The 142689-nt window shown below is 38.9% G+C and overlaps 9 protein-coding genes, 1 long non-coding RNA gene and 1 pseudogene across 18 annotated transcripts in view; 9 read left to right on the top strand and 2 right to left on the bottom strand.

Moving 5' to 3' along the window:
• The window catches only part of LOC122873508 (RNA exonuclease 5-like), a 9165-nt gene extending 3792 nt beyond the window's left edge, over nucleotides 1-5373 (bottom strand). For 2 of the 3 annotated variants that reach the window (XR_006377465.1, XM_044190284.1), the window contains exons 1-11: nucleotides 5237-5373; nucleotides 3811-4083; nucleotides 3499-3625; nucleotides 3280-3400; nucleotides 2786-2893; nucleotides 2407-2495; nucleotides 1680-1795; nucleotides 1416-1554; nucleotides 464-558; nucleotides 262-364; nucleotides 78-166 (exon numbers count right to left, since the gene is read on the bottom strand). Coding sequence is in view for 2 of the 3 variants with exons in the window: in XM_044190284.1 (XP_044046219.1) it covers nucleotides 78-166; nucleotides 262-364; nucleotides 464-558; nucleotides 1416-1554; nucleotides 1680-1795; nucleotides 2407-2495; nucleotides 2786-2893; nucleotides 3280-3400; nucleotides 3499-3625; nucleotides 3811-4064 (1241 nt within the window). In the remaining variant the exon portion in view is untranslated. The remainder of the gene's footprint in view (nucleotides 1-77; nucleotides 167-261; nucleotides 365-463; nucleotides 559-1415; nucleotides 1555-1679; nucleotides 1796-2406; nucleotides 2496-2785; nucleotides 2894-3279; nucleotides 3401-3498; nucleotides 3626-3810; nucleotides 4084-5236) is intronic. The other variant, XM_044190285.1, reaches the window with a different exon arrangement.
• Nucleotides 5374-5683: 310 nt separating this feature from the next.
• Nucleotides 5684-10432, top strand: eri2 (ERI1 exoribonuclease family member 2). The gene is made up of 9 exons (XM_044190904.1): nucleotides 5684-5878; nucleotides 6213-6277; nucleotides 6415-6495; nucleotides 6586-6713; nucleotides 6829-6991; nucleotides 7316-7416; nucleotides 7846-7927; nucleotides 8030-8118; nucleotides 8646-10432. The coding sequence occupies exons 1-9, from the start codon at nucleotides 5856-5858 to the stop codon at nucleotides 10158-10160; spliced, it is 2247 nt and encodes a 748-aa protein (XP_044046839.1). The 5' UTR covers nucleotides 5684-5855; the 3' UTR covers nucleotides 10161-10432.
• A 706-nt stretch (nucleotides 10433-11138) lies between these two features.
• On the top strand, nucleotides 11139-14126 carry thumpd1 (THUMP domain containing 1). Its single transcript, XM_044190697.1, has 6 exons — nucleotides 11139-11291; nucleotides 11564-11783; nucleotides 12373-12550; nucleotides 12650-12735; nucleotides 12981-13143; nucleotides 13289-14126. Exons 1-6 carry the CDS (start codon nucleotides 11218-11220, stop codon nucleotides 13618-13620), a joined length of 1053 nt encoding a protein of 350 aa, XP_044046632.1. The 5' UTR covers nucleotides 11139-11217; the 3' UTR covers nucleotides 13621-14126.
• A 17438-nt stretch (nucleotides 14127-31564) lies between these two features.
• On the top strand, nucleotides 31565-44425 carry LOC122873422 (axin-1-like). Of its 2 annotated transcripts, none has more exons than XM_044190107.1 (13): nucleotides 31565-31762; nucleotides 32707-33397; nucleotides 35196-35389; nucleotides 35580-35729; nucleotides 36284-36418; nucleotides 36585-36681; nucleotides 36829-36966; nucleotides 38044-38434; nucleotides 39478-39655; nucleotides 39778-39951; nucleotides 40375-40674; nucleotides 40801-40950; nucleotides 41080-44425. In XM_044190107.1, exons 2-13 carry the CDS (start codon nucleotides 32777-32779, stop codon nucleotides 41204-41206), a joined length of 2655 nt encoding a protein of 884 aa, XP_044046042.1. In that variant the 5' UTR covers nucleotides 31565-31762; nucleotides 32707-32776; the 3' UTR covers nucleotides 41207-44425. The 2 variants fall into 2 exon arrangements, with proteins under 2 accessions (XP_044046042.1, XP_044046041.1); XM_044190106.1 differs by having other exon boundaries at nucleotides 31567-31762; nucleotides 39775-39951.
• A 1014-nt stretch (nucleotides 44426-45439) lies between these two features.
• Nucleotides 45440-81098, top strand: LOC122872193 (general transcription factor 3C polypeptide 1). Its single transcript, XM_044188089.1, has 40 exons — nucleotides 45440-45910; nucleotides 47886-48095; nucleotides 48404-48580; nucleotides 48698-48841; nucleotides 49984-50080; nucleotides 50163-50286; nucleotides 50875-51054; nucleotides 52165-52280; nucleotides 53140-53192; nucleotides 53297-53682; nucleotides 55111-55179; nucleotides 57404-57516; nucleotides 57618-57739; nucleotides 57834-57987; nucleotides 59208-59311; nucleotides 59610-59746; nucleotides 60017-60406; nucleotides 60694-60839; nucleotides 62003-62100; nucleotides 62184-62280; nucleotides 63210-63393; nucleotides 63517-63613; nucleotides 64558-64690; nucleotides 64821-64908; nucleotides 65986-66047; nucleotides 66723-66831; nucleotides 66946-67088; nucleotides 70579-70721; nucleotides 70798-70882; nucleotides 71008-71120; nucleotides 71227-71286; nucleotides 71384-71477; nucleotides 71734-71906; nucleotides 73350-73991; nucleotides 77219-77361; nucleotides 78133-78237; nucleotides 78326-78615; nucleotides 79384-79937; nucleotides 80062-80248; nucleotides 80584-81098. Exons 1-40 carry the CDS (start codon nucleotides 45690-45692, stop codon nucleotides 80794-80796), a joined length of 6756 nt encoding a protein of 2251 aa, XP_044044024.1. The 5' UTR covers nucleotides 45440-45689; the 3' UTR covers nucleotides 80797-81098.
• Nucleotides 81099-83804: 2706 nt separating this feature from the next.
• On the top strand, nucleotides 83805-92843 carry LOC122872196 (vascular cell adhesion protein 1-like). Of its 2 annotated transcripts, none has more exons than XM_044188104.1 (9): nucleotides 83805-84114; nucleotides 84934-85203; nucleotides 86383-86712; nucleotides 87108-87365; nucleotides 89409-89444; nucleotides 89954-90223; nucleotides 90374-90703; nucleotides 91091-91348; nucleotides 91621-92843. In XM_044188104.1, exons 1-9 carry the CDS (start codon nucleotides 84042-84044, stop codon nucleotides 91716-91718), a joined length of 1923 nt encoding a protein of 640 aa, XP_044044039.1. In that variant the 5' UTR covers nucleotides 83805-84041; the 3' UTR covers nucleotides 91719-92843. The 2 variants fall into 2 exon arrangements, with proteins under 2 accessions (XP_044044039.1, XP_044044047.1); XM_044188112.1 differs by having other exon boundaries at nucleotides 83983-84114; nucleotides 84974-85203.
• A 142-nt stretch (nucleotides 92844-92985) lies between these two features.
• LOC122872217 lies at nucleotides 92986-100279 on the bottom strand. Its single transcript, XR_006377053.1, has 3 exons — nucleotides 100173-100279; nucleotides 99576-99689; nucleotides 92986-93116 (listed from the first exon to the last, which is right to left on the bottom strand). It is a non-coding gene; the product is annotated as an uncharacterized LOC122872217 (long non-coding RNA).
• LOC122872210 lies at nucleotides 95589-101454 on the top strand (annotated as a pseudogene).
• Nucleotides 101455-108508: 7054 nt separating this feature from the next.
• Nucleotides 108509-112946, top strand: LOC122872203 (vascular cell adhesion protein 1-like). The gene is made up of 5 exons (XM_044188124.1): nucleotides 108509-108958; nucleotides 110041-110308; nucleotides 110553-110882; nucleotides 111530-111787; nucleotides 112023-112946. The coding sequence occupies exons 2-5, from the start codon at nucleotides 110095-110097 to the stop codon at nucleotides 112190-112192; spliced, it is 972 nt and encodes a 323-aa protein (XP_044044059.1). The 5' UTR covers nucleotides 108509-108958; nucleotides 110041-110094; the 3' UTR covers nucleotides 112193-112946.
• Nucleotides 112947-114529: 1583 nt separating this feature from the next.
• Nucleotides 114530-126017, top strand: cdc37 (cell division cycle 37 homolog (S. cerevisiae)). 5 transcript variants are annotated; one of them, XR_006377046.1, is made up of 10 exons: nucleotides 114530-114876; nucleotides 116690-116986; nucleotides 117067-117172; nucleotides 118817-118932; nucleotides 119037-119159; nucleotides 119284-119466; nucleotides 120607-120732; nucleotides 121142-121188; nucleotides 121494-121565; nucleotides 121729-121751. XR_006377046.1 is itself a non-coding variant. In XM_044188058.1 (9 exons), exons 1-9 carry the CDS (start codon nucleotides 114760-114762, stop codon nucleotides 121745-121747), a joined length of 1080 nt encoding a protein of 359 aa, XP_044043993.1. In that variant the 5' UTR covers nucleotides 114530-114759; the 3' UTR covers nucleotides 121748-123354. The 5 variants fall into 5 exon arrangements, 3 of the variants coding, with proteins under 3 accessions (XP_044043993.1, XP_044044001.1, XP_044043986.1); XR_006377044.1 differs by lacking the exon at nucleotides 121142-121188 and having other exon boundaries at nucleotides 121729-121793; XM_044188058.1 differs by lacking the exon at nucleotides 120607-120732 and having other exon boundaries at nucleotides 121729-123354.
• Nucleotides 126018-126576: 559 nt separating this feature from the next.
• LOC122872164 (cAMP-specific 3',5'-cyclic phosphodiesterase 4C-like) lies at nucleotides 126577-142258 on the top strand. The gene is made up of 16 exons (XM_044188025.1): nucleotides 126577-126708; nucleotides 127688-127822; nucleotides 129069-129196; nucleotides 129318-129500; nucleotides 129613-129652; nucleotides 129936-130006; nucleotides 130618-130780; nucleotides 131209-131302; nucleotides 131427-131584; nucleotides 133636-133734; nucleotides 133857-134021; nucleotides 135419-135518; nucleotides 135604-135758; nucleotides 136278-136400; nucleotides 136519-136701; nucleotides 139917-142258. The coding sequence occupies exons 1-16, from the start codon at nucleotides 126667-126669 to the stop codon at nucleotides 141096-141098; spliced, it is 3021 nt and encodes a 1006-aa protein (XP_044043960.1). The 5' UTR covers nucleotides 126577-126666; the 3' UTR covers nucleotides 141099-142258.
• Nucleotides 142259-142689: the final 431 nt, after the last annotated feature.

The raw sequence follows: 142689 nt of genomic DNA, 5'->3' as shown, positions 1-142689 counted from the left end.
GTGTGGACATGGTCTGAGTAACTGTAGTGAGATGTAAAGAATATAAAGAGGTACACAGATTGTATAATGTATTGCACCTGTGACTTGGTGTGGGTGCAGGTGCACAGTCAGTGGACTCCTCCACTACTGTATATCCCCACAGCTCCTCCAGTAGAAGTTCTACAACCTGACAGTGAGCATACACAGAAAATGTTATATCAACTGTGTGTGTGTGTGTGTGTGTGTGTGTGTGTGTGTGTGTGTTAGAAAGTGATGTGTTACCTGAAGAGGTCCTGTTTTAATAAAGTACTGAGCCAGCTCCAGGGCTGCCACAGCATCCTCAGTGGAATTATGACCCTTCTTCTCTTCGGTTTGTATTTGCCTCCTGGGACACAAGTGGAAAATTAAATGATTAGCCGTGGTGGGAGAGAGAGAGAGAGAGAGAGAGAGAGAGAGAGAGAGAGAGAGAGAGAGAGCAACTTACTTCAGCACTGTCTCCGCCAGCACCTTAAGTTTAAACCTCTGTCCAAACTCTCTCCTGTACAGCAACGAGGTGTCGATTACATGCTGGTGGATCAGCTGCAGGGAGGACACAAATACAACACAGGCCACAACTTTAGCTTTTTATAGAAAAAATGTATGTGTTTGAAGAGAGCCTCCCCAAAATGAAATATCTATCCATAATATATCTGAAAAATGTGACTACTTCTTGTCTGCCATTTTTGAAATAATATCCAGCTGACATGTTACTAATATCTTGTTGCTGACGTCTGCTCTCAACTGTCTATTTATTAATTTTTTTGTGAGTGGTGAAAGCAAAAACAACTTTCATGTCCACATTATGGAAAATAAAGTTCCCAACTTATTGTGCAAAGCTTTTTTTAAGTTGATACATCAGAGATTTTCAATGAAACCTGCAAAAATTGTGAAGGCAATATTCTGATAACTATGAAATAAACATGTTTATGTTTCATATTGTACCAGACTTGATCAGTTGAAGCCACAGAATTATGTTTTTGTACATTTATTACTATTATACAGTGTTTATGGTTTCTGAATATAAAAACCCTATTATTTACTAGATTACTTTGGATACTTGAGAAGTACATTACTAAGGTTCCGTTGAGTACAGTGCAGTATTTGAGAAAAGCTACGCCTCCAGAAAATTAAAAACTCTACGCGCAGAGTTTGAATATTTCTGACTTCGGTACTCCCAGTGGTATTATCAAAAAATATACTGTGACAGACAGCAATGCAGGCCGTTGTAGACATAATGGCTTTAAAGACTATAGTTGCTGTAGTCACAACACGCACTTCTATCTACAAACATATACAATGCTTCATCTGCCCTCAGGTTCATGATACATTCAAACAACAAAAAATAAAAACAACTTAGATCTCAACCATGTCCTGATAATTATACTGTAGTAACTCACTTTCAGAGCTATGAGGTCGTTGTTAAGTGAATGGCCCACCAGAACTGCGTCACTCGGCAACAACGCCCTGAGCTTCACTTGAACGTCCCGCAAGGTGGTTGTGATTGGTCGCAACATCGCTGCAGTAATACCAGAGAACCTATCAGAAGGCATAGAGCAACGTGGGCAACAAAAATGTGTTTTAACATTTTAACACAGTGATTGATGTTGGATATCAAAAATACACCAGTATGTGTCTGTGTCTATGTGTGCGTATGTGTGTACCTGGTGAGGTAGTTGAGGATTCGGTTCTGAGGTTTCACCAAATCGTCCAGCACACAGTTCCCGTCACTATCCACCAAAGAAACACGAGCCAACTCATTTCCCTTTTCTGTTAGACACTGAAGCACAACATGAACACACTGATTAACAGTTGGAACAGGGATAGAAACCTTGGAATAACTTAGGACACAAAATTCTTGCCCACAAAAGCAATCATATCACCATTACAAGATGCTAGGAAATGCTGAGTAAATGGAGACGGCACTAGAGAGGAAGGACCAAATGAAATATTAAATATAAAAAACAGGGTGTTTGATCCACAGTTTAGACATGTTTTAGTTTTAAAAAGTTGGAGGTCACGCAGAATAAAGTTATTTACAGGCTGAAGGATGAGGTGGTCTGACAATTTGAGCTGCTCTTTGTAGTCTTTATAGTTACATTATATAACTTTATGAAACCTCAAAATAGCCAATTAAAATATCATATCTATAATAATTCTAATTCTGCCAGTGTATTCATAACATATCGCCGAAGACGGTACTTTAACATTGGTGTATCAAGAATACATCGCAAGAGAAAATATCACAAATACATTAATGCATCATACATTATTGATAGATAGACGCATGGATTTGTCACAATATATACTGCAGTATTGATTGTTTGAAAATGCATAACTGGATTCTATAATGGAAAGTGGGAATTAGGTATATAACTGAGAGCATCTCACCATCTCACAGTCAAGTCCATACAGAGGGCTGTTGTCAGTCACAGAGTCAACACTGTCTGTGCACACAAATCCCTCAAAGCCTGGCATTCCTGTGTCAAAAGGAACAAAAAAATAAGTTTTTCATCTACACTAAGCCACTGTTTTTCACACCCAGAAACTGAACTTTTAAGAAAAGGTCTCCATAGTAGATAAAACTACAAACACTGACTTCACTTTTTAGTGGGGATGGAGAAAACAGAGCTTTTGGAAAACAATAACATACAGTATGCCTGCCGAGATACAGTCGAGAGCAGGGTGGCAGTAAAAAGCCCCGAAAGTGCTGGCAAGGAAGAACTTAATTTAGCCGGCTTATTGTGGATGTCATCAGAGAGAGACTCACCTTTGACAGGGTAGTGTCTCTTGATCATCTCTTCCTGGGTGAGAAGGTACGCTGTCAGTCCTCTCCTCTGTGTCCCAAACTTAGTGATTACTGGGTGACTCCTCAGTGCTGCAGCAGTGCACAATAACACACACACACACAATTAAGAACAAGAGCAAAAACACTGAGAGAAAACACAAAACTACAACTGAGAGATAGAATATTTTTTACTAAATGCCACAATATAATAATATGATTATTTTGGCTAACAATCAAATGAACTGTGGATATGAGGCATTCATTGTTAATTTCATCACCCACAACAATTTAATAAGTTCCAAAAAATTTTAAACATTTAACTCTATAGCAGCCTTTAAAAATGAGGAAGGGGCCAAGTCATGTGGGCTACATCATAATTTTTTGAGACAATCCCTAGTCTCATATTATGCTGATAATGTATTCATACATTGCCCGGGTCTACACACACTCACAACATATCCACACAAGATTCTCACCTTTGTGCAATTCACTGCTTTCAGTGTGTCTTTGGGAAATGGACGGACCATCCGATTCAGGGATATCACTACTGAAGATTCCTGATGCCAGATCGGTAGATGATGGAGTAAAGGTGACCCTCTAATCCAGCCAGATAAAAAACAAGGACCAGTATTAACCCTCAACACGGACACTGTGAATATAATGTTTCCCATTTCCCATCATCTCTGGTTACTTACAGTGGTGTAGCTGGTCCTGAGGTGTCGCAGGGTGAGGTAGTGTTTGTAAAAGTGACTCTGGGTCAGGCCCTCCACGATCACCACATTCACGGCTTTAATCCTCTTCTGATGGAGGAGACGACACCAACTACAAGAGACACAGGGGAAGACAGAAACAGAAAATTGAGACTTAAAGTCTGAGTGGTGTAGTCTGCAGCACAAGACTTAAAATAGATAATTTAGATTATTGTTAGAGCACAGGGACCCAGTATAAGTACGCTACAGAGAGTTATTTGATGAGAGCTGATAACATCTTACTACAAAAGTCATTACCTGGGCTGTTTAATGCCACCTGTTTTCCCCAGAGCAGCATAATGCAGCAGCTCCATCAGCTCATTCAATGTAATTGGTTGTTGAAGGCGGTCGAGCAGCACAGAGATCCTCGGTGAGCAGGAGGAACGTACACACTCCGGCGTCTCCTCACCTTCCTGCACAGTTTTTAATCTCTTGGCCTTCTCATGTGATGTGAGGGAAATGTTTTTTCTTTTCGTTCTGTTGCATGTTGCTGCTGCTGATGAAGGCTCCATGTTAAAGCTGATGTTTCTACTGGGAGATAAAAAAGATATTTGAAATGACCTTGTTTCCTGGCTGTCAAATGTTAAACTTTATCATTTGAGCAGACGTGTATGTACGTCTAAGATTTATACATGTTCCTCTTTAAATTTGTATTGTTTTATTTATGAAGGTAGAACAGCGGAGCCCTGTATTTAACCAACTAGTGCTGAGTATCGAACCACAATACTTTTTGAGTTCTGACCAAAATGTGTCAGAAACTCTTAATATCAAAAACTGTCAATTATCGAAAGTTAGCATTGAATGCTTCAAGTGTTGTGTACTCATTCTTTGATCAGATATTTCCTCATTTAAATAATCATTTCTGACTGTATTTAAGACTGCGGTTGCTTTGTGCTGAGACAAAATAAACAGAGAAAAAGATAAAGAAAAGGCGTTTTGTAGGCGGGGGTTTTCATGCTTTCATCATTAATGATCAAATATACATCCCCCTAGCCCTATCGCATTGCTATTTCAGGAAATAACTAAACTATTATAGTTTTAATATAGTTTAAATAATTCTGCAGGTAGTATACTACATCATAGACATTTGAGGTCAAAAACAGAGAAAGGGTTTGTAGAATGTGAACATGTTTACAGTACAATCCCCAGTGTGAGGCACCAAAACAAGTAATGTTTTAGTACAGGTATCATACTGGCATGAGTACAGAACACTTTCTAATGACACCCAGTCCAAATGGCAACTATTTAGCTGAATGATATTCTGTAACAACTTCACCCTTCACCGGGTGGGATTGTACAAGTAACACTGAAGAGGAGGAAATATCAGGTGACTGTTCAACATGTTATAGTATATACGTCTTTTTAAAATAACATGCTGGGGATTTGGGTTAATTGTAATTACTTTAGCTATAAAGCAAGCAACACAGTGATTATTGGGATAAGTAGATTGACTTAAATTACATGGTGTTGTCTTTTGGGTACTTTATCCCATTATGAACTGTCAGGTAAGTAAGAAGTTTTATATGTAGGTGCAGGTGAATTGATGATTAGAATAACAGACACAGGAAACACTTTACACATAGCTAGCTAACACTAAAAGACTTTACACTTTATAATTTAGGAGTGTGTTTATAAATTCGGTATACGCGTCAGAATAGTAACGAGAATACAAATGTGTAAATACCAGATGTTACTGGTCCTGGGGGGGGTCCAAATTCATGTTTTTCCACCACTGATAAATGCTAAAAGCACATGGTTAAAGCACAGGCACTGCTGCACGTTACAATATGTGATGTAAAGTTTGAAAAAAATACTTGCTACCACTTCCGGTTTGTAACTTTAAAAATAAACTCTTGTTTTGGCGGTTGTAATGTCTGCCAGTCGGTGCATGTAGCTAAAATTGCGTAGATTTGACCGTATTTATTCCGACCAAACTACACATTACGGATCGGGGTGACACTATGTGGGCATTTAAATGTTATTCATTCGTTGTGTCTTATATGGGCTGTTTGTCAAGTCCAGTATTTCATGCTTTTGTTTTGAAGACAAATGGTAAAGCCGGAAGTGCAGTTCCTTCAGTTTCGATAAACTTCGCCGTTTTTCTGTGATCGACTATTTGTTTCTGCAGTTGATTTCACTGACTTGCAGCCCCGGTTAATCAAGCTCAGACTGATGGATGAACATTTAAAAAAACAGCGCGATCTTTGCTGCGTTTTAACCTAACGTTAGCTAGTGGCAAGACCCTTTTATAGTTTTATATTTTTTGTAAACTTAGTTGCCGAATTCAAGTCATAGCTAACGTTATGTCTACAAAGAAACTGGCCAAGTAAGTATGAGCCTTCAGTGTTTAGCGTTAACGTTAGCTAAACAGCATGAACCCAAATGACAAACTGGGAAGACAAAGAAACATGAAGTATTGTAGTAGCCTTGAATGTTCTAGCTACTTTAGTCATTTGTGTTTCGTTGAGCGGTCGAATATTGTTTTAAAATTAAAGTTTAAAATGGTCAGCTGTACTTGCCCCTTAGCCCCAGTTTGTGCATCTAATTTATGTAATGTTAACGTTACTATCGCTAAGATTTGGCAAAAACATGTCGGGGCTAAGGTTAATATTAGGATTAACGTTTATAACAGGATCTTCAATCCCTTCCTGCCTCCACAGAGAACTGGGATTACTGAGGCAGCGGAGTCAGTCCTCTAATGGGTTAAAGAAATCATTGGTATCAAGTAAGTATGAAAGTATTTGAATTGATAATGTGTAAGCAGAGAGTTCATGGTTAGACTTGATCCCCTTGTCAGTACATTTTAACACTGGATTACACTGTTGCACTTGCGATTGTATAATACTATCTGTTTTCTTTCAGATCAAATATTTTCATACCTGATTGTGATTGATTTTGAGTCCACTTGCTGGAGAGAGAAAAACAACTACAGCCAGGAAATTAGTAAGTAGCCCTGTATATGTTGCGGGTTGATCGATTTTACCCTTATTACTGATAACACCTGTCCCTCTTTCATGTCTTCCTTCTATACAGTTGAGTTTCCTGCTGTTCTGCTGAACACGTCCACAGGGGAGGTCGAGTCAGAGTTTCACACTTATGTTCAACCCCAAGAGCACCCCATTCTGTCTGAGTTCTGCACTGAGCTGACCGGGATTACACAGGTGTCTGTGTATAGGCATAAATACACTGTTACAAACATACCAATGCACTTTTTGGTACTGTGCACTGTATATAGTTTTACATTACATCTGACAGCTTCATTTCTTTGTCTCACAGATGCAAGTTGAGGCAGGGATCCCCCTTCAGATCTGTCTTTCTCGGTTCAGCCGCTGGCTGAAAAACCTGCAGCTCGATATGGGGGTGGTTTTTCCCAACAGACAACAGATATCTTCTGCATCTTCACCTTCTCAAAAACTGTGTACCTTCCTCACATGGTCAGGTAGTGTCAATTACATTGGTCTATAACTATAAGCTATAACTGTAAGCCCCTTACAATCGGTCTCTGCCTCAGTTAGTGATGATCTTTCCTGCATGGCAGACAAGAGCACAGTAAACATCAACTAGAATGCCATTTTTATCTTCAAACATTAATTGAATTATCTGGCTCTGTAGCTCCACTGCATTATATGCAATGAAAAGACTGTCTTAACCACATTAAGTATGGTTTATTTTTACCTTGTTGGAATTTTGAAATATTAAGTGGAGAAATTTAGCTAAAACACATTATTAATTTTAATGTGCCTCCATCTTCATTGCGTATCAGACTGGGATCTTGGAGTTTGTTTGCAGTATGAGTGTAAACGCAAGCAGCTCTATAAACCTGACGTGCTCAACAGCTGGATAGACCTGAGAAGCACCTACAGGGTAAGTGAAAGCTCACTCATTTTCACTTCTGTTCTCTTTCATGCTTTGTCACTCATGCTTATGGCTGTTCCTAACAATTATTTTTGCAGTTGTTTAGTTATTTTGTTGATTGTTTTGTCTATAAAATTAATTACATTTTATAATTATGGCAAATTACCAGAGCTCAAAGTAAAGTATTAAATTAGCTTATTTTGTCTGACCAACAGTCCAAAAACCCAAAAGTATTCCATTTTTAATGACATGAAACCAGGAAAAGCAGCAAGTCTTCACATATAAGAAGCTGTAACAAGGGAAAAAATTTACTTAATTAATGATTATTTGATTAACCAAATATTCACTGATAAACCTTTCTGTCAATTAACTAATCACTTGGACTAATCATTTCAGCACTACTCATGTTGTGAATAACCCCTTTTTTGTATTTGTCAGCTGTTTTACGACAGGAAACCCAAAGGCCTGAACGGGGCACTACAAGACCTAGGAATACAGTTTTCAGGGAGAGAACATTCTGGTATAACAACAAACATACAAACAAAAGTTTTCGTCAAAATAAATGTACATAGAAAATAGACTTAATCTAATTCTGTGTGTCTTGTTTTTCCTCTTTCCTCAGGCTTGGATGACGCCCGAAATACAGCTCAGTTGGCAGCAAGGATGATGAGGGATGGGTGTGTGATGAAGATCACTAGGAGCCTGGTGAGGGTGAGTGGCCATCGTCCAACGATGCATCCCAACTCCTAAATCCCCGCCCCCGTCTGTCTCCCTGTCCTAATGGAGCCTCTCAGCCAAAGTATTTCACACAATTGTACTTGTATAACCGGAGTGACAATAAACATGTTGAATCTTGAGGCAAAACTTGTTACAGATGATGACCATATGGAAGTCTTCATGGATGAAGCTTGTTTGGTTCAGAAATATCCTGATGTAGAATTTTTAAGTTTGTTGTGAAGCTGTCTTATGTAAATAAACAAATATATAACTGGACTGTTGCAAATCATATACACTGATATTCATACGCTTTGCTTGGTCCAGTTTTTACAATTTTGTGCTTGATGCCGTGTAAAATATGAAATAAATCTTTCTGGACACTGAAGAGAGAAAGTAAACATGCCGGGACTATACAGCATAGCACCAATAACCTCAACTGACAATACAGTTTCAAGAAAAATCAGGAATGGGTTATATGTTATGAGTTACTGATTATCTCTATTATCTTTTCTTCCTTTTAGACGCCATTAATGGTCAAGCCCATGTTTGGAAACACAACTGCAGACAACAAGAAAGTAAAATCCAACTCTGATAAAGAGGAAACCGCACTTGCCATAAACAAACCCTCATCATCCAAGATTCATCCCAAATCATGTCAGATACGATCGTGTTCAGAGAACATTACAAGGGATTTAGACACAAAGGAGAACTCAAGTTCAGTTCAGAAATCTGTTCAAATCTGTCAGAGCCTGATCTCACCAAAGACACTGCTGAATGGTACAACTACGCCACTATGTGGACGTAGGATGTCAGTTACAGCAGAGGCTGTCACTAATATTTCCTCCTCAGTTATGATAAATTGTCTTTCACCTCACCACAACAACAACAACAACAACAACAACCTTGTTCTGTGTTCTACTACTGTGAGCTGCCTTTCAAATCTGCCTCGGCCAAACCAGCCCTCAACAACAGGAGCAACAGTAGGACTTGTGGAAGAAGAGGAAGGTGCAGAACTTTTAGTGGAGACAGAGGATCGGTGTGGTTCGTATGATGATGTGGTGTTGGAGGGTGATGATGACATCATCAGTGGAACTGAGAGAGGATTTTATGTTGATCATGTATCAGATTTTGACAGCGGATGTTATGTGTGGGAAGAGTCTGATAATACATATTCACCAGGTGGTCAGGTCACATTAGGGGACGATATAAGAGAAACTGCGAGCATTGAAAACAACTTTAAATCTCAAAAGATGACCAGTGAGTCATCGACAACGTCTCTATCTGCAAAGAAGATGAGATCCCACGTTAATGAAATCAGGCAGCATTCAATGATCTCAGAGCAAAATACTTATTTTACTGTTCCTAAAACTGTTACTCAGGACTCCAAATCAAATCAGCACAAAACTGGACTTAAAACCTCTCTACAAGTACAAGAAAAGTTTGATGGGCCCCATAAAAACTCTAAAACAAACACACCTTTTCCATCCAGACACAAACCCTTCATCCCAGAAAATACCTCCACCCCTTATACCTCATCTGCCAGGCCCAAAGCGGTCATCACACAACACACAAAGCACAAAGAGACTCCAAAATCTTCTTTTACCATCTTCACTGACCCAGCAAAACTCTGCCGTCCCTCCTCATGTGGCTCTGTTTGCACTTCCAAGAATGTCCTCTCCTCTTTGTCAACCAACACGCTCTCCTCACGGGCCAATTGTTTCTCAGTTTCTGTGGCGATGAAAGGAGGACAGAAGATCACATCCCCACTATGTGCGTGTGGGCGTCGTGCAAAGCGTCAGGTTGTGTCCAACGGTGGTCCGAACCATGGGCGAGGGTTTTATTGCTGTCCGGTCCGCCGGTCAGGCAGTGGAGGCAAGATACAGAAGGGATGCGAGTTCTTTAAGTGGGAGTCAGCTCTGATGAAGAGTAGTTCAGTGGCCTCTCCTGCTGTCAGGTCCTCTGTCTCACTCTGTCAGATCAACTCGACTGTGAGCTGTCGTCCACCCCAGAGGTCAACAATAAGAAAGAGCTATTAACTTGTTGGGGAAAAAGCTGAGGGGGTGTTCTACCTCTGTCACATAGACTTTGTGATGTAATTAATGCACTGTTTAACCAATTGCCACAAAGACGGTTCTTATTTATTGTATTTTGTTTGTTAACTTGTGTCTCCTCTTTACATTTTGTAAAGAAGTAAAAACTGAATAGATGTGCTTGAAGACAAGCACAGACATGTTTTTCTGTTGCTGTCATACCCACAACCACCAGGGAGATCTCCTGTTACGAACTACATACAGCATTACAAATCAAAGCCGTTGTTTTATTGACTCCATGAATTCTCAGTTTAATTTATTGATTCCAGTTTGGACAATTAAGTGCCCCAAAAATCTACTTTAATGCTTTTCTGTATTTCACAGCATTATGAAGTGATGTATGAAGTAATGAGCATTAATGAATAACAATTAACTAATGAAATTTGTTAATAAGATGTTAGTGATATGGATGTTATTGAATAATTAATAAATCAACCAATAATGAACACTATAATAAACTTAATTTTCTATGTGTTGTATAGTAAATATACTATTTTTGAAATGTGCTAAAGTAAGTAAAAGTAAGTAAAGTAGCAATACTACAGTGTTAAACTACTCTATTCCAGTAAAAGCCCTGCATTCAAAATCCTAAGTAAAAGTAGCATCAAAATATACTTAAATTACCAAAAGTAAAGGTACTCGTGCAGTGGAACATTTCAGAATCATTTATATTACTGGATTATAATTAGTGATTCATTAATGTGTAAGCATCACTTTAATGTTACAGCTGGTAAAGGAGGGGGGTATTTTAATTACTTAACCTATAATAATATCATTTATTAGTTGATATTTATTATATATTTTGTATTAATAACCTAAATCTGCAAAGTAACTAAAGCTATCAAATAAATGTAGTGTTTTCCCCTCTGAAATGTAGTGGAGTTGAAGTATTAAGTACCATAAAATGGAAATACCCAAGTAAAATACAAGTACCGCAAAACTGTAGTTAAGTACAGCACTTAGTTACTTAGTATAGTCATTGCCGATAATCCAAAGGTGCACAATGTTTCGCGAGAACGTCTTAGACTTTTGTCCCTCCTCACACGCCGTACAGGACAACCGAAAACGTGCTATGTTGTGAGTGAATGAGACGTCGTACCTTTACTTGAAGCAGCTACAGTTTCGACTTGAACACATGTTTAGATGGGCAGGCTGTGTCGTTTTGTAAACTTAACATGGTTTGTACATTGTAGTCGCTGCGGCTTTAAAGCTTTTAAGCGTGTGTTAGCCTCAGCGGTTAAGCTAACGGCTAATAAAGCCGAGGGGGAGTAACCAAAACAAGAAGGTAACGTTAGCCCGCTGTTATTGTACACGGTTTTGTTTTGTTTGTTTTTTTATCTGTACGAAAGCATATCTGCTAACATGTCAGCCGTGTCAAACGACCCGAGGAAACGGAGCAAGAAGAGGTATGCGGCCGGCCACCACAACAAGCGGTGGAAAGGCTCCCGGGAGCTGGAAGTGGGCATGCAGGGGATTCTCATCACATGCAACATGAACGAGAGGAAGTGCACCGCGGAGGCCTTCAATCTGCTCAATGAATACGCCGACCAGCTCTATGGGCCCGAGAAGGTGAGTCCGGAAGCACTTTAATAGTCAGATCCCTTTCTCTTGCCCAGTTATAGACGAGGCCTTTTTCTCGTTTGCCCTGTTCCTAAGTTACTGTGCAAGTTGAGCAAGTGAACTGCACCCTGTTACAGTAATGGGAAAGTGAAAACTAAAGTGCATATTTTACTATATTTAGTTTTGTTTCTAATTGCACATTGGTTTTGCGTATTGTATGGAGGCAACCAGAGCAAAAGCTTTGCATTGTGCACATGCCTATGACAACAGACTTCAATTAAACCTCAAGCTGGTCTCTTGTTCAATACCCACTACTTGTCTCTTAGGCGTTTAGCCAGGAATTGCGAATGAACTGAAATGTGACCATCTGGTAGGTATAGTGCTGAAACAATTAACCAGTCGGTTGACAGAAAATTAATGGACAACTGTTTGGATAATCGATTAATTGTTTAAGTAATCTTTAAACCACAAGTGTTCAAAATTTTGCTGGTTCCATCATAACAAATTTGAGGAATTGCTTGTTTTATATCATTGTAAGTTTGGACTATTTATGGACTGATAGTGTGGTATTAATAAAGTGGCACTCTCATGATCACAGTTGCAAGATAATAATGGGAGTAGCAGTGAAGAAGAGGAGGCTGAGGAAGAAGATGTTGATGTAGCTCTGAAGAAGGAAGTGGCACAGATGCAATCATCTGGAGCTAAACAGGAGAGGCGCTTCCAGGCTTTGGACAGTGGAGCAAACAATGTCATCTTCATCAAAACTCTAAATCTGGGTAAGTCCTTTTAATGGAACGAATCATTGATGTGATTTGTTTTTGGCTTTCAGTATTATTGTGGCCACGATTTGGATTTTGTTTCTTTTCCTCTCCTAGAATCTGACAAGCTGGTTCATCACATCCTGTCTGATCTCCACACCACCAAGAAGAAAAAGTCACGCGTGATACTTCGGATGCTACCAGTGAGAAGCTAAAATCACAACAGTCAACCTAACTGTGTTTAGTATGATACATGTGATTTAACAGTTGCAATATAGAAAGATGTCTTGAGTTTTCAAATGACTAAAGTTTTATAAACTCGTGTGCTTATTACAAATGAGAGTGGTTTTGAAAAGGATACATTATTTGACATTTGCAGTCAACACTTCTAATGGTGTATGTATCCAAATCATGTGGATGTCTTATCCTTGTTTTTTGTCTCATCCAGGTAACTGGAACATGCAAGGCCTTCCAGGATGACATGGTGAAGTACCTGACCACTTACCTGGAGCCTTGGTTCAAAACCCCAAACTGTGCTACCTACCAGATCGCCTTCAAGGCCCGCAACAGCAGCCACAACAAGAGAGACGAAATCATCAAATCAGTTGCAGGTAGTGTTGGACTCAGACTGGATTTGTTGAATCCGGTTCATCTGATCATTTTGTCAGATGAAAAAAGTAAATGAAAAATTAATTTCACCTTTTCGATCATCGGGGAACAAAACTGACTCGTCCTTTCGGTTTTTGACCATTGCAGGTCTAGTGGGAAAGCTGAACCCTAAGAACAAGGTTGACTTGACCAACCCGGAACTGACAATCATTGTGGAGGTCATCAAGGCTGTGTGTTGCATCAGTGTGGTAAAAGACTATACACTGTACAGAAAGTACAATGTTCAGGAAGTAGTAAAAGAGGACACACCAAAGCCTGATGTGACCACAGCAAAAATGGATACGAATACAGCTGAGGAGAAGGAGAAACACGATGCAGAGGAGACAAACAAAGAAGAGAAGAAAGGCGAAGAAGACAATGACAAAAATGTGCCACAGGACAACAAAGAGGTTTATAAGGGTGAAGGTGACGGAGAGTAAGAGCTCACATTTAGAGAAACAGTTGTTGAGTTAGATTAAAAAGTTATTTTTAAAAACATCCATCTTAAGTTGCTTTATATGGTAGTGCTTTTGTTTTAAATGGAAGGTTCAAAGCAAAGATAATTAGATTTTTTTTTTTTTTCACAACTGATAACATGACTCTAAGAAATAATGAGGTTGGCAAGAGTCAAACAGAATCCAAATATAATTTAATGTCTTTTTATATTCATAAAGATATCTGATACATTTGTATGAACTTCATTGAGATGTCCATTTTAAATAGCAGTGATTTTGAATTAACTGGACATGTCACCATCCTGCAGCATAACTTTACCTTCAGGTGACAGTTTTTTAATGCTGAATTTGATTTTTAATTTCAATGTCGTTTTATTTTTGACATTTTTACTCAAAGAAAAACGTTTTGTTCAGGTTAACTGGTTTCTCACATTTTTTGTAACTGTTATTTCCTAAAGCAGTCGCTGAATTAAAGCTACCTGTGTGTTTGACTGTTTTTGCCACATATCCTTTACTCATTTTATGGTACATAATGCTTCAGTGATTGACACAACAGGGAGGAACGTAGAACAGAAGAAAGAAGGGTCAAAGCTACATAAACATAATATAAGTACAGCATTTGCTACTTCACATCTGCAGGGTGTCAGTGGTCCTTCATTTCACATCATGTTGTGCCTACCACTACCATCACTGAGCTGGCAGCTCTTCTCTGGAGCACAAGATGGAGCTAATTCCTCATTTTGTAGAGACGTAGACATCTGTGTGACAGGTGTACTATGGTTGTTGCTTATGGATGAACTGATCAAAATATTTGATCAAATCTACAGATTTTCCTTGCTACATCACCTGGTATGAACAGCTTCTGGTGTATCAGACTGATATAATGTCTCATGACAGATGTAGTGAATTTACATGTATTTGACAGCAGAAAAGTGATTAACTGGAACAGTAACCACTACAGCCTGTGATGTCAAATGGTCTTGGGTGAGTGGGTGAAGTTTTTTTGAGTGTTAATATGCCTCAATAAAATGTGTCATGTTTTATTGTTAATCAGATTCTTGTGAACATGAGAAACTTCCAGGACAGTCTCTCAGAAAGAAATCCAAAAACTCATCAATCAATAAAGTAACAAGATTACACAGCTGTGCTTTGACCTAATGCTAACTGCATGCTAACATGCTGATGTTTACAAGTTTAATGTTTACCAGGTTCGCTATTTTAATTTAGCCTGTTAGCATGCTAAGATTTACTAATTAGCACTAAACACAAGAACAGTTGAGGCGGATGGGAATGCCATTAGTTTTGCAGCTATTTGGTCATAGACTGTATTAATGAAATTAACATTTTGGCCCTTTTGTGGCGCTAGATGAAAAGTCAGTGGGTCAGTTTGTTAACCTCATGGTGGTGTTACAGGAAAAATAAAGGGATCACAAAAGTCAGTAGGATTTATCCTCTGGGAACCTTGAATATTTGTACAACATTTCATGGCAATCCATCAAATAGTTGTTGAGATATTTCCGTTTGGATCACACTGGTGGACCAACCAACTGATATTGCTATCCCTCGGGCAAAATGACCAAATAATTCTGGGGGTGTTTTGTGTTTGTTTTCTGTGTTTGCACATGTGCATGAGTTTTAATATCTATTCACTTTACAGGTTCAAGCCAGAATATGTGCTCATATTCCTGTAGAATTATCCTGGGTCTCTCATCAGCGTCCACCGAGTCTTTCTGCAAAGGTCATGAACCGTTTTATGGTGGGTCTTTTGAAGATATTACCAGGAGAACTAGGCTTTGTTTATAGATTTTTTTGGGTACGCACATCAGAACTGAATATTGAAATTGAAGAGAAACTTTAAAATGTTCTCTAAAGCAAAAATGGTGCAGTATAACCACAGTGCTGGCATTCAGTGAAGGCATTAATCACAATAAGGACTTCCACAGTTCTCTATCTCTGTCACATACACATAACACACACATACATTAACAGAATTGTGAATTTCTCTCCGCTCATTACACTTGGGCTGAACTGTTGCTGTAACCCACCAGTCGTTAACTCCACTATAGTCAGCTAAAACTCACAAATTGCATCGCCACCAGCTCTAAGGTGCCCATCAGTGTGACCTGCTGACAAGCTTATAGCTACAACACAAGGGGAAAGGACTGGATGTTTTCAGCCCACCAGTGTGTTATTAGTACAATACCAATTAGACTATGTGACTAGCCTACATAATGGCTAACATACAGTGATGCCTCATAATGATATCACAGTGGCAGCATCTTAATGATGTCTCTGCTGTCAGGTGAAATCCTTATGTCTTAATAGGGAACATAATAAAAACATAATTTCCTAAATATGCAAAGGCAATTTTTATGATTGCTGAATGTTTTTTGAAAAATGTATAACAAATGAGGGTTATTGAAACATTTTATTCAATCCATAAAAAGCGTTCTGTAGAAGCTGCCATTTTTAAATGTTTAACCAGGAAAAGCATAATCAAAAACAAGAGAATATTTACAGTACTAACCACTTGGTGTTGTCTACATGAGAAAATAACCTTTGATGTTTTAATTGCCCCCAAGGCCATGTCTAATTAAACCTCAGTGGGAACTAAAGTCCACTGCTTTCCAGCCAAATAGGCACGTACACACTGTTCTGCCACCCAGGATTGTACACTCATTCAGGTTTAAATGTCACAGGCCTGTGAAACAATTGCATCCACAAGCGCATGTGCACACAGTCCCCGGGGTCAGGATTAGCATCCATTGGTGTGGCTCCATATCTGACCTTTATGAGTGGCTAAGTAGTGCTCTCCAGGGTCTCATTTGTCTCACTTTACCCGAACAATGGCCTCAACCCCCTCACAACTGTAGCCTTCTCTCTCACAGTGCAGAATGAACATGTCGAGGCTCAAACTGTTGAGCTGTAGAGCTTTTTTTAAGGACTCCAGGTTTACGTGCACTTATTTATATGTTGTTAAAATAATCATTAAAACCTCTGAAAATTTAAGCATTGCCTTATAGCCTTCCATATTTATCACTAAAGAAGCAACAATCAAAGTTAAAGTTTGAAAAAAAACATCCTTAGTCCTTAGAGTTTATCACTCAAAGACTTAGCTAATCTGCTTCATTAGAACTGTGTTGGTGTGGTTTCATTAAATGTGATTAAGGGTGGCCTGATAACATGAGCAAACAACCCCGCAACTGTCATCACATTTTGATTAATATGTTGTTAAAATGTGATTGGTGCATGGAGGTACGTGACATCTCCTTCTAACAGAACCCCACCCACTGCAAACAAGTGAGAAGAGCACACACAAAAACACAAATACATAAATTTGCAATGTGAAATAACCAAAACTGGTCCAACTTTGGCCGAAAATAGTAAGTTTATGAAGAACATTGTAAGAAGCTGATTGAGAAGATGTGTTTTTCGTTTATTTGCCTATTGATTAGGCAGCTTGTCTCTTTGCACACAATTATGTTGTCTTTAAATCCTATTGATAAAAATGGTGATTTTTGTTTACTGTCTGAAGAAATTTCAAATAGTAACAATAATGGCACACATTGTTTTGAAGGATGGCATTAAAGCAAGACTAACTTTTGAAAAAAGTAACCCATTCTTCCTCTTACAAAGTTGAATTCATAAACAATAAACACACCCTTGCTCAATTCAATGCACTCATGGGTTTTGCTACTACAGCCTTGGTCGGTCTGGTCTGACCAGTAGCTCGCGGTGGCTAATGTAACACTATGTTTTAGCCTTTAACCATTATCCTGTAATGGTCCTTTGTGGCCACAGTTGCCAGAGTTCAGCATAAGTTACATAGGCTCACTTTAAGAGAACAAAAGGAAGCATATCGAACTAAAGTAGAAAAGTTGCATAAAGTGATACAACAAATACTAAATCAACAAACGCTAAACTATATCAAAACAAGACACGATACTGAGGGAAAAGGTAAGTTAGTACTTGTATAATTACATACAAGTGTGGGAGTGAGAGGGATATACAGTAATTAAATATGAAAATAGACATGTGAGCAGATACAAGAACATGAGGGTGCTCTATCCATAATCCTACATTACAACTACATTTACGTCCTTCCAGTGTCTGCTTGCTCACGACAGGTTGAATATGTCTATGGTCTTTGAGCAGTTCAAGCAAATAGTCATTTTCTCAGATGGTTTAATTTCAGTAACTGTTAGAGGCCCAAAGAGGTAAAAACTTTCCAGTGTTTCACAAGAAATAAACAAAGATCTAAGTAGTAGCAGAACTACGTTTTTCGTCTTTCCTGTCCCATTAATCATTTTGCAGATTTATGTTGGGACACCTTGGTGGGGTCCCAACCTTTAGGTTGGAAATAACTGTTCAAGAGCAATAAGATTATTGTACATATTTGTACAAGCATAAAATGAATTTTGGTGTATTAATATTTCCACTTTTAGTTTGTAGTTGCAACTGCATATTACCTTACAAACACATTTCCTTACCTTACAAGAATCACTTCAACATTAGCCCAAGGTTTTTGTCAAGGAAGGAAGGACATTTTGACATTTCAAAGTGGGAAAAGCACAGGTGTAAAGAATAAAAATAATAATGGCTGAATTCAGTTTAGCTGCTTTTGTTTCAGAGTTTTGGTATTGTGCATGATTACAGTCACACTGTCATGTCTTACTGGGACATCTGAATAGAACAGAGCCATTGTTAATGTTATTAGTAACACCTGTGCTTTTTCTATGACAAGTCATGATGTCGGCTGTAAAAAACACCTCAGATAATGAATTACCATTTTGTTTCATGTTATATAGTTCGACAAAGTGATACTGATGCTTTCCAAAAATCATAAAGACGTACACCAAACACATGCTGCATTTGCTTGTGGCAACTCGCAAAGTTGTCACAAGTATAGACCAACATGACTGATGGACACTGAATGTGGTATTTGTTTGATAACAAATTGTGGCCTTAAAAATGACCAGTTGAACCCAAACGTCTGACAGCTGCAACAAAAAGCAATTATGGGCTTTGTCAAACTGGTATTTACTGCAGAGCCATTGTGTAGTGAGGCTTTTCTGTTATTTTGTCCATCCCAAGGTGTCAGTTTGTAGCTTTCCAGATGCTTTCTCTTTTGTCACACACACATGCATACTCAATAGATGCTCACACCAATGATTTATTTATTTATTTATATCTATTGTTACAGTGATGGGAATATGGTTTGGAGGACATCTATCTGTGTGTGTTTGTGTGTGTGTGTGTGTGTGTGTGTGTGTGTCGTATGTGTGTGGCAACCAGCTATGTGAATGGGGTTCAGTAATGAGAAATGCTTATCAACCCTCTACAGCCTGTCAGCTCGGTGCTATTAGCTGTTACCCCAACAATCCTACAGGTAGGCCAAGAGTGCTCGTATTGATTCCAAACATTCCTATTTGTCCCAGCAGAAAGGGAGCAATCAGCAGACGGGTTTAGTTGATTAGGATTATGGGAAGTAATTTGTGGAGGAAATAAGTGGGCATTTTTAAGGGGTCTATTAATGTTGTGAAATTAGTTTTCTTAATACCTGGGATGAAGTTGCTGTTTGAATGTAAATCGCTGTTTATGTGATTGGAACGTGGACGAGAGAAAGAAGGCTTGGTTTTAGGAAAGCTGAGAGACATTTTGTCGAGTTGAGAAGGAAGGAATCACAAGATGGAGAGAGGAGAACGCACGAGTGAACAACAAATTCAGGAGCAGTTATTCCCTTCCACACACACTCACATTTACTCACTCATTCTCAGGAGTGGTATAATCCTTGCTGAGGGTGCTTTCTATATCACTGGGTGGCTTTTGCTGCAGAGAGACGCATTTTAGCGTAATGCTTGACAATTAGGTAGACAGGAGAGGGGACGTGGGGGCAGAGAGGCAGCAGGGCAGCGTGCAGAGTAAAGATGTGAATTTAAAATCTGGGGAAAATAGTTGAACAGAAGACAATTCAATTCAAATGGCTTTATTGGCATACAATACAACGTTGTCAAAGCATATTAACATAAACTATACAATCATAATAAACTTAAATAAACAACATAAACAATAACAATACAAAAGGGCATGGAGAACAAGAGGGGCTATGGAAGGTGGGTAAGAGTAATATAAGATGTAAACATACAACAGATGAATTATTAATTAATAAACATTAATTATTAGCCATATGTGGGACAGGGTGCTCACAGAGCTGTGGTGCTCATGGCAGGCAGCTACAGCAGTCCTCCCTCTCTCCCAGTAGGACCGGAAGTCTCTGAGTCACTTAGATAGAGGACCTCTGGGAATATTTGTATTATTTCTGCTAAATATTGGTCTCTAAGACTTTAATAGTGGTTGCAGTGAGTTAGGAAGTGCAGCTCAACTGTTCCCTGGTCACAGTAAGAACACAACCTCTCTATGGAGAGGAGATGGAACTGGGACATAAGCTGCGCTACTCTAAAAAGCTTTAATTACTTTAATTTCTTTTTAATGATCTGTGCTAAGAGGAACCAGATCAAAGCTCTATTTCACTAATGAGACTTGAATTTGCCCTTAGTCTACCATGCACAGATGTATGAATACACAGAAAGAACTCAGCATATAACTGAATGGTACCAAGTTTTAAGATGTAATTGGAGACAATATAGCTGTTTAGAAAGTTCTACAGGCAACAAACACTCAGTGGCCACTTTATTAGGTACACCTGGACAATATAATGCAGTCCAATACAAAAGACCTGCCATAAATTCTACCTTTACAAAGTTTATAATGTTCCATTTTTGTTGACATTGTCGGAAGTGTGTAAATTCATTTATATGTTTATTATTAAAGGTGTGTTGTACTGGACTGCATTATATTGAAGGATGTTTCTAATTTTTTGTCCTTTCCATTCACATACATGAGGAGGACAAAAAATTAGAAACATCCTTCAATATAATGGAGTAGCACAACAGCACCACTAACTATGACCTCAATGCTAAAACATATAATTGAATTGCCACATTTCCGACAATATCACCAAAAACTGATCATAAACATCTTAGAGGTAGAATTTACGGCAGGGCTGTTGTATTGGACCACATTAGATTGTGCAGGTGTGCTTAATAAAGTGGCCACTAAGTGTAATCTTACCCTATTCTCAGGTAAACAGTTTAGGCTACTTTGCTAGTACATCTTCAATAACATCAGCTTTTCATAAATCCTGCATCAGAAACTGGAATGTGAAATTCTGTTTTCAAAACCTCTCAAGCTCTTGCAGGAAATGTTTGAGCTTAATTACACAGTATAACACTGCATTAATTTAGAGGCAGTATTATTGGTTTGGGTTGGTTTTAACTAGTTTGCTCGCTTATGTTACAGTTTTTCTCCATTGGTTTGGCTCATTTCTTGAAACAGAAATTACATTCTCAAAACTACATGGACAAACCTCTAAACCACTTGGCAATTGTTCACAACAGAATTGAATTTCTCTTTCATTTTGCAAATTGCAAATGTCTAAGTACATGTCTCAATGTCTCAGTACATCTTTGCGAATGATTAAGTACAGGTAGCCTACATTTAGCACAATTTCCAAGTGAATAGATCTTGTTGATCTAAACTGATTGTTGATTCTCAGTCTAATGATTGTTTGCTCCAAAACGTGTCAGCGTCATTTCATTGTATAAGTCATCACATGCACAATAGTTTGTTCAATTGTCAAAATTACTCAAGAACATAATACCATGAATACCATATATGAATCCTTGGAACATTTGATAAATTATTACAGCAATTGACAGTCAGGTGAAACTAGAACTTGACTAATGAAGGAGGAGTTTCACACATCTCAGATGACCAATCAAACAGTATGTTTAGTTACCTGACAGGTGCTGGCCAAACATCTTTGTAAAGAGCTTGACCATGCAGGACCAGTACAGTTTTTGAACATGGAGGCACCTGGCCAAGTAAGTGAACAAGGGCAGCTACCTGCTCGAGGAAGAGGAAGAGGAAGAGGAAGAGGAAGAGGAAGAGGAAGAGGAAGAGGAAGGAGAAGAGGAGGAGGAGTAAGGGTGCGTGGTGGTGGAATAGGGGGAAGAGGCAGAGGAGGACGAAGACACCATGCTGTCCTGGATGAAATTCGGGCCACAATTATAGACCATGTCATCAACCATGGCCTCACAATGGTGGAGGCAGGTCGTCGAGTGCAGCCTAATGTGCCTCGCTCTACAGTCTCCTCCATCATCCAAACCTTTCGCAGGGAAAACAGGTATGTTGTCAGTCAATGATGGAATTATATGTTGTATAGGACAGGACACTGTGCATAGACCAAGAAATATATTTATTTACACATTTACCTATTCCTATTATGATACTAAAAATGACTAGAAAAACATTGGAGAAAATAAACTATGGAGTAGTTTATTATTATGCTGTGTACATTTTCTTTTTACTTTTTTCTTTTTTCTTGTGTGAATAAAAATGGTTACAATTTCCTTGGCAGTATGGGTGCAATGTGTGATGTCAAACCTTGGAGGCTACTCTTACCCTAAAATCATATTTCTTTTTTTCAGTTTTATTTACACCATTGTATTCTGTTAGCTAGACAAAAAAAAACAGTACAGTAACCATTGTGCCATAGTGACAAAACATCTAAACATTTTGACTTGCAGTGCTTACACAATGCCAAAGGGACGAAGCCTTTTGGGGGCACTGTTTAAATGAGAAGGAAATTTAGTTTTGACACATGAGTAAAATGTTTTAGGAGAGGGATGAGCTTTTGCAGGTAAACCATGGTGTTGTGCCGAACCATCCACATTATTTTGACAAAAGCACCAAGACTGTTGAGAATGTCCGGTCTGTTTTGAGAAATGAGCCAAAGCAATTGAGAAGGATCTTTGCCATTTCTGTGGCACTGACTCTTTATATGGAAAAGGAATTTAGTTTTGAACCATGAGTGAACAGTTTTGGTAGAGATATGAGCTTTTCCAAGTGAGCTATAGTGTTGTGCTGAACTGTAAGACTGTTTTGCCAAATTATCTTAGAGTTTTGAGAATGTAATTTCTGTTTCAAAAAATGAGCCAAACCAATGGAGAAAAACTGTAACTTACTAGCTATTAGCAAAAGACAGTACGATGTGATATTGAATTCCAGAATCAACTTTATATAGTCTGTAAAAACATGTGCAACAACAATGCAGTTAGAGAGAAAGTGTTAATAAAATGGTAGAGAAATGACATGCATTTGACTACACACAGATATTTGACTAGACTAAGTGTTGAGTTTGAACTATGCTGCACCACCAAGCCAAAACACAGTACTACATATTTGGTCAAAATTGAGTTACCACCAGACTTTTTGTCATCGGTTTTAACATATAAAAAATGATTATGCTCTAGAAATGTCAAGTTTCTTTGAATTTAAAATTAACAATAACTATAAAATAAAGCAAAAAAACCAAGCCACAGAGGGAGTGAGCTAACTAAACAGCTAAACTAAGATAGCTAAAACAAGTGAAAGCTAGCTTGGGACATAGTCACCACTAGCCTTAGCTGAATATAATTTAACTTTTTTCCAAAGCTCTCTTTGTTATTGAAAAATATAAAATTTGATGAACTGACATCTTGATAATTCTGTTTTTTATTCCACATAACTAAATGTAGCTAATGTAGCAGTAGCTAAATCAAGTCATGATGAAGAAAAAAAACAGCTAAACTAATTTGACTAAAAAGAAAACTAGCCTAGTTTAGCAGAGTACCAGTAATTGTCATCTTAACTTTTGACTCTCATTCACGTGATGTGGTTTGGTTGAGTCAAAATATTCAGCCTTAAAATGTATTATGTACAAAATAAGGCATTACAACCTTTCCATCTGTGTTTCAGCCAGCACGAAAACTTTAAACCCTTTTTTTCTCAACTTCACTGTTTTTGTAGTTACTGCGCTCTGCCTTTGTAGGTCAGATTCAGACATACTGTTTGTTAACTGTTATTTAAATGAAATGCATTTCAAAGATATGCTGATAGTGGTAGAGGGTTGACTGGCTTTATACTGTTTGCTGGTACATGAATGTTGGTCAAATGCTGCTCATTCTGTTGTTAATTATGTGTGTTTTGGGGGGTAAGATCTCACTGGATTGGATAACAGCTGCCGCAGAGGATTGAGAGAGTGACAGTGAAACATGTATATGTGATTTTCAGGCAGATGACAGACAGACAGAAGGGCTCCTCAAGAGGACATACAGCTTTAACAGGATTGGAAATGGTACCCACCAGCTGTAAGAGGTAAGAGAGAAAGAGCAGGGGATGAGAGTCAAAGTGGGAGGAAGGAGGGGCGGCGACGCAAGGTTCTGTTACTAGATCAGTTTGAGATCATTTAGCTACAAAGTTAACTAAAGGACACATTTGTGTTTGCTGCAACAACTTGGAGAGATGGATAAGGAGGATGGAAAAAATTATGGCGAAAAAGAAGCTTTAGGATGAATGAAGCCGTTAAACACATCATCAAACGCTGCAGGCACAGCAGGGGGCCTTGGGATACACCCGTCTGAGAGTTGGGTGGTGTGGGTGTGTGCATGTGTGTGTATAGTTTTGTATTGGCCTAATAAACCATCCATCTGCAGGGAGAGGAGAACAGTGGATGCGGGGAGAGGGGGGGTTATAGCACTCTTTATGCTCCATATTTACACCCCTTTCAAATGCACAGACCGACAGATACCCAGTCCTGGCCAGAGGTTCTTTGATGCTTGTCGATACTGCTGCGTGATGATGTCATACAGCAGAGAGCAAGGGAGGGAGGCATGATCAAAGGAGAGAGGGAGGGATGAAGACGCAGGAGAGGATATCCAAGACAACAACGGGACAAAGATGGCGACTGCTTCTGCTATGGGACGTCCACTGGCGTCCAGACCTCCGAATCACCAGGAGGAACCCTGGACGTGCAGCAAGTGTATTCACTTCCCTTATTCTAACAGGATGACCACCAGCATGACATACTGGATCCACCAAGCCAACCTCAGCCACCACTACCGCCGGGCTAGCACGGTAAGCTCTCCGTCTACCTTAGCCTTTCCTCCGCTGCCGTTAAACCATCAAACCCTCAACGCCCCGATGTCTGGTTACCATCACGCCATCCCAAGTATTTATCATGAGTTGCCGTTCTTTCTAATAACACATTTTCTAGCCATTTTCTTTCTTTTTCTCAGCCCTTTCATCATGGTCTTTTGGCTGTTAATATAGGCCTCTCTTTGCCATCAAAGGCAGCACATCAATTGCCTTGACTCCCAAGTGTATGTGTGAGGGTGAAAGAGAGAAAGGGAGAGAGGAGAAAAAAGAAGAACACCATGTATCAAAGATCAAGGCACGCTTTCATGCCTGATTTTGGCCCTGGTTGGGTTTTGCTTTCCATCATCTTTCCATCCTCCTTTTTCTCCCTGTTCTAGGGCTGCAGACGCTCGCCAAACCCATCGACGTTTTCTCCCAACCCTCAGTGGTCAGAGAAATGAAATCAGGCGTTTTGTGGGGAAATGGAAGCAAAGACATTTTTTTTCTGTTTTTCTTTGAGAATATTCTGTAGCTTGCAGGCTACTAGGCCAGAGCTCTGCCCCAATGATGACAATACGTGAAACAATATTTGAATAAGCAGCAGGAGGGCAGCCAGCTAATCCACTGTGGCTAATCCAGTATTGGTGCAGGCCATATTGGTAGCTGGAGTATTCAACCCCATCACAATACACATCAGCAGGACGCCATGGCAGATATACTGACACTCTTAATACAGGCATGGCTGGGAAAGGCCAGCAGATGGATGGAAAGGTAGATGGACGGATGGATGATATAGAGATACATGAATGGACAATTGCATGGATGGATGGAAACCCTTGATATCGATACTGTGGTTTCTTTATTTCACATATTATCTAGTCCTCTCGTGTAACTTAATTGGAGCAGAAAAAGAATTTGAATTGAAGGATTAAGACAAAAAACAATGATGGACGTAAGCTACAAATGTTCTTCACAGCTTTGTGACAGTGTCTAAATTTAAACTAAAGAGGAACACAAACGGACCTGAAATACCGATATCTCCCAACTCACTCTATGTCAAGCATAATAAAAGGGTTCACTGTACAAGATTCTCCTTATCCTTTGTTTTGGAGCTTTCATCGCAGCCAAACAAAATACTCATCTCCAATTAATTTTCTTAAAGAGCAGAGTTCTGTTTCTCTTTCAAGAGGTATATAATGAAGATTTCACTCTCTATGAGCATCTAAATGGGTCTTTGTGCTGGGAGGCCCCCAAGAGATAAGCCTGTTTCTGACAGGCCTCCGTACAGACGCCCAAATCTGCTGTGGCAGCTGGAACAAAGGGACCCCTGAGCTGGACCAGCACTCTGACAAAAAGCCCCATCTCAGTAGTCTAAGGGGGCTGCCTCAATTTAAGAATTAATAAACCACTTTTATCTTCACTGAAAATGGTTGTTTTCATCACATACCCGACAATGCTTAGAGAGTAATTCATAGGGCTCTTTGTCTTTTTATTGAGACTGTGCAAACTAGCTAGAAAGGGTAATCAGTTGATGGATATAGATCGTTCATATATCATGACATTGTAATTAATCAGTACCACTTGCACTGTACACATACTTATTAGCGTGTCACAAGGAAGAAAGTGAAAAGAAATACTAAGAATGGGTGATATGGACAAATTCTTCAAACACAGTATATGTAATTTTATACGGCGATATCAATATATTTGTTGTGATATTATACTTTCTCTGGAAATTCAGTTGAGAAACTGTTTATAAATAAAATGAAAAGCCATCGTTAATGTTATTTATAAGACCTGTGCTTTTTCCTACAATGACGAGTCAAAATGTCTGCTGTGAGAAAGGCCCATGGCCAATACAAGCAGAGATATTAAAAGGGTTGACTCCCCTGGTATAAATGTTGTGGCACAATCTCTAAATACACATAATATTACAAGCCTTTAAATGGTCAGTTATGCTGCATACAGGAAATATGTATATCAGAATTAATTTTAATCCAACGGAACACATACTGTGAACAGTGAACACAGACTGATGTTCATTCAAGTTTTTAAAATTCAGCTTTAACTCAAAAAGAAGGTCATACTTTGAGCATTTAATCATTAAAATAAAACTAAGAATCCAAACTTACTCTTACATGATGTTACGATGTCACGTGACTATTCTGGAGTCTTGTTGTCACTTTAAGGTTGCCAGGCAACCACTGGACGTCGCTGCACCCGACCAAGAAATAGTCCGGCACACAACTTCCCGTAAACTCACAGCGTGTTGTTTTTACACTTCAGTTTTTGTACGGATTAAGTCAGATATAACATTTTAATTAGTGAGCTTTAGAGGTGCTGGTAGGTGGATTTTGTTACTTTTGTTTGGACAGAGCCAGGCTCGCTGGTTCCCCATTTCCAGTCTTTATGCTAAGCTAAGCTAATAAAATAAGATAAGATAGAACTTTATTTATCCAGAGGATAAATTTTGCACAGAAGTTGCGGTACAAAGTAGAAAAGAGTGCAAATATGTAGAGTACAAGTAGTATGATAATGGTGGTATGACAATATCGACTTTCTCTTTTAACTCTTGGCAAGAAAGCAAATCAACATGTCGTCCAGCTCTAATAGATAGATAGATAGATAGATAGATAGATAGATAGATAGATAGATAGATAGATAGATAGATAGATAGATAGATAGATAGATAGATAGATAGATAGATAGATAGATAGATAGATAGATAGATAGATAGATAGATAGAGAAAGAGGGAGAGGGAGAGGGAGCATGCGGCCAGGTGTATCAGTGCCCCCCTGTGTGATGACCTTTCTTCAGCTAAGAGCACAGACCTCTACAACACACACACACACACACACACAGGTTCCTGCTGCAACAGGCTGGTGTTGTTGTGGTTGCTGCAGTGCCCCCAGAGACAATGAGGAGAGAGGGAAGGGAGACAAAGAGAGAATACTGAGGAAGATGAACTTGACCTTTATGATGTCTTGGTGAGGAGGGGTTGGGGGCATGTTGGTACTTATGAATCTATAATGAATCTCGACTGTGTACGTGTGTGTGTGTGTGTGTGTGTGTGTGTGTGTGTGTGTTGACTGATATAAGCCAAAGTGATACATTTCCATAATGATGCGTGTTTAGCTTTGCTATAAGGTCTGCCAATCAAACACACAGGGAAAACATATCATCAACATTTTCTCAAGCCACCACTGCAAACAACCCTGCCTGTCTTCATTACAGCCCGAAAGGCTTCTCTAGATCTCTTACTGAACAATGTCACACTGGTTGTCTACTCAAAGACATTTAAATTATTTTAGAGATCTAGGCTATAAATGGGGCTGAATAAAGTTTTGAAAAAAATCTAATATTTCTAACTGAAATCCTCAATATCTCTATCAATATGTGGCAATATTTTGGGATGACCACTGATGCATTCAGAAGATATTTACATAAAATAAAATTCTGATACAGAAAATAATTTATAACGTGGATATGACCAAACAAATAGAGGCGTTAGTTGTTCTTTTCGGTCAAGTTTAACAGTCAAATGAATCCAGAAATATGCATGCTTGAGCCTAAATTAGCCTTTAAGGCCTTACATTTGAAGCTGTATCATGTTATTAAAAAGACCAAAATCTCAGATAATATCTATTCTTATTTCACATTATCAATATCAGATTTATATTGTTCTTCTCTAATTGTACATATGGACTTCTCTGAGGCGTATTTCTGGTGTTACAGAAATGTTGCAAAAATCGGATATTCGTGAGAGCTACAGCACGGACGTGAAAAGATGTCTAGTTGCTCTGTTTGATTTCTTAGTGCTGGTTTTTCTATTTCCCAGGTTCAGATAATAATGGAAGAACTGTCCATCCAGGAGTGGACAGACATGAGGACAGGGGTCTGGACCTCACCTGAGCCCCCTGACCCTGCCTTCTCCACATGGGACAGCTAGCCTGAACGGGAGGCATGGTAAACTACTTTGTTAACCACTGCACATCATGGTTCGATTTAGAGGTGTTCTTAATTCACATTTAAAAGAGAAAATGAACTCTTAAAATCATATTCTTTTTGTTTTTTCTGTACTATTGTAGAGCTCAGTTTGAATTTGTGAAACTGATGAAGCGTCTTATTAAAATGAACAGCAGAGAGACTGCCTCGAAGACACCTCCTCAGACACTCATGGTGGTTTTATTGTGATATTTTCGCATTTTCTGATTTACATTCAAATCAAAACCATTTGGATGTCAACAGGTCAAGTCAATAATTAACTGCAGTGCACAAACGTTCTTGAAAATGTTGTCTGCATTTGTATATTGGTTTAATGATCCAAAGCCATTGGAATGCAATGTACTGGTTAGATTTTACATTTAACTTGTACTGCTATTATTGATTTTTGTTACAGAAATCAGTGTTTTATTAGTTTATTATTAGAGACAAAGAGCCATATTAATTCCTTTAAGCATTGTTATTAGCTGAGGTTCAAAGTTCATTCTTGACCTTGGAAACAGCAAATCTCACCACAAGGGGAGACTGTCAAAAGCCATAACAACTGGACAAACTCCATCTGCTGATGAAGGTGATATGATCAGAGCAGCTACTCAATGGACCTTTTAGTGAGATTGTTTTCTCATATTATTAGTAGTATTTTTTTCTACACCTTCTATAGGCCTGCTTTTATTATAAGGATTTTACCAAAAAAAAGCGATGGGAATTTATCGCATGTTAACCACATTTTACATGTGGAAGAGACCATTTCACACGACGAAATCACATATGGACATGTGATTTTCAGATAGTTCTCATGCAAAATGTAAAGCATTACACGTGAAAACATTAGCTTCACAGTTAATACGCATGTGGAATGGCATGTGATGAGTTCTCATTTAAGCACATGGTTTTCTGACACTTGTGAAAATATGAATTTGTGTTTTTTGGTAAGGGATGTTTAATCTATTGAGACGAAATGAATGACTGTAGTCTAATATCTCTCTCCCTCTCTTTCTCCCTCTCTCTCTTTTCACCTCTCTCTCTCTCTCTCTCTCTCTCTCTCTCTCTCTCTCTCTCTCTCTCTCACACACACACAGACGTGGCAGCTCGGTGCTCCTGACTGACAGCCCGACGGAGGCGAGTGACAAGCAGGATGCTCAGGTGGCGGCGGCGGCGTGCTCTCTCTGTCCTGTCAGTCACTCTGCCACTGGAGGTGGGCTCCGTTAACTGAACACCTGTTCAGAGGTAAGAAAACCTTTCCAGTGTTTTGTCAGTGTTTCTCACTGACCTGTGGGCTGCCTGAGATTTGCCTCGCATTCAGACCGGCTGACTGCCTGACGCAAAGTAAGCTGTACCTGCTCATGTTGTCTGTGGTGCAGTTCCTGTGTCTGGCTCTTTTTTTCCAGTTTCAATGCATACTGCCTTTTTTATTCATTTTTACAGCAATGTGTTGTACAAACAGATTATTATCAATCATGTAATAGCTACTAATTAGAGTCTGTTCAAAGGCTCGCGTTTGTATTGCAATTCATTTCATTTTGTTAAATTGTGTAGTGACCGGTTGATGTCGGCAGGGGCGCTGTTGGACGTAATTTCGCTACCCTGACATAGAACTGAGCCAGGTAGAACCGTTCTGACCTCTAAACTCTGATAGCAACTTATTTAATGCAATGCCAGTGGTGGAAAGTAACTAAGCGCATTTACTCAACTACTGTACTTAAGTGCAATTCTGAGGTACTTGTACTTTACTTGAATATTTAATTGTATGCTATGTTATATTTCTACTCTACTACATTTCAGAGGCAAATTGTACCTTTTTTACTTACATTTATTTGACAGCTTTAGATACTAGATACTTTGCAGATTAATATTTTACATGCAAAAGTTATGATCAGTTTTTAAAATATGGTACATTGTTTTCATAGATTGATTCACTGATTTAAATACACAAAATTATACTGTAGCACATAGTTAAAATTAACTCCAGGAAAATAGTGCTGCTTATATGTTAATGCATCTGTAATAATCATTATATATAATTTATATTTATAATTAAACACTGAAAGGGGCCATTCTGCCTAATGGGTACTTTAACGTTTGATATAGGCTCTGATTATAGCCTACTTCTGTACTAAAGTAAAATTTTAAATGCAGGGCTTTTACTTGTAATAGAATATTTTTACATTGTGATATTGCTACTTTTACTTAAGTAAATTATCTAAATACTTCTTCCACCACTGTTCACTGCGTAGCTATGGTTACTCGAAGAACTTAAATCTATACCAGTGGAATTAAGCGCTTGTTTTAGGAATTGGTATCACAGTATTGATAAATGTTTTTAGATATAACCGGTACCAGTACTGTATTTTTAATTACACTGCCAGTATAATGTTACTCAAGATCAGGATGCTGCAGTGGTGAAAAGTAGTTGAGTAAAGTACATTTACAGTTACAGTTACAAGTTACTTTGCAGGTTAAGATTTTAAAAACACCTAAAGTACAACGCTTTGTTATACAGTAAATTAAATCACCCAACAGTAAATAAAATAGGTACAAGTAGCCCCACTGCAACTAGCTACAACATTAAAATGCTACTTACATATTAATGCATCAATAATAATAATCCAATAATATAATATAGAATAATGTAACACTGACAAACAAATTTTTTCCTGCATAGTGAGTAGCCTACTTTTACTTACATACTTTGAGTACATTTTGTTGATAATACTTCTGTACTGTACTAATTTGAATACAGGATTTTTACACGTAATGGTCTATAGTCTTTGTACATTGTGGTATTGCTAATTTAACTTTAAAAATCTAAATACTTCTTTCACCACTGGTAAACTAGGAGCCTGACGATGCGCTACGTTTGTCGCTTCTATGCGTTGTAGTTCTATAAACGTGCTACACGCCGCACGGCTTCGGCGTGATCGCACGTATTCTCTCGCTCTGTATTATTGCTCAGAAACCAGCCACCATGGGGAGTTAAGGGGATAGTCGACGGGTTATTTTCGTTAATATTTAATATCAGAAAGCTATCCATATGCTGCGTTTTGGAGTACACAGTTCGCGCCAGTATCCCCAATGCAGCGGATTACGGGGATCGGGCTTTCAGAGACGGTAGGACAGACACTTTTGTGGAAAACACGGGACGTTAACGTACCTAGCTAAGCTAGCCAGCTAACAAGCTAACCAAAACTAGCTAACACACCAAGCTAGCTGGCGCTGCAGCCAGCAGAGTGGAAAACGTGCCCTCGCTTTCTTGTTTTGTTTGATCTTAGATCGGATCATTTGTTGGCGTTTAGCAGTAGGAAAGTTGGCGTTGCTTCTGTACGAGTTTGCTTGGCACGAATAAATGTTCAAAGTACGCTTGCGTTGAAGTGTTTTTGCATGCAGGCCCGTCTTGTGTGGTTGTAGAGTTTGTTTCTGTACCCATCCCCCACCGTCTTTGCAGGCCAAGATGAATGAGATTCTCACTTCAAAGCACTGGCATTGGTGGTGGCATTGCTGTGAGGCTAGCTAGCTGTCTTAGCTTGTTAACATTAGTTGGTTATTTAGGATATGATGTCTAGCTACACGAAGTGTGAGCTTTGCTTTGTCAGCCCTAGTTTTTAAGCTAGCTGTTAAAATGACGACAAAAACTTAATGGTGAACTTCAGCTTGGAAATGTACTCACAGGGCATTACATTGTTTTTATTCAGACTTGAGTCTGACTGTATTAATAACACATAATCCTAAAATGTATTTGTAAGCAAGCTTACATTCCAAGTTAGCATTCTAGCAATATTTCAGTTTTTGTGATAATATTGTCATTCTCAACCACACTTGTCTATATCCTGCTCTATTCTGTTTTATATATCCGTTATGCTCATCATCTCATGTGGTTGCTTCTTAATACTGCTATATATATGTGTTTGTGTGTGTGTGTGTGTGTATGAATACATAAAGGTGTAAAGGGGGTTGAGAGATGAGTCAGTCATCTTTATCATCTTAGTAATAATGTTTATTTCCTTTGTGTCAACTCCCACTGCTACAGCTAACCAATTCTATTGTTTCCTTTATAGGGTGAATTGTTTGCCAGCAAAATCATTGCTAGAGGGGAAGATCTGACCTCTGCCTTGTGCAATCAAAGACATGAGTGTTGTCAGAGAATTACATGGGATTGGGTACAGGGGCGGTGGTGGGGTTGTGGCCTCTCTGAGCGGCCCTACCCACTTTACCGAGGATGCTCCGCGACCCCCAGTTCCTGGTGAGGAGGGATCTGATGTGGACCCCCCAGTCCAGTCAGCCAACACCCGTCCGATCACCCTTTCCCAAACCTTTGGCTATCTCCCGTCATCCTCATCATCTAAAATGGGGGATCCATCAAGTTACACACCCTCCTCATCGTCTGCGACTCCGCGTCGCCCTGATCTGGACTTGGGGTATGAACCGGAGGGCTCAGCTTCACCAACTCCACCGTACCTGAAGTGGGCAGAGTCACTTCACTCTCTCCTAGATGACCAGGAAGGCATCCAGCTGTTCCGAAACTTCCTGTGCCAGGAAGGGTGTGCAGACCTTCTCGACTTCTGGTTTGCTTGCTCGGGGTTCAGGAAGACCAGCCAGGAGAAGAAGGCAAAGCTGGCCAAGGCCATCTACAGGAAGTACATTGTAGACGGAAGTGGGATTGTCTCAAGGCAGATCAAAGCAGCCACCAAGAGCTTCATCAGAGACTGTGTGGGAAGGCCGCATCCAGACCCTGCCATGTTTGAACAGGTAATTAAAACACTAATTTATTGTTCGTAGCGCTTCCTAATAAGAGCAATGCATGTTGGATTACACAGGCCATTGAAAGATCTCACAGGCTGTATTTTGTCCATCTCAGTTCTTTGAAATGGTCAGGTTCAGCCAGGCTAAGGGATTGGAATTTTAGGTAAGGTACTTAGGTTTAAGTATCAGCTAATGCAAAACAGCATTGCTGTGATTACTGGCAGGATACAGCAACTGAAACTGAATTGTGCCTGTTGAGAAAATAATATGTGACACCCAAAAAGTATCACAATTGGCTTTGATGGAAGCGCTGTCTGCAGACTGGTGCTGAGAATTTTAGTATTTTTTTCTCATACAACTTTAATAACTTCTCCCCAGTACACAGTTGGGGGCCAAGTGTTTTTGGCCTACGCCTTTTGAAGCTATCGTAGTTCATTTGTACGTCAATGTTTACTTCTGTATTTGAGTAACTTGACAGCCACGTCTGCTTCCACCAAGACTGGTGTAGCAGGTCTAGAAGTTGTAGAGTATATTTATGCCAAACATGCCAAATTGAATTTCATTTGTAGCATAGAGTATGTTTGTGTATGTATTGATTTACTATGGAAGATTAATCACATTGATTGGAAGGTTAGTCATATTTGCAGAATAGATGCTGCACAACACTTGTAGCAGGCTTAAGGCTTGTGATGGACCTGTCAGCAACATTCAGTACTGCTCCACTGAAGAGACTTTTTAGGGGGCAGGAACTATGGCCCAGGAACTAAAACTGGACCTGGGTTTCTGCAGTCAAAATTGAGTTATAGTACCTGAGTACCTCAAAAGGTTCCTGGGTTCCTGAACATGCTCCTGTGGCCGTAAAGGACTGTTACAGCCTTGTAGTAAAATTTTAAATAGTATTTCAAAATATGTGACAAAGAAAGGATGCGACTGTAGTTCCACACACGTCACTGCCACAATTATATGTTTTCTTGTGTTTTTCTGCTCTAGTAAGTAAACCACAACAAAGGACCAAATCAAGTTAAGTTTAGGTTTCAGGTTTTCCGCCCACCTGTGCCCTCTTTCGCCCCTGATCTTTTTCATCCTTTCTATCTTCATTGCTCTTTTTTTGATACGATGTGGGTCTCCTGAATGTGTGTTCAGACGACGTACATATGAGACTGCTATCACAAGTCTTGTTAACAGAGACTTGAGTCTCCGACTGTAGTTCTTTACACATCACCGCCAAACAACAATTTTATCAGACTGACATTACATAATTACCATAATTCATTGTTAGTTTTCTCTGCAGCCAACCTCTTCCTGCACTTTTTCTTGCTTTCTATTCTCTTGCTGTTGTTTAGAAGATTCTGGGAGTCGGTTAAATGTATGTATGTATATGAATTTCCTTCTCTAGTTAAAACACCAAAGCACAGTACTGTCCGACTTGGATTCAAACCTGGTTATGAGAACCACATCGAGTGATTGACATTGACCGATTGACATTGACCTTTGTGTGGGCATAACACACCTCTCTGTGTCAGTCTGGATTGAGTATTAGACTAGCTAGGTGGTTTACATAAATGTGGGTTTTACCCTGTGTCGTGTGTTGGTCTGGGGTGGGTATTAGTTTGCTATATCATAGTTACCTGTGTTCACATTTATTTCAGACGAGAAGCAGTGTTGGAATTGTGTTTAGCTTAAGTCAAGAGAAAAGTTGCGAGCCAAGAGCAAGGTCAAAACCTTTCAGACCATTAGTCTTTGCTTCAGTCATTTGTACCAACTCTGAGTCCAGATATGTGACCACTGTGTTTATTTGTTCCAGGCCCAGACAGAGATCCAGGCGATGATGGAAGAAAACACCTACCCTTTGTTTCTTAAGTCAGATCTGTACCTGGAGTACACACGGACAGGAGGAGAGAGCCCCAAGCCTAACCCCAGTGATCAGAGCCCTTCATCGGGTCCAGCCAAGCCTGTACCTGGGTACTTACCCACACTTGCTGAGGATGAGGAGTGGAGGTGAGATGATGCACAACTAATGTCATATATTGCACAGGATCCATGCCTGTCATCTGGAATAATTCAACAATAAATTCCACTGACTTTTCTGAGCGCAACACTAACAAAACTTGAAAACATTCTCATAGCTTGCGAAATAATTTAATGTTTCTGATGTTTGACTAACAGATCTAATTTAATCTGATCTTAGGTGTGGAGGAGTGAGGGAGGTGGAGGAAGAGAAAGATGAGGAGGAGTGTGGAGACACACCAGCTGGTAGACTGACTCATAGCCTGCTGATGCAGACAGCACCGCAGAGAGCCTCAACCAACAGGAGGAGGCCGGACAGCAGGGAGTACAGGTGTGTGTGTGTGTGTGTGTGTCTGTCTGTCTGTCTCAAGGTTCTTGGATTGACTGTGATGTTTTAGAGTTTATATTATTTCCCATCATGATGGGTGTGACATTGAAATATTTTTTATATCATAATCAGATTTCCACGGTCATTAAACCAACATTGGTAATGATACCAATAATTGCCCTTTCATTTTTAATACCACCATATGTACACCAGTGGAGGTTACCCATTTTACCCATGCAACTCACAAATCTGCTAATTTCCATTGCTTTTTAATATATTTGGCTTTTTCCTATACATACTATGTCAAATAGAACAAAAATATACAAGTACATTTCATCATAGGCCTTTTTTATCTGCTTGAACAATGGTTGACTTGTTAAACCTATTTTAAAGCTAAGCATGCATTGTTTTCTGGTCATAGACGTTGTATTTAATGTAATGGAAAATGCATGGATTACTTCTAGCTTTATGCTGACCCTTGTGTGTGCATGAATGTGTACATGTATCAACATTTTAATGTGAGCTCACTACATTATAATCTCTCCACTCAACCGCAGGCCGTGGCGGGAGCCGGTAAACCCATACTACGCAAACATGGGCTATGCTCGTGCTCCAGCAACCAGTGCCAATGACAGTGAACAGCAGAGCATGTCGAGTGATGCAGACACACTGTCACTGACCGACAGCAGTGTGTAAGTACACACAGATGAACCCAGAATTACTGCATATATTTATTAATTGATTAACTCCTTCATTAATTGGCTGGATTTAAACATTTAATGACAACACTGGTTTTCAGGATGAATGAGCTGTTCAGATCTGTGATTGATTGTTGTTTATCTGTGTCTTTGTGTGCAGAGATGGTATTCCTCCATACAGATATCGGAAGCAGCATCGTAAAGAGATGCATGAAAGTGCCAAAGCCAATGGACGCGTGCCCCTACCTCATATACCTGTGAGTTATACAGACACAACTCATTTAGCCTCATATCAGATTTGCTAATGATTTACATGTTACATTTACTAAAATGGCAGCTGAATTTTAGCAGCAGATGTATAGGAATTTGTGGCATGTAATTTTTGTGCTTGTGTCGATACACAGCGCACGTACCGCATGCCAAAGGACATCCACGTAGAGCCTGAGAGGTTTGCAGCAGAGCTCATCAGCAGGCTGGAGACGGTTCTCAGAGAGAGAGAGGCTCAGGAAAGACTCGAAGAGAGGCTGAAGAGAGTACGACTGGTGAGTGTATTACTTGATGTGATGTGATTCTGACACTGAGTTAAGCTGTAATTCATTCCAGTTATTCACACAGTGTTGATGTTGTTGTTTCCTCAGAAATACTTGGTGAATTATAAGTGAAATTCGCCGTTAATTTGAGAACTTTTACAGTTTATCTTTTTAGTAATGGGAAACTGTATGGTGTGGTCGGTATATCGGCTCACAGTGAGTTCAGCAGCCATGCAAGAGAGGCACCGATGGTGCGCTAGGATATTGTAACTGAACTATGGCCAGGATGCACAGTTTTATTTCTTTGACGGTGTGGAAATCTGATGTGTCAGGTGCCAGGTGTATTTTAAAAAAAAAAAAAAAAAAAAAAAAAAAAACCATAAACATAAGCACGTGACAAAAAACAGTGCTATTCAAAATATCACTCCCTTCTCCAAACATCCAACATTCGGCCGAAACTAGCTACTCAGATATTGTTGTCAATATATGTTTAAATTATGTTTCACTTTGTTTATGTTGGGCTGCCAAAGTATTTTTTTTTAATCTACCACTAAGGTAAACAAAAATTTCATGTACAAAATTAAAAAAATGGCTACTGTACTTTTGCTGTTGTGCAACTGGATCTGTTGATATGTTCTGTCTAAACACTATTGGAACACAAAAGCTAACTGGGGGTTATGGATCCACCAAAAGGGCTACTTGGTGGAAATCATTATTTTGAAATTTTGAAAAACTCAGTTCTAAATGTCATGAGCACATAGTAATTTGTCCATGCAGCTTAATAATGAATTCTGTCAAAATAACACATGTTGTAGTGTTTATTGTTTTTCCTCCATGGGGGAAAAAAACTGTAAGTTTTAAATTAGATAGACACAGCGTGTTCAGCTAGATTTAACCATAGGCTGTTAAACTGTCACAGTGATGTTTAATGAAGTCTCTTTTATTTTTAATAAAGTACCTAATAGATGGCATTATTTGTCTGAAATTTAATAGCACATACAAGTTTGGTAGGGGCATTTATTCATTGTATTTCTCCTTGTCCTTGTCATGTCTAATTGGAGATAAATATTTGTTTTCTTCTCCTAACAGGAAGAAGAGGGGGACGATGCTGACATCTCCGTGACAACCTCCATGTCTTCTCATAGCATACCACTCCCCCTCCCCTCATCGTTTCCACCTCTCTACGGCGCCCGTTATTCAGAGACCACTGCTAACACGGCTACAGTCACCACTTATGGCGGCCTGGTTGCCATGGAAGATTCCCATGACGACGACCCGGAATCTATTTTGGATGAGCATGTACAGCGTGTGATGAAAACGCCGGGCTGCCAGTCGCCAGGGGCAACCAACAGCACCTTAGGGGGAGGGGGTCGACATACGCCTCCCAAATCATCACGTTCACCTGACGGGGGGATCGGCCCGCCTCACTACCCCCCACACCGAGGGGGAGGTCACAGTCTGCCTGCTGCTGGGGTCAAAGGTAAGAGGCTGTGGAGGGGAGGGAGACAGGGGGGTGAAAGGGTGAGAGATTGGAGAGACTGAACTCTCAAACACACTGGACGCGTACGATGTGCATAAAAACATCCACCCCTGTTGTTTTCTGTGTAAACCAACCCGGCATGCCAGTGTTGGTGGACATGTCGCAGTTCTCGGAAAGCTTGGTCACATGATTGGCACATCCCGACTATTGTACCGTTAACTCCTTCACTTGTCAGATGATAGCACATCATCATCGGTGGTCTTGTAGCTGTCAAAGTGAACAATGTATCTGTATTTTTCTTATTGTGAACAATAAGAAAAATATTATTTTATTTATTTTATTTTCCGACTTTATTTATTTTCTGACTTCTCTGCCCTGTCTGTGGCACTTATTCCCAAGCCCACTGGTTCCTACTGAAGATGTAAATATATATCTGTGACCCATTTTTATTTTTATTTTTTTAAATGCTCAGTAATTTCCTAAAACTGCTGGGCACTGTAGTTTTTGGTGAATGTCACTCAAACAGGAGGAAATGGTGCTTGTTGGGCACTATTTTCAGCGGTGGATGAATAGACATTTTGGTGTGTGTGCGCTATCAGGCTCTGGACAATACTTGTTAGGATCAATTCATTGCTGGTTTTGGTCTTTTCATGGGATTTGTTGACTGAGACAATTATAGAATATCACCAGCCTTGTACTCAAAAGTAGAGAAAAAGACCTCGACATGCCACAGTCCTGGCTTTATAAAGATTACATTATAAACATTTCCTGGTGAGCAATAGCTGGAGAGATTGGCTCTTCAGGTGTAGAAAGATGTGAGATAACACAAAAAAAGAGACCTGAATCCAGGGCACCATTTCGAATTTAATTTATGTTCTTTATATTATGCTTCAAATGCTGTGTGGATATTTTTCACATGCCAACGCAGGCTTCAAATGAAGCTGCAGTAGTAGTGTTTCTTTTATTTTGTTCTTTTACTTGAGTGTAGGATGTATTGAAGAGAGGCTAGTATGTCACTAACAAGTCTGGCTGTTCTGTCTCAGGTATGCATCACCACAAGCAGCTGTATCACCACAGAGGAAGAGAAGGGCAGGAGGAGGCGGGCTCTAGGTCTCAGGCCAGCTTCCTGTGGAACGGAGACCCAGCCAACCAGTACGCAGGGAGAAGTCGTAACTACGCTGACGGGGCTGGAGCAAGCACGCATGAGGGCATGGGTTACAGGTAGGCTAGTGTGGTTGTATGTGCTGATATTTGATAGGTCTACAGCAAACTGTACGTACTGTCTTTCATTCAGATGACCTCAACTGGTTTGCATATGTTGTTACATGTTCGTTCTGCAGTAGTAAAGGCAGCACGCTATCACGGCGAGGTTGTAAGAAGGCATCAGAGACATCAGGCAAAGGTGATGACAGTGGACGTGGCATGGAGGCCCAGGTACTTCATGAGGATCTGGAGAGAAACCAGAAGATCCTGCAGTGGATGATGGAAGGAGACAGACAAAGGAAGAGCACACATGGGTGAGTAATATTACGTGTATTACTATTGATTAATACTTTAAGATATTTTTAGAAATGAATTGAATTTGTTTATTTTATTTAAAATATTTTATTAAGGTTGTAATGATTTACAAGTTCAAACTGATGTGCTATATTTATTCAAGCAGTGTATCAGGCTAAAGGTAGCTGTAAACATGCAGGACAATAGAGGCCTCACTAGTCAATAAACTCAAAGCATCAATTAAACCTATAATAACCCATTTATTTATTTATGTGGTGCTTTGGGGCCAGCAGAAACAAGCTGTAAAATCTCACAAAAAAATGCGCACACCTCCACATGTGCCTGCCAAAAAGCTGTTCTCAATGGGGGCAACACTCTCTTCTGTAGATTTTTAGTCAAGTCCTTTGATATTTATCGTGTCTCCCTCCCTTTTGCTTTTCCAGCGGTAGCACCAGTAGCTCCAGGAGGACGGGAACCAGCAGCGAGTCACCACGTCCAACTTCAGTGGAGCGACCTGGAGCTGTGCACCCCTGGGTCTCGGCCCAGCTGCGTAACAACCCTTCTTCAGTGTCCCCCGCCATCCCCAACTCATCGTCCGCCCAGGTCCAGCCCTCACACCCTTTCATCCAGGACCCCGCTATGCCCCCCAACCCGGCTCCCAACCCCCTCACGCAGCTGGAGGAGGCTAGGAGGAGGCTGGAGGAGGAGAGGAGGAGGAACGCACTACAGCAGGCCAAGCAGAGGTAGGTGTCAAGTCAGTTTTAGTTGTATAGCCCAAAATCACATCTTTGCCTCAGAGGGCTTTATCTTGTGTCTGTTTGCATATCTTCTTATTGAGTGTTTTGACGTGGATCTTGCTTTCTCTAAAGGCATAAGTCTGGTAAGCGCCAAGTGTGTGAGAACATGACGGTCGCTTACTACTTTTGTGGAGAGCCAATCCCATACCGAACATCAGTCAAAGGCCGGGTGGTGACTTTAGGCCAGTTCAAGGAGCTGCTTACCAAAAAGGGCCATTACAGGTGAGAACATCTCGTGTATTTATTGAAATTTATAGTGTGGGTGGGAATGTCACATTTTAAAGAAACCATTGTTTGGCTCTGTAATAATGGAGTTTGTCTGTTGTTGTTTTTGTTTTTTTTCTTTTGCAGGTTCTACTTCAAGAAAGTGAGCGACGAGTTTGACTGCGGTGTCGTGTTTGAGGAGGTTCGTGACGATGACGCCATCTTGCCTATTTTCGAGGAGAAGATCATCGGGAAGGTGGAGAAAGTTGACTGAAATTTGGGAACAGGAAGATGACAGAATTGCAAAAAGATCATTTGGGGGAAAAAAAAGGAGATGGGAAGAGAACATTTGGTTTGGATGGAAATTCAGCTGTGAGAAAACGAACGAAAGAAAGTAGAAAGATGGAAGGAGCAATGTGTGACAGAAGGGAGATTGCGCTGCATGGTCGAAGTTCGAGTATTAAGGAGGTGGAATATTTGGATATTGGCATCATGCCTGGATCAAACCCACATACAGCAAAGAAGCTTGGCCAGATGAAACAGCGGAGTAAAGGAACATAAATTATTTCACCTGTCTTGTCTCCACTGTGGATATTCGAGGAGCGCTGTTAAAATCTGATGTCTGACCAGTCTTCCACTTCCACTGCGATAGATGGGAAAGGGTGAGGGGACTGCTGGAAAGAGAGAGGATAAAGTAGTCTTCCACTTCTGCTCTGGAGGAGTCTGTCCTCCGCAGACCATTACGATGCTGCTACATTACCACGGAAACTCTTCAATCGGTGCTCGGGACAGTAAAGAAAGCAGTTTTGTTCCATTCGGGTGTCTCACTGCCTTTTGCTGTCTCTGTTCCTCATCAGCTGGTGACAAGGGGAGAGGACAGAGGATTTTGAGGAGTGGAACTTTAGCCTGCTTCTCCTCTCGTTGACTTCATAACCTCAAAACAGAAACTCTCTCACCCTTGATTCCTAGGTGTCTTGTAGTGATATCTCACAACATGTTCAGACAACAGTTCTCCACACAACTTGTTTACCAAAGCTACATATTTTTGATAAGACAAGTATCCTAGCTACTTGTTTCATTTTATTTGAATTGTGTATGTACAAGGCAGGTACTATTACTTATTAATGCAGCCTAATTTCGTTATATCTCAACTTAATGTTGTATTATTGTGTATGTTTTGAAGCTAGTTCATTAGTCATTTCAGGGCAGCCATTTTTTTCTCCTATAATACATCCCTACACCTCAATTCTGTACTGTTTACCTTTTGAGTGTGCAGTTCTGTTGGCAGTTCTGTTCGCATGCGCAATGGATTTTAATTATAGGATTGCTTTTTTTCCACCCTCAAAAATTATCATGAAAAATAAGAGCGCACACTAAAGGTGTGCCATCTTTGGCCACAGTATCTGTTTTTAATAGGTCACACTGTCCCCTCATGTATGTCATATTTTTTTGCTATATTGAGAGCTTGCGTACGTAACTCCAAACTCAGTCTAGGTACCTGCCTGCCTGCCTGCCTGGCCAGTGCCATCACTATCTAGAATGCTTATTCTGAAGCGTAGTGAGTGTGGAAGCCTGTGTCATGTATGCCTGAACTCAGCCAAAGAGCATATCGTGCGTCCTGTATGCCTACATGCGTGTGTCTGTGCAGTACAAGTCCACAAGTCTCAAATGTATTTCTTCATCATGAGCAGAAGGGAATCTTCTTCCTCATGCAGATTCCTGAACTTCAATCATTGTAGCTTAACACTGAGTTAAAAATCTGCAGCTTATCTTAAAAGAACAGTTGGACATATTGGGAAATGTGCTTATTCGCGTTCTTGCCGAGAGTTAGGTGAGAAAATTGATACCGCTCTCGTGTGTACAGCAAATATAAAGCTACAGCAGCAGTTGTTAGCTTAGCTTAGCATAAAGACTGGAAACGGGGAAACGGCTGCCCTAGCTTTAATATGAATTAAGCAAACTAGGGCTGCAACTGCTGAATGTTTTTATTATCAATTAATCTGCCAATTATGTTCTTGATTAATCGATTGGTCTATAAAATGTCATCCCATCACAACCCAAGGTGATGTCTTAAAATTGTTTTGTCCAACCAAATATTTTGAAACATCAAGATTTTTGGTTTACTATCACATAAGAATGCACGATTTAGAAAGTGGAACCAGTCTGTTGGGCATTTTTGCATGATTAGTGCTTTTAATCGATTTACCAAAAATGTAACCAGTTATTTATACCAGTTATATCGATTGTCTCATCAATTAATTTAAGTTTCAGCTCTAAAACAAAATAGATAAAACGTTTTAATTAGTGAGCCTTAAAGGTGCTGGTAGGTAGTTTTTATTTTTCAGAGCCAGGCTAGCTGTTTCCCTCTGTTTCCAGTCTTTATGCCAAGCTAGGCTAACCAGCTGGTGGCTGTAGCTCCATATTTAACGCACAGACATGAGAGTGGTATCAATCTAGCTCTCGGCAAGAAAGCGAATTGTAAAAGCGTATTTTAAAAAATGTTAAACTGTTTCTTTGAACTCCTCACATCAGTACAGTAATGCAGTAAGGCCTTCAGGCCAGAATATCATAAAGCACCGTGCAGACAGAGCACTGATCACACACCAGCTACGTAAGCTGAATGTAATTTGACTTTTTTAAACTTACCCGCTATGTCCTCAAAGGAAATCTCTTCACTGGTCACGTCATCATGTCTGTTTTCAGTATTGAGCTCAAACTGTTGGCCTGATTGAGTGTTTTGTGTTATCTATGCTGGTAGTTAATTGAATGTGTTCATCAAACAAAGAGGTCCTACTGTACGTCGTGCAGGATTGTCAAATACAATTTGTCCTGGGTTTCTGCCCAGTAAAGGAAACATAGGATCGGAAAACATATTTGTCCTTACTTCAACCCATTATGCCTTCGATATGAAATAAAAAATTTAGATATGTATTTGTTTATAAAAAATGTAATTTTAATAATCACCAAGCATGTTCTTTATAAGGAATGTTTTCCTGATGAGTTGAATTATCTGTTTTGTTTTAATGTTTATGTGAAAACTGCTATGGCCCTCTGATATATTTTATCTGTTTTGTTAGAAAGAACGCCCAGGGACAGTTGAATGACAGCATTTGCTAAGAGATGTTTCTTGTGATTATGATTCGATAGACAAAACAAACAACTGCGTCTGTTGTGTTGTCAATTTGTGTGAAACACAGTGCCTTTCTCATGTTATCTTCCGAAATATCTTTATTGAACCAATCCGTGCTTTTAATGTAAGTTTTTATTTTCAGTCAGTCCTGTTGTATTTTTAGCTGCAGTCATGCTTGCTCACTTCTGTTCTGATAGATCGTCTGCTGTAAATATGTACATTATCATTTCATATGTCTTCAGACCTGCACCACATGTCCATGGTGTTTCTGTTTTTCAAAGGTAAACGCCAAGATGTCACTGTGCTGGTTCCACTTGTACATTTCTTTTAAAAAGGTACTTCATAATAAAGATGTTGAATAAACACTTCCTCTCTTTTATTGTTCAGGTATCATTCTCTGTGTTCACCTAATTGTCCTTATTGATTTGCCCTAAAACATAATACTGCACATGCCTTTTAACCCTTTCTTTTTGCCATAAATTAAGATGATGCTTCCTGGCATTTTTAAACAACATAAGCCTTTTTCAAAGCAAACATTTTAACTTGTCATTGTAGGAAAAGCACAGGTGTTACTAATAACATTAACAATGGATCTGTTTTATTCAAGTTTCCCAGTAAGCTGTGACAGTGAGCCAGCATGAACAATACCAGGATCCTGAAACTGAAGCAGCTAAATGGAATTCAGCCATCATTAATTTAATTATTTACACCTTTTCTTACTGTGACATGTCAAATTAAATATTTTCCAAAATCTGTAAATACTCTTGTACATGGTCAGGATCTGTGGTGAAGTACATTTACTCAGGTGCTGTGTTTATGTACAGTTTTGAGGTTCTTGTACTAGTATTTCCATTTTCTGCTACATTCTGTTTACTTCACTACAATTCAGAGATTGTTGATGAATATTGTACTTTTTACTCTGCTACATTAAATTGGCAGCTATAGTTACTAGTTACTTTGCAGAAGATGATTTCCTAAAATAAAAACATGATCAACTTATAAAATCCAATGCATTGTTGTAGATTACATCACTCAGTAATATATATGAAGCAGTTAAATTGGCTCCAAATTGACAAACTACCAGCATGCGCATGTAACATTAAAATGCTATGTGGTAATGCTTAATTATTTGACTATTCCTTCTTAGTAGTGAGGACTAAGTAATGAGTACTTTTGATATTTTCAGTATATTTTGCTGTTAATACTTATGTACTTTTACTGTAAAAATAGTAGATGCTGAAGTTAAAAGGGCTGATGATTTTGACCAAACAATCCCAATTTAGGGTCCACTTAATAACTTTTTGCGGAGCTGTACTTGAACGCCACCTTGTGGATTTTGTTTTTCTGAAAAGACGTACAACGTGAGGTTAAAGTTGAAATATGACGCAATCACGTACACGGAGACGCACTAGTTGGAAAACGTAGTTGGAGGAAGCACTTTGTAAACAAGTTTTTCTTAATTCATTATCGCAGTTATCATACCTTTAAAGAACACCAGTACGCGAATAATCTCTCTTTAATACCCGGTGAATTTATGAGCCCGGAACGACCACACAAGCTGCTAGCTAGCTGTTGTTAAGCTAGCATGTTAGCTGGCTGACAGTGTTAGCCCAGTTGGTGGCATGTTATGGATCCGTTAAGTATAGTTGCGGATGAAGTGGCTTTGGAGGGACTGGACGGAATAACTATTCCCTCTCTGTGGATACGACTAGAAAATAGACAGCCCAAGTTTCCCCTCAAGCTCGACGACTGCACCAAAGAGCACATCTGGAAGTCACTTATCAGCAACACCGACCTGAAATTCTATCAACTCCCACAGGAGAGAGACGATGTTGTGCTGTTTGACAGGTGAGTTTATCATTCTGCTCATCATGAAATGCTCAGTTCAACACAATTTTGTAATAAAATAATTAAATGCTAGTTCCCTTCTTACCCCCGAACAATGCCCTGGTTATTTAAGATAATCCACAGACCACACTGTAAACATTTTTAACGTTAGTGGGTCTATTTTCTCCCAGAAAAACACACTCAGTTGCCAGTTTGAGGTCCACCCAGCTAAAACTAATGCCGTCTGATACAACAGCCCTGCAATGAATCCTACCTTAATGAAGGTTATGTTACGTTTTTGTTAAATCTGTTTCAGAGATGTGTTTATTTAACTTCATGGTCATTTTGGAGGCTGCAGTTCAGGAACTGAGTACAAGTACTGTACTTGAGTATTTCCATTATTATACTCCACTACATTTCAGAGGGCAATATTGTAGTCCACTACAATTATTTGACAGCTGTAGTTACTAGTTACTTTACAACTATAGATTTGACATACAAAACATATGAAGAACTTTTAAAACATGATCATTGTAAAAAAAAAAAATAATAAATATATATATATATATATATATATATATATATATATATATATATATATATATATATTAAATTATATACAAATTTTGCTTAAACGATCAGTCAGTTATTCAGTTAGTTGATTCGTTAATTACCAAAAAATAATCAGCAACTGTTTTGATAACTGATTAATTGTTTAGGTCAAGAAAAAATGCCTGAAACATTTCATGGTTTCGGCTTCTCAAATGTGACAAATTGCTGCTTTTCCTTGTCTTAAATTGCAGTGAACTGAATCATTTTGATGTTTGGACTGTTGGTCGAACAAATCAAGACATTTGAAGGTGTCACTTTGAGCTCTGTTTAATTGTGACTATAATATAGAATAAATGGATTGATCAATGAAATAACCAGCAGAGTAATCCATACACACTCACCGGGGCCAGAGTACTTTAAGAACATTTTCCTTATAATACTTTTGTACTTTTACTCAAGTAACATATTCAATGTAGGACTTTTACTTGTAATGGAGTATTTACATAGTGTGGTATTAGTACTTTTACTTAAATAAAGAGTCTGAATACTTCCTCGACCACTGCTGCAGTTTGTGCTGCTCTTCAATTGTATTGCGTTATACCAAGAGGGGTTTCTAATATTTTGTCCACCCTCATTTGAATGACGAGAACAAAAAAAACCATAAGCACTTCTCAGTAGTGGAAAGGCAGCTGAGTGTAGTTCTCTCAAAAGCAACGGCTGTTGCTGTTAAGTTTTTCAAATTTCGTTTTCGATGTCTAAATACCTCGAGGAGTATTTATGTAATTTAGTTAATAATAATAATAAGTTATAATAGTTGAAGTGATCCTTTAAAAAACAACATTTAGCTAGTTCCTGGTTTGCCACCAAAAAGTGTATACTATTAGAAAGATACACTATTTCACCAAAAGTATGTGGACAAACACTTGTGTCCTTTGTCCAGGGTTGTTTTTCAAGGTTTGTGTTCCCATTGTAGGAAAATCTAAAAGTGGCAGTTAAGAGATTTAGTATTATTCTTCGATAAAGTTGGGGACTTGCAAGAAACAGATTAAGAAAAATTAAGAAATGTTGGGTGATAAGGTCTTTGAGGCCTGTAAGGCCAGGCTTTATCTCCAAACATCAGTGGCCGACCTCACTAATGCTCGTATGGCTGAATGGGAGCAAATCCCTGTAGCCAGCTTCCAAAATCTTGTGGGAAACCTTCCCAAAATTGTTTTTTTGTCATGTTGTTTGTTTGTTTTTATTTTTACTACCATTTTACATAAACTTCAGTTTGCACACTTGCAGATGTGGGAACTGGGAACATTAGAGAGTTCCTATTAAAGTTCAAGAAATATGTTAAATCATCGTACTTTGTAGGATATTTCGTATTTTCTGCATGTCTCTTTGTATTAGTTTGGATGCCCTGACTTAGATTTTGTGTTTGTGTGCATGTGTGTGTTTTCAGGTTTAAAGACATTGACCCAGAAACAGGAATTGAGACAACACAGAGGTTTTCTGACACACGGAAAGACGTCTACCCGGTCCATATTATTCTAGAAAACAAGGATGGGATACAGGGCTCGTGTGCACTCTACAAAGTGAGGACAGACGTCACTAAGCATGTCCGCTCCAAGTCCCTCACCCCATTAGTCAACTTGGAGGAGGCTTTGGAAAGGTTTGTAGAGTTTGTTTGATAATATATACATTTATTCAACAGAGTGACTGTTTTCAAACCACACACTGACTACATGAACAATCAAAAGGATGAAAAGTATTGTTTTTGGATTATAAATTTTCACTTTCTTTTTTACTTCAAAACTATAGATAAGACCACAAAAGTTTTTCAGTTAATTGAATTTTAGAAAAATTTTGATAAAAGCTCTAAAATGTTTTGGGTGAAAAATGTAATCTAAGTTTAGTGTAACTGCACATTTGTTGTATGTTTCACATTTTCCTTCTTCTTTCTAACCCGCACCTCCTCAGATATGGCCGAAAGCTTGTTGTCGTTGCGTCTCAGACCCTGCGTTTCAGGACCCTGATTGGTATTGAAAGCGATCCTGATTTGAAACTCAACGACGACTCTTACTGTGTGTTGGAACGAGTGGGCCGAGCTCGATGGCAAGGAGAGTTACAAAGGGATCTGCACGGATGCTCTTTCAAGTAGGAGACACGTACACACTCATTTAGCACAGTGTTGTTGCTACTGTGTGTTTACTCTGTGTTACAAGCTGCGGTTTAGATGTCCACTGTGTAACAGCCAGTGTGGCATTTCAACAGGATTGATGCTCGAAAGCTGCACTACATGAGGAAGTCTCTTGTGAGACATGGACTCATCAGCATGCAGTCTCATGTCACACGACTGAAGTCAGGACAACAGCAGCACTCCATTCTTCTGCTGCTCAAACGCTTCTATGTTAACAGGTCTGTTTATGGTCTGTGTACTCTTTTTTTCCTTTTTCTCAACACTGTTCTGCTGTTGTGCATAGAAAAGGGAGACAGGAATAACCTACTATACTCCTATTGCAATCTCTCTCTAATTTGTGTTAAGTGAAGGCTCGGGTTGGGTTTCAAATAGCTCTAGAGATAATAATGTTGGTCTCATGGTCCATCAGTCCACCACTTTGATCCAGACTGAAATATCTTAATTATTTGATGGATTGCAATGAAACTTTGCACAGGCATTCATGGTTCCCAGAAGCCTAATGTTGATCCCTTGACTTTTCCTCTACCGCCACCATGAGGTTCACATTTGTGGTTTGGAGTGAAATGTCTTGACAACTGTTGGATGGATTGCCATGAAATTTGGTTCAGACATAATGTCCCCTGAGGATGAATTTTAATAACTTTGGTGGGCCCTTAACTTTTCATCTAGCGCCATCATCTGGTCAAATGACCAGATATTTGTCCAATACTTTCGTTTATGACCAAATACCTGCAAAACTAATGAACGTTGGCATCAAATGTATGGTGCGACTTGATATCTTTACTAATTCAGTGATCAGATACATCCTGATTTTAGATTGTTTTTAATGCCTGTATGGCTGCTACAACATTTAAGAACGTTGACTACTTTTTGTCAAATCAAACAAAAGGTCCCAGGGAAGTCAGCTTTCTGATGACGTCTGCAGCAATAGAGACACAAAGCATCCAGCCATACATTACAGAATTGGATAAAAGGGAGGCCTCCTTTTGGATAAAGAGTCTAGACTCACCATAAGTGCTTAATTTTAAGGAAAGTAATTGGACTTTTTTTGCATTCACAAAAAAACTGTAAAAAGAACTAGCTTTTTCATAGGAGCATGAGCATACTGAAATCATGTCCCCTTCTCATTTGAGTTCACGTGAGAAAAAACAGTGAACTTGTTTTCAGTGGAATGCCTCTTTTCTCATTTTCTCTTTTGCAATACTGAGCATTTTCAGAAGGAACAAAGCCAGTGTTTGTGCTTTAACAAATGTAGTAGTTAGATTTAGGAGCATCCTTAGTCTGTCGCCTCTGTCACTCCCACTCTCTGTCTTTTTCTCTCTCTTGGAGAAATTCCTCTTAACCTCCTCTGCTTTTTTAGGAGGACTAAGTATGACATACTGATGGAGTATGTGTCCAACCTTCTCCAGCAGTCACCTGGTCAGTTTGCCACTTTGATCACACTCAAAGAACAACTTGTAAGTACCTCTCTGTGAGTGTCTGTTGGTCTGTGCGTGTTTGTCTTTCTGTTTGTGGTAATAACTGTGTGTTTTCTTGCAGAATGTGGACGACGGTACTTTTAAGCGTGTATTTCAATACATGCGATCTGCCAAGTTGATTGAGTATTGCCAGTACCCTCTGGAGGACTTAGATCCCAGCGCTGGGCCCTGCAACAACAAAAAAGGTGATGTGCCACTGAGGCACCAGTACATACAAGCACAACAGGATACAGTTTGAAAATTACATTTTTGTGTTCCATTTACTGAATTGCTGCTTCTATTCTACTATTGCCTTAAATATTTTGATGTATTGGAATCAGCTTTAATGATTCATGTCAAATTGATAAATGAAGCTACTGACTGAACATTTGAAATCTACAGTATATTGAAACTATAAAGTTTCTTAATATTTAAGTTTGAATAAGTAGATCAAATCCCTAAAACATAAGGGGTAATTTATATAACTCAGCATTATCTTATTATCATGTTATGATTTACTGGGACATAAACATGGACCACCGATTCTTTTCTTTATCAATTACTCTGCCGATTATTTCCATGATTAATCGTTTAGTCCATAAAATGTCAGAAAATTGTCCATATTGCCCATCACAAGTTCCCAGAGCCAAAGTTGACGTATTGAAATAGTTTGTTTCATCCAACCAACAGTCCAAATGCAAAGATATTCAATATCATTTTGTGGTGATTATATTCACTGTTGTATTTGCCACATGCCTAACAAATGCACTGCATCATTTAATTTTGTTTTCCAGGGAATAAAGTGCTTGTGCGCTGTTTGAGACTGTTAAAGCCGTATACAAGGAAGGGGGTCACTGATGATGATGATGATGAGGACGAGGATGAAGAAGATGACACTGGAGCAAGAAGAAGAACTCTCCCTACAGAGGGGCGAATCCTGGAGAACGATGTCCTGTCACAGGCCTATCACATTGGTAGGTTTGATCACTTTCCTCGTTTATGAAACACATCTCAGGGATACTGTGTGTCAGGATGAATGAAAGTGATTAATTTGGTTTCATGTTGCTTTATATAGACAAGCAATGTGTAAATCTGTACTCTCGGTTTACAAATCTGAGAGGATTCATAATCCGTGCCCACGGATTTGCAATTTGCAAACAACTTTTATCAGAGAACAAGGAATGGAGCATTTCGGCAGTGACTGCATCCAGTTTCCAGTTTATTTCATTTATATAGCAAACTGGTTTTGCACCGAAGTGCTTCACAAAAACAGACATATATGTATACACATACAAGCATAAAGGCACACAGTATACAGTGGTGTGAAAAAGTGTTTGCCCCCTTCCTGACTTCTTATTTTTTTGCATGTTTGTCACACTTAAATGTTTCAGATCATCAAACAAATTTAAATATTAGTCAAAGATAACACAAGTAAACACAAAATGCAGTATTTAAATGAAGGTTGTTATTATTAAGGGAAAACAAAATCCAAACCTACATGGCCCTGTGTGAAATACTGATTGCCCCCTAAACCCTATAGGTTTAGAGTAGAATTGTATTCTAATTCAGTCATTCACATCACGAGTAATATTTGAACAGGCACATTTGCAGAAACCTTCTTTGACTGCCAGGACTTGAAAACAAGAGCCCACTAGAGGGCGCTCATGGCCCACTAGAGGGCGCTCATGGCCCACTCACAGCCCAGTGGTTGTGAAAGTATGTATTAGAGGATTCACTTGTGAGAAGCAGCGGTGCGCCTTCTTCACGATGGTCATTTATTATTTATTCAAAATAAGTTTTAAAATCAATCTTTGGTGAAGCCTGTGAGACAACTGAGCACACTATTCTTCCTCTTCTGAAAGCTTTTCTGTAACTGTCCTGTCATGTCTGAATTAAGCCTTAACAGAAACCATTGTTTCTATTCAGATCCAGTGTTCAAGAGGACAGAGACAACACAGCAAAGAAATGTCATTGTCCAAGAAGCTATTGATTGGACACTGTAATTGTCTAAAAAAAAAAACCTTTTCTCTCTTCCATATTACTCTATTATTAATTCTTGCCTGTGTCTTTTTGTTGTACTGCAGTATTGTCCTGTGGTACAAAGGGAATCCCACAGAGTGGTATTGGGTTAAGGATGAATGTCGGTAAGCTGGAATCTCGTATGCTCTGCCGAAGGCTGGAGAGGGATGGTGTGATTAAGGTAAGACCTAGGCTGTCGATTCAACATTGCCCATATAGTCTATATATAATATTTTTTTTGCCACCAAGATAAATTTTTCTCCCAACCAATTTCTTTGCAAAACTGCTTGAAAATGCAATGAACATTTTGACATTCATGGTCTCCAGAGGATAAACCCTAATGACTTTAGTGACCCCCTTTACTCTAGCACCACCATGAGGTTGACATTTGTGGTTTATTACTATTGTATGAATTGTAATAACTTTGGTGATCCCTTAACTTTTCATGTAGCACTATAATCTGGTCAAAATTTGAATTTGTCCAATACATACGAGTTTATGACCAAATATCTGCAAAACTAATGACATTCCCATCGTCATCGGCTGTACTTTTGTCTTAAGTGCTACTTAGATGTTAAATGTTAGCATGCTAACACGCTAAATTAAGAACATGCTAAACATTATACCTGCTAAACATCAGCGATAGTATTGTCATTGTGAGCATGTTAGCATGCTGACAGAGCTGCCAGCACGACTGTAGACTCTTATTGTTTATACTGTGTCAGAGAGGTGTTGATTCAACCTGAGGCTGTGATTTGCGTATTGGCTTGTATTATCTTATTAATTGTTTTGCTCCTCCATAGATGTATATGAGGTAGATAGATATGATGTGGTCCAGTACAACAACACAGCAGCCTCAAATTTTACCATAGAACCGAGTCAACACATGCAGCCAAAGTAGTAGTTATGCAAAAACTGAGCATTTTAGATAATGTAGTATTTAGTTCAGGGCTATTTTATTACATATTGTATTACATTGTAAAGGTGTTTCCATTTTTCTGTTCACTCAATTTGTGTGTGTGATGTCTTTCACCCTGCAGGGATTCATGGAGGATGAGGGTCGGCAGAGGACTACAAAATTTATCAGCCATAAGTGTGTATCTATAAATGAGTGTAGATTTATAAATTCTTACTTTAACACCACATCATATAAAATACTATTGTACCAAATGTTGTTCTGCTCACTTCTCTTGACAGGTGTGTGGGTGTGAGTGATCAACTCCAACTGTTTGCCAAGGAGCAGGAACGGCAAAAGCTCCTGTACTCTTCTGCACCAGAGACATCAGGTACTGCACCTGCCACCCCTAAAACACCATCAGCCTCAACGTCGACAGCAAAAGAAAACACCAATACTCCTCCAGCAAAGAAGAGTAAGAAAGCAGGTGGAGATGGAAACGAAGATGCAGAGGAGGTTGTGCAGATGTGTGGTGATAGAGAAGATACAGCAGATGGCTTGGATGGAGAGGGAGGTAAAGCAAGAGGAAAGTCAGGAGCAAAAAGAAAGACAGTAGGGAAGAAAAGCAGTGTGAAAACTAAACAGACACAACCTGAGATCCTCATCGTACAACCTACACCCACTGAATGTGAGTATTCATTAAAGGGTAATTCCGGTATTTTTAAACCTGAGCCCTATTTTTTTACATATTTTGTGGTCTAAATGACTAATGGGTACAAAAAGTTTTGGAATTGATCCAGTAGATCACGTCAGCCGGCAGCCACGAAACGGACTGCAATGGCTGCACCGTAATCCTTGGGCAATTGCGCCCGTCAGAAATGTGTCCACTAAAAGTTCTTGTTTTTGCTGCTGACAGGCTCAGATTGTTTTTCTAAGTGTCTGACAACATTATGGAAAGGATCCCTACAGAGATAGACCTTTTTGTTAAAAGTAAGATCCTTTTTGTTTAACCAGAAGCAGAAGTCTCGCTCTGAAATCTCGCGAGAGGTGAGTTGTTTGCAGGAAGACGATGGTGGAAACGTGAGTCAGTAAGTCATCTTACTCTTTTATAAAAAGGTTTATCTCCACAGGGATCCTTTCCATAATCCTGTCAGACACTATGGCTTTGTTCAGACTGCAGGCAAATCAAATTTGTTTCTCAAATCAGATTTTTAAGACAGACTGTCCGCATTGTTATTTACACGTGATCAGGTTGGATTTGTGTGTCCAGACATCACCAACCTGTCTGCATGGGTTGCTGTAGTAACGACGTGGGCATCAGTAACTACGTACGCTATGGATATCCATCATCTCGCCCTCCAAACAATCCCTCTGTCACGTCATGGTGCAGAACTCCTCCATCGCACCACGACTGGACAGCCTGCAGCATGGATTCTGCTCAGCCACTCTGTGGATGTATTGTAAGAGCATCCCTGAGCCGCTCAGATGCACTTCTGTCACTCTTGATGTGTCGTGTTGCAAGTGATGCAAAAGACACTTTGAAGTCCTATTTCAGCAGCCAGAGCGTCTGGACTGAGATGCATCTGTAGAAATCCGATTGGAATCGCATTTCAAACCACCTCCAAATGTGGCTTGGATCCGATTTGCAAAAATTGCATTTCATGGACATATTTGGCTGTCCAGACTTTCTGTAATCAATCTGGATACAATCTGGATATGCCAAAAAATGGATTTGGGCTGGCAGTCTGAACAAGTCCTAAGAATAACAATCTGAGCTTGTCAGTGGCAAAAACAAGCACTTTTAGTGGGCGTACTTTTAAGGGGGCGCAGTTGCCCCCAAGGATTACGTTGCAGCCATTGCAGCCCGTTTTGTGGCTGCCAGCTGAGGCGATCTATTGGACTTTTTGTACCTATTAGTAATTTGGACCCCAAAATATGTAAAAATAGGACCCAGATTTAGACATAATACTGGCATTACACTTAAAACTTTGCACATTTCACAACAGATATTACTTAAAAGAGACTAACTGTGACCTGTGATAATCAACTATTGGTTTAATAGGCAGTTTCAGCTCTTTATGTTATCCCACTTTTTCTAATTTCTGTCATCACTCAGGTGAAACCCCAGCCTGCAGCAACTCCACGACTAGTATGACAGCTGACTCAGTGTCCAATCCCAGAGCAGGTAATTTGCAGAAATGGGCCTAAACGACTACATTTCAACTACACTTCAGTAACAGCCAAACATTGAAGGAAAAGTAATGTTTTGATTTTGTTTTCTGTCTTGCTGTCCACAGTACAAACAGTGCTGCTGAAAATGAGAAAATCTTGAAGTTCTCATTAAACGGCTAGCGGAGTGCTATTTGCTTCTGCATTTTTACATGTTGACTGTAAAAACAGGCAGCTAGGGATGGACTTGTTGCGGATAATGATTGGCATTTGCAGTAGCAAATAGCGCTGAATGTGCGTTCCGTCCCCCGGCCATTCAGCTATAGCTGTCCTATTAGCTGCCAGACTGGGAGCTCCAAGTGAACACAGCCGGCCCAGGACCCCTTTCACAATCCCATAGTCATTTGATCCATTGTCAATAAAAAACATTGATAATAGCAGCAATAGCAGCAAACAAGTATGTTTAAGATATAAGCCAGTCATTAATCATGAACATGAACAACTAAACAACCAAATTTAATCTAATTTAAACTTATAACAGAAAAGAAAGTGTCTTTCTTGGTGTTTGTTACAAATGAGATTGTGATGGCAGTTATTTACCATGTATGTCTTATTAACCATAGGTCCCCTGTGAAATCATCCACTGTGCTGCAAATGCATAAACCATTTCTTATTGTGAGTGGGGCATGTGCGGGATGTTTTTCTATAGAATGTAATTAAGAGATTCATATGCAACTCCTCTTTGGTGCCGGCGATAGCTGTGGCCAGAGGCGTTATGTTTTCAGGATGTCCGTCCATACATCCCATTCTCATGAACGTGATATTTCAGGAACGCCTTAAGGAAATTTCTTCAAATTTGGCACAAACATCCTCAAGGATGAGCTCATTAGAATTTGGTGGTCAAAGGTCAAGGTCACTGAGACCTCACGAAGCACATTTTTGGTCATAACTCAAGAATTGATGTCCATATTTCACAGCTGGTCGGACAATGAATTGGTGATATTTTTGACTCGAAGGTCAAAGGTCACTGTGACCTCAAAATGACCTTGCCAAACACATTTTTGGCCATAACTCAGGAACTGATGTGGTAATTATGACAACATTTCACACAGATGCTTACTGAGTTACAATGATGAAGTGATGATATTTTTTACTCGAAAGGTCAAAGGTCAACTTTACTGACATCATAATGTCTTTTTTTGGTCATGATTCAACACCATGACTCAGGAATAGAAGGGGAGATTGTGACCATAGTTCACAGTTGGTCGGACACCGAATAGGTGACCCTTTTGACTCAAAGGTCAAAGGTCATTGTGACCTCAAAATAGGTTTTTAGCCATAATTTAAGAATGAATTTGACAATTCCAGATTTCACACACATGTTGACTGGGACGACACAGTGAGTAAACAATATCTAGCAAATGTTCAAGCTTTCCTCCATCTCGTCCATTCTGCCTTTCACTTCCTGCTTCATTCTGAATTTCTGCAAACAGTGAATTGGAGTGCGCCTAGCTAATCATGATCCTGTGAGTGAGTTTTACCTACAGCTCATAAAGAGGCTTCACATCTAAAAATGCCAGGAGATAACAAGTACATGTGTACCTGTTTAGCCACTACATCTATGTTAATCCTTCATTAATCAGTTCAACAATGTATATTCAGTCATACATATGTATCATCAATATAGTGATAACTTCCATTTAGCCAAAAATGGAAGCACAAAGTTGTTGATAAGATAAGAACAATCAATGTACCTGAAGTTTAGGCAGACATGATTTGGCCTCTTTTGAGCTACGACTGAACCATAATATATACAATATTTGATTTAATCATGTCTTCATCTAATCATATTACGACAAAATTATCTTATTGAACTAGGAAATCCTGGTTCATGGTTCTCATGGTTAAATTGATTATAACAAGTGCAATTGTGTGAAAATCTGCCGCAGTATGAGATTGTAAATACTTGAACATATATTTTTTTAAAATTGATTCTGCTCCTAAAACACTCACATGGGACGAAATTATTTTAACTTTCTTAAGTGTTGCCAGACCTCATTTATAGCTGACAAAATGTTGCTAAGTGACATTTTACCTGTTATGACAAACTTTTTAAACAGTGTTTGATATTGTGATTTTTTTTAAAATTAACATCTTTTTCCATGACGGATCTATATTATATGTGTGTTTTCATTTGCTCTGTTCAGTTCATATTTAATTCACACTGTCTGTTCTATCAGAACAAGCTCACGTTGAGAAGCCAGCCAGCCCTTTGCCTCAGAGTGAGGAGTTGAATGCAGCTGATAACCCAGCAGACAACATTGTGGTTGTTAAAGATGTTTGCCGGCCGCAGGTCAGTCTGATGGGTTGGTTTCAGTGGGTTTTTTCCCCACTGTTTTGTTCTAGCTGTTTGAGATGAGTGTTGAAAGTAACAGTTCACTCCACCTCCTTTAGGCCAGATGTAAAAAATCCAGAAAGTCTATGGAGAGGTCACATGAGACATACCGCCTGTTGAGGAGGAAGAACCTGATTGTTGAGGCTGTCCGCAGCTTCAAAATCATAGAGGGTCTTTTCCAGTCAGTTTGTCTTAAATGTTATCAGTTCATTTCAAAGAATTTTATCGCACAGCAAGAGAGGGAACAAAAATGTCAACATGCTGTCTTTCTCCAGGCTACAGAAGATAATCAATGACGATGAGAAGCAGGATGGAGTCAGCTCTAAGTGTTGCAGGAAGACAATTTTACGCCTTGTCGACAGTCTATCTAGAGAAGGCTTGCTTAAGGTGTACAAGACCACTGTCATACAGGATGGCATCACCAAGAAGGTAAATGCACACATCACACTAGGGCTGCACAATTAATTGAAATATTATCAAAATCGCAATATGGCCAAGTGCAATATCCAAATCGCAGAAGCTGCAATTTTTTGATAAAGGTAAAATGTGTGACAAAACAGTATTATAATACTAATAATAAGTGCTGTAGTGCTGCAGAGATGCCCTGGCCTACAAATCTTGTTCTCCAGATGTAAGAAAACATGTTTGTCTGGTACAGACTGCAACAAATGTCACATCTTTATGATTTCAATAGTTTTTTCTGTGAAAATGAAAATTGTGATGCAAAAATGATCATTCCCACTAATCGTGAATCATATCGCCATCAAAATATCTGTCAAAATAATCACAATATGACTTTTTTTTACCACATAGTTCAGCCCTACATCACACCTTCATGGTTAATTTCCAACCCTGTAGTCATTTGAAAGTTGTTTGCTCTTTCATTGCATCCACTGCCTGTGGTAAAATAAGACTTCTGACTACACATTATAAAGGACTGTTAGATACTTTATAGCAAAGGCCCCTTATGGTCTTGTTTATCAAATGACAGTTATTAAGTCATCAAGCGGATTTGATAGTGTTATGTTATTGTTATTTTGGGGAAAATAAGCTTGTTTGCTTTCTTGCTGAGTGTTAACATTAAGAATAGACTTGAGACAGGGAAACAGAAAAAAATGCAGAATTGTTTTTGTTTTATTAAAAAATCAGGGTCAATTTGTGAAATATGAATAATCGTCTGTGAAGCAGAATTATTGTAAAACTGTTTCATTTTCTACTTGAATATTACAGTTGAGTAAAACGTTATGCATAATTAATATCAATGCATATATGCTTAAATTACCACAGGCAAACAGTTCTATGAACTGTTATAAGAATAGTGAGATTAAAACTATTTATATGTTACTTATGCATAATTTAATGTATTATAAACAATATATTATAATACCTTTAATCAGTGCATGATACAGTGATGATTGGAACATGCTCAGCAACACGACTTACACCTTTTTTTTATGATAAACTCATTCACTAACTTATTCACTCATTTACTAACATGACAAATCAATAAAAATGCTGCACATACATTACTAAATTAAACTGCACACATACAACAAATGTACAAACTAGAAGACTAGAAAAGAAATGCCAACTTTTGTTAATTGTCACCACTTACCCACTCTCTCTCTCTGATGTTCTTCTACATGTAGGTTGAAATGGTCGTTCATCCGTCCGTTCAGCCCAGCGATGACATAGTGAAAAGGGTCATTGAGCAGGTCCGCTTCAGAATCTCCAGCTCTTACACAGTTATACGGTGAGCACAAACCAAATACTTAATAATAAGTCAGTGAGAGATAGAGTATGTCTGAGTAGTATATGTTAGCTCTGTGGTCAACCCAATCTTGTGGCAAGTTGTATTCTCAGATTTTTCTTCCTTTGACTACACTTAATTTTGTCACTTTCTCAGTATAAATGTTCTGCCTAGGCAATCCTGACTTAGAATTAGTCTGTAGTATAGAACAGGGACATATCTTGTATCTTGTGTGTTGATCAAGCCTCTGTGTCTTTTGTCTTTCCTTCTGTCACTTTGGTCTTTGTCCACTGTCCCTCAGTCTGCAGCACGCAGCAGAAAAAGCCAGAGATCAAGAAAAAGGGTCTGAGGAGATCACCGCCAGCACTTCTAAAAAGAGCAAGGCCGACAAAAAGAGAGCAGGCATTAAAGAAGACGAGGAGTTCAAGCCCACAACAGGTTCTGTTTGACTGCATATTAGTAGAGAGGCAAAATGGGTTACTTTTGGCCGGCATGGGGTCTGGAAGTCTATTGGTTTTCTGAATAGTCAGTATTCAGTCACAGGTTGGAGCATTACCGCTCGAATGGGCATGAAGCTCTTCCAGTTAAACCGTCAGCACCATTTATATATATATATATATATATATATATATATAATATCTCCATCCTCCGGATCAGATTAATTTCTCCTCTAATTTCTTTGTCTTCTCTCTGTCTCTGTTTCTATAGTTAGGGGATTGGGGAAGACTTTTGGCTTCCAGCCTAAGATGCATCGTCTGCGTGTTATTCATAACTTCCTCTGGTACCTGATATATGGGCACCCGCACAGATACAACTCCACTGGCTCCCATTCAACCAGCCAAACACCAGCAAACCCAAACAGCTCTGATCCTGATGCCAAACACTTAGACAACCATGAAAAACAGGATCTGAAAGACACACAAAACTCCACAAACACAAACGGACAAACACAGCCATCTCAAAGTGCTGCCACCGGCTTTGTGGACCCACAAACTGCAGAATCTACTTTGTCTAACTTGGATGTGACATTATCAGGTGATGAAGAGGAGGAGCTGAAGGATAAATCAACACCTGCTCACTCTCAGTCTGACATGAAAGGTAAGAGAGCCTCATGTGTGGGAACTCCCCTGTAGTAACACATTTGTGACTGTTTTGAATTAGTCTTCCATTTTGTTTCTTAATGACTTTACTTGTTTTTGTCAAAACCAGAGCATGATATCTGCATACCGTTTATTTTTATATAAAATATATTTATTTATCACTGCATATTGGGACATACCAGTGAATGTATGTACCCGTATTATAGTTGTTTAAAAGATGAGATTGCTCTTTTTTTCCGACTAACCACCTTGATTTTTCTCTAATCTTCTGCCTGTCTCTGATAGTGTATGCTGATGAAGAGTCGTGGAAGAAATTCATGCCTCCTGTCCGTGTGCACAAAGAGTATGGCAGCGGCTGGGCAATGGTTGGCGACCTGCTCCTCTGCCTGCCTCTCTCTGTCTTCATTCAGGTCATACAGATCAATTATAAGGTGAGCACACATTTTGTTTTGTTTTTAAAAGGATCTTATGCACTCCATTCCACCTACCGTCTGTGCACTGTAGGAAAAAAAAAAAGTTATTTTCTCTTGACAAAACATGGTGACATGATCCTCATCTGTGACAGCGTTCTGTGTCAGATATACTGTAGCGGTTATAAGTAATCATCTATTCTCTTTAAAATTGGAGCAGATATACAAGATACACACTACCTTTTTCCTTACATTGTTGAGTAAATTCACTATGACTAAAGTTCAGTCCTCAAAGTTTTTGTCACTGTAGATTTCAATCCACTATGACCAAAGAAAGTCATCGTCAACTGAAAGTCAGGAGGATAAACATTTTCTTCATCTGAAAAATGTCAAATTTTATTTATTTAACATCTGTATTACCATTGTGAACATTCTACATACATTTTATATCATAGTTGAAAAGCTGTGCAGAACAAGAAAAGAGAGCTTGGCCAACAACCTAAAAACAGATGTTCTTTGAAATTTCCTTACTACATAAAAAATATATAATACTGTCATGTAGTGCTGCAACAATCGACAGAAAATACATAGCCATCTATTTTGAGAATTGATTAACTGTTTAAGTAGTTTATCAAGCAAAAAAAAGCTAAATATTTTCTAGTTCCACCCTCTCAAATGTGAAGATTTTCTGATTTTCTCTGTTTTAAATCAGTTTAAACTGAATATCTTTGGGCTTTGGACTGTTTTGTTGGACTAAACGAGACATCTGAAGACGTCACCTTGCACTGGCAAAATAGACAGGAATTGTTAAATGTTACCTGCACATGATATACACTCAATTGCCAGTATATTAGGTACACCTAACTTAAACTAATGCAGTCTAATACAACAGTCCTGCAATGAATCCTCCCTTCACGGAGGTAATAATGTTCAGTTTTTGTTGAAACTGGTTTAAAGAGGTGTTGATTTTATGATAATTTTGGAGGCTGCAGTTTGTGGTGCTGCTGAATTGTATTGAGTATTTAGTCTATTTTCGTTGATATAAATGGGCTGTACAAAATATTAGGTATAGTGTAGGTAGACATAATAAACTGGCTACTGAATGTAGATTACATTGGACCTCGTAAGTTGTACATGTGGACGTTTATATTCATAAAAACACATTTGCTGACTCGTGTCCACAGGTGGATGGACTGGAGGAATATCTCAACGACCCTGTGAAGCAACACCATCTTGTTAGAGCGCTTCCTGCCAGAATGAGAAGACAGCTGCTTTATAAACGGTGACTTTCCTTCTCTCTTGCTCTCTCTCTAACACATCATAACTGAAATTCTAAACTGAGTATTTATGGGTTCTTTATCTCAGAAAATACATCTTCTCATTTTATGAGAACCTGCAAAAGTTGGTCTACATGGGTCTGCTGCAGTTTGGTCCTGTGGAGAAGTTCAAGGAGAAGGACCAGGTACACAGTAACCACATCGAGTCTGTCAATAGATCTTCATCATCTGACTGCTGCTCTGATCCCCTCATAAAACACAGAATTTTATTTGGCTATTATCAATTATTTGCATTCAAATAGACAAATCTCATCATAATGTTTGAAAGAGGGGGAAAATCATCTATGAAGACAAATGTTATCCTTGATTTTTCTGTTGATGTTTGGTGTTCAGTTAGTGAATGCAAAACATGAAAAATTGAACATTTTTAAGAATTTACAGCATGTATTTTGTTTTTTTACCCTTTGTTATAAAACATAAACAGAACAACTTTACAAACATATAAGTAACATGGAGTTCAGCAAGGGAAGATTAAAGTTTCAAATGAAATAAAACAAATCTATGTTAAAGCAAAATTACAAACAAAAAATTATAAACGTTGCATAAGAAATCTATTTCAGCTAAGAAATGAAGAATATTTGGCACATTCTTTAATACTTTGCCTGTGTAAAAATTATTTAACTTTTACAACAGAAAAATTAATTATGAATCCAAGTGACTTAGTTATAATAATAGAAAATGTATCTTGAGGCCACTACCTGTTTTTACACAAATATACAAATATTTAAAATTAGAATAGAATAAAAATAAAAACAATATATACAGTTACATATACATATATATTGTTTTTATTTTTATTCTATTCTAATTTTAAATATTTGTATATATGTTCTGTCTGTGTAGCGTGAAGGGGGCTACAACTTTAATTTCATTGTGCAGCCTTGTGTTGTAGAATGACAAATATATGTACATTGAAAAGAGTATAGATATAGTAGTAATAATATGAGTTGACTTTGGAAAAGAAATAAAAACTGAGGGGAAAAAAATTTAATTAAAAAAATTAATTCTCTTTTTATAAGTCTCATATTTTGTCTCCATATCTGCACTAATCCAGGTGTTTTTGTACCTGAAGCGCAATACCACCATTGTTGACACCACCAACGCTGAGCCTCACTACTGGCTGATCACAGAGTCACCTGACAAACCATTTGAGAGGCGCCAGTACACATTCAACACTGCTGAAGATGTCGAAAACTACTGGTTTGACCTGATGTGTGTCTGCCTTAATACAGCACTGGGTACATGCACACACACGCATGCGCACACACACAAAATCAATCACAGCACAGGTAATCATAGGAAAATAACAATTTTCAATTGTTTTAAGATGTGCTTATCTCTCTTTGTTTGCATTTTTCTAGGGGTCATCCGTAGTAAGAGAAACGTCACAGAAGAGGATGCTGCTCCGTCCTTCGTGCATGAACGCAATGTGTTCGTGGGAATGGCATACCTGCTAAAGTAGGTGGAGTATGATTTCTCTGTAAGGCAAGACGTGTTTATTTGTGTAGCAACAACATTGATAGGTTGTAATGTAACGTGTGTGGAATCTCCTGCATTCGCTATCCACTTGTCGAGTTCTTGGTTCTGCTGCTGTTCCAGATCAACCTGTGATCAGATTAATTGGTGGCGATCGCCTGAATGCATCTGTGGTGGTTTGTAGTAACGGCAGATGTTGAAAACATAACGAGGAAGCGTTGCCTTCATGAATGATTTTTGTCATAATTTAATTAAATTTCCAATACATTCCCATCTGGTTCTGTTTCGTCCTCGTTAGCGGTGTATGTGAGTAAAACGGTGTCACCAGCAGGATTCACTAGCCGCACTTTGAATGTCGGGGAGGAGAGTTTAAATTCACAGAAAAGGGTAACGTTACCATCACGCAACATGAAGCAAAACATGTTGACAACTTTTCTAATAATGACATAACATAATGGCCCGTACACATAGCCAACCCTTTAATTTTTACTAGGCTGTGCAAATTGTGGAATTAAGTGATGATGTAAATAACCTAATGGGAATGAATACATGGATTGGTCATGCTAAAGGGTCTAAATGACTGTATTTTATATGACATTTGTGTCACTCTTGCTTGTGACTAAGTTGTAGCTGTACATGAAAGAGTAAACTCACTACGTGATAAAGAATCAGCTGTAAACAACATAAATACATTTAACTTACTTGGTCTGTTCTTTTTGTTCTTCTCTTTCTTGTGTTTTATAAGATAATCAACTAAAACAAGCTGAAATTTAAGCTTTTACAAAAACCAGGTTATAGCAGTACAAATACAGCTAATCACTAGTGTGTTAGAGTAGCACTGATGTGTATCTGTACACATTGGTCTAACAATAAAGTTGTTCTATATACTACAAGTGTTGCAGGAGTTTGACTGTACATGCACACAGGGGCAGTCGTGAAGTGTGCGACGATGGGTCATTACCAGGAGACGGTAAAGGAGCAGGAGGCCTGGACTCTGAATTCTTTGCTCATCTTAAACGCAACTGGTTGTGGACCAATCACTTACTCTCTGTCAAAACGGTATGTACACAAAACACAAGCACAACGTGTGTGTGTGTGCATGTAGTGCATAGACAGAGACAATATTAAATGTGGCCTAATCTTTGTGCTTTTGGCATTTTGGGCACATGTATCTGTTGTTTTTTTTTAGACCCCAAGTGGTTTAGAAGCGAAGGAGAACAAAGTCAGACTGAAGAGCCTGCTGAGTAAAAATGCTCTCAGGATTGCACTTAAAGCTGGTGAGTTGCTGCTTTGAACATAATGAATTTCTCTCCTTAAACACTTTCTGTGTCCAATCATGACAAAGCTTTCATAGCCCAGTTGATTTATATTCCTTAATTGAGCCCAAAAGTATGTCCACTAAAAGTGCTTGTTTTTGCCACTGACAGGCTCAGATTGTTATTCTTGTGATTGTATTCTTATTTATGTGTCTTAGAAAAGGTTTCAGTCGTAGTCATCTGGACACTGTTTTCAGAATCAAGACGTTTCGGCTCCCATCCGGAAGTAATTCTCAATTGTGAAAAAATTGGACGGGAACTGGAAATTTAAGCTAATCTGAGTTACATAAGCCCTGCCCTCAGGAATCTGCCTGAGTATCTGTTAATAGCTAGTTTCACCTGAAACTGACCTAATAGTTTCAAGATGGCCCAGTGATCAGTAATCAGGCCTATGGCTGCATCTACTTCTATGTGTCTTAACAACATTATAGAAAGGCTTCCCACAGAGATAGACCTTTTTGTTAAAGAGTAAGATCCTTTTTGTTTAACCAGAAACAGAAGTCTCGCTCATGGAGAAGTCGCGTTCTGAAATCTTGCGCGAGGTGAGTTGTTGCAGGAAGACGACGGTTGAAACGTGAGTCATTCTCTGGTCTATCTCTGTAGGGACACTTAGAATAACAATCTGAGCCTGTCAGCGGCAAAAACAATCACTTTAAGCGGATGTACTTTTGAAGGGCACAATTGCCCCAAAGGATTACGTTGCAGCCATTGCAGCCCGTTTTGCAGCTGCCGGCTGAGGCGATCTACTGGACCTATTAGTCATTTTGACCCCAAAATATTAGCCTTTAACAATAATGAGTGAAAGGATGTGAGTATAATATGAGTCTCAGTGATGTTGATGCTGTCATTGTGCTGCTGTTTTGGTTTTTCCATCTGATGTGTTGAGGCACACTCTTATGTTGTGTGGAGGAGAGAGAGCAATTTTAAGGCCTTGCTCCGTCTGATTTCCTACAAAATTAACCTTCAAACTTCAAGTTTACTGGCACACTGTGTCCCTACTCATCAATAATATACTTTTTATACATCTGTGTGTAACAGGAGGAACTACTAAACCTCGTTATGTGACTGCCAAGCGGCCACTGATAGCAGAAAATATTGAGGTATGCGTTCTATCAATTTTATTTCATTGCTTTATCATCTTTATATGCACTCAGTTGGCAGTTTATTAGGTACACCTACTTTTTATAAAGGTTACAATGTTCAGTTTTTGTTGAAACTGTTTAAGAAAGGTGTTGATTCAACCTTATGATCATTTTGGAGGAGCCTACAGAGCATGATACGACTAGTTTAAGCTGTTTCTTGATTAAAAAAACTATAGGAGTAAGTATTTTGGAGTGTATTTTTCAACACACCTACTCCTATAGTTTTTTTTTAAGCAAGAAACAGCTTAAACTAGTTGTATCATGCTCTGTAGGCTCCTTGTTGATATGTCTGATATTAACCTATTACAGACACTTTTCCCACTGAAGATATAATTTTAAAAATGCTTAATTCGCAATTAAACCACAGACACAATTACCCACTCATTTTCAGTCTCCCTTTGTTCCTTATCACATCAGTCTGTTATGATCAGTGCCACACAGTGATGAGCACAGCTGATTGCCCCACTTGCATGCCTCGTCTCAAAATAGCGTCAGTACTGGAGAGTAATACACTTGACTGATTATTAAGTCTGGTTTAGACTCAGGTGATCTTCTGTCTTGTTTAACTTTTCAGCCGGGAGCAGAGAGTACAGGCTAAAAATAATGTTTCCTGTTTCCCTTGTTTGTTATCAGGTGGGTATCGAGCCTGCATCCAGAAATCAGCAGGTGGTCGGAGGAAAGGGACAGAAGAGGAAGAGAAGCAAAAAGGAGGTTGTCAAGGTCCCACGGAAGAAGAAGAAAGGTAAGGTTATGTGAGCATAAAAATTAATGCACGTGACTGATGGACTAAAGACAGACAGCTGACAGAGTGTGTGTGTTCTTTTTGTTCTTTGTGTGTTTGTTATTTGCCTTATAGAGCTGAAGAAACGCACCCCTGCCCATGACGAGGCAGACCACCAAGCTTTGAAAATGATGACCAGACAGAGAGTCTACTGGTCTGTACAGGAAGACTCACTGATGATGCTCTGCAGTGTGGCCTCACACCTGCTCAACAGCAAGGTACTTGTCGGATCACAGAAATCCAGGCTTGGGCCAAAGAATGAGTCTGGCTTCCTTGTCTAACACTTTACCAATAATTCATATGAACAATAACTGGAGACACTCAAAATAAGTCACTGGAGAGGATCAGAGTCCAATGCAATAGAGTTTTTTCTTTCACAAGAGATAAACCCGAGTCAGTACCAATAGCGAACTGAATACAGAGCTCTGTGCTCTTATACAGCCAAAAAGTGTCCCTCCTCCGGTGGATTCTCCACCCATTTTTCTAAAAATATTTTTCCGTACTTTTCCAAGAAACATTGGTGCCATACTTATATAACTGGGCTCTGGAAAGTACGGAAACCTTCCATGATCTCATCATGAGAGAGACTTCCCGTCTCTATCTAGGAGGGAGAGGCCAGGAACAGCACACTGATCCAAAAGTACAGCAAGTTCATTTATATACACATTAAATAAAGTTGGGCTTAAGTTGCAGCCCTGACGAGCACCTCTTCTCTGGGTGAAGAATTCAGTTTGTTGGTCTCCAATTTTTACAGCACATCTATTTTCCAAAAACATTGATTTAACCAGATCATACATTTTGCCCTCTATACCACAATGTAAAAGTCTGTAATAGAGCCCTTCATGCCAGATAGAGTCAAAAGCTTTCTTGAAGCCAATAAAACAAGTCAATATCTTACCATTTTTTGTTTGGTGTACATGTTTGTTAATTAAAGTGTGAAGGGTGGATACCAGGTCGATGGTGCGGCGTTTTGGGAGGAAGCCAATTTGATTTTTACTCAAGATGGAGTGATCTTCAGGGAAATCTAGTTTTCTTTTATTTAGAATACTTCACAATAGTTTACCTAGACAACTGCTGACACAGATGCCATGGTAGTTACCAGGGTCTGATTTGTCCCCACTCTTATGAATGGGGGAAATGAGCCTTTGCACCAGATGTCGGGGAAACATCCTGACTGTAGTACGATATTGAACAACTTCAACACTGCACACTGCATCTCTGGGGTGCTGCATTTGAGGTTTTCGTTTTTAATGCTGTCTGAACCACAAGCTTTTCTTGGCTGGAGAGACTTTGTGTGGTCAATTCTTCCCAAGTAATTAGGAAATCAAGGGGGTTTTGGTTGTCTTTAATTGTTTCTTCTAATGTTTGGAGTTTTTCTTTTATAATCCGTTGATCTGAATTAACTAGATTTATTGTTATGTCTTTGTACAGATTTGTGCTCTCCAGATGTCACCATTTTGGATGGGTGGTGCTTGTTGTTGCTTTGTGTTGAAGTTGTTCCACATATCCTAGAATTGATTTTGATTAATGGCGTTTTCAATATATCTTGAAGTTTCTTGTGGGTATAATTTTGTTTTTTGTTCCTAATTTTACATTTATATTTGTTTAAAATGTCATTGTACCTAATGCGTAAGGCTGGGTTGTTTGGTTGGCGATGTTTTTCATTTGCTATTTTTCTCAAGTCTTTTCTGATGGTCTTGCATTCTTGATCAAACCATTTGTCGGTGTTTTGCTTTTTAATAGGCTTCTGTTTTTGTTTTATAAGGTTAGCTGTAACAGCTGCCTGATATGAAATATCAGTAGTAAGCCTTTTTTACACCATCTCTGGTAGGCACATATTGATTTTGGTTATATACTGATATGTCTGTCATTCATCAGATCAAGTGAGTTCAAGGCCATGATGAATTTGTCTACACTGTATTGAGCCCATCTGTAAGTAGGGTTTAATTTATACAGCTTACTGGGTTCCCTTTTTGTGTCACTCATTTGACCTGAGAGTTTAAAGAACGCATTCATTTGGTTGTGATCTGAAAGGGGGGATTGCTGTCTAACAGTGAATGCACTGATAGTGGAGGGGTCCATGTCAGTGATTGCATGGTCTTCTACACTAGACCCAAGAGCTGAGGAGTATGTGAATCTCCCTAAAGAATCCCCTCTGAACCTACTGTTAACTGTGTACATGTCTAAGGCCCGACAGAGTTGCACTACCTCCCTGCCACTTTGGTTTATGTCAGAGTCAAGGTTGTTCCGAGGGGTGATGGTTGGTGTGGTAAACAGGGGAGACTGACCAAACACATGGTTGTTGACCTGTGGGTCGATGACATCAGGTTCAATTCCTGTTCATCCATTCAGATCTCCAATTAGAAGCATGTTCCCCTGAGCCTGGAAATAGGCGATTTCTGAGTGGAGAGTTTCAAAAATGTCTTCTGCAAAAAAAGGAGATTCTAATGGGGCTATATAAATAGCACAGAGATATAGATCTCTATCAGTTATGCCCAGACTTTGATCTAATCTTAACCAAATGTGTGATTTACCCTGTTTAACTGGTGAGATCTAACAGCAAAGGTCTCCTTTATACCACACCAAGATCCCCCCTATGTTCCGCCCTTGCGTATGATTTTGGTGTCCTCTAGGGCACCATGACTTCATTATATCCTGGAGGACAGTTAGTGAGCAGATCATTTTGACACTATATTTCTGTTAACACAATTACCAACATCTTTGATAGATTTCATGAATTCAGGGTTTCCTCGCTCAAAGTTTGAGGAGTGGAGACCCTGAATATTCCAACAGCTTATATGAAATGAACGCAATAAAACAATCAAAATGAACCTGTATAATGAGACAAATATTAAAAAAAACTACAATTATCTGTAAATTTACAATACTGAATAATCATTTTACATGGATTACATGGAGACATGTACTATTTTCTCTCTCAGACTTCCTGTCTGTCTGTTTCTGTCTCTCTCAAAATGTTCAGCTCCTACATTTATGTTATGATTCAGCTATTTTCTACCTTTCATACTTTTTGAAATATTAAGCTTACAGCAGTTACTATCACAATGGCAACCTTGTATGTCAGGGGAGAAACAGAGCTGATTGACATGCGTTAATTAGGTCAGTTTGAAACAGACACACACAAACTGCTTTTTCTATCTGTCTGAGGGTTTTTAATGATACACAAAACACAATGTACAGACAGACACAGAAATAAACACACACAAACAAACTCACACACACCCACACACATAGGTCTGTGGTAGAAATGTTCTACCTTTTTCATACATTTTATTAAGGTTTATCTACTTGTACATACTTTCAACTACACACTCCATTCCAGTTTAGCGCCCAGTCATCATTCATACTCCTTCAGCTGCTTCTTCATACAGTTAAGCCATAAACCCAGTTAAGCTCCCATCCATTAGTCAAGTCATGCAGTTCAGCTCCTATCTTACTCTATATTTTTCATCCAATTCAGATCATTCCTACTTTCCCAACTATTCATATTACTGCAATTCAGTTTAGTGTCAGCGAAGCAACAGACCTTAAAATATTCCACATCTTTCATACATTATTGGTATCATTCAATATGTAGCATTCAGCAGCCAGCATTCACACCTGCATTTTCTTCAGAAGTCAAGGATGTTCTAACTTGTTTGTACTTGTTCAGATCAAAACATACAATGTATTGTTAATGTGTTGCAGTTAAAAAGGCCGTTCGTACCTTACTGTGTGGTCAGAGACCTGCTCCACGCAGAGTTTGAGATATCGGTGGATAAAACATCTGTTGCTGTCGGGCGTCGCTCACGATACATCCTCAAAAATCCTCAGACGCTTCTGAACTACAGGTAGGTACACATAATAAAAACCCACACATTTTTAAACACAAAACCTGCAGTTTTATTCATCAACTATGTGTTGCAGGATCTGTCTGGCTGAGGTATACCAGGACAAAACTCTGATGAGACTGTTGGAGGAGAAGAGACCTGCTAATCCAGACAATCCAGAGGTATGTGTGGGTTTTTTTTGTGTTGATGTTATTGTTGCTCTTTTTTTGTTTGTTTGTTTGTTTCTGAAAGTTTGAAGTTGACTTTCTGCCTTCACAGTTGAATATTTCTGCCTGTGTTGTTTTAGGATTGTGCTAAAGAGTTCTCTGAGTACGTAAGGCTGCTCAGACAGAAGTTCTGCTCTGCTCTGAGCGCTGGTGATATGATCATACCTGACACAAAACATCAGCTCTTCTCACGGTAAGAAGAGCAGGAGGTTTTATGTGCTGACCAAAGACAAGCAGTGATGGCTGGAATAAGAAGCTGAGCGTAGTTTGTATTGTAATGCTATTTATGTGTGTTACAGGTTCAGGGTTTCGGCAATAGACAATGGAAAGCAGGTGTCATGCAGAGACACTCTCAACTGGTGAGGATTCAATTAGATTTTTATATTTTCTTCCACTGATTAATTTTTGAGTTTTTGTTGTAGCAGTTAATTGTGTGTTTGTGTGTGTCCATTGCAGCACAGATGACATTCATGCCATAGTGTTACATAACTTGATCCAGAGCACTCTGGCCATGACCAACAGTCAAATGAAGTCCTCCAGATCCTTTCAGGTACAGCCATCTTTAATTAGCTAAGTTTATTTATATAGCACCTTTCAGGAGCAGAACGTCACAAAGTGCTTCACAATAAAAAAAAATAAGGCAACAGACTTAAGAAGTGTAAAAACACCATCAAATGGAAATAAATGAAAAATTGCACAAAGGCAAGTCTAAACATGTACCTAGTGTCCATTTGTCCCCATTTCCTACAACATTTGCAGATACAGAACAAACACAAACTTCTGATTATCCATCTGTCTTGTCTCAGACCTTCCACATGTACAGCAAGTATGACCAGGAGCTGCTGTGCCAAGTGTTCATACAATGCAGGAAGAGGGGTCTGGTCAACCGCCGTCGTGTCAATCAGCCATTTGGGCCGAAGAAGAACCGAGCGCTGCCCATCCTGCCTATGTCCTACCAGCTGTCCCAGTCCTACTACAGGTACACAGCCATCTGAGGGAAGATACTCAGATTACTTGTATTTTATTAATTTTATTTAACCAGAATGTCTTTTGACATGCATTATCACTTTTATAAAAGATACCTGGCCAAAATGTATCATTGTAGCTTGCAAAAGACTGCTGTACTATTATTTATTTTTTAATTGTTTTGGTAAATTTGGAAGGGACCATGTGCAGTATTAAACATAATGTGTTGTGCCAGAGTTACTGTAGATTAGAGCTACTTTTCATTTGCAGTCCATTGGCAGTGATTGATCATATACTGTACATTAATTGAGTAACTATTGCTTATAGAAGAGCAGGTTATTATTTTCTTTTCCAGCAGCCTTCACAGTTTTTAAGCTATAAACATAAAAATAACTGCAAGGAAACCAGATACATTAAAAGAAAATAAGTGCAGAGATTATGTATGCATGTAAATGTCTGACTATACTGAATGTACTAGGAAGTAGTTTAAGAAAGTATGGAATGACTGCAATCCTTACAGGATTCCACCTCTGTATAAATTTGGGCTTTTGGAGCCTTAAAGCATATGAGATTTGCTCCACCCCATAAAGTTCCCATATGAGGGAGTGTTACTTGATAAGAGGATAAATTTGTTTAAAGGTCCGGTTTCTCCACAGTACGAACTTCTGTATAACATGTACACTCTCATACAACAACTAAATATAGTGCAACCTGTTGAATACCTGGAACTTAACAGGAAGATCAGATTTCAACCACTTAATTGTAATACACTTAACGGCAGCCATTATTAGGGTTTAAAAGAGCAGTTTAAGGCCTTCTGACTGCAAGAGCTCTTCTACGAATCCATGACTACAAAGCTACAAGACCCTAGTTTCACTTTAGTTTCTGAGCCATAGTGTAGTTCCTGCCTTTAAAAGTCCCTGCTCCATGGGGGAGTAATTTCTGATCAAAAGCCTCAAGACTGCAACAACTTCTATACAACATAGACTGCAAAAAAGTACCTGTTGTTTCTAGTAGCAATATTACACCTAGGGGAATTTATGTTAATGTTATTAATGTTTTAAACTCCTCAATAGATGTAATGCCAAAAAACAAAAACACTTAACAGATCTTTGTTACTTAAATGTGCGCCATGCCTTTCTGGTATTTTCACAGTCTTCTTCCAACTCTGCATGTCTCTTTTCTAACATTGATTCAACAGGCTAATCATGTTAATATTTTGTCGTGTGGAATGTAAAAATTACATTGTGGTTCTTAAGATAGGATGGAAACACAAAAAATAATTCCCTAAAGGAACTTTTTAGCTTCTGTTCCTGAGTTTAGTTCCTGGGAATATTTGGTAAAAAAAAAAACATAAGTCTTCTGTTGTTAGCAGCAATATTTGAATCCTTGCCACGCTACTTAAAGTTTGATTGCAAAGCCTTTTGATCACGCTTCTCCCATTCCTCCCTGACAGGCTGTTTTCGTGCCGTTTTCCTCACTCGTTATGCACTGATTCCTTCCGCTTCTTGAGGAGTCTTATTAACTACAGGATGGGAGATGAGCGACCTGTCACTACGTTCTACCATGAAACCGAGAACAGGTCAGAGAATGGGGAGGAAGTGATGGAGAGGAGAGCAAGGTCAGAAAGAAAAAAAAAACTAAGCGAAGGGAAGGAAGGTGGCAGACCAGTGAGTAAACCAGAGGTACTACAAGAGAAAGCAAACAGTGACTCCACAAAGGAAGGAGAGAACAACCAAGGGAAAGTGGAAGGAGAAGAGAAGTTGATGGAGGTAGACATGAACAATGAGAAAACGGAGGTGACAAGCAAAGCAGATGAACAGAAAAACCCAGAAGATTGCTTCACAGTTGGTTTTGGTGAAGATCCATCCAGTAGAGAGCCACCAGGAGTGGCTGCTACCTCACACACAGCACTTCAAGCTTCAGAGGAGCCTCCGGATGTGTCGGACATGCTGCGGTTCTCTCTGGACTCTCCAGGTGGAGCCTGTGTGGTCTCTCTCAGCCTGATGTCTCTGGGACTGCTGAGTGTGTACATATCCATACCTAAACAGATGGTGGTGGTGGACAGCAACCTGGTGGACAACGATGTAGTGAAGAAGTGAGTTATAATCCTTGTACTTCAAATATCACTGTTGCATGTTATTGTATTTATAGTCTAAAGGAGATTATCATGCATTGTGTTGGGGAGGAGGCACAAATCTCAGAGATATTTATAACCTGAGGTATTTCATAATCTGGACAAATATCTACATGACTAGTTATGAGTAAATAATAAAATATGTGAGTGTACTGACCCTTTAAAAAACAGAATTTTAGATTACATTTCCCAAAGTCATTCTGCAATGTGTATATTTACAGTGCATCTGGAAAGTATTCACAGCGCTTCACTTTTTCCACATTTTGTTATGTTTTCCTCAAAATTCTACAAACAATACCCCATAATGACAATGTGAAAGAAGTTTGTTTGAAATCTTTGCATAATAATTAAAAATAAAAACTGAAAAAAACTCACAGCCTTTGCTCAATACGTTGTTGAAGCACCTTTGGAACCAATTACAGCCTCAAGTCTTTTTGAGTATGATGCTACAAGTTTAGCACACCTATTTTTGGGCAGTTTCTCCCATAATTCTTTGCAGGACCTCTCAAGCTCCATCAGGTTGGATGGGAAGCATCGGTGCACAGCCATTTTCAGATCTCTCCAGAGATGTTCACTCAGGTTCAATCTGGGCTCTGGCTGGGTCACTCAAGCACATTCACAGAGTTGACCCGTAGCCACTCCTTTGTTATCTTGGCTGTGTGCTTAGGGTTGTTGTCCTGTTGGAAGATGAACCTTTGCCCCAGTCTGAGGTCCAGAGCGCTCTGGAGCAGGTTTTTTTCATCAAGGATGTCTCTGTACATTGCAGCATTCATCTTTCCCTCGATCCTGACTGGTCTCCCAGCTCCTGCCGCTGAAAAACATCCCCACAGCATGATGCTGCCACCACCATGCTTCACTGTAGGGATGGTATTGTCCAGGTGATGAGCGGTGCATGGTTTCGTCCAGACGTGACACTTGCTATTCAGGCCAAAGAGTTCAATCTTTGTTTCATCAGACCAGAGAATTTTGTTTCTCATGGTCTGAGAGTCCTTCAGGTGCCCTTTGGCAAACTCCAGGCGGGCTGTCATGTGCCTTTCAACGAGGAGTGGCTTCCGCCTGGCCCCTCCACCATACAGGCCTGATTGGTGGAGTGCTGCAGAGATGGTTGTTCTTCTGGAAGGTTCTCCTCTTTCCACAGAGAAACCCTGGAGCTCTGTCAGAGTGACCATCGGGTTCTTGGTCACCTCCCTGACTAAGGCCCTTCTCCCCTGATCGCTCAGTTTGGCCGGGCGGCCAGCTCTGGGAAGAGTCCTGGTGGTTCCAGACTTCTTCCATTTACGGATGATGGAGGCCATTGTGCTGATTGGGACCTTCAATGCTGCAGAAATGTTTCTGTACCCTTCCCCAGATCTGTGCCTCGATACAATGCTGTCTCGGAGGTCTACAGACAATTCCTTGGACATGGCTTGGTTTGTGCTCTGACATGCACCGTTAACTGTGGGACCTTATATAGACTGGTGTGTGGCTTTCCAAATCATGTCCAATCAACTGAGTTTACCACAGGTCGACTCCAGTCAAGTTGTAGAAACATCTCAAGTATGATCAGTGGAAACAGGATGCACCTGAGCTCAATTTTGAGTGTCATGGCAAAGGCTGTGAATACTTATGTACATGTGATTTTTTTCGTTTTTTATTTTTAACAAATTTGCAAAGATTTGAAAAACAAACTTCTTTCATGTTGTCATTATGGGGTATTGTTTATAGAATTTTGAGGAAAATAATGAATTTAATCCATTTTAGAAAAAGGCTAGAGGCAAAGCTTGGCTGTGTGGCTCGTTCCAATGCAGAGGCACAAAAATACAAATAGCTGCTGCATCTGATGTATCACTGAGTTTATCGTAGAAAAGGTTTCAGTCGTAGTCATCTGGACACTGTTTTCAGAATCAAGACGTTTCGGCTTCCATCCGGAAGTCATTCTCAATTGTGAAAAAATTGGACGGGAACTGGAAATTTAAGCTACTCTGTGTTACATAAGCCCTGCCCTCAGGAATCTGTCTGAGTATCTGTTAATAGCTAGTTTCACCTGAAACTGACCTAATTGTTACAAGATGGCCCAGTAATCAGTAATCAGGCCTATTGTTTTCTGGCTGCATCTACTTCATCACTGTTAAGTACCTGATTAGCATGTGATAGGCGTGACCAAGGTGATAATACACTCTGATAGACATTGGGCAGATTAAATCTCAGACCACCATTTCTGTTCAAAGAGGGGTTCTCTTTTTTCACAAAAATGGCTTCCTTGACGCCCCGTTCAAACCAACTCTTCTCTCTACTTAGAATCTTCACCTCGCTGTCTTCAAATGTGTGGTTTGTAGCTTTTAAATGCAAATGCACGGTGCTCTGTAATCCTGAGTTAGCGTGTCGTCTGTGCTGATAAAGTCTTTTGTGAAGTGGCTGTTTGGTCTCGCCTATGTACCGTTCTTTGCAGTTTTCCTCACTGCACTGAATGGAGTAAACCACATTGCTCTGTATTATCACCTTGGTCACGCAATAAAAACAATAGGCCTGATTACTGATTACTGGGCCATCTTGGAAACTATCAGGTCAGTTTCAGGTGAAACTAGCTATTAACAGATACTCAGGCAGGTTCCTTCCTGAGGGCAGGGCTTATGTAACACAGAATAGCTTAAGTTTCCAGTTCCCGTCCAATTTTTTCACAATTGAGAATGACTTCCGGATGGGAGCCAAAACGTCTTGATTCTGAAAACAGTGTCCAGATGACTACGACTGAAACCTTTTCTACGATAGAACACTCTTGGACGAATGAGGGACTACACCGTATCACTGAGTTTGTTTACATGCTCACTAGGACCCTGGTTTTGAGTCTTATCCTGTTTTTGATTATATTCAGGATATGGAGTTTACATGGAACATGGAAACCTGGATATTTATATCCCTGTATACATGATCATAACAGTATCCAATGGGGGTGTGCCATATCCTATCATTCACAATGTATATTAGTATCATTTGTCTGGGCTCATTTACTTCTGTAGTCTTAGTAAATTCCCCGATAAACTATAAAATTATGGTGAGATAAAATTTTGCACCCTTGACAGTAATTTGCGGCAGGTTCGCGAAATATCTCCTGAAGTGCTCTCTCTGATTGATTCACTAGCTACTGGAAAGTTTTCAAGTTTGTGGAGTTGAGAAACAAAATAATATTGAGGTAAACTGTGGCTTTTCAGTATGGCAGCACTGGAAGAAGAGGACGATGATGATGATGATGACGGTGATGAGTGTGAGGGGAGAAAAAAAATGGAAGTGAAGGCACATCAAGCATCACACACCAACTACCTGATGATGCGGGGACACTGCTGTCCTGGCATAGGTTTGTACTTACTTTCTTTTATTAGATAGATGAATGTTTTCTGCAATGTGTAAATTCATCTCTGGTGGATAGCAGAAAGTAAAGTTTGTTCAATTCAGTGCAAGGTGATTAAAATCATGTTGCTGAAAACCAAAGAGTAAAAAAGTAACAGTACAAATAGTTTAGTATTTCATTATGTAATGAAATCGTTAAACATATTAAACACTAATTAAACAAAAGAATCCCTATTTCTTTGTAAGTCAGTTAATTTAAAGTGCACAATCAAGTGTATACACTTTACATTTGTAACAAAAGACAATAGCAAATGTAAAACATATAAAAACAAGATATTATAAAGCTTCATAGCTTATTTACAGGAACAAAACCCAAAATATCATAACGTATATTTGACTTGGATACAAACAACTTGAAACAACATTTGTCTGTTTTTTCCAGACAAATGTGCCCTTTTGTGTATTTAGATTTACAGCTCAAACAAATAGTCAATTAATTGATTATTCGATTGTCAGAAAATTTCAATTTTGACTGTTGATTTATCGTTTCAGTCGTTTATCAAGCAAAAATGCCAAACAATCTCAGGTTTTAGCCCCTTAAATGTGAAGATTTGCTGTTTCTTTCTTTTTTTATATATCTTTGTAAATGTAATATCTTATGGTTTAGGACTGTTATTCAGACAATTAATTGATTATTTAAGAAAATTTAAAGATAGATTAATCTGTTAGTTGCAGCCCTATTCAGATTTATAAAATCGTTATTTTGTTTTGTTTCTAGTCAAAGTACGTAACCTCAACACCAGTGATAACGTCGTGGTGGAGTCATGTATTATGAGGTTGCAACTGCGCAACACACCTGCTCACCACGTGTTCAGTATGGAGAGTAAGTATCAACGCATGTAAGACATGTGCAAACACAGTTTCACCTGCAAAAAAAATAATTCTTTAATTTCTTTTTTCTTAATTTTTAGACTTACCACCTTTGGACTTGACTAAATGTGGTCCATCCCTGCTGCCCTCCATCCTCACCTACTCCACCCGTTCCTCCTCCTCGTCTCAACATAGTGTGAAGGAGTGTGACAGGCGTTTGATTCAGCAAAGAGGATACACTCCTCAGGACATAGAAGCATGTGCTCAGCTCAGGAGGAGCTTAGATGAAGCTGGTGAGAACGGCTTGGATATCCATGACTTCTACCAGACTCATATGCACCTGGAGGAGCCGCAGTCTGGACGCACCAGGAGCCTGCAGCAGTATATGAAGGTAAACACACGTACAGCTAGTCTGCCCTATAAAGCCAAAACGCAGTATCTATCAAGTGAGCTATATCAAGTGAAAGCTAGCAGCTAGCCTTAGCTAAAGCTAAATGTATTTTTTCCCAAGCTCTCTTGTAATTGAAAAGTATCAAATTTGATGAATGGACATCTTGGTAATTCAGTTTGTTATCCCACAACTGAGGACGTAGCTAAATCAAGTCATGATGAAGGAAAAAAAACAACTAAACTATTTACTATTTTGGCAAGTAGGATTTTGGTTTCCACTCAGTGGATGTGTCGGTCCTTAATATTTCTAACGTAGACGTGAATCTGACTTTTTGACATCTTTTACTGACATTTTACCACTCAGGTTGTGCTGCTCAAAGCATTAAAAAAATAGAGATATTTTTCAAATATATTTTTTTTTGGCGATTTGAGCACCTCAAGCCGAGTGCCATTTAGTTCCATTATATTCATAAAAGGCAGACATCTCTACAGCCGATTTCTCCAAAACTCGGCAACTCACACCAAAACAATCTAGATGGATAAAAAGCACTACAGGTATGAGGAAAAATATGTATTTTTGAATTTGGGGTGAACTGTCCCTTTTTAATAGAGCCCCTTACACACCACCAAAGCTCGACAGACCTGCCCTGCTTAGTAACAGTCAAAAATCTGTACAGTTGCTGTTTAGGGAGGAGTTTAGCGATCAGTTTCCTTGTTTCTTCTTCCTCTATGCTTCTGCCTGATCTGATTTTCTCCCTTTTTGCTCCAGGAGTTGCAGGAAGAAGGCCAGGTGTTACTAGTTGGGAGTTTGGGTGTCCGTTGGGTGCTTATGAAACACGCTGAACCATGGCTGCTGACTGTCAACTCCAAGCAATGGTCCCAGTCACGCTCCACATCTAACAGACTCCCATTTTTGGAGAAACAGCACAACATCTCCTTTATGAGATCCAAGCGAGGAGGCCAACAGGAGACACAAGAACCGCCAGCAAAAAAATCAGCTGTGGACAGACAAGAGAGCGAAGACAGGGAGGACGTAGAGAGATTGTCGAGTGACATAAGACAGAAACTGAATGAGGAAGAACAGTTGGAAAAGCAGAAAGCGAGGGTAGATGAGGGAAGTGGAGACAAGTTGTTGAACTTGGAAGAGAAAGGAGGAAAGCAGATGCAAACTGAAGAGGAAGGAGAGGAGGAGGCAGGACAGAAGAAGGTGGAAAGTGAGGAAAGACGGGGAAAAAAGAGGGCGCTTGGAACCAAAGCGGACATTATAGATGATGAAAGAGATGAGGAAGCATGTTCTCTACCAACAGGAACAGCTGATGTTGAGTAAGTACAGATTCTGAGGGATTGATTGACTAATTATCTTATTGTAGTTAATTGTGCATTTCCCTTTGCTGTGTGTCACCTCTTTCTTCTTTCTGTTTCCATCACCAACCTCTAATCCACGCAGTGAAAATGTGAGTTTCATCAGCCGGCCGTGGCGCATGGTTGACGGAGGTCTGAACCGGCAGGTGTGTAAGGGCATGCTGGAGGCCGTTCTTTACCACATCATGTCCCGACCCGGACTCACGCAGCAGACACTGGTGGAACATTACAAAGATGTGTTGCAGCCAATGGCGGTGCTGGACCTGGTGCAGGTAAACGGAAATACTCCCACCTACATAAGCTCACATTCTGTTTCAGAAAGAGGTGAAACGGTTGTACACAATGTAGTCAGATGGTCCAGAAAAAGAAAGAAGAAGAGAGCTGGTACAGTAGGTCTTCTCATATCAGCTGATAAAATTGTCGATAAAGTTGCCCAAGCATTTCATCGCTCAAGTAATAATTAGGAACGTTTGTATGAAAACAATTTCCATAATCCAAATTTAGCCTTGAAATGATTTCTCTAACAATAAATTGAATACTAAAAGTAGACTTTTAAAACATTACCTTTTTTATGGCTGATCTATTACCCTCCTTATTTCTCCCACAGGCACTCATAGAGATGGGCTGTTTGACAAAGAAAACTCTGGTTAAAGGTCCTAAACTCTCCCTGTTCGCCCACTCTGTGCACCAGAAAAGAAGTGAGACAGAAGTGAAGATTGAGGAACCAGACACTGTGTTTTATGAGCCCACCATCAGCTGCTGCCTGCGGCTCAGTCAGGTGTTACCCAACGAACGTCACTGGAACTATTGTCTACCATAAAAGTAATCAAGGACCTCACATTGGCCTGCACTTGGCCTTACCTGGCTTGAGTAAAAAGTTCAGAAATGATCTTTGACTGTTGTGATAAACCTAATTAATGTAATTTTACAAAAAGTTTCATTTCATCAGGTTTTTTGACAGATTCACTTCTGGTTTTACAGAACAGGGATTTCTTTGTATATTTTTTTCTGCATGGATTTTTTGTTGTCAAACTTTTTGTCTTAAAATTAAATTTAGTTTTGTGTTCCCTTATGTGTATGCTAATTAACCTAAAATGATTAATAAAAATGCATTACATTACATTCTTGACTTATATTTGTCTTGCAGATAGTTTGGTAGTAAACCTTTGTGACAAACTACAGTGATGAGAACAGCCTTATGGTATTAGGATGGGATTCAACACAGTATGAGGCCATAGTACTCTTCAAAAAGGGTAGCCTTCTTCTTGTAATTGCCCCAGGTGATGAAATTATTGGTGTCTTGTTTACAAGTTAGGTTAAAGGTACCCTATGGAGTTTTCTTTGAAACAAACAAAAGTTATTCACATTCACTTTTTCTCACCAAACACAGGAGTGTGGGCCCTAATGCAGCTACACAAGATACAAACAAAACAGGGACCTGCTCATCAAAATGTTGCTCAATAGGCTACTAGTGATCAAAAACTCCACAGGGTGCCTTTTAAGATGTAGCATGACATTGATGAGCAGATTGGTGCAGCATTGGCAGGGTTGTGGGCATCGTTTCAGACTGTAGTTGTAGTAATATGGACTTCAACTATGAAGTTCAACTGATCTGAAGAAACGACTGAAGAAAACCCATCTACTGTAAGTCCAATTTGATTTGTCATTGCAAAGGGTCAGAATGGATATGTGGGTGAGGGATTTATATTTTACCTTTTAAAACGTATTAAAAAATGTGTGCGCTAAACTAAGATGGTAAACACGGTATGCATTATACCTGCTAAATATGAGCACGTTAGCAGACTGATGTTAGCATTTAGCTCAAAGCACTGTTACAAAATTTCCTGTGGTAAAATACCATACAATTTCTTTGGTACTAGTACGTCATGTCCCTGTGGTACTGTACCACATGCTCCTGTAGTAAATTCCTGTGGTATTCGAGAGGTTTGTATGGTATTTTGGGACACTTACCACAGGATTGTACCTCTGGCTCCGTGGTACTGTACCATACATTCTGTGGTAGGGTTGGGCCAATTAACGCCGATGGCTGACAGCCATCAACCACTGCGCCCTCTACCATCAAAACATCATGATTTAAAAGCACTTTCTGTTGTCTCAACGCACACACAACACAGAGACTTCGACTTCAAAAAGCAAAGGTACAGTAATTCTGCATCTTTTTAAATCCGGTAAAAGCTGTTTGTTGGCAATACCTTGGCGAGTTTACCCGCCATCAGTTATTACCCAGGAGGGCTCTGTACCGACAGAAGCTGTACAAAACTGAGGTTTATGCTAACATATGGTGTTAACCAGTTGCTGAACTTAAACCAAATTGGAATGAGTGATTAAAAAGATAAGTCACCTAAAACTCCAAACTCCTTTTAAATTAAATAAGCCTTAAAATAAAGGCATATGAAAACAGAGCCAGATTAGTTATCCACCTTTTATTTATTATTATTTTTTCTTTTACATTGTGACATTATAACCCTGTATTACTGAGTGAATAAAATCCCATAAAATGTAACAAGCACCTGTGTGATTAGTTTATTCTGAGAGCGAGTTCACAAAGTGTATAGAGATGGTTCTCTCCAAGAAGGACACCGCGTCACCCCCAAGAGGTAAGTTCAGTGCTTCCACACTAAGGCAACACAACTGATTTGCCTCAGGCACATTTACACACACTACACTCACGCCTTAAGGGTAGAGAGCCTGTGTAGGGACCCCTCCCTGGAAGACTGGGCTTATACAGCACCTTCCAACTAAAACACTTTGTGAAGATTTGTTGATGTATGTAGGATGAAATGTTATTGACCCTGCCATAGTGACAAAGAGTACATTTAAAATTATGGCATGGCACATTAAGGGTTTTATGTAAACAGCTTTGATTTGTTTTTTACTATGTAGAATAAAACATATATGAAAAATACATTAACACTGCTCGGTATATTGCTTTACTGCTTGTGAACCAGACAGATAGATCATGATTATAACGTCTGTGCTACAACACCTTAGAAAATGCATTTTGTGGTAAATCTATGGTATAATACCACAGAGCATGTGATACATTACGACAGATTTTGTTTTACCTGTGGTAACCTGTAAGTTCATGCCACATGAATACCACAGGAACATTTTCCAGTACCACAGGAAATTTTTCCACAGCCTCACAGAGCCACTAGCATGGCTGTTTAAATGTACTTTTTCAATGGTTTGAGCACCACAAACATAATACCATTCACCTCCATTGTATTGGGATGGAAGCAGAAGGTTGAGAGACAAATATCTCAAAACTAAAACTTAGTCTTGTTGCCATTGCCACTGGATGCACAGAGAAAGGGGGTTAAACACATTGAAATTGGAATAACAATTGTTTCACTAATCGGTTTACAAATACAGCAACTCGGTAAAAGGAGCCAATTTGGCCAAAGAAAGGGTTAAAATTGAGTAGCTTGTGTCCACTTTTATATGGCAATCTCCCTCACGTGTAAAATGGCCACTGGGGACATTTGGTTGCTTGTGTTTGCAGAGCTTGAAAGAACAGATGAGATTTGTTGGGTGGTACGTGAAATGTGTCTACAAAACATGGGGTGGCTGTCAGGAAACGATTATTATCCCAGGGAAGTTGAGGAAATTCCTTACAGTTCTGCACTCAGTTCTTTTTCAACACTAATGAAAACATACCCATAAGTATTATATTCCATTTCTACCAATAGCTCCTCCTAAATGGACCTTTTAAGAACGGGTGAAAAAAAAGTTTTGACAAAATCCTGACAAAAAAAAACTTTTCACCTGTTCTTAAGTCATAAACACAGAAAACTGTTTCGATCAGACTTAAAAAATCTCACTTGCCTCTCACGGCTTCCGTACTATACAGTGCCCCACTTTCACTTTAACTTCTTACAAACGTGGAAGACATGACTGTAAACAAACTTAGAGAGGATGTGATAACAGGCTGCACTGCCAACATTGTTCTACTAAGATAGAAACTGAGTGGACTCATTCACTTTCTGACCAACATTTGGTTTTATGTTTAACGATTTGTCTTGAAAAAAATAACTGGGAATAATGTTTTTCCATGTCATTCTTTTGGTTGTTTCCTTGACAAGTTTTCTGCGGAGCGTCCATGTATCAGGTTGTGGTAAGTGAAGAGTTTTCCATCTGTAGTCCGCCTCACAAAGGGCTTTATTATGATGATTTCTTATGATGGTATGTACTGTTGTTCCAAAAAACCTACTTTTTCTGTTGTTCAACTGTTGAACTCTGCTGAATCTTAGTCTTACAAAGTAAGAAGCACTTTTACAATTCAAGATGTACTTTTAATATGAAGGAATTTTCTTGTGTTTTATTAAGTTTTTACATTTTTCATCCTGTGCCTTTATTTTTAAATCACATTTGACTGTTCTTTTTGTGATTCATTTGGACATTCATCCTTCTGCATTTTATTTAAGCACTTAATAATTTTGCTTATGTAAAGTGCTGGACAAATCAAGCTATATTAGGCTATATTTATTAATTGATCAGAAACAAACAAATATCTCAGATTAACATACATAACTACACCATGTAAAATTTGAATGTAAGGATATTGTTTATTTACGATGCACAATACGCACTTGTGTATGTACTTTATATACAAAATAATTAGGCCACATAAGATATTCATACAGTAGCCAGTTTTAGTTTTAGTAACATTAAAGCAGGACAGTTGCTTATTTTAGTCAGTGTGTTCTTTGTACTCCCAATTTGCCTGGCAACATACAATTTCGGCAATTCACGAGAGACTGGCCATTGTCATAAAGAAAATATATTAAATTGAACAAACAAAATCAAAGCAATAGCTCTGATTGTCATTGTGTGTGGTGGAATGACGGGTATAAGTGCTTAAGTGTATCTGATTGCTAATTTCACATCAGGCAGTTTAACATCAATATTGTCTAATTTAATGTCTGTGTTACAGATAACAACTGTGCAGATGAACCTGTGTTCACCCCATCCAGAGTGGTAGTGAAGAATGGCGACCCAGCCTCTGCCAGGTGCTCTGTATGTCAGCATGCTTGCCTCAACAACTTATTTGGTGTGGAAAGCCCTGTGGGAGTCACAACAACAAACGGAACCACGATTTCATGGACGGTTGACAGAATGACTGAATGGAGCCCGTCTGTCATGTGCTATTATAATGATGTTAATGGCCGCCAGTGTTGTACCACCCTGCCTGTAACTGTCTACCGTAAGTAAACTTGTTGTTATTCTCACCAAACACAGTTTGTTTAAAAATGTATAATCTAAAGCTAAGCTGTTGTTTACAACCTTTATCTTACTGTATGTGCAGTGTTACCAACAGGATTTTGTGAGACTACGGTGGGTGGACGTCAGACCCTGTAGGGGGGTCCGGGGGCATGCTTCCCCATAAGAAACATTTTGTACATTTTCAAGTCAAATGCATCAATCTGGTGTGAAAATTTTGTTATTTGACTAAAAACTATGCATTTTACATAGTTTTATTTTTTTTAGACTATTATCAGTACAATATTTATAAAAACAAACAGATTGTAGTTTTTCACTGAGACATTAGCAGGAAAAAAAGTGAAACTTGAAGTGCGATGTCCTGAAGATAGCTAATCCGTCACGTTTTTGTGAGTGATCGCACTGTGTGCCATAAAAGAATATAACAAGGCTTATAGTGAAGGGATCTGAACTGTGATTTGCTCATCCTCCCAAAGTCAGGGAGAAGCCACTAACCAGGGCTGGGTTAGGATTGTATCTTTTCCATATCTTATCCATACTCTTATCAGTACCGGTTCTTTCTCATTAGTAAAGAATTGGGTTATTATTTTAAAAAAAAGAATACATTCAGAACAGGAATAGAATTGATTTAAATTATAAAAATAACTAAATATTGTTTCTAGAGCAGGAACAGCAAAGTCACTATATACACTCAAAAATATATCACTGGAAACAAATCTAAAATGTCAGTAAAATAAAACTTATTCCTGATGTCAAAATACCGAGTGAAGTTAGACTGCATACAGACAGCTTTCGTTTTAGCTTGTTCATAACAGTTTGCTGTTAGCTTAACAAGTGAGCTGTGGTTTTAACAACAACTGCGGACAAAGCAGGTGGAAATATCGCTTTTCTACTTTTTCCTCAAGTTGTCGTGTAAAACGTTACCTTCACCTCACCTGGTGTCTCCGCTGTCCGCTGTGTGTGTGAGACAGCGTGCGCTGACTGTCAGTGGGCACAAAACACAACGTTAGAGATCTTTTATGTTATTATGAGAAGTGTAAAAATATTTTTGGTTCATTATGAAACTGTAGCGGGACAAATTAGACTGTGGCGACTAGGAAATTAATGGGAAACACTGTATGTGTGTCCGTCTGTCTACATCTCTCTCTGTTTGTCTCCACAGAGCCTCCACACATTGTGTCCATCAGCTTTGTTAATCACACTGGTCCGATGTTGGAGGGTCACCAGTACACTCTGCAGTGTACAGTACAGGATGTTGCTCCTGTTGAACACCTCAATGTGACCTTCTACAGAGGACAGAAAGCTCTGGGTCAGCTGCAGTCCAGCAACACAATGAAGGAACCAGTGAATGAGAGCTTCACTTTAAACATCACCCCCAGTAAAGAAGATGATGGAGTCCAGTACTGGTGTGAAGCAGAGCTAGAACTGGGACCTGAAGGACCACAGCCCCCTCCAGTGGTGATGTCAAAAAAGATCTCCGCCACCGTCTACTGTGAGTCTGACATCAAAAATCAACACACCTAAATTTTGCATTGAGCCAAGTACCAAAACCTTGCTGTCATGCGAAAATAACAAAACAAACACACTCATAAGTCGAGACAGCTTTCAAAACAGGTTTTTGGTCATCCTGTTGTTCACTTTTACAATGTATTTCCATATTATAGGAATCTAACCAGCTGCTAGCTGTAGCTTCATATTTACAGTTCAGACATGAGAGTGGTATCAATCTTCTTATCTAACACTCGGAAAGAAAGTGAAAATATGTATTTCCAAAAATGTCAAACTATTCCTTTGATTACCATCTGTTTACTTATCTGTTTTTAAGTGTGCGCTTGTTTGCTTTTTGCGTTAATGACAGGTGTTGTATTTCTCTCAATCAACACACAGATAAGCCTCAGCTAGAGGGGACATCACATCCAGATCCGATTACTATCACAGAAGGAAACCCTCTACAGCTGAACTGCTCGGCTGTGGGAAACCCCAGCCCCTCATACACCTGGATGCTCCCATCAGGTAGAGCTTCCCCCTCCAGTGGCAGCGTTCTCACTATCAGCTCTGTAGCTGCTGAGCATAAAGGGCAGTACACCTGTTCTGTCAGCAACAACGTGGGGAATGTCACTGTGAAGTACAACGTGGATGTCAAAGGTGAGTTAAAACTTAAACTGTTCTCTGTTCCTTCTTTACCTAAACATCTGACTCGATTCATTTAAAAAAAAAAGCCCCGACAGCATCAGTTGTTGTGGTTGCCACCATCTGCAATTGTGGAGATCTATAATTCATAAAGTATGTTAGACTCAAAAAGCAAGATTGGTAATAGTTTAAATTGCTTACATACTGTAGCTTTACACCTTTCCTTTAACCTCCAATTATTTGGTAAAATATTTTGATCTTTGACTCTGATAACCTTTTACTGCTGATTTCTTAAAATGGAATGATGATGATGATTAAATTCAGTGATTCGGCACTTGTATTTTAACCAGTGAACTGCAATCACTGGCCTCAGAGTGGAGTATCAGGCTATGGAGCAGGATAAGAAAACCTGAATGATTGATTGAAAATAACAATATGTAGGATAAGTTGAAATAGTTGAGATATGTTGAATTTGTGAGTAGAAGTAGATAAATAAGCAAAGAAAAAATGTTTTTTGCATCAAGCTATTTTACATCTCTTTAATGTGTTACAGATGAAAACTGTGCAGATAAACCTGCTAGAAAATTAATTGGCTTCTACATGCCCCTAAATGGTTAAATAGTTAACGTAATAAAACTATTTTAATCAATTTGGAACAGTTTCACCATTAATGCATCACGACTTTCTGGGCGCTGGTGCCTCACCGCATGTGTCACTAGCTATAAGAGCTAACGTTCATTTGGTACTTTGGCTGTTTGGGGTCAATAAATTAAAACAGTACAACGGTCAAAATTGCACAAATGATGCAAGGCAAAAATTCACTTAGCTTTCTGTTTGAACACACCTTTATGCTACTAGTTGTTAATATTGCCTCCAGCCACTAGCCTCAAGTAGAAATGAGGAGCGAGCTAGAGGTCTGGTAAGCTCTAACTTTCTAACCCCCAGATTTTTTTCATTTTACAGTTGTAGTCTTCAGCCACAAAAGGCCTTATACTTATACAACTTTTTTTTTACTATGCAGTAGCATTCCTCAAGACTTGTGAATAAAATTGGTGGAGTTCCCATTTAAATGCAGTTATTCTGATTCTGATTATCCAAACCATTTGTTTAAAATTCTTTGAACTAGAGTAAGTGTGACGAAGCTACATGACCTCAGTGCACCAACATCTGTGGCTGTGCTGAATATAGGTTTGGCCTCTGGTTTGTCTGAAGATCAAGATGGACTGATGCATTTCAGGTTGTAATCTAGCAATAATTCCTCTTAAACCCTGTTTTTCTCAGACTTGAGGTTAACTTCCCGTTCTCAGTGAAGCTTAGGTTATCTACATTCACATCTGTCTTTGACTTTTTTTTAACTTTGCAGAACTGAAAAGTAGTAAATAAAAGTTAGGTGGTGTAGTGTGGACCACAAGTATATAAATAAATTGTACCACAAGTGTATAAATAAATTGTTGAGTGTGCTTTATAACTACAGACATGCATAAACACCATTTTATTACGACAATATTAATAGTCTTCAAACCTTTTGCCTTGTTATAGGCAAGAGATAAGCTACACCAATTTAGGACTTTCAGTGTTTGAAATCAGTTACCATATGTATAATGTTTCCTAATATCCATGTACAGTGCCCATACATTTTATTCATCCCCCATACACCTTCACAGTTTTATGTTTTTACAACATTGCATCCCAGTGGACGTAATTAAGATTTTTTGACACTAAAATAAAATATTGTCATATAGTGTTCCGCTTTTATGCGTTACATCAGACACAACTCTTCAAACATGTAAAACAAAAACTTAAATACGTTTATAACTGTGAATGTTTCACAGTTAGGCTACTGAAACTGAAGACATCACTGAGAAAAACTGTTGTGACAACAGGCTGCATTGCCCACCAAAATTGTTCCACTTCAATGATAATCAAAACAGGAAGGGGACTTAAGTGCGCAATTTATTACATACCTTTAGGTTTTATTGCCACACTGTTATGTTTGCTTCAGAAGACTGGGAATGAAAATAATGTTTTTTCATTTGATACTTTTGTCTTTTTGTTTAGTGACTTTTCTGCGTAGCTTCCATGTTTCCAGTTTTGGTAAGTAAAGTGTTTTTTTTAAAAAGCAGATTAATGGTCAATAAATATGCATTCAGCATCTTAAAAAATGGACTGTTGAAATCACTGTAATTTTTAGAATCACCATTATTGGCCAAGTTGCATGTTTAGGCTACACATACAAGGAATATGACTCCGGATTGAAGTTGCTCTCAATGTACTTACACACAGTTCCAAAAACAATCTCCAGGAAGACAGAAATAGACATACAGCTAAAAACAAGGACAACAAAGCTGAACAAAGATAGGTAAAACTAAACATAGAACTATTATGTGCATACAAGTAGGTGAAGACATAGTTGTGTATATAAATATGTATAAACATACAATGTCTATATACAGGTCAAGTGCTTCTGTAATAAATAATAAGTAAGGATGTTTTTTGCCCTAACTTTAACTTTGATTGTTGCTTATTTAGTAATAAACTTTTTGTTGTAGAGAAATACTTGAGATTTGAAAGCAAGTTTCTTTTTATGTATGTCTGTGTTACAGATGAAAACTGTGCAGATGAACCTGTGTTCACCCCATCCAGAGTGGTAGTGAAGAATGGCGACCCAGCCTCTGCCAGGTGCTCTGTATGTCAGCATGCTTGCATCAACAACAACTTATTTGATGTGGAAAAATCTGTAGGAGTCTCAACAACAAACGGAACCACGATTTCATGGACGGTTGATAAAATGACTGAATGGAGCCCGTCTGTCATGTGCTATTACAATGGTGATAATGGCCAGTGTTGTACCACCCTGCCTGTAACTGTCTACCGTAAGTAAACTTGCTGTGGAAGTGCTGTCGCTAGTGATTATTTAATAATTCATAATCTAAATGAGTAATAAAGCATCTTGAGTAGATTTAGATGGTTCAGATGTTGTCAGTGGTCCGTCTGTCTACATCTCTCTCAGTTTGTCTCCACAGAGCCTCCACACATTGTGTCCATCAGCTTTGTTAATCACACTGGTCCGATGTTGGAGGGTCACCAGTACACTCTGCAGTGTACAGTACAGGATGTTGCTCCTGTTGAACACCTCAATGTGACCTTCTACAGAGGACAGACAGCTCTGGGTGCACTGCAGTCCAGCAACACAGAGAAGGAACCAGTGACTGAGATCTTCACTTTAAACATCACCCCCAGTAAAGAAGATGATGGAGTCCAGTACTGGTGTGAAGCAGCGCTAGAACTGGGACCTGAAGGACCACAGCCCCCTCCAGTGGTGATGTCAAAAAAGATCTCCGCCACCGTCTACTGTGAGTCTGACATCAAAAATCAACACACCTAAATTTTGCATTGAGCCAAGTACCAAAACCATGCGAAAATAACAAAACAAACACACTCATAAGTCGAGACAGCTTTCAAAACAGGTTTTTGGTCATCCTGTTGTTCACTTTTACAATGTATTCCCATATTATAGGAATCTAACCAGCTGCTAGCTGTAGCTTCATATTTACAGTTCAGACATGAGAGTGGTATCAATCTTCTTATCTAACACTCGGAAAGAAAGCGAAAATATGTATTTCCAAAAATGTCAAACTATTCCTTTGATTACCATCTGTTTACTTATCTGTTTTTAAGTGTGCACTTGTTTGCTTTTTGCGTTAATGACAGGTGTTGTATTTCTCTCAATCAACACACAGATAAGCCTCAGCTAGAGGGGACATCACATCCAGATCCGATTACTATCACAGAAGGAAACCCTCTACAGCTGAACTGCTCGGCTGTAGGAAACCCCAGCCCCTCATACACCTGGATGCTCCCATCAGGTAGAGCTTCCCCCTCCAGTGGCAGCGTTCTCACTATCAGCTCTGTAGCTGCTGAGCATAAAGGGCAGTACACCTGTTCTGTCAGCAACAACGTGGGGAATGTCACTGTGAAGTACAACATGGATGTCAAAGGTGAGTTAAAACTTAAACTGTTCTCTGTTCCTTCTTTACCTAAACATCTGACTCGATTCATTTAAAAAAAAAAGCCCCGACAGCATCAGTTGTTGTGGTTGCCACCATCTGCAATTGTGAAAACCTTTTACTGCCTTTTGTCGGTTTCGGGGCTCCATATTATGCCACCAACAACATGAATTTAAATATGAAAATGTGAAGAAGTGCCATCACAGTCCTTCATTCAAAGATGTTGATTGACCGCATCACAAATCAACTGTCTGTGTCCGTAGGTTTGGAGCCAGCAACAAGCACAGCAACTGCAACAACCACAAAGACAAAAACCGTACAGGTTGTGTGTTTCATGCTTTTATTCTCTGCTCTGGTTTGAGTTAATTCCCACAGAACGTAAGAGGAGCTTTGTTTCTAGAACAATAACAATATAATATTTTTGCCACTAAAAATATAATTGAGCAATAAAAGGTATTTTATCCATGTCCTTTATAACTCACATCTGATGTCAGTACAGTCAGTTCTCTAAATACATTGAGAAACCAGCCTGATGTGTGAGAACGCTTACTTTTTGTAATACTGATATTTAACCACTAGAGGGCATTAGCTTGTAAGTGAGTAGTGTTTAACTGATTTTTGCTTTTCTGCATATGCATACACGGAGCATACTCTAATAATTAAGTTAGATAAGTTAGAGCGGCTATATTTTACTGACAGTTAAAAAACAGTAAGATTCTGCAGCCATGCTAGCAGCTCTGTGAGGCTGTACTTAGACACAGCGGTGCCTTGAGCTAAATGCTAACATCAGCATGCTAACAATGACTATGCTACCATGCTGATGTTTAGCAAGTATAATGTTTATCATGTTAGCATGCTAACATTTGCTAATTAGCACTAAACACAAAATACAGCTGAGGCAGATGGGAATGTCATTAGTTTTGCATTTGGTCATAAACCAAACAGATTTCAATTTTGAGCTGAAAAGTCAGAGGAAGTTATTACAATTAATTAATAATAATGATATATTTTATTCATAAGCACATTTCAAGTCACCCAAGGACACTTTACAAATCCAGAATACCTAATAAAAGATAACAATAATGATAATTACAAAGAATTCTTAGGGGGACAGAGATATTGAGATATTTTTTATCTGATTCCTTGGATTTTAAAACTTATTTCTGTTTATCACAAATATATTTTTATGCCTGTAATATGTATACATATACATGTTTGTATTTGTGAAGCACTTTGGTGCAAAACCTGTTTGCTTTTTTAAAGTACTATATAAATGAAAAAACGTAAAACTTAATTTCAATCTGGACCAAAGTGGTGGACTGACTGGCAGACCAACATCCCTAGAGTCACGCAGCTAGCATGGCTAAAACACTGTTTTAAAAGTGTCAATAAATGTTATGTTGTTGCAATAATTGTGTTTCCTGTATGTTATTTTGTAACATTCAGTTGGTGTTTTATTCAATAAAATCCACAATGTGTAACTTTAGCCTCTCCCAGTGGTTAAATCGAAATACACACAAACAGATCTGACCAAGGGGGCACTAAGATGAATGTGCTGAAGGGTGGCATTGCCCTGCTACAGTATAATGAACTTGTTTATGTGATCTTTAATTAAATATTTACAAGAAGGGAAAGGTAATTTACAGTTTCTGGTTCACCTGACCTGCATGTCATTGGAATAAGGGAGGAACTTGGAGAACCTGGAGAAAACCTACAAAGAAAGAGGGTCCGTTCTGGAGTGGAGGCCATGACCTTGTTCCTGTGAGGCAACAAGATCAAATGTTATGTAAAAAGTACAATATATACAAATTGTACCATATAAATGTACAAAAAAAGTCACACAATTCATTTTCTATGGTGTAAAAACAAAAGATTTGAATTAAAATTATGAAGAACACATAGAAGTGGGAAAAGGCCACTGTTCTGCTCCACTCCAGCCACTAATCCAAAATGCAGCTGTTAGGATTCTCACCACATCCAAAAGCTTTGAACACAAAACAGGGTGGAGTATTTAATTCTCAAAAGATAATATTCCCTTTAACATTCACTGTGATGATTACACAACTCAAGAAAAGATTCAGTTATCAAGCTCCTCTCCTGTGGAATCAGATCCCAGTTTGGGTTCGAGAGGCAAACACCATCTCCACATTTAAGAGTAGGCTTAAGACTTTCCTCTTTGATAAAGCTTATAGTTAGGGCTGGCTCAGGTCAGTCCTGAACCATCCCTTAGTTATGCTGCTATAGGCCTAGACTGCCGGGAGACTTCACATGATGTACCTCTTTCCTCTCTCCTTCTCTCCCTCTCCATCTGTATGCATTTTTATCCCATTACTGATACTGTCCTTTCTCGTTTCTCTCCTCTCTCCTTCTGTCGCTTTCAGCAGGTATTTCTGCCTCCAGAGCTGCAGAGTCTGGATCTGTGGTTGTGGGCCGCCTGCTGCCCACCTGCTTGTCGCTAACTTTATTGTTTATTCTTACAGTGGAGGATTTATTCAAGTAGACTACTGTTGTGGTACTTTTCTTGAGTATTTCCATTTCATGCTACTTTACTTCTACTCCTCTACAATTCATGGGAAAGGTTGTACTTTTTACTCCACTACATGTTTTGACAGCTTTAGTTGCTGCTTTACAGATTAAGATTTTATTTTTAAAAAAACATGGGCTTATATATGATGCATTGTTATAAATAAAACTATAAAATGTTGCTCACATGTTAATACATCAGTAATAATAATCCAATTATATAATAATATAATAATGAGTAAGCATAATGAGTACTTTTACTTTTGATTACACTGCAAATTATATTTACGTCCTTTTACTTAAGTGATATTTTCAATGCAGGACTTTTTCTTGTAATGGAGTATTTTTGTATTGCAGTATTGCTACTTTTACTTATGTAAAGGATCTGAATACTACTTCCTCCACTGTGCTGATATGCTGATTTCTTAAAATGGAATGATGATGATGATTAAATTCAGTGATTCGGCACTTGTATTTTAACCAGTGAACTGCAATCACTGGCCTCAGAGTGGAGTATCAGGCTATGGAGCAGGATAAGAAAACCTGAATGATTGATTGAAAATAACAATATGTAGGATAAGTTGAAATAGTTGAGATATGTTGAATTTGTGAGTAGAAGTAGATAAATAAGCAAAGAAAAAATGTTTTTTGCATCAAGCTATTTTACATCTCTTTAATGTGTTACAGATGAAAACTGTGCAGATAAACCTGCTAGAAAATTAATTGGCTTCTACATGCCCCTAAATGGTTAAATAGTTAACGTAATAAAACTATTTTAATCAATTTGGAACAGTTTCACCATTAATGCATCACGACTTTCTGGGCGCTGGTGCCTCACCGCATGTGTCACTAGCTATAAGAGCTAACGTTCATTTGGTACTTTGGCTGTTTGGGGTCAATAAATTAAAACAGTACAACGGTCAAAATTGCACAAATGATGCAAGGCAAAAATTCACTTAGCTTTCTGTTTGAACACACCTTTATGCTACTAGTTGTTAATATTGCCTCCAGCCACTAGCCTCAAGTAGAAATGAGGAGCGAGCTAGAGGTCTGGTAAGCTCTAACTTTCTAACCCCCAGATTTTTTTCATTTTCACAGTTGTAGTCTTCAGCCCCAAAAGCTCCACGAAAGGCCTTATACTTATACAACTTTTTTTTTACTATGCAGTAGCATTCCTCAAGACTTTACCTCAAGATAAAATTGGTGGAGTTCCCATTTAAATGCAGTTATTCTGATTCTGATTATCCAAACCATTTGTTTAAAATTCTTTGAACTAGAGTAAGTGTGACGAAGCTACATGACCTCAGTGCACCAACATCTGTGGCTGTGCTGAATATAGGTTTGGCCTCTGGTTTGTCTGAAGATCAAGATGGACTGATGCATTTCAGGTTGTAATCTAGCAATAATTCCTCTTAAACCCTGTTTTTCTCAGACTTGAGGTTAACTTCCCGTTCTCAGTGAAGCTTAGGTTATCTACATTCACATCTGTCTTTGACTTTTTTTTAACTTTGCAGAACTGAAAAGTAGTAAATAAAAGTTAGGTGGTGTAGTGTGGACCACAAGTATATAAATAAATTGTACCACAAGTGTATAAATAAATTGTTGAGTGTGCTTTATAACTACAGACATGCATAAACACCATTTTATTACGACAATATTAATAGTCTTCAAACCTTTTGCCTTGTTATCGGCAAGAGATAAGCTACGCCAATTTAGGACTTTCAGTGTTTGAAATCAGTTACCATATGTATAATGTTTCCTAATATCCATGTACAGTGCCCATACATTTTATTCATCCCCCATACACCTTCACAGTTTTATGTTTTTACAACATTGCATCCCAGTGGACGTAATTAAGATTTTTTGACACTAAAATAAAATATTGTCATATAGTGTTCCGCTTTTATGCATTACATCAGACACAACTCTTCAAACATGTAAAACAAAAACTTAAATACGTTTATAACTGTGAATGTTTCACAGTTAGGCTACTGAAACTGAAGACATCACTGAGAAAAACTGTTGTGACAACAGGCTGCATTGCCCACCAAAATTGTTCCACTTCAATGATAATCAAAACAGGAAGGGGACTTAAGTGCGCAATTTATTACATACCTTTAAGTTTTATTGCCACACTGTTATGTTTGCTTCAGAAGACTGGGAATGAAAATAATGTTTTTTCATTTGATACTTTTGTCTTTTTGTTTAGTGACTTTTCTGCGTAGCTTCCATGTTTCCAGTTTTGGTAAGTAAAGAGTTTTTTAAGCAGATTAATAAATATGCATTCAGCACCTTAAAAAATGGACTGTTGAAATCACTGCAGATCTCAGTAGCCCGCAGCAGTGAATAAAATAGGAAACCTCATTGATTGACTGATTGATTGATTGATTGATTGGTAGACTGAAAATGGCAAAAATGTAGGATAAATATATCAAACCATCATGTAAAATTAGAATGTAGGCCCTATGCAAGTTTATTTTGTTCTTTGCATTTTATACTTGTTATGGAGGAGCTACTTTTAGATTGTTGTAGGCTTGGTACTTTCAGGCTACTTAGGCAGGCGCCTGTACTGGAGCCTTGCAGTAGGTAGGTCTGTGAGAAGGCTGCCTCCTGTAGTTCATGGAAATATGTGCTCCATGCTGTGGTTTTGACCGCAGGTATACTTGCTGTCATCTTTATTAGCACTTATCCCATAAAGCAACGCATCAGCAGCTGCAGGTGGAGGAGGCCTGCGGCACTACAGCAACAAGGTCAGGCTCACACAGTCTCTTGTTGCTGTGTGGATTTTCTCCCTGTGTCGGTGTGGGTTTACTCCGGGTAATCCAGTTTCCTCCCACACTCCCAATTTGGACAATAAATCATCATATAAATTAGAGCTATATGGCATACAATGTATATGGACCATGACACACAGCAGGTTGTAAATGTTTACAGAGGTATTATACATCCTTATCAGGGCCCAAATCTGCCACAGGATAAATATGTGGGTAAATAGATAAATAAGGGGAAAAAAATATACAGAAATAAATTTTAAAAAATCAATAAATACAGAAAAACAATTATATTCTTTATGTATTGTCCATTGATCTGTTTATTTATTCCATTTGGTCAAATTTAGACTTGTTTATTTATTTGTAATTAATCATGCTCATTTATTTATTTGTCACTTTTCAGCCCCGATACATCCTCTAACACTTGTGGTCAAAGAAACATGCATCTTCTCTCGACTTGACTATTGTAATTTCCTCCTTTCTGGCATAAACCAAAAGTCACTGTCTCAAATGCAGCAGCTCGGCTTCTCACTGGTTTTAACAGACGACATCACGTCACCCCAATCCTGGCTTGTCTCCATTGGCTCCCTGCTCGTTTTAGAATTGATTTTAAGATATTACTGATCACTTTTAAAGCACATTTGGGTCTGGCCCCAAGCTACATAATGAAAATGTTGACCCCATATGAGCCAGCCTGCAGCCTTAGGTCTTCAGGTGGGGCCCTTCTGGCTGTTCCAAAGTTGAGGCTTAAATCTAAAGGTGACCGTGCTTTTGCCATCAGGGCCCCTCGGCTTTGGAACGACCTGCCTGAGGAGATAAGGCTCGCAGAATCAGTGACTTCTTTTAAAACGCTATCTTTATAGACTTGCTTTTATGTAAGGTCGTCTTTTATCGTCTCTTTCTTGCTTTTATTGTTTCCATTTGTTTTTATTTCAATTGTCATGTTTTAATTGTTTTTATCTTGTCTTCTTGTCGTAATTTTACCTTAGTTTTCATATCATGTTTCATAGCAATCATATTAGTAATGTTACAAACTGTAAACAGCCACAGTCAGCACGTTTCATTTCACTGATCAGAAGAACAAATGGCAACACATGATGCTGAAATTGGATTATATTTTAGTCTAATTAAATTCTGAACGCACCTTTACTGATTTGAAGTGGGCGGGGCACAGGTGGAAAAAGAGATGCCATGTACTTTGGTGCACCAATCAGAATTTAGCAACATTTGAGTCAAAATGTGATGACAGTTGTGAGGTTGTCTGCTTATGTTTCTAGGCCACTGTCAGTCAGATCTGATCCAACCACACCCACACAGATAAAGCAGATTAGCAGGGATTTTGAGTGTTATCTTCAGAATCACCATTATTGGCCAAGTTGCATGTTTAGGCTACACATACAAGGAATATGACTCCGGATTGAAGTTGCTCTCAATGTACTTACACACAGTTCCAAAAACAATCTCCAGGAAGACAGAAATAGACATACAGCTAAAAACAAGGACAACAAAGCTGAACAAAGATAGGTAAAACTAAACATAGAACTATTATGTACATACAAGTAGGTGAAGACATAGTTGTGTATATAAATATGTATAAACATACAATGTCTATATACAGGTCAAGTGCTTCTGTAATAAATAATAAGTAAGGATGTTTTTTGCCCTAACTTTAACTTTGATTGTTGCTTATTTAGTAATAAACTTTTATTGTTGAAGAGAAATACTTGAGATTTGAAAGCAAGTTTCTTTTTATGTATGTCTGTGTTACAGATGAAAACTGTGCAGATGAACCTGTGTTCACCCCATCCAGAGTGGTAGTGAAGAATGGCGACCCAGCCTCTGCCAGGTCTCAACAACAAACGGAACCACGATTTCATGGACGGTTGATAAAATGACTGAATGGAGCCCGTCTGTCATGTGCTATTATAATGGTGATAATGGACACCAGTGTTATAGTACCCTGTTTGTAACTGTCTATCGTAAGTAAACCTGCTGTGGAAGTACTGTCGCTAGTGATTATTTAATAATTTAATAATCTAAATGAGTAATAAAGCATCTTGAGTAGATTTAGATGGTTCAGATGTTGTCAGTGGTCCGTCTGTCTACATCTCTCTCAGTTTGTCTCCACAGAGCCTCCACACATTGTGTCCATCAGCTTTGTTAATCACACTGGTCCGATGTTGGAGGGTCACCAGTACACTCTGCAGTGTACAGTACAGGATGTTGCTCCTGACACCTCAATGCTCTGGATCCACTGCAGTCCAGCAACATCCACAGAAACCGGTGACTGAGATCTTCACTTTAAACATCACCCCCAGTAAAGAAGATGATGGAGTCCAGTACTGGTGTGAAGCAGAGCTAGAACTGGGACCTGAAGGACCACAGCGCCCTCCCATGGTGATGTCACAAAACATCACCGCCACTGTCTACTGTGAGTCTGACAACAACGTCAACCATGGCTCAGCAATGATTTAATAATATTATTTCTCAACTTTTATTTGAATTGTATTATGTTAATATGATCATAGTTAGTCATAATTTAAAAGAAAACCAGCTGTCCAGATTACATATTCTGAGCAAATTTTAAGAAACAAAGAAAATTAGTTATTTTTAAGGAATATTTTTGACATTTTTGGAAATATGCTATTTGCTTTCTTGCCGAGAGTTAGATGAGAAGAGTGATACCACTCTCATGTCTGTACAGGGAATATGAAGCTACAACCAGCAGCTGATTAGCTAGCCTGGCTTTGTCTAAAGGTGACACAATTCACCTACCAACACATCTAAAGCTCTCTGATCAACATGTTGTATCTCATTTGTTTAATCCATTGAAAAAACCGAAGTGTAAATCTTCTGCTGTCACTATGTGTGTGTTTTTGTGTTAACATTAAAAAACTTATTTTAATGCTTTTTTAACTACTTACCACAACTGGACACTGCCTATGTGTGTAGGTGCACAGCTGTGCAGTGAGCTGGACACACTTCCATTAAAGGTTGAAGACAAGGAGTTTGCCTCTGTAGTTTTTACTGGAAGCAAACTGTGAAAACAGCATTGGACAACAACTGCAATGATGGTGATAACAAATCATAAAACAATGAGATAACATAAACAAGAGTTAGACCAAAGGTAAAAATGAATTACTACAGTAACAAGGAAGCTGAATGCAAAATAGCATAGACCAGCTGTCAGTCTAGTTACATTGTCCATCATGGCAGGAACAAACAAAGTATCACCAGTGAAAGATCAACATTGAGTTGTCAGCTACCACAGTGATCATCAGTAGCTAAGTAATCTATCTAGTAAACACAGACACAGATCCACAAGAGTGAAACTAAAAACATTAAAATACATAACAGTTAGCCCAACAGTATATTAACCGTTATTTGAATGTTGTATTAGCAACATATTAGTTTCAGACAGCTAGTATATTGGCTAGCTTAGTTAGCAGTAAACTGATTGCAGAAAAACTTAATTAACAAATTAACAATCGCAAAACAGCTTTTTTTTAAAAAGTACCTACAGATAATGCTCCAACAAGGGCATTAGGGAAGTTTCTAAAACATGTCTGTCAATATTTCCTTGGTCACAGATCTGACAAAATGGTGGCTGTAACAATGTCAGTTAAACTACAATGGAACTGTGCCTGTAGGGGTTGCTATAGCAACACAATGTTCAACTGAAACTAACTGCTGGTGGCAGAATACAAAGAAAAACAAGTTGTTGTTTTTTCCAGAAAATCACTGCTGCCCGCCAAAAAATAGTCACCCTGTAAAACCTTAACTTCTTTTTTAACAAACAAACAAATTAGATATATATAACAGCTTAATTAATGAGCTTTAGAGTTGTTACTTGGCAGATTTTTTTATATTTGAAAAGATCAAGGCTAGCTTTGGCATTCTGTGTCTTTTTGCTAAGCTAACTGTCCCCATGCTCCAGCTTTATATTCAAAGGACAGACCTGAGAGTGGTATCAGTCTTCTCATCTTACTTTCTGTAAGAAAGCGAATAAGCGTACTTCCTAAAATGTTGAACTGTTCCTCCTATTTCTTATTTGACATGTGCAAAGACTTTACAATTTGTATTCCATTGTGTATTTACCATATAGAGATACAGTACATATTGATATTGAAAAATACTGTTCATCCATATTGCCCCTCAACCTGCTGATTAAAAATAATGCACTGGACCAAGTACCAAAACCTTGCTGTCATGTTACAATCAGACAAAAACAAGCATATAACAGGGAGACTTTAAAATAGTAGATACTTGCTCATCCTGGTTTTCTCTTTTACATTAATCTACCACTTGTTTACTTAGTTGCCCCTGTTTTATTGAAACATGTTGTATTTATCCTCTATTGATACACAGATAAGCCTCAGTCAGATCATCCACCATATCCAGATCTGATCACCATCCCATCAGGAGACCGTCTACAGTTGAATTGCTCGTTCCTGGGAAACCCCAGCCCCTCATACACCTGGACTCTCCCAGCTAGCCTTTCCGCCTTCAATGGCAGCGTTCTCACTATCAACTCTGTTTCTTTTGAGGATGAAGGGCAGTATATCTGTTCTGTCAGCAACCACTTAGGGACTATCAGTGTGTTGTTTAACGGATGTCCAAGGTGAGTTCAAATGTTTAGCATGCCTGCCACTACGATCATTACTGTAAAGTGAATCCCTGAAAAGCAACTCCAATATTGTTCTCAATATTAATTTCTTGTTGCTTTGATATGCCATATATTAATGTACTCTGTTCTCTCTTTTCCCCCAAACAACTCATCTCTAGGAAATGCATATAAATTTGTTGTGCTGGTGCTGGTTATCATCATCACCATCGTCCTCTTCATCGTCTTCAAGTTTTGTTAAGCTACAGAGTGTGGTATAATTATGTTATTTCTACAAAGGTGCAAAGGTACAAAGCTTACTTTTCACAATGTAATACTGATGTTTTACCACTAGAGGATGTTGGACTATAGTCTAAAAAGTGAGCAGTGTTTAAAATGATTATTTCTGCCTCTCTACCTTTTTAATCAGAAACCAGGGCTATACTTGAGTACAATTTAAAACATATCTGCTGTATTTTTTCAGGCTGATTCTAACAAGTAGTAATTGGGGTGGGTTGCTGCTCTTCTTTGGGGAATATAAACATGTTTTGACCCTTTTTTCCTTTTTGTTTATATATTGTGACAAGCTTTTGATACCTGAATAACTTAATATTAAAGCACTGAGCAATATGTGACTTATTTTAAATATTTTATGACATTAATGCCTACCTGAATCCAGTGGGAAATGAAATATGGGCAGGTTGTAACTAGCACAAACCTCACCCCTCTTACTTGTCCAGTTCTCCAGAATTGTATTAGCCTCACCCACCAAAATCTTACATACACAAGCAATCCAGTTCTCCTCAGGTAAGTTCAATTTCAGCTCTGTTGCTTGTGTGTAGACTAACTATAGGCTGACATATATTATGTGTATGCTTTTCTATGTGTGGTGAAGCTTTAGTTCAGTGGGTCATTTTAAGTTGACTCAGGGTCATCAAGAGGGTCAGTCATCCTCTGCTGGCAGTACTGGAATTTCCCAAATGTTTCGGAAATTCACCCTGACTGCGAGTTTCAATTTCACTTATCCCTTTCTAATAATGACATGACCGAGAAGCATTCAGCGGGCTACATGAGACAGGAGCGTCTGCCTCTCACCCATAGCAAACCAAAAGGGAGTGACTTTTGGACGGCTTACTTTCAATTTCAGTCGCAATCGTTTTTATTAACGGACGGCTCGTTTGCTCACAAGACCTGGGCTACTGGAAAAAATGATTTTCTGTTACATATTTTTGTTTGTTACTTTGATGAATTGTGTGTCCAGTTGTGGTAAGTTTTCCATATCTGCTGTGGTCTGAAATGTCATTTTATAGTCCACCTTTGACATGGTTTGTGCTCCCTATAGACCACATGATAGCTTTTATCATTAGAGGTGCGATTTACATGTCATCAAATGCAGCTCAGTGTTTTAAATGTTGTGTTTAATGTACTCTCACTTGTAGTTTATCAGATGGAGTGAAAATGGGAAGTTATTGCTCGAGTTACATGCTTCAGATTCAATTAAAATATATCTCGTCTTATATTATTTTATTTTTGAATGACTTGTTGGCCTAAAATAGTTTATTTCATTACTGTTTACTATGCAGTGTAGTTGTAATATATGTTTTATAGCCTCTGTTGTAAAATGGATATAGTGTTATATAGTTAGTGTAATAATGTACAAACCATTTATCTTTCTTTTCTCCATTCTGAATATTGTACTTAATGTAAACTTTGTAGGCTACTACAAGTTGTGACGGTACTGTAAATAATTATGGTGATGCCAACAAAGCAAATTTGAATTTGGAGTAGTGTCCATTACCAAAGCATTCGTAATGTGGATTTGTTTTATTACTTACCCATTGCTAGTAGTACAGTCAGTTCGCTGTCGCTTTGAGTAGTCAGAAAGACTAGAAAGGCGCTATATAATTACAGTCCATTTACCATTTACCATTATTTATACATCAGTGATTGAATAAATATTGAGGAATGCAAATAGCCTATATATGATTATATGATATATATGTATGAAAATATGTATATATATATGAAAAACATAACTACATAATGTAAAATTAGTACTTTTTGGTGAGTTTTTTGTGAAATACTTGTCAAATACTAAAAAAGGTGAGTGTATGTGCAAAATAACATGACAGCAGGACAACTGCTAATGTTAATGTTTACAGCTATTCTATTTCTGAAAAATATAAATACTTTCAATAAACAAACAAAATCACTGTTATATAAGACAGCATATAGCACTAATATAACTTTTGGTTTCTTGAATGACATTGTGTATGAAACTACAGTTTTAGATGCTTTAATGGTGTATCTGGTTGCTAATTTTACATCGAGCTGTTTAAAATCACAAACTGGAATCAGGGGGCAACAGCTAGCGTGGGTTTATCCAAAGGTAACACAATCCACCTACCAGCACCTAGAAAGCTCACTATTTTACATATATCTCATTTGTTTAATCTGTACAGAAACTGAAGTGGAACAATGACACTTTGTGGTTTTAAGGGGGATCATATGCCAACTACTCTGCGCCACAACGTGTCGTTTTTACACATTTTTTTTTTTTGCATCGACTAAAAAAACAAGATATAACATGTTAATTATGTGGAGGTGCTGTGGATTTTGTTATGTTTGGCTAGTTGTTTCCCTCTGTTTCCATTCTTTATGCTAAGCTAAGCTAAGCTAGTCTGTATTAAGTGAGGGAGCAGAGATTGCCTAGACATAGGGGGATGGGGTAAAGGTGACCAATAGTTATTCGGTCTCAGGATTTGAAAGCAGGCTTTTTTTGAGAGCACGCCTTTCCTTTACTCAATGGAGGAAGGGCTCTCAGGAAGGAGATGAGGGAAGTCTGTTTCCGGACCACTAAAATTCCTCCACTAACAAAACCTGATAGCTGAACTTTCAGCTCTGTTGCTTGTGTGTAGACTAACTATAGGCTGACATATATTATGTGTATGCTTTTCTATGTGTGGTGAAGCTTTAGTTCAGTGGGTCATTTTAAGTTGACTCAGGGTCATCAAGAGGGTCAGTCATCCTCTCAGCACAGAGTACTTTGTACATAAAAAAACGAAATTAGGAATTACGTGGTTTTAGTAACCAAAAAACTGCTTTACCTTTTCACCGGAACTAAAAAAATAATAATGTATTTAAAGTCTGTGGTTTTTATGCCAGGTTCCCCCAACTTATCAGAAGCAGCTGTCTTTTAAACCAAGTGCCATTAAAATATTGGCCCTCGATTGGAGTCCGCCTTCCACAATTGGAGGGGGAGGGAAGGAGATAGAAACACAAAATTCTCACTACTGAGGAAATCCAGTTTTCTGGGTAATAATAGGGACAATATTAATTAAATGGGGTAAATGCCTTTCCTATTGTGTGGTGAAGCTTTAGTTCAGTGGGTCTTTTAAGGGTGACTCCAGTGTCATCGCGAGCGATCAAGTCATCCTCTGTTGATAGTGCTGGAATTTCAAAGCCCCAAATGCTTCAGAAATGCACCTGACTGCTAGTTTAAATTTTCTACTTATCCTTTCCTAATAATGAGACATGACCGAGTAGCTATCTATGGTCCACATGAGACAGGAGCAGTCTGCCTCACTCTTAGGAAAACAAAGGAGAGTGACTTTTTGGACGGCTTGCTTTCAATTTCAGTCGCAATCGTTTTATTAACGGACGGCTCGTTTGCTCACAAGACCTGGGCTACTGGAAAAAATGATTTTCTGTTACATATTTTTGTTTGTTACTTTGATGAATTGTGTGTCCAGTTGTGGTAAGTTTTCCATATCTGCTGTGGTCTGAAATGTCATTTTATAGTCCACCTTTGACATGGTTTGTGCTCCTATAGACCACATGATAGCTTTTATCATTAGAGGGCGATTTACATGTCATCAAATGCAGCTCAGTGTTTTAAATGTTGTGTTTAATGTACTCTCACTTGTAGTTTATCAGATGGAGTGAAAATGGGAAGTTATTGCTCGAGTTACATGCTTCAGATTCAATTAAAATATATCTCGTCTTATATTATTTTATTTTTGAATGACTTGTTGGCCTAAAATAGTTTATTTCATTACTGTTTACTATGCAGTGTAGTTGTAATATATGTTTTATAGCCTCTGTTGTAAAATGGATATAGTGTTATATAGTTAGTGTAATAATGTACAAACCATTTATCTTTCTTTTCTCCATTCTGAATATTGTACTTAATGTAAACTTTGTAGGCTACTACTTTGGGGGAAAAAATTTGGGGCCAAAAAAAATTTAATTTGGGGGCCTTCCAAAATTTAAGGGTTTTTTTTTTTCCCTTTTTTTTCTTCCTTTGAGTAGTCAGAAAGACTAGAAAGGCGCTATATAATTACAGTCCATTTACCATTTACCATTATTTATACATCAGTGATTGAATAAATATTGAGGAATGCAAATAGCCTATATATGATTATATGATATATATGTATGAAAATATGTATATATATATGAAAAAATAAAAAATTTAAAAAATTTTTTTGGGGTTTTTGGAAATACTTGTCAAATACTAAAAAGGTGAGTGTATGTGCAAAATAACATGACAGCAGGACAACTGCTAATGTTAATGTTTACAGCTATTCTATTTCTGAAAAATATAAATACTTTCAATAAACAAACAAAATCACTGTTATATAAGACAGATATAGCACTAATATAACTTTTGGTTTCTTGAATGACATTGTGTTGAAACTACAGTTTTAGATGCTTTAATGGTGTATCTGGTTGCTAATTTTACATCGAGCTGTTTAAAATCACAAACTAATCGGGGCAAACACGTGGGTTTACCGGTCACCCATCCAGATAGAAAAACACTTTCCATTTGTTTTTGTCAGAAATGGTGGCAAACATTTTGGTTTTGGGGACTTGAACTCCGCCCACAACCGTTTTCCATTTTTTTTGCAGACTAAAAAACGTTCATGTTTTATTGGGGTTGGGATTTTGTTATTTTGGCTATTGTTTCCCCGTTTCCTTCTTTTGAACAACTGCTAGTTGTTTAATCAGAGATTGCCTAACATGGGGAGGGGTAAATGACCTATTTTCTTCAATTTGAAAGGGTTTTTGGGCAGCCTTTCCTTTACTCTGGGGAACTCTAGGGGGTAGGGGTCTTTTGGCCCTTTCCTCCACAACAAAACCATGTGCTTTCAGCTTGTTTTTGGGATTTAAGGTACAATAATGGTACTTTTCATGTTGGTCTTTGTTATTCATTTGTTCTCAGGGCAAAGGGGTCAGTCATCCCGCACAACGGAACCCGCCCCAAATCTTCAAAATACCCTACCAGTTTAAAATTATTTTCAATAAGTGAGAGAAGCTTATGGGACTGGAAGGACCGCCCTCCCCTTGGAAACAAAAAAGGGGACTTTTGGAGGCTTACCAATTTCAACCACCTAACCTTATTAGTTTTTTTTGAAGAATTGTGTGTGAAACACAGTTTTAATTTTAATTGATCGGGTTCTAATTTTACCGACTTTTAAAATAAACCTTTAATTCTTTGTTAAGTCCGGCAATAAACCTTGTTACCCCATCCAGGTGGTTAAAATCACCCAACCCTGCCATGCCAGCACATTTGCCCAACAAGGTTTTGGTTTGGAAACCCGTGGGTGAACAAAACAACCATGTTTCATGGACGGTTGAAAAGATGAATAGGTTTATTCTTTAAATGGTGATAAAGGATTTGTACCAGTGAAATTAAAAGTAAACGCTGTTGAACAAAACTTGCTGTGATGATATTTCTTCAAATGGTCTAACATGGGGTAAGGCTTTTTATTTGTTCATTTGTTCCAAATTTGGTAAAGGGTTTTCTTTCACTTTTTACAACCTTAGCTTGCTTTGGGCATACTCAGTTCCTTACTTATCCGCCCTTTCTCCACGACCTCCCCTTGGCCCAGCTTTTTAACACCTGGTCCATGTTGGAGGGTCCCTCATTGCAGGTCATACAGGTGTTGCTCCTGGAAAACCCAGTACTTCTCAGAACAACGTTGGGTCACTGAGTACAAACCGGAAAACCCTGTGAGTTTATTTAAATCACCCCCAGGCATGATGGGTAGAAGGGTATGAGAGCAGAATCCTAAGGACCACAGCCCCCCAGGGTTATTACAAAACATCAGATTCATGTGACTGTTTGAACCCTTGAACCCTATTATATTTCCTTTTTTTAAAACATTTTACTTTAAAATCTCCAATCAATATTTTTACATTAGCGGATAATATCTGGTTGTGGGATCGGTATAGAACCCCAATAAACACCGATTGCATTTCCCCACTTTAGGACCTTTTGGTTTTCACCAGGTTTTCCGGCCCAAACTTTACGTTTTTGATTACAGTCTATGGTTGTTTTCATTTTCTAAACCCAGTAATAACCAAACAGGCAGCAAATTTCAGTTAAAATAAGAGGTGAAATGTAAAATAGATTATTTTATGGACAGTTATTCTGTTAAATTTAGTGAGACTGGGTAAAAAGTACATAACCTCTACTGAACAAATTCTGAAACTTTTCATAAATAAAGTAATTTAAATTTATAAGTTTGTTCAGCAAATGTTATGTTTCTTCAAAAATAATGGTTTTAACTAAGGCCCTGTAAAAAAGGTATATTAAAAGGTAAAATATTTTTTGGAATTTATGAATAATGGTCAAAACTGAAATAAAACCACTGTTAACAGCTGTGGTTGGAAAGGTCTGTTCACCCTGGTTTTAAATTTTTATATGGTGTGTTTAAATTTAAAATTGATTTTGCTGTAATGACATGGTTTTTTTCCTACCAACAAACAAATAAGCCTCCTAAACATCAATAGTCCGTTATTCACAGAAAAATTACACTAACCTTGGTGGGAAACCCCCCCTCATAATATTTAGGTAAGTTCCCTCCATGGAGGTTTCATACAGTTTATGGACAAAAGGGATCACCGTTTGTAAAAACGTAATTCATGTAAGTACATGGAGTAAAGGTAAATGGTTTTAGAAGTTTAGGGTAGATTTTTGGAAATGAGTCCTAAAGGCAAGCTACTTTAGATTCAACTCGGGAATTTATGTCGGTTTCTTATACAGACCAGGTTACACCCACAGACTGTATAACAGAAGCACCCCCCCGCTGCTCTTTTCCTAACACCAAGTGCCATTAAAATATCTGGCCCTCTGATATGGAGTCCTGCCTTCCGCTGGCTACAAGTTGGAGGGGGAGTGGCAGAAGAGAGATAGAAACACAAAATATCTAGGCACTACTGAGGTGGAAATCCAGATTTTCTGGAGTAATAAGTGAGGGAGCAGATATCCTAGATATAGGGAGATGGGGTAAAGGTGACCAATAGTTCCATATATGTGTGGTGAAGCTTTAGTTCAGTGGGTCGTTTTAAGTTGACTCAGTGTCATCATGACGATCAGTCATCCTCTGCTGGCAGTACTGGAATTTCCCAAATGTTTCGGAAATTCACCCTGACTGCGAGTTTCAATTTCACTTATCCCTTTCTAATAATGACATGACCGAGAAGCATTCAGTGGTCTACATGAGACAGGAGCGTCTGCCTCTCACCCATAGCAAACCAAAAAGGGAGTGACTTTTGGACGGCTTACTTTCAATTTCAGTCGCAATCGTTTTTATTAACGGACGGCTCGTTTGCTCACAAGACCTGGGCTACTGGAAAAAATGATTTTCTGTTACATATTTTTGTTTGTTACTTTGATGAATTGTGTGTCCAGTTGTGGTAAGTTTTCCATATCTGCTGTGGTCTGAAATGTCATTTTATAGTCCACCTTTGACATGGTTTGTGCTCCCTATAGACCACATGATAGCTTTTATCATTAGAGGTGCGATTTACATGTCATCAAATGCAGCTCAGTGTTTTAAATGTTGTGTTTAATGTACTCTCACTTGTAGTTTATCAGATGGAGTGAAAATGGGAAGTTATTGCTCGAGTTACATGCTTCAGATTCAATTAAAATATATCTCGTCTTATATTATTTTATTTTTGAATGACTTGTTGGCCTAAAATAGTTTATTTCATTACTGTTTACTATGCAGTGTAGTTGTAATATATGTTTTATAGCCTCTGTTGTAAAATGGATATAGTGTTATATAGTTAGTGTAATAATGTACAAACCATTTATCTTTCTTTTCTCCATTCTGAATATTGTACTTAATGTAAACTTTGTAGGCTACTACAAGTTGTGACGGTACTGTAAATAATTATGGTGATGCCAACAAAGCAAATTTGAATTTGGAGTAGTGTCCATTACCAAAGCATTCGTAATGTGGATTTGTTTTATTACTTACCCATTGCTAGTAGTACAGTCAGTTCGCTGTCGCTTTGAGTAGTCAGAAAGACTAGAAAGGCGCTATATAATTACAGTTCATTTACCATTTACCATTATTGATACATCAGTGATTGAATAAATATTTAGGAATGCAAATAGCCTATATATGATTATATTATATATATATATGAAAAACATAACTACGTAATGTAAAATTAGTACTTTTTGGTGAGTTTTTTGTGAAATACTTGTGAAATACTAAAAAAGGTGAGTGTATGCGCAAAATAACATGACAGCAGGACAACTGCTAATGTTAATGTTTACAGCTATTCTATTTCTGAAAAATATAAATACTTTCAATAAACAAACAAAATCACTGTTATATGAGACAGTATATAGCACTAATATAACTTTTGGTTTCTTGAATGACATTGTGTGTGAAACTACAGTTTTAGATGCTTTAATGGTGTATCTGGTTGCTAATTTTACATCGAGCTGTTTAAAATCACAACCTTTAATGTCTGTGTTACAGATAACAACTGTGCAGATAAACCTGTGTTCACCCCATCCAGAGTGGTAGTGAAGAATGGCGACCCAGCCTCTGCCAGGTGCTCTGTATGTCAGCATGCTTGCCTCAACAAGTTATTTGGTTTGGAAAGCCCTGTGGGAGACTCAAACAACAAACGGAACCACGATTTCATGGACGGTTGACAGAATGACTGAATGGAGCCCGTCTGTCATGTGCTATTATAATGGTGATAATGGCCAGTGTTGTACCACCCTGCCTGTAACTGTCTACCGTAAGTAAACTTGCTGTGGAACAAAACTTGCTAGTGATGGTTTCATCATTTCTAATCAGAATGAGTGCTGAAGCAGTGGGGTCACAGGACTTTTTTATTTGATCTCTTTATTTGTTCTTTCAAATTTGCAGTCAAAGGGATTTATACTGTGTCAGCTGTTGTTGACAACCTCTAGCTTGCTTTGTGTGTCTATATCTCTATGTGTCTCTCAGCTTGTCTCTTTGTCTTCTTCTTGTCTCCACAGAGCCTCCACACATTGTGTCCATCAGCTTTGTTAATCACACTGGGCCGATGTTGGAGGGTCACCAGTACACTCTGCAGTGTACAGTACAGGATGTTGCTCCTGTTGAAAACCTCATTGTGATCTTCTACAGAGGACAGACAGCTCTGGGTCAGCTGCAGTCCAGCAACACAGAGAACAAACCGGTGACTGAGATCTTCACTTTAAACATCACCCCCAGTAAAGAAGATGATGGAGTCCAGTACAGGTGTGAAGCAGAGCTAGAACTGGGACCTGAAGGACCACAGCCCCCTCCAGTGGTGATGTCACAAAACATCACCGCTGCTGTCTACTGTGAGTCTGACAACATCTTCGACACACCTTGACACCCTCAGTTATCATGTTGGCCTTTTTTACATTAGCAATGGATCACATGACTACTATTATCTGAAAGGGATCGCTCGTAGTGATGAACCCACAGATAATTATCACCTGACTCTGCAGTTCCCCTCATCTTTACGGACCTTTATAGAGTCTTTCATCTCATTGTTTTAGTTTTCCGGCCCACAACTTTACTGTTTCTGTTGACTCTCACAGCTCTCATCAGCGTTGTTTTCATTTTTCTACACACCCACTGTACGCTACCTGCCCAGCACCAAATAGCAGACAGACAAAGTTAACGATAGCATGTAAAACTAAGATGGTGAACATGCTAAACATCAGCATGTTAGCATTGTCACACAGCTGTCCCTGTAAATAAAGGTAGTGGATTAAAAGGTAAAATATTTTCTGGAATGTGAGTAGAAGTATATGGTAGCAGAAAGTGAAAGTGAAGTACAACAGGCTGTTAGGGACAGTACTGTGGTGATAGGAATTAGGTACTGTTCACCACTGCTCTTTTACAATCTTTGTATATCTCGCGTCAGTTTTTAAATTTCAAAATTTGTCCCATTTTGTTGTAATGACATGTTGTTTTTCTTCCTCACTCAATCAACACACAGTTAAGCCTCAGCTAGAGGGGACATCACATCCAGATCCGATTACTATCACAGAAGGAAACCCTCTACAGCTGAACTGCTCGGCTGTGGGAAACCCCAGCCCCTCATACACCTGGATGCTCCCATCAGGTAGAGCTTCCCCCTCCAGTGGCAGCGTTCTCACTATCAGCTCTGTAGCTGCTGAGCATAAAGGGCAGTACACCTGTTCTGTCAGCAACAACGTGGGGAATGTCACTGTGAAGTACAACGTGGATGTCAAAGGTGAGTTTTAAGTGTTGTTATGTACAGTCTTCAGGGTCATGATTGTTAATGGAAAGTGAGTCACTGAAGAGCAACCGCAATATTTCTTTCAGTATTCACAGCAGCGGAGAATTTATTCTAACACACATCAGGAAGGAAGTTCATTGTGACTGTTTTGGTGTTTGGTACTGGTCTGACGTATAATATTCTCTGTTCTTTTTTTCTTTACCCATACCCCTCACCCAACTCTCTGCAGTCAACTACATCGGATACATTATAGCGGGAATAATAATAATTGCTGCTCTAGTTGTCATCGGGCTAATAGGATACTTCTATTACTACAAAACCAACAGAATGGGACAATACAACCTGAAGGACGTTTTCTGTTTGCACACACGACACGCTGCCGTGCCCAGTGCAGAATAAGTCTGCGTGAAGGCAGGAAATGTGAATGGACAGTCTGGAGCTGTTGCTTTGTCATTAGCTGTGACTAATGACAAAGGTTATTGATTATTAATACTGAATATCGAGTGTTGGCAGGCAAAATTTCTAGTTTTATAAGTATATTGAAGCAGTGCAGATTGATTGATAATAAGATATTAATTTCTCTTAAATGAACACAGGCTATTCATGTAAATTGATGAATGTGAGACTGAAGAGTGAAAAGTAGTTTACAAATAAAGACGTCTATATCCATGTAACCTATTTTCTGACTTTCTTTGCAGTTAGTTAAATAGTAAATTGGAACATCAATTGAAGCTGTTGTTCAGGCGAACATGCTGTTTTACTGTTTCTCTCAGATGTATTTTGGTTGTGTTACTGTAAAGGACTGTAAAGAGCGGTACTATATATATAAAGCTTAATATTATTGTGTGAAAATTCTCACATTGAACTTCACAGCTGTGTTCAACCACTGAAGACTCAAGCCTCACCTCGTTCTAACCCACAGCTAGTGATCTTGCAACAGTTGCTGTGTGCACGTCTGTGTGTATATGTGTATATATATGTGTTTGTGTGTGTGTATTGTATTGATGTGCTAGCTGAGTGACACTGAAAAAGAGGAATTCATACAAACAAAACTGTATAATAATGAACTGTACACTGAAACTTCAGTAAGCAAATATAAGCTTTGACCATGTTTCATTTTCATACATGAATAAATGATAACACTTAACAATAAGATGCATCCCTGTTTCTTTCACTAATATTTAATTGTATTTTAAAGTAGTTGCAAATACATAGAACTAAGTACTGTCCATTAACAGTAATTAAATGGAGACACCACAATATTGATGCACCAGTATGTTAAATATTAACAGTTATTCAATGTAACATTGTCAACAAAATGGCAAGTACAGTAACCCCCAAAATGGAACTAGAAGAAGTAATTGTAGATTTCCTGTTTATGAGATTCTTTATTGCCAAGCTACCTTTATGCATTCAGAACTCTTGAGGTATTCTTATCTTTGAGGCTTTTACAGGAAACTCCACTGCAGAGATTTAGTTTAGGGTGGAGCAAGTACATGCATCCCAGAAATGTTTCATTCCTACTCATTTCCTCCTCTGCCTTACTACCTCTCCCCTCCTACCAGGATGAAAAGGAGGAGATGAGAAGAGGAAAGAGGACGACATGAGAAACTTTATCTTCATCATTAATAATAGATAAACTATTGATGAAGTAGCCCTGTCGTAACTGATTAAACCCATCCCACAATATGTTATTTGCACTGTTATCCAACTCATGTAGGCTACGTAGTATGTCTATCTATGCATTCATGTATGAATTACCCATGGTTTTCTCATTGTAGGGAATATATTTCCCTGATGGTGCCTAAATTAATTAGATTCTTGTGAGACTGGAATTAAAGCAGGCCCAACCTTCGTGTCTTAGTCCCCTACACTAGTCATGCGTAAAACAACCCTACAACTGAAAAGGAATGACAGCTTCCATTTTTTGCAAACTATCACTGAATTTTGTGGGCATGTTTACAGCCTGATCACCAGCCCAAAAACTGAAAACATTTCCAGAGGAAACACCTGTGCATCCTGCCCTGGGACTCTTACTCAGTGCCTCCATATTTATGCTTGCAAAAGTCCATGCTTGCAATTGCACTCAAAGTGTAGACTTCAGAAAGCATGTGATTAAACAAGTGATTTTTTCATTGTTGTCTTTGTATATTATACACTCAATTAAAAATCTCCTTGGAGCAAAATTTTAATTTCTTAAAGATATAGCCTGAATGTTCACATTCAACAGATTTTATGAGACACAAACTGTTCAAGATAAATAAACGTTAAATACATAATATATAAATAATGTGTTGCAATTCTCTTTTTATTAATTTTCAAGGAAACTATGAACATGTCACAAAACAGACGAACAAGAAGACCTTTTACACATAAAAAACCCTACATACACATTGGGAGACTAAAATTACATTTAAAGGAATGTTTATAGTAGGCCACATATTTCCACACGTTTACAAGATGAAACAAATTATCAGTTTTGTCCAGTATCCATCTGGGTTCCCATTATTAAAAGGAATTATTTCCATTACTAAAATACTGTAGGGCTACCAGGTCAATTCATTTTAACAAAATGATACATTCAGTGTAAGAATGAGTGATAAAAGTCAGCAAAATCCTCCACTGTTACCACACTATTATTGTTTTTGGCATTATAATTACAGTTAGTTTGTGTTTGGGGCTATTTAACAACACAAACAAATAAATTACCGACCCGACCAGCGCTTCTTGATGACGTGTATTTATTGGAATCATTCCGGGCGCGCGGGGCTGCTGCTGCCGCCGTTGGAAAGGGGATTTATGTAAACAGCTTGTGGCTTCCTCCCTCGCTAAGAGGATTGGGAAACTATCACTTTGTTTTGTTTTCTGACGCCTTGTCGGTGTAGTGTCCCTGCTGAATAGCCCTGCAGTTTCCTTCTTCTAAAACTGAAAACCCGGAGAGGACAGGGGCCAAAAAGAGCTGGAAGATGAGCACCGGAGCGGGCATCGACTACAGCGTCTGGGATCACATCTATGTGTCAGACGATGAAGATGTGACCAGTCCGTACGTCGACACGCCGAGCTTGTTCAGGATGAGACATCGGGTCAGCAGTGAAACTTGTTGTAGCCGTGAAGTTTGGAGTCCTATACCTGGTTAGTTTTACCAGTAGAAGTGACTTAGTAACAACCAGAGGAGTCCATAAAGATTGAGTTAACCGACAGGTGTTACACAGAAATTTGTGACCCCTCAGATTCTGTGACGCTAAAGGATCTAACGTTACTAGCTAAAGACTAGCAAGCAAACTTTATTTGTGCAGCACTTTTCTTTTATAAACAAAAGTTACAAATGCTTTACAGGAAGAAGAAAATGGAAAACGAGGGATATGGAAGAGACAGAGAACACAGTATATGAAAACAGGCAGAATTAAATGTGTAACCGACAACATAAAGGGTATAAAAATAAAGATAAAGCCAAAGAAAACACTAGAAAAACACTGAGAGGTTGATAGCATTAGCAGCTGGCTAACGGCTCTACTAGTGGCCACCAGTTTGCTGTCACAGGTATAAATATGTGTCACTATATCTAACTATCTGTGCAGTGTTAACAGCTGAAAATCCAAATAAGGTAACAATGATGGGTCACATAGTTTGTGTAACACCTTGTTGTTATTGCTTTTGCTTCTTTTCAAAGAAAAATAATCAGAGCCTGACTGATATTATCAATTGAGGTTAGATGATCACAAATATTTTGGCAAGGCATATTTACATATTACACTGCCATATTTAGGTCACAACAATCAAACCGTATCAATATGTTTGTTATATATTTTAGTTAAACAATCGATATTGGCCAAATTTCATCATATCAGATTTTTAAAAAACTCTGAAATATCGATGTCGCTGTCAAAACGTATCAGTCTGGCTCCAGAAATAATGCTAACTAACAACATTCACACATCCCTTTCAATATTACTGTAGATCAGTGATTCACAAACTTTTTGGTTTGTGACCCCTTAAAATGTCTACCTGTGAACTATTGTCAACCATCAAAAATAAATACATTTGATTTATTTCTTCCTATTCTGTTAATTGTCTCACAACCCCACAAATTTATCTTGTAACCCCATGGGGGTCCCAACCCAATGGTTAGGAACCACTACCTTTGATAGACCTCAAATCACGGTAAAATCAGAAGTTACTTGAAATTAAATAAATACATTATGAAACTAGTATGTTTGCAAATTGTGTTGGTCACGCTCAGTTTGTATGGCTCTGGTTCTGTGTAATTAATGAGCTTAGCTGGTGCCTAACTGTCACATGACTAGTTAGGTGAAAGGTCTAGAGTGACTTGTAGTCTCCAGCATCCCCTTGTTTCCCTCGTCTATTTTTATTCCAGTATTTCTTAAATCTGATATTTGTAGAGAATCAAAGCTCGCCCAGATGTGGGGAAGTTAAAATGATACCGCTGGCTGATATGTTTGAAATGTTATGGGCTGGTACAATGGAGCATGAAGTTCACTATCATTGCTCATTTCCGTACAATGTACAACTTTGACCATGTACTTAGCTAAGATAACCAAATCAGACTAAACAAGTCATTTTGATCCACCTCTTTAGTGTATTTCATTGCCCAGCAACAGGCATATTAGTTCCAATGAATCATTCCCAAGATATTTGAGATCCTTTCCCCACATCAGGCACTCCTAGGTAATTAGTTTTCTTTCATGTGCACATTATATTTTTTTTTTTCAGTGTTTCTTTCTGTCATGCACACATTTGTTTTGAATGTGCGTTTCTAGTTTTCTTCTAATTTCACTTTTGAGCATCTTCTCCCTACCTGATCCCCTTCAGCATTCATCCTGAAGGGGATTATGTTTCTTCTTCATTTATCTCATCCTCTCTGGGCTGCCATAACAGGTCCGGCTGGAGAGAATGGCTGAGTTTCAGCACAGAGGGGAAGACCTGGAGAATAACTTTGCAGAATGCAAGAGGCTATTAGAGGAAGCGCAGGGACGACTTAAAGAGCTGGAAGAAGGAAAGAGGGAGGGAGAGGAGGATGAGGAGAGAGAGGCTGAGCTGAAGAAAGTCCAGGCCGAGGTGAGAAAACTGAAGAAGGATGAAAAGTCGTTTGGGAAAATGATCGAAGAACACCGGCGAGAAGAAAAGAAACTGCCCTGGAATGTTGACACTATCAACAAAGAAGGTTTCAGCAAGGTAAGGCATGGCATCAAGGTCACAAGATTTGCAAGATTTTGTGTGACTCATTTATCTGTTTTCTTTATCATGTTTTCTAGAGTGTACTCAACATCAAGCCTGTAACAAAGGAGGAAACAGAGGAGGAAAAGGTGGAGAAGCACAAGACCTTTGTGGAGAAGTATGCGAAGGAAATCAAACACTTTGGTATTTTCTTTGTTGTATACTTAAACATGTTCAGCCACACAGACACTCAATTTTCATCTTGTGTAGACAAGCGTTGTTCAAACCTCTTTATTTTAATCTCTAGTCAGTATTCCAAGATTTTCATAGACACCAAACATCTCATGGGCTCTGTGCAAAATATTTCACTCAATGTTCCTGATTATATAGAGAATTCTGTGCCATTTGGGTCAAATAGCAAAAATAAAATAAAACATTTGGGACACTACTCAGCCCATTCCAGTTATCTGCTCAATTATCACTATTTACTTTTTTTCTGTGTTCAATATGATGGTTCTTAATGTAGCTTTTGGTTTATGTGCATAGGTTGTACATTACTTATTACGTTGCAGTCCATTATATACTGAAGGGTCGGCCTACAAAATGGGGAAACACACTAATTAGTGAATAGTGAACAATGTATAAAATTATGAGAACTTCAGGGTTAAAGTGCTTAAACATATTGTTTATTTTTGTGTCATATGGTGCTTTCAAGTGGGGTCGTGTTTAATATATTTATGAGAAACACACTGATGAGGTATTCATGACTTTGTAAGTCTGGTAGCTACAAATTAAGAAGTTGTTACATATGCTAATGTTTTTAAAGAGGTACTGCAGTGATTTAGTATTGAACTTCCATAATGTTGGGGTACCCAAAAGAGACAGATTAAAAAAAGAATGGTCAAAATCAAAGCAGCAGAAACACAAGTTCACCATTTTTGAAAAGGGTACATGGCACATTTTCAGAATCAGAATCAGAAATACTTTATTGATCCCCGAAGGGAAACTCTTTGTTACAGTAGCTTGCCTTTACGTCAGTGCACACAGGAGAAAGTCCTAGCAAAAAATATAATATACTATAAAACACTATAAAAACAGGTCAGAAAATAAATTAAGTACCAGGAGGGTATAAGTATAAGATAAAATAAGTGTGAAGTACCAAGTGGGTTTACCGGTTGATGATGATAATACAGTATAATAATACAATGTAATAAAATAAGTAATAAGCAGTGGAAGTTAAGTGTAGCTTATTGAGATTATTAAGATATTGCACAGCAGTAATGGAGATATATAATATCAATGTCAATAAATTGGAAAAACTAACATGGGAAAACTAAATATTGCACAGAAGAGTAGTACACAGAATATTGCACAATTATTCAAGTATGGCAGAGATGTTAATGATCAATGTCCAGTTTAGTGACCTAGGGTCATACAGACTAACCCTTAGAGGGAGGAGTTAAAGAGTTTGATGGCCACAGGCAGGAATGACTTCCTGTGGCGCTCTGTGGTGCTTTTTGGGGGTGAAGGTGCTCCTTAGCTTGACTAGCACGTCATGGAGTGGGTGGGAGACACTGTCCAAGATGGCATGTAGTTTGGCCAGCATCCTCCTCTCTGACACCACTGCCAGAGAGTCCAGCTCCACCCCCACAATGTCACTGGCCTTACGGATCAGTTTGTTGAGTCTGTTGGCGTCCGCTATTATTGTAAGTCACCAAGCAACAGTGTTGTCTTAATGACTTAAGCCACTTGAACGCAGAGCATATTTGACTTCCTGTGTCGAAAAGACAACCTCTGGAGCTCAGTTTGAATGTAGCATTATGCTGGATGTGCTTGTGTGTGCACCAGGTATGTTGCGGCGCTGGGACGACAGTCAGAAGTATCTTTCAGACAACCCACATCTGGTGTGCGAAGAGACGGCCAATTGCCTTGTTGTCATCTGTATTGACTTTGAGATAGATGAGGTGAGTGCTGTGAGAAAAGTGTGTATGCATGTTCTGTCTTATGTACAAAAAAACCCAACTAATTCAGCCAGGTAAAGCCTTGAAAATTCTCTATGTATTTGTAGAAACAGGCACTGATGGAGCAGGTGGCCCACCAGGCCATCGTCATGCAGTTCATCTTGGATTTGGCTCGGACGCTTAAGGTCGACCCAAGAGGCTGCTTCAGACAATTCTTTTCAAAGATCAAGGTCTGTAGTTAGCAAAACGTGCTCTCCTGCATCTTTGTCTGTGTAGCCACTTTCCATGAGGGAAGTTATCTTTGTTGGTATATTTGTGGGAATGTGGCCATTTAAGTGTTCGTGTCCATGTCAGACTGCAGACAAGCCCTACCAAGATGCGTTCGACCATGAGCTGGAGTTGCTGAAGGAGCGGGTCCGCAGCTGTGCGCAGATTCGTATGGAGAGCGCTATGAAGGAGCTAGAGGAAGAAGAGAGGCTCAAGAGACGGGGCCCAGGTGGTTTAGACCCTATAGAGGTCTACGAATCACTGCCAAAGGTAAAACATTCACTCACACATGCAAGCATACACAAAGTTCTGAGTATTTCCGGGAGAAGTTTGCCACAGTGGTCAGCAGATGTTGTTTGTTTACATGTGGAACTGAAATAAAATGTACATTTTAATTGAAAAAGTAGGCAACATGGTGGGATTAACTGATGGATGAAAGTAACAGCATGTTAATGGAACACAACATAGTGCGTGTGAACAAGAGCGTTGTCAAACAGTAGTTTTGAAGAGGGACTCTTGTTGAAATAACTAAAACGCAGTTCATTAGTTTTAATCAGAATCAGAAATACTTTATTGATCCCCCGAGGGGAAACTCTTTTGTTAGAGCTGCTCAATCACGTCAGTGCACACAGGAATAGAAGTTCTACGCAAATCGAAATATAATACACTATAATACAGGAAAGTTAAATAAGACAGTAAAGATAAAAGTACAAAGTGGATATAAGTATAAAATTAAAATAAGTGTAAAGTACAAAGTGGATTTACCGGTTGATGATAAGTATGTATGGTATAATAATACAATGTAAATATAAGTAATAAGTAAGTGCATGTACTGTCAAGTTAAGTGTAGCTTATTAAGATTATTATGAGACGGTGGATATTGCACAGCAGTAATAGAAGTATGATTAATGCTGAATGTACAAGAAGACACAATAAAGGTTTGGTTTGTAGACAGTGTTTTACAAAGTATTTAATGCTTATCCTGCGCCAAGCAATATTAAATTGTCAGATTTTTAAAGGGAGTTTGGTGACCTCTTCCTCTACAAAAATGAATGTATCAGGGTTACTGTTAACTCTAGTTGTCAATAGTTGTAACATCAATAGGATTTACAAACCAATACCTATGCGTTTTGTGAAGGGTCTTTAAATAATCCAGTCAATAAATCATGGTTGGTAATATCCAACAAAGTCTGTAGCTGACTAGACCCCTTTTTAACCAAATAATTCACTTTGTTTAAAAAATTGGAGGTTTCCACAATGTAAACTAGGATGTTCACTATGAATTTATGTCAGCGATATTTAATATAGCCTTACACAGCAACTAAAAAAGTGTGTGTTGCCTCCCTCTACGTCCCTCGAGGCTGTGAGGGAAAACAGCAGGCCTGTTAGAGTGTTTCCCTTTTCTTCCAGTTTACACACCACATCAATGACCAACTTGTTTTGCTGTACCGGGGCTGAAGCTACAAGCCAGAAAAGTCAATACTGCAGATCAACTCATACAAGCTAACATTAGCCACATGGCTACAAGTTATTGTGGTGAGAAACATATAATGTTGACTTTGTTTACAGGATTGTTTAATAGTGTATAATATTGTGTAAAAGTATGTTGTTTGTACTGAGTAAGGGAGGAATTGAGATCCATGCCAATCTACCCACTTTCCCGTTACTGTTTTCTACATTCATTTTGCTTTATTTTGCTTTATATTCTGTTTTGAGAAAATGTGGTTTTCCTCCACTTAGAGTTCACATCCTGTTACCGGCTCCTGACATGAGATATTGAAAAAGATCTTTTTACTTTGACCGTCGCGTAATTTGTGCGAGAGACTGCATTTTTTCACAGATTTCAAAGCCGCTGTTTTGTAGATTTTGAAGTCAGTGTTTGCTCAGTCTATTGATATGAACCGTGTTGCCATTTGGATAATCAAAGAAGTCAATACACACACAGCTCAGCAGAATGGACACCACCAGTCAGTCAGCAGTTCTCTTTGCAAGGTAAATAGCATTATCTACTTTCCCTGAGCTTTCACGTAAGCTTGAACAAAGTTGTCCAAAGTCCAACCTTGATATAATTGGATAAAATTGTGTAATTTTTAAGGAAATTTTTTTTTTTGTGAAATTATGGACACTGGTGCCCATGGTGCATGTTAAAGTGATCATATGCTGACATTTTATGACAATGAAAGATTTTTTTCCTCATGGCTCACTCAGATTCAGTGTTGACAAACCAGTAGGCAGTACTCACTTCACTACTGTTGGTTCATTGCATCATGAGTATGTTGACATTTTTTGTTTCATAGGAAATACAGAAGAGCTTTGATGAGAAGAACATTCAAATGCTACAGGAAGCTATCAACAAACTGGACCCAGAGGTAAGTGTGTTTGTAACTGAACCTTGCCCTAAAATAATAAATTCCAGTCAATAAAAGTAACCTAATGAGGACCAGAAGGTGTCTTTGGCACAAAGTGCCACCAAAATATATGTTCATTCATTCATTCTGTCTTGAACTGGTGTCACTGTGTTTCTCTCCACAGGAAGGAAAATACCACCTGAGGAGGTGCATTGACTCTGGACTGTGGGTCCCTGAATCAGGAGAGGGTGATGATGGAAAAGAAGAGGAGGAAGAGAATGAGGAAGAAGATTAATAAGAGAAGGAAGAACCTAAATGAATGGCAGAAAGCAGTGCGATAATGTTTCGGATGGCATCAGTCAAACTGATACACCTGTTCTTTGCCTCCATTTTGACCCACATCATCACTTTAAGTTAACATTCCTTGTTAGTTGACAGTGAATGTTGACAAGTCCGACAGTGTACAAACAATGCTTCATACATCCAGTGTAATGTACATATATGCATATTTAATAAGCATATGGATTAAACCATCATGTGATTTACTGGATTAGCAGTGTTTAGAAAAAAGCACTTTTACTGTCTTCTTCAAGTTTAAGGTACTTTATGCAACCAAGTAAACAAAATAACTACAGAATAAGATATTTTTTAGGCATGCCTTGATCAGTGTTTATATTGCAGACACTTGACCCTGAATTAATGTTAGAATTAGAAATGAGTCAACATCACAGGTGCCACTGACATCACCACTGATGATGGTTTTATGAGAGTAACACAGCCACAGACTGGAAGATCTGATCCTGAGACATTGGCTTACACCTCTGACATATTAAACTCAGATACATCTAGAAAATTATCCAAATGTCATTTTTTATGTCCATCTAGTCCATCTAGTTACCTCACTTATCATTTGTGATTGGTGAATTTTAAGACCATTAACTACGTAATTTGTGATCAATCTCAGCTGATATCAGTTAGCCTTAAATTGAGTGGAGCATTCCCAAACAAAGTATGCTCAGCATTGAAAGTAGACTGTCCAGTGCAATGGAAAGTTTGGTTTTTGCTGAGACTGTCAAAGGTATAAAGTAACCTATAGTATTTTCTATAACGAGACAAGGCTGATAAGCCGGCAGGGCAAATATATCAGCCGATATTTGCTTATTGCAGATACAGTATATACAGTAGGTATCAGTGTATATGTCAGCCAATAAGTAACAAGACATGTTTGAGATCATTTAAAAGAATATCAGCTGAAATATCATCAGGTTTTTGTAACTCTCAAATATCAATGTTGGTCAACCTCAAAAATCCAGTATTGTAGTAGGAACTCCACGCATCTCAGAGTAAACCTGTCAAGGTTCTGTAAATCAGATTTAATTATAATCAGCCTAACCTAGCTTTGAAAATTTGGGTATTAATTGAGTAAGGTTGCAAGTAATGATTATTTTCATCATTGATTAAACCGATTATTTTGTTGATTAATTGATTAAGCTTTTAGTCTATGAAATGTCCCATAATTTTGCAGTGTTATAAAACAGAAAAGCAGCAACATTTTTGAGAAGCTGGAACCGGAGAATGTTTGACATTTCAGCATGAAAAATGACTGAAAGGACTAATCGCAAATCTTAATAGTTGCTGATTCATCTTCTGCCGATTGACTAATCAGTTAGGCGAAGAATTGTTTTCATCATTGTTGCTTTGTAATGTAGGCGTTATATCACATTATGTAACAGGTTTTGTGAGTACTTGTCTAGGGGTATTACAAGACTGTTTTAAAGTTGTGTTGTAGAATAAAATCAGGTAAATCAGGTTTAATTTGTTTGTGTTTAATTTATTAACTTTTCCACTAGTTGCTGTGAGTTGTCTCTCTCACTCTCTCTCATAATTAATTGCTGGGTCTCTTTTCCTCTCTCTCCTTCATAATTAATTGGTAGGTTTGATTTAGTGGTCTGTGCAGGATTTTTGAGGCAAAGCTTCTTTGTGCAGTCACTTTTGTAAATAGAAAACAATCAGCGCAGGCCCGGGGCATAAATCAAATCTAGATAATGCCTATAAAAGCTGATGGAACAGTAACAGAATAGCGTCACAGCTTCATGCAGAACTGCTTGGCTGTGTTTATTTGTATATTTGTATCAGTGTGTAGTTGTAATTGCAACAGTCTCCTGCAACATCTCTTGATGTGTGAATGTTTTACTAATTTTGAAAAAGCATTGAACAGGCAAAAGTCAGCACAGGTTTAGTTTCTGAATATTAACTGTGATCATCAGAGGTTGTTCTACTGACATTTTGTGTACTATCACAGTGTCTGTCTTGTAGAACAATTACAAGCTCAGTCAATGGACTGAAAATGAATCTGCAACTATTTTGATAATTGATTAATAATTGTAAGTCCTTTTTCAGGCAAAAATGCCAAGTATTCTCTGGTCCAGCTTTTCAGATGTGAGGATTTGCTGCCTTGTCTTACATTAGAGTAAACTGAATATCTTTGGGTTTAGGACAGTTGGTCAGACAAAACAAGCAATTTGAAGACATCATCTTGGGCTAGGGGAACTTATGATGGACATTTTTTACAATTCTTCTGACACCAAATGAGGAATCACTAATTGACTATTATGAAAGTAATTGTTGGATGCAGCCTTACTGTTGTGTTTGTCATAAAAGTGTTGCTTAAACACTTGCGTTGCTTTGTTTTCCAGCTTTGGGATGCTCAGTGTCCATGCACACATGTATTCCAAACAGTTCAAGATAAAAACAAAAGAGTAGCATGATTCCCGTTTTAGGGCTTAAAAAAAATGGATAAATGTACTACATGTCCTTGAATGACTGCAAAAAAAAGCAGAGTGAGAAACATGAATCCTTATTGTGATTTTGTTAATATGAGCGGTGTGATCCAATAAAAACCTGCTGTGTTTGGGTGTATATAATGGAGAGAAATCACGCCTGACTATTGAAGCAGAGAATCGGCGTGTGGCTGCTAATAAGAGGGAAAAAAGGCATTGCCAGAAAGAAAAGAAGGCAGGGTAACCGATGGAGAGAGGAGGAGCGGAGGCTGTTGTATGGGATTAATGGACACACTGTGCGGGAGGAGGGAGAAGAGGGGGAGATGGGCTTCTCCACAGAGGCTGTGGTGGTGGTGGTGGGGGGGTGGGGGGGTGGCTTGGGGGAGACCACTGTGGCAGGGGAGAGGGAGAGGAGAGACAGGGAGGGAGGGAGGCTGGTGAAGCCGCGGATATTCATGAAGACGCCAAGTGTTTTTTTTTTTTTTTTTCTCGCCGTGGTGACACACTGCTAGTCTGCAGAGAGACAGAGGGAGCGGGGAAGAGAGAAGGGGAAGGAGACAAGTGAAAACAAGAAGACGAGGCCCAGCCCATCTTTCCATTGATCTTGAGGCGATCAAGGTGAGTGTGTTTTTATTCTTACATGCTGCAGCCTGAGTGTGTGTGTGTGAGAGAATGTGTGTGTACATGTTTGTCTGTCTGACACATATCTCTTGCAGTGCGTGCAGACAGGCACGATGGCAGGGCTGTTCTCATGTATGCATGGTGTCAATGTGTGTTTTTGTCATATGTATGTATTTGGGTGTTTTCTAACAGAAGAGCAGGCTGGTAGTTGAGCTGCATATTGATGCATTGCTGCTTGGTTTTATAAGCTCCTTTATCTGTAGTGGAGGTGGTACTGGTGGCAGCCATGGTGTGTGTGTGTATGTGCTCAAATTTCTCATTGTCTGTATATATATATATATATATGTCACTGTGTCACTATGCATTTGTTGATTTCTCCACACAGACCCTTTTATTTTACTCTGTGTATCTGTGCAGACTGGTGTGAGAGTGCTTTCATTGAGTGGGTGTGTTCTTGATGACCCCTGGTAAAAGTCATCTCCACCACTGTCTGTGTACCAGCTCAATCAGAAATACTCCGGTATGCTGAATCTGTCCTATCCAATAGAATTAGGTCATCTCGGACTGCTCAGAGTAATTATATAACATCAGAGAGCTTTGGTGTTGCAGTATCAGCTCAGAATTAGCCACACTGTAGGTACAGCTCCTGCAATGCCACGATAGCCCAAATATTTTGTTAGGGCTGCCCCCTTTATTAATCGACCAATCATTTGTTTGGATATTAGTCAAGAAATTGTTATATTGATTTGTATTTCATTGTTTTTTTCATGCATAATCTGTGTATTATGGAAAACAATAGGCATTTGTTCCCAAATATATCCCCAAGCTGGCTGAAGTTCTAAAAGAAGGAAGGAAAGATGACTCAAAAAGAGAAAATTAGCTGACGGTTTTTGAATTCTTGGTCAAACTAACTCTTCATTTCTGTTTTCTCTCAGGGAAGCTACACCGAAAAGGACACACTGAGACAGATTTGAGGATGGATCCCGGCATATCAAACCTGGAATTTTGACATCTGGACTTAACACTTCTTCCTATGCAGAATTTGGATCCGACTGACCAATCAGACAATGGAAAACTGATCTGAGACAGGAGAGACTTGGTGCAAACTCTCCCACAAACTGGATCTGGATTATTAATTGTTGGAAAACTGTGTGGGATCAGGTTTACAACTGGGAAATGTCACGTGAACAATACTCCAAGTTGGATAAACATTTTAGAAAACTTGGGAAAAGGTTTTCTTTAGCAGTGACATCATGAACTCCGACCGGGACATCCCATTGGCTCGTCTGGCCAAAGCAAGACGACATGCGGACGGACTTATTTTCCCCCAGAAACTCGTAGCTTACACTAAAATGGAGTGAAAATTTTCTTATTTAATTTTTCTTTCTTCCACCTTTAGTTTGTGAAAAAACAACAGATCAAAGCAAAGGTCATCCACCTCAGACAGAACCTGGAGCCTCTGAGGGGCACATATATGCACCTTTAGCATTTAACGGCAGATTGGACGCCCAGTTTCAGCCATCTGAAGACTGCGGTGTGGAAAGAGTGTGAGCGAGGCGGTTGGCTCGTTGAGTTAGGTCCAATGGGGGCCGGTTGTGACCCGGTCTGACCCCGGTTCAACCTTGCAGTGACCTTTGACCTCTCCGGTCCTGGCTCTCCACCTGCTCTGCTGCCTGGGTTCCGGAACGCTCCGCCCTGGGGCCCAGAACGAGCCAATCAGAATGAAGAAGAGCCGCAGTGTGCTGTCTGTGACTGGAGAAGAGGTGAGAAGGAGAATATAAACAACCAGGGATGTACTTGAGAAAATCAGCTAACTTTGTCACTTGTTTCCATGAGAGTAGATACCAGGCAGAGCAGACTGTCAGACCTAGATTGTGTGTGTGTGTGTGTGTGTGTGTGTGTGTGTGTGTGTGTGTGTGTGTGTGTGTGTTTTCTTGAATGCTTACCATGACATACAAACCTTGTGACTTTCACACATGCAAGGCTCCCTTTGTTCTTGTTGTCAAGGTCTGTGGACGCACTCAGAAGTCCGAGTGGACATCCTGTCTCCTCTGGCCTCCACTCACACAGTGTGAACCACTCAGTCAGTCATAGTCCTCTATGTAAATGAGCCCCAGCTAAACGAGTGCTCTATGTAAATGAGCTATTTTCTTTTAAAGCTAACATCTTGGCTGAAGGACATAATACCATGCATTATTCAAGTGCTCTTTTATGGATTATGCTGAGTGGGTGCCCATACATTTGTGTATGTTTGTGTGTACTGTATGTGTGCGTGGATGTGAGCATCTTTCCACATCTGGGTCTGGACGACATCAAACGCAGCATGGAAGCAACACGGCACTGTTGCCTAGCAACTGCTACCATTCCCCCAGTGTTTTGTTGCTACGGTACTGCAGTGCAGATCAGCCTCTAAGAGCTCAGTCTGTAGAGGCCTTATCCCAGACACACACACACACACACACACACACACACACACGTAGCCGAACACACGCAAGCTCACACACACATGCTCACACACGCATGCAAACACACATACATTTATAATTTATAGTCTTTTTTCTCTTCACTCAATAGAATTTGAATATGGCAAATCAACATGGTTTGATAAATGTACCAAAATGACAACTGAGTTCTTTCATTTTTATTACTGACTCTTAATTTTTATTACTAGATACACAGTGCAATTGTCTCTCTCGCTCCGTGTCTCTGTTTCCCTCACCTGCTCTCCCCCCTGTCTCACAGGGTAATGGCACAGATATAACAGGTGCTGGGGAAAAGGCGGAGTCATCTCGCTACAGCCGATCTTATACGTCTGGGGCCACACTGGGGGCTGAGCTACGCAGAGGGAGGAGCAGAAGACTCTCGTCTAGTCTCCAGGTATTGAAAGGAAGCATGGGTGCATTAACCTGCTTGGGGTGATGGGGTAAAAATGAGCTATGGGCCCCATCAACAAACATTATGTGAACATAATATTAAAGGACCATACTGTTGATTTAGCAGTGTAGCAATTTTGAATGTATTTTCCCTACCACTGCAGGGATCCGCAGGCTTCCATTCATTTTGGTACAATATGAAGACTTGCTTGAGATGTTTAATCCATCACAGTGAACTGTCATTATGAGGAAATGCAGTGGAGACTTTCCAAATCAATTTGTGCTTAAAGTGCATTACCAAGCAACAATAATGTAGCACTGGGAACATTTTATGGAAACTTGATGTGCACTGTGATAGATTAAAGCTGAAATAATCAATATTTTCATATTAACAATAGATCGAATCACTGTGTGTAATGTAAAAGGGGTCTCTCATAGTGACAAACCCACAGAGAATTATCTCCCAACTCCTCAGCTCATTGTTTTGGTTTTACAGCCTGCAACTTTACTGTTTTGTTTTAGCAGCAGCAGGGAGCTGTTCTAAGGAAAATACTGTGATAAACCCACCGTTAACTGCCTGCCCAGCACCAAACGGCAAACAAAGTCAGCAGCTAGCTGGTGAACATAGCAGAGCAGTTAGCACCTATGGAGTCATTTATTTTTCTTACGAGTTGGTGAAGAGCAAAACAGAGCTTAAATGTTAAATTACTGGACTTGGATTTGCCAGGTGGATACAACACAACTCCAGATAAATGACAAAGTTCCTCCCTGTCTGCTGGATGTGTAAATGGGCAACTATTTGCTAATAGTTTGCCATATCAACTTAAAAGGTGTTATTATGCCAGTCATGTGTTTACATCTTGTTTCAGCTGCTGTCAAATGGCCAAAAAATCAGTTATTGCAGGAATCTGGTAATTGAATTTCATACTGCACTTAAATGAATGGAAACCAATGGAAAAATACATACAAATACAATTCGAAAACTTTCATACATTTAAAAATGGTCAGCAAAGTATTGATTGTATTGAAAAGTGTTGAATTCTTTATAGTTACAAAGCTAAAACTTAAAGACACTACATGCACAAATTGCATTTACCTCAGACCAGTTGACAGTGAATCCAGGAGTTTTGGGGCTCCTGTGTTTTCCCAGCCTTGAACAGAAGAGAGCTTGTTTGAATAAATTGTGCTTCAGAACTGCAAAGCAACTGGTGACTAATATCATCGACAAACCCTTCCTTCTAACTCTACAGGTACCCTGCTGGCTCCGCCCTCGAGACCGCACTCGTTCACCAGAGGTCCTGAACAATGTGTCGCGTCCAACGACTCTTCCCCTCCGCATCCCACCACGCATCTCCATCACACAAGCAGACACTGACAGGTTTACACACAATTTAACTTTTTTTTCAAACCATTGATTCCACTTTACAGGAAGCTTTGCAGCATGTTTCATTTCTGTCCTCCCTAATCATCAAACTTTTCCTCCTCTCTTCGTGCTCCAGTTATGAAGCAGAAAATGGCGTGTCACCAGGTCACACCCCACTGGGTTCGCAGAGTCCAGGCCTCACCCTGCACACCCCCTTTGCCCAGGGCCAGAGAAGAGAGTCCTTCCTCTACCGTTCCGACTCGGACTACGACATGTCGCCCAAGACGGTCTCGCGTAACTCCTCCCTTGCCAGCGAAGGGTGAGACTTAGGAGTGAGCGGGGGAGAAAGCATGTATGTGTGTACCCATATGTTTCATCATTTCTGCTTCCTCTCTTATTTTCAACTCTCTCTGTCTCCCTACCTCTCTCAGGCACACAGGAGAGGACTTTATTGTCACACCTTTTGCTCAAGTGAGTCTCACTTAATAGATCAATTGTTTATCTACTGTAGATGATTGACCATTATACTATACATGGTGTAAAATGTTTTATAATGCTTCCAGCTCCCCCAAATAGTTTCTCAGCCATTTTACACAATTTTGAAATTAGCATGTTAAAGAACTGAAAGTGTGTGTGTGTGCATTCTTCATGGGAAGTTACTGCACTTCATCCCTTTCTAAAACCTCCCATGGGGACATGTATATTTCTCTGACGTTATTCTGTATATATCCTGTGATACTGTGTGATTATTTAGGTACTGGCCAGTCTGCGATCAGTACGGAGCAACTTCACCATTCTTGCCAATGTCTCCACACCAACAGTCAAGTCAGTACCAACTCATTGTCCTGAAATGTCCCACATCTGCACATTATGATAGTATGTTGTCATTTGTGTAACCAGCCAAAGAGGTAGTTCAGACTTTACAAATTAAACTAACAACAATCTACTATTATCTCAGTCCCCTGCAGCTGCAGAATGGTGGACTTTGACATGAAATGCAGATTATTGTTTTCCAATTTCAAACTTTGTTACACGTCATATTGGGTGAAGCAAAAAGAACAATATTTGTTAATAGAAAGAGAGAGACACACACTTTTATGTTGTATCTTTTATGTTCCCTATGTTCAATTCAATACATCTTTATTTATCCCTTTCAGGGCCATTATATGTAGCAGCTTGCCACCCAGATCAACAGACACACAGTAGGAAAGGAAAAGAAAGAAAAACACTTAATTACAAAACTAAAAACAATCAAAGGTTATAAGCTTAAAAAGCTATATGTGGAATTGGTAATAAATGAATAAATAACTATAAATATGTTTTTAAAAAACAATCTAAAAAGATACACAGGGTTAGGAGGCGGTTGCTAACTTGTTGTTGCTAACTTAGGTCAGTCTACAGTTTCTGGTGGGTCTAACCAACTGTTGTGTCCTCAGGAGGTCTCCTCTGGGTGGAGTGTGTGTCAGTCCCAGGGCGTCACTATCAGACCAGCAGTACCAGCAGCTCGCCCTGGACACACTGGAGGAGCTGGACTGGTGCTTGGACCAGCTGGAGACCATTCAGACACACCGCTCTGTCAGCGAAATGGCCTCCAACAAGGTACACAAACGTTTTTTTTTTTTGCCCTGCCACACACCACAGTACATATCTTTTTCACAACGGTATCATTGCCAAAAGTGGTTGCTTTGTAATGATTGGCTGATCTTTAGTTATCAGATTTTTGATGCTCAAATATCTTCTGTATATTGGTACAGGTCTCTATGCTGAACTGTACTCTAACTAAAAGCGAATGCATGTTGAACAGGGAAATGTAACACCTTTCCACCAGCACGATGTTGCTGTTATGTTACTGTCATGTTACTGCAACCTTAAACCCTGGGACTTAGTTAAAACCCCCAAATCCAAAAAGTGTACTGTATATTGTATATTTCCCCTTAGTTTCCACCTCAGATAAACAATCATCGCCAACAATTAGAGAAACAGCACATCATTGACTCGTATCTCCGTTTTGCTCTCATTCTTCACAGTTTAAGAGGATGCTAAATAGAGAGCTGTCCCACCTGTCAGAGATGAGTCGTTCTGGTAACCAGGTGTCTGAATACATCTCCAGCACCTTCATGGGTGAGTGGGACCCGAAGCTGATTTCTGTCCACATCACATCTATGACCTTTGCCAAATAAAAACAATAAATCTGTCTATGTGTGTGTGTGTGTGTGTGTGTTTGTGTTTGTCCATCAATCTGTAGACAAGCAGAACGAGGTGGAAATCCCGTCTCCAACTCTGAAAGACAAATCTATGAGTCACATCAGTGGAGTAAGGAAACTGTCTCACAGCTCCAGCCTCTCCAGCACTTCAATGCCTCGCTTCGGTGTCAACACAGACCACGAGGATGAGCTTGCCAAGGTCTTGTTGTTTGTGTTTTTCTCTGACTCACATAAAAATAAGTTGCACAAATCAACCCCTGTTCAGACTTGGACTTTGCTCTGTGAACACTGATAATATTTTTTTTATCTTGTGCGCACAAGATAATAAAATATCATCTTTCAGGAGTTCGGGGGCTCCGTAGATTTGAGTCTTTTCTTGTGCGTTGTTTTATTTAAATCTTGGCTTATTTGTCTCTTCCAGCAGTACGGAGAAAGTGTGCACTTTTCTTATTTTAGTGATTTACTGCAGAGGCTCTTTCAGTGTCACATTGAGACTGAAGTGAGAGCTTTCCTCTGGGACATGCATTTGATAAAAATGTAATGAAATATACTAGATTATTACATATTTTTAAAGATTTTTTAGTGTTTTAGGAGTATAAGACTTTCTACTGAATGAACACCAAGCCACATCCGGGTTGATGGGCTCATAGTATTGAAATGATGTACAATGCTGTAGGTCCATGTCTGCATCGCATAAAGATGGAATCTTTTTTTATTCCTTTTGTCTGCTTTTTTGTGCTTGGCGCCTCATTGTTTTAATTCCAACCAGTCTTTAGCACCAACTGTTTGGAAAGCCCACAGTAGGATGGAAACTGTCACTGATTCTGCATCTTCATTTAGCAGTACATAAATCAGATGTAACTATGTTACATATCTACAGCCGTGCTGCCAGTTCTGCAAGGCTGTAGGCACAGCGATGCTTTGAGCTAAAGGCTAACATCAACAGGCAAATTAAAATTTTGACCTCATTACAGGGATAAATGAAAAGTTAAGGGATCACAGCGATCCACTGACATTGCCATCCATATTCCCAGTACATTTCTGGACACCATGACACGTAGATTGAATGATCAAGGTTATTTTTGAGTGGCATGAAAGGGATGTCTGCTGTGTGGTCATTGTACAAAAGGCACCAGACCTCAAGTGACAGAAGCCTTAACCATGGACACGCAACACTGGATGCACTGGGTGTCTGTTGAACTAGGGCTGGGCGATATGACCTAACATTTTTATACCGATAAATTGTAACATTATCAATCAATCAATCAATCAATCACACTTTATTTATATAGCACCTTTCAGATAAATCAAATACAATTCAAAGTGCTTTAGAAGGGACTGACAAAATTTAGGATTTAGAGACTAATGTACACCAAAACAATCAAAAACAGTTAAATGAATAAGATAGCAGTAAAATATGTATAGTTAAGATAATAAAAAATCAATAATAAAAGTAAAATATTAATAAAATAAAAATTAACATTTTGCCTTGATAACAATGAATGTAATGATAACAATTTCTTTCATCAGTGCATTATATTTCCTTACTTGTGTTGGATCAGTAATTTATGGCTGTGACTCAATTATTTTCATTACTGAATTCTCTGATGATTATTTTCTTGATTAATCGATTAATCGTTTGGTCTGTAAAATGTCAGAAAATATTGAAAATTGCCCATAAAAGTTTACAAAAGCACAAGGAGAGACATTCAAACTGATTGTTCTGTCCTACAAAGAGTCCGAAACCCAAAGTTATTCAGTTCACTATCACAGAAGACTAAGAAATCTATTAAATATTCATCTTTGAGGAGCTGGAAGCAGTGATTTTTATTTTCTGTCAATCAAATGCTCAACTACCGGTAATCGTTTCAGTTCTAAAGTAATTACTGATTGGCTGGTTCAATTTGTGGATAGCTGTCATTGGTTGTTGTTGCTTTCTCAGTTTAATTCTATATGATTTGTACATTTTTTTTAAACTCGCATTACGGGTAAATGAAGTTCGGTAAGTGATCGATAATATTGGTAAATTCATAGATTTGGTTTATTGTCTAGCCCTGTGTTAAATTCTGCTGCACATTTAAATGATCTCTTGAAGCCCTTTGAGCACCCTGATAGCACCATCTCTGCTTGTGACCCTTTAAAAATGACATGCATTAATGAAGCATTTTTACATGCTTTTACATTTTTTTGTATTTAAAATGTTGATACATATTATGTTTGTCTGTGTGTCTGTCTGTGGTGTTTGACCAGGAGATCGAGGATCTGGACAAGTGGAGTTTTAACATATTCAGAGTAGCAGAATTCTCCAACAACAGACCTCTCAGCTGCATCATGTATACCATCTTCCAGGTAAACAAAATGAGTGTGAATGTGTGTTTTCTGTGGGATCGTTCTCACCTGAAGTGTCTGAGGGTTTGCTGATGTCTATGACGTGTGTGTGTGAAGTTCTGGCTCCTCTCCTCCCACCTCAGGAGCGAGAGCTGTTGAAGACGTTTCGTATCCCAGTCGATACCTTTGTCACTTATGTGATGACCCTGGAGGACCATTACCATGGAAACGTAGCGTACCACAACAGCCTCCATGCTGCAGATGTCACCCAGTCCACACATGTCCTCCTCTCCACACCTGCTCTTGATGTATGTTGACACACACACACACACACACACACACACACACACACACATACTGGTTGGTGGTCACATGTGGGCAGCCAGTGGACAGCTCTGGCTTTCCTACCTGCCCGGGTCAGTCATGGAAGAATTCTCATTTTTCTGTTAGGTTTGACAAAAATATATTTCTTTCATAGAATAAAAGTAAGTGCAGCAAAATAGAACTTTATTAAATTATCATCAAACCAAGGCTGGAAAATGATTATGGCTTAGTCCAAGGCAAAGCGATAAATGTTTAAAAACAAGTCACATGGAAAAACAACATGAAACCCGTGGATGTCTTTATGTCTGTTTTCAAAGTGTAATGTTTTAATTAATCACAACTGACTGTTATTTTTTTACTATGTCAAACTATGCATCACTGGTGGTCCATTGTCCCTGTTAAATAAACAATAAAATAAAATAAATAACGTAATTAATAGCGCACAACACAGGACAACATAAAGTAAACATCAGTAGTGTAACAAACAATCCAGTGCTTACGATCAAAGACTAGATGTGAGACAAAAACAAAATAGAGACTTAAAGGAGGATATGCAAAAGAAAATAAAAAATTATCTTCTTTGGAACTGTAGATCGTTTTAGTAACACTATTTTATTTGCGCTCTGATAGCGGCTGTGTGGCTTGCACCGGTACAAGCTCTGCAGTCACTGTGTCTAATGTGACATCTGCCTATGTTTGATGTTACTGACCCTATTGAATTGAGCTTACCTACCTTGCTGTACCGAAAGCAAATTCCACCGACCTCGGTCGTGTGGTCATTAATAAATGATTGATTGAAGGCTGACATAACACTGTCATAACTGTGTCATGAAAACTGGCAGGAATATGAATGAGATGTTTTTCTGTGTTTATGACGCTGAAAGTGCTGAAAACAACTGTCACTGTAATAACATATTATTGTATATTTTACAATATGAGGTCGAGAAAATTCATTTGTGACACTGTAACAAGAGCATTTGACAGTGTTAAAACATTATTATATAAAACTTTCCATTACATTGTGTTATGGCTAATGTCATGTTGTATTGACAGAGAGATCTAGAGTTTTAGATGCATTTAGTGTCATTATTTAGTGAATGACATTAAATGACAACATTCATAAACACTGAAGTTTAGTTCACTCTTATTAGACATAAGGCCAGCAAGTTCAAGTTATATTATATTTTTTTAAATCAAGTTTTCAAGCCATATTCTTAATATTCTAAATAAACAAACAAATTCCCAGATTTTCTTTAGATAAAAACTTAAAATGGATGGAAATAACAGTGTGATGTGTTTTAAGGTCACTGAGTTGTTCTGTTTCCTCTCTCATTCTCCCTGAACTTCGTCTTTCTTCTTCTGCCCTTCTTGTCCCTTTCAGGCCGTCTTCACTGACCTGGAGATCCTCGCCGCTCTGTTCGCTGCAGCTATCCATGATGTAGACCACCCCGGAGTTTCCAATCAGTTCCTCATCAACACCAGTGAGTGCACACATACACACACACACATAAAAAATATGTCTAGATGTTTGCACAAACTCCTCCTCTTTCCCTCTTCACTGCTCAGACTCGGAGCTGGCCCTCATGTATAACGATGAGTCAGTTTTGGAGAACCACCACCTCGCTGTGGGCTTCAAGCTTCTGCACCAGGAAAACTGTGACATCTTCCAGAACCTCACCAAGCGACAGCGCCAGAGCCTTCGCAAGCTCGTCATCGATATGGTCAGAACATCGTCTGCCACATCTCACACCATACCAGATAAATTATAAACAAATACACAAAATCTAATTTAACTTCTCCTCTTGGGTTAGTTAGTTTTGGTTACTCTTCTCCTTTTCTTTTGGCTGCCAATGCTGAGAATCTCATTATTTATCATTTGATAGTTTTTAGATTTGTCTTATTTATTTGCTATTGATGGTTTTAGACAGCTCTCACGTTGTTTTTAAGGTGCTGCTTTATGTATATTGTTTATTTTATATGATTCTTGTTTTTGATACTTATTGGTTTTATTTATTTAAGACAATACAAACCAGTTCATTTTGTTTAATTCTGATATGTTTTATGCTGTTTGTCTATAACTCATTGTTGCTGCCAAATTGTCTGGCAGTTTTGAACTAAAGGTTAACCTAAAGCCTGTTTTGTCAACTTCTACATCTTTGTTTTTTTATTTGACAGATAATAACAGAGATTAGGATCTTTGTGCTTCTTTTCCAGTTTTGTCTTACTGTCTGTCTCTGCAGGTGTTGGCCACAGACATGTCCAAACACATGACCCTACTGGCTGACCTGAAGACCATGGTGGAGACCAAGAAGGTGACCAGCTCTGGTGTGCTGCTCCTGGACCACTATACAGAACGGATACAGGTAACTTGTCAGGGGAGTGTTGGTATTTGGCCAATTAAATCACAGCTGTGAAATCTGGATATGTCTACTGTACTGTGTGAATATATTGTTATATACTATACAATGTGTGTGTGTTTAGGTGCTGAGGAACATGGTGCACTGTGCAGACCTGAGCAACCCCACCAAGGCGTTGCCGTTATACAGACAGTGGACAGAGAGGATCATGGAGGAGTTCTTTCGACAGGGTGACAAAGAGCGAGAGAGAGGGATGGAGATTAGCGCCATGTGCGACAAACACACTGCTTCTGTGGAGAAGAGTCAGGTAATGCTCGATCTCTCTCTCTCCCAGCCACTTTAAATGTGTCATTGTTAATACAGTGAATCCAGACTGATGAACTGGAAACTGTGTGTCATTGTTAATACAGTGAATCCAGACTGATGAACTGGAAACTGTGTTTGCATGTGTGGATGTTACATGAGTTCTCTGTCAGAACACAGACTGGATAATGGGCCGTGAACAAGCAACTTCAGAAGCCAAAATAATAGAAACACCTTCTTGTATGATACAACAGCTATAACAGGGTGTATGCGGGGTCTTAAAAAGTATTAAAAGTTGCTAAATCAATTTAGCTACAATTGAGGCCATTAAAAAGTCTTAAATGGAAATCTGGAAATAACTGTGAGGTGTAGTCTGTGTGTTGGAAGGCGATAAGTATAACGCTGTCGGGTTCCACATGCTAAGTGCTAGCCACAAAGCTGCTATAGGACGCAGACAGCGGCTCTCTGTTGTGCATTTCTGTGCTACACCACCGTCCCTACCCACTGACGCTACTACAACGGCTGCAGTTTCATCATCTACTGCTGACCTCCGAGTGATGATGGGCATAGCATAAAGAATTGATATATAGTAGTCTAATAAAAAAGAGTTCAAGTGTGTATATGTGTGTTATAGGGAACAAGATTGTATTTATAGCTCTCGTGTATTATTGATATCACTCTTTCTAATGAATCTTGCATTGGGTTTGTCACTTAATGAATTCAATTCGAAGTGGCAATGAGGTCTTAAAATGTATGGAAAGGCTCTTAAAAAGGTATTCAATTTAACTTCAGGATTCCTGCATATACCCTACATGTAATAAGAACCTGTTTGGTGAAGCTTAAACCCTTCAGTTTAAGAAGTGATAATGGTCATTTTTAAAGTTATTGTTGGTGTTATTCACAAACACTGCAAAGTTTTGTAATGTGGCAGTGTGGGGGAAAATAGCAAATTTCATAATGATAAAATGACACCACACAGGAAGACTGCATTGCCAAAGAGGAACAGTGGTCACATGTACATCCTCTTCAACACTAAGTGAGAGACATGTATAACCAATAAACAAGACATTTGCTGAAAATGCAACAAACTGTATCTTCAAAAATGACCATTCGAGTTGAATCAACACCTCTGGCAGCCAATAAAACTCTAAATATAGAGTAAACTGGTATTTATCATTCTCAAATTGTTTTCTTCATCTTTGTATTAACACACAGACAGTAGACAACAATTAATTATATATATTTTTTTTCTTAATCATTTACATCACTGATATTTGTAAACAAGGGGTGCACGGTGGCAGAGCGGCTAAAGCTCCTGCCTCCCAATAAGGAGATCGTGGGTTCGTGGGATCGATTCCCGGACCAGACCAACATCACACAATCTCTCTGGGTGGAGTCTGCATGTCCTCCCCGTGTTACCGTGGGTTCTCTCCGGGTTCTCCGGCTTCCTCCCACCGTCCAAAGACATGCATGTGTAGGTTAATTGATAACTCTAAATTGCCCGTATTGAATGAATGTGAGAGTGAATGGTTGTCTGTCCTTGTCTGTGTCTGTGTTAGCCCTGCGACGAGTTGGCCACTGTCCAGGGTGTACCCTGCCTAAGGCCCAAAGTCACTGGGATAGGCTCCAGTCACCCGCGACCCCTAACGGGACCAAGCGGTAGAAAATGGATGGATGGATGGATGGATGGATATTTGTAAACACACCTGTAAAACATCAATTAAAATCAATGACAAATATGCAAAATGTTATACAGTATATAGAGTAATATAACTCACACTCTTGATCGTACTTTTATTTTATATGGTGAAAAAAATACTGATTGGGCCTTTAACATTGCTGTTCAGGTTAATGAGCCTTAAGTCTACAGCCATGCTAGCAGCTCAGTGAGGCTGTACTTAGGCACAGTGGTGCTCTAAACTAAGTGCTAACACTGACAATGCTAACATTCTGATGTTTAGCAGGTATAATTTTTACCATGTTCACCATGTTTCAACATTTGCTAATTAGCACTAAACACAAAGTACAGCTGAGGCTGATGGGAATCTCGTTAGTTTTACATTTGGTCATAAAACAAAATAATCGACAAATACATTTTTTGACCTGATGATGGCGCTAGAATATAAGTCAAAGGATCACCAAAATTATTACAATTCATTCTGAGGACCTGAATATCTATTTAATTAAATTTTATTTATATAGCGCCAATTCATAAAGTTATCTCATTGCACCTTTCCTATAGAGCAGGTCTAGACTGTTCTGTACCGTATCTGTACTAAATTTCATGGCGATCAATCCAATAGTTGCTGAGAAACGAACTTGAGTTTGTTGTGAAGTACTTTTATTGTCGCCCAACATGAAAAAACCTCATAAATCTAGCAGAGTAATGAAGCCTGGAATAACTTAAGATACATTTCTGGCAATCATTAAATCTATTGTTATTGTATTTTGGATGCATGTATGACAAATGCATTTATGTTTCAGTGTCCAACTGCCAGCGGCTACAGTCATATGCCTCTTTTAATATCAGTGATGTTAAACAGTGACATTTTTCCATGTCAAGTTTGTGGTCACTGATTCTGTACTTAGTTCAAATTGTCTTTTCTTTTTTCAATTTGAGATACTCAGTTGGATTTCTCTGTACTTAGGAAATGCATTTATTTGCTTTCTTGCCGAGAGTTAGATGAGAAGACTGATACCACTCTCTTGTCTGTACGGTAGATATAAAGCTGGAACTGGCAGCTTAGCTTAGCATTAAGACTGGAAAAGAGGGGAAACAGCTAGTCTGGCTCTGTACAAAGTTGACAATATCTGAAATAAAAAATACCCACGTGTAAAAATGACAATTTGTAATGTTACAGGGGGTAATAGGCGCAGGACTATTTCAGGTTGGGCGCAGTGACTTCCTTGAGTCACTGTGAGGTCCCTGTAAAACCACAAATCGTCATTTTTATACTTGGATGGATTAAAGAAACAAGATATAATGTGTTAATGAGTGAGCTTTATAGGTGCTGGTAGGCAGATTTTATTACCTTTGGACAAGGCTAAGCTAAGCTAACTGACTGCAGCCTGTAGCATCATATTTACTTCACAGACAAGAGAGTGGTATCAATCTTCTCATCTAACTCTCGGCAAGAAGCGTATTTCTTAAAATGTCAGATTATTTCTGTAACACCACCTATTATCATGGCCTGAGGTGTGGTTCTTTTTCATTTCTAGGTGGGTTTCATCGACTACATTGTCCACCCGCTGTGGGAAACGTGGGCTGACCTGGTGCACCCAGATGCCCAGGAGCTGCTGGACACACTGGAGGAGAACAGGGAGTGGTATCTGAGCACGATGCCCCAGTCTCCCTCACCTCCCCCGGACAGACACCTACAGCATGACCGCTTCCAGTTCGAACTCACCCTGGAGGACCTGGAGCAAAACAACCACAACCACATACACCTGAGAAACAGCAGCCAGACAGACATCTACAATGACAGCAGTGAAGACCTAACACAGGACGGCCAGGCGGAGCTGAAAGGCGAGGAACAGAACCATGTAGAAACTGAAAAAGAAGACGAGGAGAATCACAACAGCGAACACAACGGAGTCGGAGATGAAGAGGAGGAGGAAGCTACAGAAAGAGAGGATGAAGAAGAGGAGGAGGAGGAACATGGAGAGGACCAAGTAGAAGAAGGAGGGCAGACAGATGAAACAGAAAGAGGAGAGGAAGTGAACTATGCAGTAGAGGATGAGGAGACTAAAGAAGAGGAAGATGAGAATGAGCAAAATCAGGAAGAAGAACAAGAGCAGGAAGAGGGTGATGAAGAAGGGGAAAAAGATGAAGAAGAAGGCAATGAAGAAGGGGAAAAAGATGAAGAAGGCGGCGAGGAAGGTGCAGAAAAGGATGAAGAGGAAATCGAGGAAGGTGCAGAAAAGGAGGAAGGCGAAGAAGGTGCAGAAAAGGATGAAGAGGAAGGTGCAGAAAATGATGAAGAGGAAGTCGAGGAAGGTGCAGAAAATGATGAAGAGGAAGGCGAGGAAGGTGCCGAAAAGGATGAAGAGAAAAGCGAGGAAGGTGCAGAAAATGAGGAAGCAGAAGGTGAGGAAATTTTGGAGGTAGAAGGGGAATTAGAGGGAGAAAAAGAAGGTGAGGGGGAAGAGGAAATTGAAAATGTGGAGGGAGAGATAGAGGAGAAAGACGAAGATGAGGCAGAAGAGATGGAGGAAAATGTAGAACAAGAGGAGGGTGAGACAGAGGAGAAAGTGGAGGAGGAGGAGGCAGAAATGGAGGATAAAGTAGAGGAGGAGGAAGTAGAAGATGTCGAAGAGGAACAGTTGGAAGAAGCAGAAGAGGAGGCGGCACCAGTTGAGGATGAAAAGGAGGAGGAAGAAGAAGAGGAAGAGGAAAGTTAGTTGGGGCTAAAAACATGACTTAACTGGGTCAGTGAGGAAAGGTTAAGAAGAGATAAAGTACATAAATCGAGCCATAAAGGCTTCAACAGTCAGCAGTATGACTGTCATAGAAGAGGATGAAGAGCTGAAGACGCCCTTCTTTGCTCTGATTACTTTATCATGTGACCCTCTCAGCTGAAGGCCAGTGTATGCGCAACTACAGACGTCTTAAACAGAGAAACATGACGGACAGTACAGCACCGGACACAAATGCAAAACCTACGCCTTCCCGAACAGCCAGATTGTTGCAACATCTTGATCAACTGGTAGTGATTGAAAGACCAGAGTCTTCATCACCGAGTATCTGTACATCCATCACTGCCGTAGGGAATAAACTGGGGATAATGGGGAGGGGGGGGGGACCTTTTGTAGCTCCTAAAAATCTAAAAAACCTGAAATACGTACATGCAAATAAGTGCTACCCATGATCTCTCTGTCACTGTCTCGTTTATGAGGAAGATAACACCACACACACCCCGACCAACAACTGTTAAAAGAATGTCAACTTCCTCTGTTTGTCAGAAAAGAGAAAAAAAATAATGCAAAACGTCTGGAAAGTGTAGTTTGTCGTCTTATATTTACTACAAGCACTTTCCACTTGTGAACAGGATGCTGAGAAGACCTTTGGGCTCTGGTCTAAGAACAGTTTAACCTCCTCACACACTAACCTTAAAGCAACAGTGCTGGATCTCTGAAACCACTTCTGAATAAATATCTGGACTGTTTTGTCAAGGTGGAAAACATTTGCAGTCCAGCTCAAAAGGCTGACCTGCTGTACGTGTCGATGTCGGTTAATGTTTGAAAATAAACCACACCCAGTATTCATCCCATCACGACAGTTCCATCCCTCCCAGACTGAGTTTGATTCCCCGGGTGAATCGTGCCAAACTGTCCCACGACCAGCACTGAGCAATTCAGTCTTCCTCCAAAAAGGTGGCTACTCGTCCGTGAAGCAATGGACCAGGGTAACGGGTGTGATGGTCTTCCACAAACCCCATTTTTTAGTTTTGTTTTTGTAAAAATGGTATTTGGCACTTTATCTAACACCCCTGTTACATATATGTACATAATAAACATGTATTTTAATCTGCTGATGTCATATAATAAATATGATCAATGAAGTTGATGATTAGGTGTTTTTAATTGCAGGTCTCTTCCTACCTTGAATAATACTGGATTTATCCACCACGATACAGTAAGTAGTACTTTTGGTAACGCTTTATTTTATGGGTCGTAATTTCCTAGGTGGTTTGAAAAGAAGAGCTGTCATAATTAGTTTATTAATCAAACGACAGAAAAGTAATTGGCAACAATTTTGATAATCGGTTAGTCAATTATCAAGCAAAAATATCAAACATTTGATGCTTCCAGCTTCTCAAATATGAGAATTTTCAGTTTTCCTCTCTGTGTTTTTGTCTTATATCATTGTAAATTAAATATCTTTGAATTAAATATATAATAACAAAAACAATTTGGAAACAGTCTGGGACAGGTATTGTATAGACTTAACTATGAATGGACTTATCAGTCAATTAAAATCATTAGTTGCAGC

The sequence above is a fragment of the Siniperca chuatsi genome, linkage group LG3 (genome assembly GCF_020085105.1).
Source record: "Siniperca chuatsi isolate FFG_IHB_CAS linkage group LG3, ASM2008510v1, whole genome shotgun sequence".
Classification (NCBI taxonomy): Eukaryota; Metazoa; Chordata; class Actinopteri; order Centrarchiformes; family Sinipercidae; genus Siniperca; species Siniperca chuatsi.
This window is presented reverse-complemented; position numbering and strand designations above follow the sequence as displayed.

Bases quoted from the DNA above. Each gene is read 5' to 3' on its own strand.
- thumpd1 (XM_044190697.1), top strand. From the start codon at position 11,218: ATGTTTCGCGAGAACGTCTTAGACTTTTGTCCCTCCTCACACGCCGTA. The intron at 12,551-12,649 runs GTAAGTCCTTTT...TTCCTCTCCTAG, and splicing joins CATCAAAACTCTAAATCTGG to AATCTGACAAGCTGGTTCAT. The intron at 12,736-12,980 runs GTGAGAAGCTAA...TGTCTCATCCAG, and splicing joins TGATACTTCGGATGCTACCA to GTAACTGGAACATGCAAGGC.
- LOC122873422 (XM_044190106.1), top strand. From the start codon at position 32,777: ATGAGTGTTGTCAGAGAATTACATGGGATTGGGTACAGGGGCGGTGGT. The intron at 33,398-35,195 runs GTAATTAAAACA...TATTTGTTCCAG, and splicing joins ACCCTGCCATGTTTGAACAG to GCCCAGACAGAGATCCAGGC. The intron at 40,675-40,800 runs GTAGGTGTCAAG...CTTTCTCTAAAG, and splicing joins CTACAGCAGGCCAAGCAGAG to GCATAAGTCTGGTAAGCGCC.
- LOC122872196 (XM_044188104.1), top strand. From the start codon at position 84,042: ATGTTTTTCCATGTCATTCTTTTGGTTGTTTCCTTGACAAGTTTTCTG. The intron at 87,366-89,408 runs GTGAGTTAAAAC...CTTTTTGTTTAG, and splicing joins GTACAACGTGGATGTCAAAG to TGACTTTTCTGCGTAGCTTC. The intron at 89,445-89,953 runs GTAAGTAAAGTG...TCTGTGTTACAG, and splicing joins CTTCCATGTTTCCAGTTTTG to ATGAAAACTGTGCAGATGAA.
- LOC122872193 (XM_044188089.1), top strand. From the start codon at position 45,690: ATGGATCCGTTAAGTATAGTTGCGGATGAAGTGGCTTTGGAGGGACTG. The intron at 50,287-50,874 runs GTGATGTGCCAC...TTTGTTTTCCAG, and splicing joins GCCCTGCAACAACAAAAAAG to GGAATAAAGTGCTTGTGCGC. The intron at 79,938-80,061 runs GTAAGTACAGAT...TAATCCACGCAG, and splicing joins ACAGGAACAGCTGATGTTGA to TGAAAATGTGAGTTTCATCA.
- LOC122872164 (XM_044188025.1), top strand. From the start codon at position 126,667: ATGAAGAAGAGCCGCAGTGTGCTGTCTGTGACTGGAGAAGAG. The intron at 129,501-129,612 runs GTGAGACTTAGG...TACCTCTCTCAG, and splicing joins TCCTCCCTTGCCAGCGAAGG to GCACACAGGAGAGGACTTTA. The intron at 131,585-133,635 runs GTCTTGTTGTTT...GTGTTTGACCAG, and splicing joins ACGAGGATGAGCTTGCCAAG to GAGATCGAGGATCTGGACAA.
- eri2 (XM_044190904.1), top strand. From the start codon at position 5,856: ATGTCTACAAAGAAACTGGCCAA. The intron at 6,496-6,585 runs GTAAGTAGCCCT...CCTTCTATACAG, and splicing joins CAACTACAGCCAGGAAATTA to TTGAGTTTCCTGCTGTTCTG. The intron at 6,714-6,828 runs GTGTCTGTGTAT...TTTGTCTCACAG, and splicing joins AGCTGACCGGGATTACACAG to ATGCAAGTTGAGGCAGGGAT.
- LOC122872203 (XM_044188124.1), top strand. From the start codon at position 110,095: ATGGCGACCCAGCCTCTGCCAGGTGCTCTGTATGTCAGCATGCTTGCC. The intron at 110,309-110,552 runs GTAAGTAAACTT...TTGTCTCCACAG, and splicing joins CCTGCCTGTAACTGTCTACC to AGCCTCCACACATTGTGTCC. The intron at 110,883-111,529 runs GTGAGTCTGACA...ATCAACACACAG, and splicing joins CATCACCGCTGCTGTCTACT to TTAAGCCTCAGCTAGAGGGG.
- cdc37 (XM_044188051.1), top strand. From the start codon at position 114,760: ATGAGCACCGGAGCGGGCATCGACTACAGCGTCTGGGATCACATCTAT. The intron at 118,933-119,036 runs GTGAGTGCTGTG...ATGTATTTGTAG, and splicing joins TTGACTTTGAGATAGATGAG to AAACAGGCACTGATGGAGCA. The intron at 119,467-121,493 runs GTAAAACATTCA...TTTGTTTCATAG, and splicing joins TCTACGAATCACTGCCAAAG to GAAATACAGAAGAGCTTTGA.